The 144,179-nt window shown below is 44.9% G+C and overlaps 1 protein-coding gene across 1 annotated transcript; it reads right to left on the bottom strand.

The window, feature by feature from the left end:
- Positions 1–76,934: 76,934 nt before the first annotated feature.
- KLHL6 (kelch like family member 6) lies at positions 76,935–143,899 on the bottom strand. The gene is made up of 7 exons (XM_088458195.1): positions 143,640–143,899; positions 140,518–140,683; positions 129,290–129,739; positions 89,570–89,807; positions 87,708–87,910; positions 82,182–82,395; positions 76,935–79,110 (listed from the first exon to the last, which is right to left on the bottom strand). Exons 1-7 carry the CDS (start codon positions 143,897–143,899, stop codon positions 78,809–78,811), a joined length of 1,833 nt encoding a protein of 610 aa, XP_088314321.1. The 3' UTR covers positions 76,935–78,808.
- Between the last annotated feature and the right edge of the window lie 280 nt (positions 143,900–144,179).

Below are 144,179 nucleotides of genomic sequence, written 5' to 3'. Positions count from 1 at the left end.
GGGATCACGAGGTTTTGCCTCGGGAGAGGGATCCGGGGCAGGCAGGAAGATCCGAGCTTGGCTCGGATTGCCCCGGATCCCCAAAATTTGTGTGGGTTCGGTTCTCTGAGAACTGGACCCGCTCATCTCTAATTAGAACCCTTGACTCCAATCTGTCCGGATTCATGAAATTCTGGTGGATTTGGATTTCTGCAGAACTGAACCGCACATCTCTAGTTCATATAATCACCAAAAATAGACCAATGATATATAATAACTGTTACATCGCTGTAACCAATATCAAGTTCACGATTTATTCATCAGGGTGAATCTTAAACAACAAAATAACAGAAAAACAAAATAAACAATTCATAAAACACTTATGATTAGAGATGAACGGGTCCGGTTCCCTGAGAACCGGACCCACCCGAATTTCGGGGATCTGTGGTGATCCGAGTGCAGCTCGGATCTCCCTGCCTTCCCCGGATCCCTGACCCGAGGCAAAACCTTGCGACCCTTCTGTCGAGTCGCGAGGTTTTGTTTTCAGCGGGCTTAACGCTGATTGGCTGAGAGAGCCGTCTGTCACGCTCTGCAACCCCGCTCTGCCAACACCGCCAGTACTCTGCATTGAGAACACCCCTGCACTGCTGACACAGTCAGCAACCCTGCACTGAGGACATCGTTGGAACCCCGCTCTGCCGACAACGCTGGTACCCTTCACTGAGAACACTGCCAGCACTGCCATTCCATGTACTGAGGATATCACCAGCAACCCCCGCACTGCCGACACAGTCAGCAAACCTGCAATGAGGACACCTGCTGGCACCCCAGCACTGCCGATACAGCCAGCAAACCTGCACTAAAGACACCGCTGGCACCCCCGCTCAGCCGACACAGCCTGCAAACCTGCACTAACACACTGCTGCACCCCCGCACTGCCGACACAGCCAGCAAACCTGCACTAAAGACACCGCTGGCACCCCTGCACTGCTGACATCACCGGTACCCTTCATTGAGGACACTGCCAGTACCGCAGCACTGCCATTCCATGTACTGAGGACACCGTCAGCAACCTCGCTCTGCCGACACTGTTGTCACAGTAAGTGCACTATTGGTGTATCCAACCCACACTGTATAACACACTGTATACGTGTTGGAAATTAAAAACTGAACTGCTACATGTTAGTGCCGCCCACTGTGTCACTTAGCTTAGTCAGCCAGCTAGCTGAATGCAACTGTTTTGGCCTTAACTAGATTAAGCAAATAATATTGTGAGGTGTCGAAATTGATTGGAAATTACTGGAAATAAATGTTATTGAGGTTAATTATACTGTAGGAACAAAAACAGGCCCATTTTATGTGATTTTAGCTGTTTTTATGATTTTTTCAGAAAAAATCCAGATCCAAAACATGATAACAAAACACGGAGGTGAGGTTTTCTCAATACCAATCCAGATCAAAAACCAGGGTAGATCCGGATACAAAACCAAACCAAACCAAAATACGGGGGTCGGTGCACATCTCTACTTATGTTCCAGTACCCTTAGTGATAAAACACTGTTGTTTTATCACTAAAGGGCCTATTTAGAGTACCACAATCCACATTAAAATTGCGGTTGTGGTGGCTTGAGGACAGAGTTTACTGTAGCAGTGAAGGTTCAGCCAGTCAGCATGTCGACATTTATAATGTTGACACCAGAATGTCAACAGTTATGTCAACATGGTTACAATGTCAATATCTAACAATTTGACATCTAAACAAAATGTCTACACATGACATTTATCATAGTGAAAATGTTAGCAAACCATTAACGTTAGGCTTAGGCTCATGGGTTTGTGGTTTGGGCATAGGTTTAGTGGATGGGGCTAGGGTTAGCATTATATTAAGGTTAGGCTTAGGCTCATGGGTTTGTGGTTTGGGCATAGGTTTAGTGGATGGGGCTAGGTTTAGCATTATATTAAAGGTTAGGCTTAGGCTCATGGGTTTGTGGTTTGGGCATAGGTTTAGTGGATGGGGCTAGGTTTAGCATTATATTAAAGGTTAGGCTTAGGCTCATGGGTTTGTGGTTTGGGCATAGGTTTAGTGGATGGGGCTAGGGTTAGCATTATATTAAGGTTAGGCTTAGGCTCATGGGTTTGTGGTTTGGGCATAGGTTTAGTGGATGGGGCTAGGGTTAGCATTATATTAAAGGATAGGGTTAGGGATACCTTAGAAATGCATTGTTACATTTTGACCATGTTTACATGTCATCAATGTTATCATGCTGAATGTCGACACAATGAACATGCCGACATGTTTTCATGTCAACATTATGAATGTCGACATGGTCAGTCGACATTGTATACCAAAACCCTTTCAGTAGACCTTTGTTTTCTTTAAGCCATTTCTAAGATTTTCTAAACTGACCGAATCCATCTTGGTGATACTAAATGCCATTAAATTGTAAGCTCCCTCCCTACCCTTTATTTTCTTATTTGCAGTTATTTTGTTGTATGTTCCATTTTTATGCACAATGCTATGGCCTCTTTTCCTTACTGTCTGACACCGCGAAGGCCTGTGGCACCTTACCAATCAGCACAAATCATAATAATAATAATAATAATAATAATAATAATAATAATATTTTCATATTTAATATCTGTATTCCTATGAAATATTATCCAAAACGATATCCAGACCTGATGAAGCAAGGCAGAGCGCTGATAACCACAGCAGACATATGTTATAGGTATGTTACAGAGAATATCACGCTTTTAAAAGTTCAAAACTGGGCTCACCACACCTCACACAAATAAGAGCTCCAATTACCAGTTACTTTACTGATTCTAGTACAGCAGCGGCTGGTTATGCAGATGGTTATACAGTACTGTCCAGCATTCTGTGTTATGATAAGCAAAAAATGATCATCATGTCCACAGAAACATACCCCCTTGTTTTAGTCCTGCTCTATGCCTTGTGCCATTTCCTATACTGTACAGTATAATACATTTACTTGTATAGAAAATGCTCATTTTTTAGACCCTTAGAGGTTCCCAAACTCGGTCCTCAAGGCACCCTAATAGTCCAGATTTTAAGGATATCCATGCTTGACCACAGGCAACTTAATTAGTACCTCATTCTATTTGATTTAACCACCTGTGCTCAACCATGAACTGTTGGGGAGCCTTGAGGGCCGCGTTTGAGAACCTCTGCCCTAGTAACTAAAGCAACTTTGTAGCTGCACAATAAAAATTTGCAACAAACACAATATTATCCTGGAAAAGATATACCTGAAGGTTCTTTATTCTCACAAGTCAAGTTTATTGGAGATATTGATTTGCCCCAGGTGTGCTGTCAGAATGTAACGTAAATACACTGGGCAGTATGTTTCTATGACACCAAATCAAAAGACCAACTCTGCTTGCTCAAGTACAGTATGCTAAAAGCACCTTCGGACTGGATTAAGTTCAGATAAGATAAATATAAGCTCTATGCAAAATTAACTCTTCTTGACTGAGATATAAAAACTGTGAATTCTTAGAGATTGCGGACTCTACTTCCTGACTTAGTGTGGAACACACATACCAGTTTATCCATGAATCCTAAATATTCCCCTTTCAACATTACTATATTATATACTCAAAAGACCATAAAGCACATTAGGTGCACAGGCATTTTCATCTGGTACATGAGCTTAAAAGCAACCAAACTACATGATGTGTTGCTTATAATCATCTCTTTATTACAATTAGGCAAGTAGTTCAAAATAAATGCACAATTATGAGCTTAAATATTAAACTACAATCAAGCATCAAAACAAGATTTACACTTACCCCAGTTTTTATTGTTTTATATCCTTATGAAATTTTAAATACCAAATATAAAAAGAAACCTGCAAAGCTCTCCCAGAACCCCTTAGTATAGCATTCTTCCTTAGGAGTATTGCATTCATCTGCAGCCCTCTATGGGAAATCATTGCCTGCTGAATTTCAGTATGTAATGAACTGGTTATCAGCAGATAACGTATTGTTGACTCATTTAGCTGACTAATACAGTTATTGCTGGGATCCATGTAGCACCATAGGGACATTTTCCCTGGTTACTTATCATTCATTAAGTCTTTTGTATGGAACTGGTTTCTGCATAAATAAATATACAGAGTAATTGATTTCTACTTTAATGGTGTAAGTTGCAATATACTGTAGAAATGATGGCGACATGCTCTTTGCAAATCTAGATCTGTTACTTCCCTAAAGCAGTCATTTATAGCTGCTGTATATTATTTCCACACAGACACTGAGCAATGAAGCCACTTAAAATAAATAAAAATCTAATAAGGAATTGCTCATTCACAGTCTCCTATGTTTTAGCTGTTATTCCTTTTAATTGGAATAAGATAATTATTAGCAGTACAGTATTGCTCTTACATGTGCCTTGTTGTTAGACAGACATTATGATATATGTCCCTGTCAAATTAATACAATATAATTCATACTGGAATATTTATTGTATAGTAATACTGGAACAGTTTTGCCCAAGTGCGACATTTAATCAAAGCAGCTGACTATACGTGGCACAGAGAACTACATAGGTTAAATTGGCTCAGGGCAGGCTGGGAACTTAAATTGGACCTGGAAAGAATTATGAAAGTGGCCTCACATAGGTGGGACCAAGTTAGATGTAGGCAGGGTTAACACAAGAGAAGGGTTCTAATACATTTTCCTTAGATTTGTAAAAGACAAAAATAAGTCAAAATCAAATTGCCTCTTTCTAAATCTATAAAACTTCAGGTGCATACCCACTATGCGATATTAATGGATGACTGAATGATAATGATATCGTTATTGTTCAGTCGTCCATTAATCGTGCACTGATAGGGCTGCAAAATGTCGGCAACGACCAGCGATGCGTGTTCACGCTGGTCGTTGTCAGCCCGAACATGATATCGTCAGGTTGACCATGTTCGGGAATGAGGGAGGGTGCCCACACTGAACGATATATCGTTCAGTGTGGGCACTGTGCAGTTTAGTGAATGACTGAACGATAACGAAATCTTTATTGTTCAGTCTTTCACAGTCGGGGAGGGGATACTTGCCTTTAGAGCATCCTAGAAACATATAATACATAGAGCAGACTAGTGACCAATCTAAATAATAAGCGAGAAAGTGTGTCTGTCTGTCTTCCCTGGGCATAACTAGAACTGTATGTCCCCCTTGGTGTAACTAGAACTTTGTGGGCCACATAGCAAGATCTAAAAAGGGCCCCCAGGGAGGTAAAAAAAAACACATACAGTTGCCTCCACACAGAGCCCATTCATGTTATGCTACACAGACCCCATTCAGATTATGCCACACAGAGCCCATTCATGTTATGCTACACAGACCCCATTCAGATTATGCCACACAGAGCCCATTCATGTTATGCTACACAGACCCCATTCAGATTAGGCCACACAGAGCCCATTCATGTTATGCTACACAGACCCCATTCAGATTATGCCACACAGAGCCCATTCATTTTATGCTACACAGACCCCATTCAGATTATGCCACACAGAGCCCATTCAGGTTATGCCACACAGTAGTAAGTTTAGTAACGCTTATACACATTATTCCACCCAATAGTAGTGCCCCTTACACATTATGCCCACCTAGGTACTCACCTCCCCTTGATCCTCCAAAACCTCTCTCTCTCCACCCCCTATGTGCCATCAGCAGCCAGCAGGCTTGGATATGTGGCCGTGCTGCCAGCTAATTACAGCTGGTGCGGCAGACATGAACAGAAAGAACCGGCACAATTTGAATCTGGCGACGGTCGCAAGCCAATCGGAGCTCATAGTCTGACTGCCACTGCTGATTGGCTGCCAGTCCGTGACCGGAGGCGCTGTCTCTCCTTGACTTCCTGCCAGTGTGCCAGCTGTAATCAGCTGGAGGGCGGCACTAAATCAACATTGCTGACACCCGGGCCCCCTCGGCGCACCTGACTAGACCAGTATACCTTGTGTGCGTGACTGGGTGCAAGGGGAGCATTGGGTCACAGAGGCAACTTGGGCACCATAGCTGCTGCACCCCTTGCACCCACGGTCGTTACGCCACTGTTTACAAGCATCTTAGCAAGCAGCGGGGTCCTTTTCAGGATCAATGGAATGGGGTTATAGGTGAGGACAATGTAAACAAATAAAGGCTGCAGGTGTACTTTAGGGTACAGTCTTCAACCTGGGACATTGCCTGGTATCCCAGCTAGTATACAATACACAAAGCATCCTAGTGTAAAATACAAACTGCATCATTGGGACAACCATATAATACAGAGAGCATCCAAGTTGCTGCCATATAATACAGAAGTGCCCTAGCAACCATCATACTATACAGAGAGCATACTAGTGGCCGCCTTATAATATAGAGAGCATCCCTGTAACCACCATATTAAATACAGAGAGCATCACAGTGATGGATATAAAATACAAAGAGCATTCCAGGGACCACCACACAATACAAAGAGCATGGCAGTGACGCTATACAATACAGAGAGACTCCCAGTGACTCCTGCAAAATACTGATAGCATTACAGTGACCACCATACTATACAGTGAGCATTCCTGTGGCTGTTATACAATACATATAACATCCCAGTGACTGTCATACCATACAGAGAACATCCAAATAAGTGCAATAAAATACATAGAGGGGTCTTTTTACTAAGCAGTGTTAGGAGACAAAGTGAAATGAGATAAGGTACCGGCCAATCAGCTACTAACTGCCATGTCACAGACTGTGTTTGAAAAATGACAGTTAGGAGCTGATTGGCTGGTACCTTATCTCCTTTCATTTTGTCTCTTAACACTGCTTAGTAAATAAACCCCAGAGTACCCTAGTGACGAGTTTATTATATCAACTTCCTTCATCATTAACCTTTTTCAAAATCATTAACTCAGTCAGCCTCACCATAACAATAACTTCAACATCATTAACCTCTTTATAATCAAATTGAATTCAATGACTAGCCTGGCAATAATGTCTGACCAAACATTGTTGCCAGTAATAATTACAGAAAGTGAACTATAAGCAGAAATGTAAATAGGACTGAGTGACATGTGCCACTGGCCATGGCATAGGGTCTTGGGGAGGATGGGGGGGTGGTACTTGTATGAAAGTCAAGAATTTTGTTTTGTTAAAGAGCTGCAGGCCCTAGTTTATGAGGGTCAAAATTGGCTAATGGAGCTTGAACCAAAGGTGTTGACTGCTTTTTAGAGTACACACCTCATGTACCTTTAGCTCATTGACTAGCACAATTTCCTGTAATAAGCGAGGAATCCAGTAGTCAAGTCCTCACCCCTTCCACTGACCATGTACAGAGCCCAGGCTCATCACATGATCAATGCACTGAATGACAGTAATTATATTAAACATCAACTAACAGAGTAACAACCAAGAGAGATATACCAGGAAATACATGTGCATGTGGGAACACAATACAGGAGAGATATACCAGGAGATACATGTGCATGTGGGGACACAATACAGGAGCTGTATACCAGGAGATAGATGTGCATATGCGAACACAATACAGGAGAGATATACCAGGAGATACATGTGCATGTGGGAACACAATACTGGAGAGATATACCAGGAGATACATGTGCATGTGGGAACACAATACAGGAGAGATATACCAGGAGATACATGTGCATGTGGGGACACAATACAGGAGCTGTATACCAGGAGATAGATGTGCATATGTGAACACAATACAGGAGAGATATACCAGGAGATACATGTGCATGTGGGAACACAATACTGGAGAGATATACCAGGAGATACATGTGCATGTGGGAACACAATACAGGAGAGATATACCAGGAGATACATGTGCATGTGGGAACACAATACAGGAGAGATATACCAGGAGATACATGTGCATGTGGGGACACAATACTGGAGAGATATACCAGGAGATACATGTGCATGTGGGGACACAATACTGGAGAGATATACTAGGAGATACATGTGCATGTGGGAACACAATACAGGAGAGATATACCAGGAGATACATGTGCATGTGGGAACACAATACAGGAGAGATATACCAGGAGATACATGTGCATTTGGGAACACAATACAGGAGAGATATACCAGGAGATACATGTGCATGTGGGAACACAATACAGGAGTGATATACCAGGGTATACATGTGCATGTGGGGACACAATACAGGAGCTATATACCAGGAGATACATGTGCATGTGGGAACACAATACAGGAGAGATATACCAGGGGATACATGTGCATGTGGGAACACAAAACAGGAGAGATATACCAGGAGATACACGTGCATGTGGGGACACAATACAGGAGAGATATACCAGGAGATACACATGCATGTGGGAACACAATACAGGAGAGATATACCAGGAGATACACGTGCATGTGGGAACACAATACAGGAGAGATATACCAGGAGATACATGTGCATGTGGGGACTCAATACAGGAGCTATATACCAGGAGATACATGTGCATGTGGGGACACAATACAGGAGAGATATACCAGGAGATACATGTGCATGTGGGAACACAATACATGAGAGATATACCAGGAGATACATGTGCATGTGGGAACAAAATACAGGAGATATATACCAGAAGATACATCTGCATGTGGGAACACAATACAGGAGATATACCAGGAGATACATGTGCATGTGGGAACACAAGACAGGAGAGATATACCAGGAGATACATGTGCATGTGGGAACACAATACAGGAGAGTTATACCAGGAGATACATGTGCATGTGGGAACACAATACTGGAGAGATACAACAGGAGATACATGTGCATGTGGGAACACAATACAGGAGAGATATACCAGGAGAAACACGTGCATGTGGGAACACAATACAGGAGAGATATACCAGGAGAGACACGTGCATGTGGGGACACAATACAGGAGAGATATACCAGGAGAGACACGTGCATGTGGGGACACAATACAGGAGAGATATACCAGGAGATACACGTGCATGTGGGGACACAATACAGGAGAGTTATACCAGGAGATACACGTGCATGTGGGGACACAATACAGGAGAGATATACCAGGAGATACACGTGCATGTGGGGACACAATACAGGAGAGATATACCAGGAGATACATGTGCATGTGGGAACACAATACTGGAGATATACCAGGAGATACACGTGCATGTGGGAACACAATACAGGAGAGATATACCAGGAGATACATGTGCATGTGGTAACACAATACAGGAGAGATATACCAGGAGATACACGTGCATGTGGGAACACTATACAGGAGAGATATACCAGGAGATACACATGCGTGTGGGGCCACAATACAGGAGAGATATACCAGGAGATACACGTGCATGTGGGGACACAATACAGGAGAGATATACCAGGAGATACACGTGCATGTGGGGACACAATATGCACACAATACTGGAGAGATATACCAGGAGATACATGTGCATGTGGGGACACAATACTGGAGAGATATACCAGGAAATACATGTGCATGTGGGAACACAATACAGGAGAGATATACCAGGAGATACATATGCATGTGGGAACACAATACAGGAGAGATATACCAGGAGATACATGTGCATGTGGGAACACAATACAGGAGAGATATACCAGGGGATACATGTGCATGTGGGGACACAATACAGGAGCTATATACCAGGAGATACATGTGCATGTGGGAACACAATACAGGAGAGATATACCAGGGGATACATGTGCATGTGGGAACACAATACAGGAGAGATATACCAGGAGATACATGTGCATGTGGGGACACAATACAGGAGAGATATACCTGGAGATACACATGCATGTGGGAACACAGTACAGCAGAGATATACCAGGAGATACATGTGCATGTGGGGACACAATACAGGAGAGATATACCAGGAGATACACGTGCATGTGGGGACACAATATGCACACAATACTGGAGAGATATACCAGGAGATACATGTGCATGTGGGGACACAATACTGGAGAGATATACCAGGAAATACATGTGCATGTGGGAACACAATACAGGAGAGATATACCAGGAGATACATGTGCATGTGGGAACACAATACAGGAGAGATATACCAGGAGATACATGTGCATGTGGGAACACAATACAGGAGAGATATACCAGGGGATACATGTGCATGTGGGGACACAATACAGGAGCTATATACCAGGAGATACATGTGCATGTGGGAACACAATACAGGAGAGATATACCAGGGGATACATGTGCATGTGGGAACACAATACAGGAGAGATATACCAGGAGATACATGTGCATGTGGGGACACAATACAGGAGAGATATACCAGGAGATACACATGCATGTGGGAACACAATACAGCAGAGATATACCAGGAGATACAGGTGCATGTGGGAACACAATACAGGAGAGATATACCAGGAGATACATGTGCATGTGTGGACTCAATACAGGAGCTATATACCAGGAGATACATGTGCATGTGGGGACACAATACAGGAGAGATATACCAGGAAATACATGTGCATGTGGGAACACAATACAGGAGAGATATACCAGGAGATACATGTGCATGTGGGGACACAATACAGGAGAGATATAACAGGAGATACATGTGCATGTGGGAACACAATACAGGATATATATACCAGGAGATACATCTGCATGTGGGAACACAATACAGGAGATATACCAGGAGATACATGTGCATGTGGGAACACAAGATAGGAGAGATATACCAGGAGATACATGTGCATGTGGGAACACAATACAGGAGAGATATACCAGGAGATACATGTGCATGTGGGAACACAATACAGGAGAGATATACCAGGAGATACATGTGCATGTGGGAACACAATACAGGAGAGATATACCAGGAGATACATGTGCATGTGGGAACACAATACTGCAGAGATACAACAGGAGATACATGTGCATGTGGGAACACAATACAGCAGAGATATACCAGGAGATACACGTGCATGTGGGAACACAATACAGGAGAGATATACCAGGAGATACATGTGCATGTGGGGACACAATACAGGAGAGATATACCAGGAGATACATGTGCATGTGGGAACACAATACATGAGAGATATACCAGGAGATACATGTGCATGTGGGAACAAAATACAGGAGATATATACCAGAAGATACATCTGCATGTGGGAACACAATACAGGAGATATACCAGGAGATACATGTGCATGTGGGAACACAAGACAGGAGAGATATACCAGGAGATACATGTGCATGTGGGAACACAATACAGGAGAGTTATACCAGGAGATACATGTGCATGTGGGAACACAATACTGGAGAGATACAACAGGAGATACATGTGCATGTGGGAACACAATACAGGAGAGATATACCAGGAGAAACACGTGCATGTGGGAACACAATACAGGAGAGATATACCAGGAGAGACACGTGCATGTGGGGACACAATACAGGAGAGATATACCAGGAGAGACACGTGCATGTGGGGACACAATACAGGAGAGATATACCAGGAGATACACGTGCATGTGGGGACACAATACAGGAGAGTTATACCAGGAGATACACGTGCATGTGGGGACACAATACAGGAGAGATATACCAGGAGATACACGTGCATGTGGGGACACAATACAGGAGAGATATACCAGGAGATACATGTGCATGTGGGAACACAATACCGGAGATATACCAGGAGATACACGTGCATGTGGGAACACAATACAGGAGAGATATACCAGGAGATACATGTGCATGTGGTAACACAATACAGGAGAGATATACCAGGAGATACACGTGCATGTGGGAACACTATACAGGAGAGATATACCAGGAGATACACATGCGTGTGGGGCCACAATACAGGAGAGATATACCAGGAGATACACGTGCATGTGGGGACACAATACAGGAGAGATATACCAGGAGATACACGTGCATGTGGGGACACAATATGCACACAATACTGGAGAGATATACCAGGAGATACATGTGCATGTGGGGACACAATACTGGAGAGATATACCAGGAAATACATGTGCATGTGGGAACACAATACAGGAGAGATATACCAGGAGATACATATGCATGTGGGAACACAATACAGGAGAGATATACCAGGAGATACATGTGCATGTGGGAACACAATACAGGAGAGATATACCAGGGGATACATGTGCATGTGGGGACACAATACAGGAGAGATATACCAGGAGATACATGTGCATGTGGGAACACAATACAGGAGAGATATACCAGGAGATACATGTGCATGTGGGAACACAATACAGGAGAGATATACCAGGAGATACATGTGCATGTGGGAACACAATACTGCAGAGATACAACAGGAGATACACGTGCATGTGGGAACACAATACAGCAGAGATATACCAGGAGATACACGTGCATGTGGGAACACAATACAGGAGAGATACACCAGGAGATACATGTGCATGTGGGGACACAATACAGGAGAGATATACCAGGAGATACATGTGCATGTGGGAACACAATACATGAGAGATATACCAGGAGATACATGTGCATGTGGGAACAAAATACAGGAGATATATACCAGAAGATACATCTGCATGTGGGAACACAATACAGGAGATATACCAGGAGATACATGTGCATGTGGGAACACAAGACAGGAGAGATATACCAGGAGATACATGTGCATGTGGGAACACAATACAGGAGAGTTATACCAGGAGATACATGTGCATGTGGGAACACAATACTGGAGAGATACAACAGGAGATACATGTGCATGTGGGAACACAATACAGGAGAGATATACCAGGAGAAACACGTGCATGTGGGAACACAATACAGGAGAGATATACCAGGAGAGACACGTGCATGTGGGGACACAATACAGGAGAGATATACCAGGAGAGACACGTGCATGTGGGGACACAATACAGGAGAGATATACCAGGAGATACACGTGCATGTGGGGACACAATACAGGAGAGTTATACCAGGAGATACACGTGCATGTGGGGACACAATACAGGAGAGATATACCAGGAGATACACGTGCATGTGGGGACACAATACAGGAGAGATATACCAGGAGATACATGTGCATGTGGGAACACAATACCGGAGATATACCAGGAGATACACGTGCATGTGGGAACACAATACAGGAGAGATATACCAGGAGATACATGTGCATGTGGTAACACAATACAGGAGAGATATACCAGGAGATACACGTGCATGTGGGAACACTATACAGGAGAGATATACCAGGAGATACACATGCGTGTGGGGCCACAATACAGGAGAGATATACCAGGAGATACACGTGCATGTGGGGACACAATACAGGAGAGATATACCAGGAGATACACGTGCATGTGGGGACACAATATGCACACAATACTGGAGAGATATACCAGGAGATACATGTGCATGTGGGGACACAATACTGGAGAGATATACCAGGAAATACATGTGCATGTGGGAACACAATACAGGAGAGATATACCAGGAGATACATATGCATGTGGGAACACAATACAGGAGAGATATACCAGGAGATACATGTGCATGTGGGAACACAATACAGGAGAGATATACCAGGAGATACATGTGCATGTGGGGACACAATACAGGAGAGATATACCTGGAGATACACATGCATGTGGGAACACAGTACAGCAGAGATATACCAGGAGATACATGTGCATGTGGGGACACAATACAGGAGAGATATACCAGGAGATACACGTGCATGTGGGGACAAATTATGCACACAATACTGGAGAGATATACCAGGAGATACATGTGCATGTGGGGACACAATACTGGAGAGATATACCAGGAAATACATGTGCATGTGGGAACACAATACAGGAGAGATATACCAGGAGATACATGTGCATGTGGGAACACAATACAGGAGAGATATACCAGGAGATACATGTGCATGTGGGAACACAATACAGGAGAGATATACCAGGGGATACATGTGCATGTGGGGACACAATACAGGAGCTATATACCAGGAGATACATGTGCATGTGGGAACACAATACAGGAGAGATATACCAGGGGATACATGTGCATGTGGGAACACAATACAGGAGAGATATACCAGGAGATACATGTGCATGTGGGGACACAATACAGGAGAGATATACCAGGAGATACACATGCATGTGGGAACACAATACAGCAGAGATATACCAGGAGATACAGGTGCATGTGGGAACACAATACAGGAGAGATATACCAGGAGATACATGTGCATGTGTGGACTCAATACAGGAGCTATATACCAGGAGATACATGTGCATGTGGGGACACAATACAGGAGAGATATACCAGGAAATACATGTGCATGTGGGAACACAATACAGGAGAGATATACCAGGAGATACATGTGCATGTGGGGACACAATACAGGAGAGATATAACAGGAGATACATGTGCATGTGGGAACACAATACAGGATATATATACCAGGAGATACATCTGCATGTGGGAACACAATACAGGAGATATACCAGGAGATACATGTGCATGTGGGAACACAAGATAGGAGAGATATACCAGGAGATACATGTGCATGTGGGAACACAATACAGGAGAGATATACCAGGAGATACATGTGCATGTGGGAACACAATACAGGAGAGATATACCAGGAGATACATGTGCATGTGGGAACACAATACAGGAGAGATATACCAGGAGATACATGTGCATGTGGGAACACAATACTGCAGAGATACAACAGGAGATACATGTGCATGTGGGAACACAATACAGCAGAGATATACCAGGAGATACACGTGCATGTGGGAACACAATACAGGAGAGATATACCAGGAGATACACGTGCATGTGGGGACACAATACAGGAGAGATATACCAGGAGATACACGTGCATGTGGGGACACAATACAGGAGAGATATACCAGGAGATACACGTGCATGTGGGGACACAATACAGGAGAGTTATACCAGGAGATACACGTGCATGTGGGGACACAATACAAGAGAGATATACCAGGAGATACACGTGCATGTGGGGACACAATACAGGAGAGATATACCAGGAGATACACGTGCATGTGGGAACACAATACAGGAGATATACCAGGAGATACACGTGCAAGTGGGAACACAATACAGGAGAGATATACCAGGAGATACATGTGCATGTGGGAACACAATACAGGAGAGATATACCAGGAGATACATGTGCATGTGGGAACACAATACAGGAGAGATATACCAGGAGATACACGTGCATGTGGGAACACAATACAGGAGAGATATACCAGGAGATACACGTGCATGTGGGGACACAATACAGGAGAGATATACCAGGAGATACACGTGCATGTGGGGACACAATACAGGAGAGATATACCAGGAGATACACGTGCATGTGGGGACACAATATGCACACAATACTGGAGAGATATACCAGGAGATACATGTGCATGTGGGGACACAATACAGGAGCTATATACCAGAAGATACATGTGCATGTGGGAACACAATACAGGAGAGATATACCAGGGGATACATGTGCATGTGGGAACACAATACAGGAGAGATATACCAGGAGATACATGTGCATGTGGGGACACAATACAGGAGAGATATACCAGGAGATACACATGCATGTGGGAAAACAATACAGCAGAGATATACCAGGAGATACATGTGCATGTGGGAACACAATACAGGAGAGATATACCAGGGGATACATGTGCATGTGGGGACACAATACAGGAGCTATATACCAGGAGATACATGTGCATGTGGGAACACAATACAGGAGAGATATACCAGGGGATACATGTGCATGTGGGAACACAATACAGGAGAGATATACCAGGAGATACATGTGCATGTGGGGACACAATACAGGAGAGATATACCAGGAGATACACATGCATGTGTGAACACAATACAGCAGAGATATACCAGGAGATACACGTGCATGTGGGAACACAATACAGGAGAGATATACCAGGAGATACATGTGCATGTGGGGACTCAATACAGGAGCTATATACCAGGAGATACACGTGCATGTGGCGACACAATACAGGAGAGATATACCAGGAGATACACGTGCATGTGGGGACACAATACAGGAGAGTTATACCAGGAGATACACGTGCATGTGGGAACACAATACAGGAGAGATATACCAGGAGATACACGTGCATGTGGGGACACAATACAGGAGAGATATACCAGGAGATACACGTGCATGTGGGAACACAATACAGGAGATATACCAGGAGATACACGTGCATGTGGGAACACAATATAGGAGAGATATACCAGGAGATACACGTGCATGTGGGAACACAATACAGGAGAGATATACCAGGAGATACACGTGCATGTGGGGACACAATACAGGAGAGATATACCAGGAGATACACGTGCATGTGGGGACACAATACAGGAGAGATATACCAGGAGATACACGTGCATGTGGGGACACAATATGCACACAATACAGGAGAGATATACCAGGAGATACATGTGCATGTTGGAACACAATACAGGAGAGATATACCAGGGGATACACGTGCATGTGGGGACACAATACAGGAGAGTTATACCAGGAGATACACGTGCATGTGGGAACACAATACAGGAGAGATATACCAGGAGATACACGTGCATGTGGGGACACAATACAGGAGAGATATACCAGGAGATACATGTGCATGTGGGAACACAATACAGGAGAGATATACCAGGAGATACATGTGCATGTGGGAACACAATACAGGAGAGATATACCAGGAGATACACGTGCATGTGGGAACACAATACAGGAGAGATATACCAGGAGATACACGTGCATGTGGGGACACAATACAGGAGAGATATACCAGGAGATACACGAGCATGTGGGGACACAATACAGGAGAGATATACCAGGAGATACACGTGCATGTGGAGACACAATACAGGAGAGATATACCAGGAGATACACATGCATGTGGGGACACAATATGCACACAATACAGGAGAGATATACCAGGAGATACACGTGCATGTGGAGACACAATACAGGAGAGATATACCAGGAGATACACATGCATGTGGGGACACAATATGCACACAATACAGGAGAGATATACCAGGAGATACATGTGCATGTTGGAACACAAAGAACATGTAGGTCATCCCTGTATGACTGGAGTGTCATAAACCTCTGGTCAGTCACGTGACACACTCTGTTGCACAAAAGCGAGCAATGGGTGGGGGTGGTGCTTGGGTCTGTTCTTATTGGTTAGTAGAATATCAGTTGGGTTAGGGGTGGAGCCGGACACAGGGGGTATTGTGGGAAACTATAGTTGTTCCCTCTTTTTCTTCAGGAGATTGACAGTGAAGTACTGTCTGCTTATTGCTTTGTGTTTGCATAATACTGTGAATTGTTCTTTGTGTGATATTGCCTTATAATACTTTTCTTTCCGTTACTAGCCTTATACCTCTTCATTTCTTACTCTGTTCTTATCCTTATTTTTTCACTTTTTCATTCCCTTCCTTTCCTTTCTCCCTATTTTCTACATTCCTCCTTCATGGATCGCCCCCGACGTTCTGTCAGCATCCCTGCCCGTTACCTTGTTAACACAGTGGCTGCGGGAGCGGGGTCCCCTAAGGAGGTGCACGGCAGGTCCGCGGCCGCACCCTAGCGGCGGGACTCCTCGTGGCGGGCCCCGGAGTGGGGAGGGGGGCCAGACTTCGCGCAGGGGCTCGCAGCAGGGTGGCTATAAGAGGGCTTTCCAGCTCTCCCATCCCGGCTGCTATGCCTGCGCATCGCGCGCCGTCGCGGCTTGCTAGTAGGGCGGCCGGACCGGGTGCGGCCAGCTTGTCCGCGTCCAGGGACACGTGGTCCACCAGCAGGAGGGGAGCGCTAACCTCCCCTCCTTTACATACTCTGGCATACCCGGCGCTCGGAGGCTCTAGTAATAGGGCTAATAAATGGAGAACCGCTGCTCGGCGGAGAAAGGCCATGGTGCCTGCTTCCCCATCTGTGCGCATCAGCGGGCATGGGGGGGTTGTGCCCGATCCCTCACTGCCTCAAGATGGGGCTAATATTCCCCCAATGTCACGCGCGTCCACCCGTTCGGCGGGTGCAAGGGAGCATAGGGGCGCTCGGCCGCATAGGGCAGTGGGGATGACAGCCCCCTCCCTGCCTCGTGGGGAATGTGTGGACTGGGCTAATCAGCGCAGCGGTGGACATTTTGCTGACAGGAGGGGCGGTGGGAATGTAAATGTGCGCAATCCTCTAGATGGGGTGGACATTGTGTCCCCCTCCGACAGCAGTGATTCCGCTGCATTGGATTGGGAAGTATCTAATGGGGGGCTTTCGCTTGGGGTGGGGGAAAGTCTGCCATCTCAGAGGTTTACTCGCAGGTCTTAGGCAGAGGTGGTGCGCGGGGCACATGTGCCTCAGGCGGGATCTATAGCTGGGTCTCATGCGGGGGCGGGGCTGAGCACGGAGTCTGTGTCCTCTGTATGTGCTTCACTGCTCTCTTCACTGGTGCCCTTGTTGGCAGGTACTAGTGGGCACACTGCCTTGGGTGTGGATGACAGTCGCATAGCAGCGCTTGCGGACCGGCTCTCCGTGGCCATGGGTCCCCTGGGGCTCCCGGAGTCGCAGCACGGCTTAGGAGGTGCAGGGGAATCTCTAGGCCAAGGGCAGTCCAATTCTGTGCAGGATAACAATGTTTGTGTCCCAGCAGGTGAAGACTTATCGGAGTTGAACATGCATCTGGAGAGATATAACAGGAGATACATGTGCATGTGGGAACACAATACAGGAGAGATATACCAGGAGATACACGTGCATGTGGGAACACAATACAGGAGAGATATACCAGGAGATACACGTGCATGTGGGGACACAATACAGGAGAGATATACCAGGAGATACACGTGCATGTGGGGACACAATACAGGAGAGATATACCAGGAGATACACATGCATGTGGGGACACAATACAGGAGAGTTATACCAGGAGATACACGTGCATGTGGGGACACAATACAGGAGAGTTATACCAGGAGATACACGTGCATGTGGGAACACAATACAGGAGAGATATACCAGGAGATACACGTGCATGTGGGGACACAATACAGGAGAGATATACCAGGAGATACACGTGCATGTTGGAACATAATACAGGAGAGATATACCAGGAGATACACGTGCATGTGGGAACACAATACAGGAGAGATATACCAGGAGATACACGTGCATGTGGGGACACAATACAGGAGAGATATACCAGGAGATACACGTGCATGTGGGAACACAATACAGGAGAGATATACCAGGAGATACATGTGCATGTGGGGACACAATACAGGAGAGATATACCAGGAGATACACGTGCATGTGGGGACACAATATGCACACAATACAGGAGAGATATACCAGGAGATACACGTGCATGTGGGGACACAATACAGGAGAGATATACCAGGAGATACACGTGCATGTGGGAACACAATACAGGAGAGATATACCAGGAGATACACGTGCATGTGGGGACACAATACAGGAGAGATATACCTGGAGATACACGTGCATGTGGGGACACAACACAGGAGAGATATACCAGGAGATACACGTGCATGTGGGGACACAATATGCACACAATACAGGAGAGATATACCAGGAGATACATGTGCATGTGGGGACACAAAGAACATGTAGGTCATCCCTGTATGACTGGAGTGTCATAAACCTCTGGTCAGTCACGTGACACACTCTGTTGCACAAAAGCGAGCAGTGGGTGGGGGTGGTGCTTGGGTCTGTTCTTATTGGTTAGTAGAATATCAGTTGGGTTAGGGGTGGAGCCGGTCACAGGGGGTATTGTGGGAAACTATAGTTGTTCCCTCTTTTTTTTCTGGAGATTGATGGTGAAGTACTGTCTGCTTATTGCTTTGTGTTTGCATAATACTGTGAATTGTTCTTTGTGTGATATTGCCTTATAATACTTTTCTTTCCATTACTAGCCTTATACCTCTTCATTTCTTACTCTGTTCTTATCCTTACTTTATCACTTTTTCATTCCCTTCCTTTCCTTTCTCCCTATTTTCTACATTCCTCCTTCATGGATTGCCCCCGGCGTTCTGTCGGCATCCCTGCCCGTTACCTTGTTAACACGGTGGCTGCGGGAGCGGGGTCCCCTAAGGAGGTGCGCGGTAGGTCCGCGGGCCGCACCCTAGCGGCGGGACTCCTCGTGGCGGGCCCCGGAGTGGGGAGGGGGGCCAGACTTCGCTAGGGGCTCGCGGCAGGGTGGCTATAAGAGGGCTTTCCAGCTCTCCCATCCCGGCTGCTATGCCTGCGCATCGCGTGCCGTCGCGGCTTGCTAGTAGGGCGGCCGGACCGGGTGCGGCCAGCCCATCCGTGTCCAGGGACACGTGGTCCACCAGCAGGAGGGGAGCGCTAACCTCCCCTCCTTTACATACTCCGGCATACCCGGCGCTCGGCGGCTCTAGTAATAGGGCTAATAAATGGGGAACCGCTGCTCGGCGGAGAAAGGCCATGGTGCCTGCTTCCCCATCAGTGCGCGTCAGCGGGCATGGGGGGGTTGTGCCCGATCCCTCCCTGCCTCAAGATGGGGCTAATATTCCCCCAATGTCACGCGCGTCCTCCCATTCGGCGGGTGCAAGGGAGCATAGGGGCGCTCGGCCGCATAGGGCAGGGGGGATGACAGCCCCCTCCCTGCCTCGTGGGGAATGTGTGGACTGGGCTAATCAGCGCAGCGGTGGACATTTTGCTGACAGGAGGGGCGGTGGGAATGTAAATGTGCGCAATCCTCTAGATGGGGTGGACATTGTGTCCCCCTCCGACAGCAGTGATTCCGCTGCATTGGATTGGGAAGTATCTAATGGGGGGCTTTCGCTTGGGGTGGGGGAAAGTCTGCCATCTCAGAGGTTTACTCGCAGGTCTTAGGCAGAGGTGGTGCGCGGGGCACATGTGCCTCAGGCGGGATCTATAGCTGGGTCTCATGCGGGGGCAAGGCTGAGCACGGAGACTGTGTCCTCTGTATGTGCTTCACTGCTCTCTGCACTGGTGCCCTTGTTGGCAGGTACTAGTGGGCACACTGCCTTGGGTGTGGATGACGGTCGCATAGCAGCGCTTGCGGACCGGCTCTCCGTGGCCATGGGTCCCCTGGGGCTCCCGGAGTCGCAGCACGGCTTAGGAGGTGCAGGGGAATCTCTAGGCCAAGGGCAGTCCAATTCTGTGCAGGATAACAATGTTTGTGTCCCAGCAGGTGAAGACTTATCGGAGTTGAACATGCATCTGGAGAGATATAACAGGAGATACATGTGCATGTGGGAACACAATACAGGAGAGATATACCAGGAGATACACGTGCATGTGGGAACACAATACAGGAGAGATATACCAGGAGATACACGTGCATGTGGGGACACAATACAGGAGAGATATACCAGGAGATACACGTGCATGTGGGGACACAATACAGGAGAGATATACCAGGAGATACACGTGCATGTGGGGACACAATACAGGAGAGTTATACCAGGAGATACACGTGCATGTGGGAACACAGTACAGGAGAGATATACCAGGAGATACATGTGCATGTGGGGACACAATACAGGAGAGATATACCAGGAGATACACGTGCATGTGGGAACACAATACAGGAGAGTTATACCAGGAGATACACGTGCATGTGGGAACACAATACAGGAGAGTTATACCTGGAGATACACGTGCATGTGGGAACACAATACAGGAGAGATATACCAGGAGATACACGTGCATGTGGGGACACAATACAGGAGAGATATACCAGGAGATACACGTGCATGTGGGAACACAATACAGGAGAGATATACCAGGAGATACACGTGCATGTGGGAACACAATACAGGAGAGATATACCAGGAGATACACGTGCATGTGGGAACACAATACAGGAGAGATATACCAGGAGATACACGTGCATGTGGGAACACAATACAGGAGAGATATACCAGGAGATACACGTGCATGTGGGAACACAATACAGGAGAGATATACCAGGAGATACACGTGCATGTGGGGACACAATACAGGAGAGATATACCAGGAGATACATGTGCATGTGGGAACACAATACAGGAGAGATATACCAGGGGATACATGTGCATGTGGGGACACAATACAGGAGCTATATACCAGGAGATACACGTGCATGTGGGGACACAATATGCACACAATACAGGAGAGATATACCAGGAGATACATGTGCATGTGGGGACACAAAGAACATGTAGGTCATCCCTGTATGACTGGAGTGTCATAAACCTCTGGTCAGTCACGTGACACACTCTGTTGCACAAAAGCGAGCAGTGGGTGGGGGTGGTGCTTGGGTCTGTTCTTATTGGTTAGTAGAATATCAGTTGGGTTAGGGGTGGAGCCGGTCACAGGGGGTATTGTGGGAAACTATAGTTGTTCCCTCTTTTTCTTCTGGAGATTGATGGTGAAGTACTGTCTGCTTATTGCTTTGTGTTTGCATAATACTGTGAATTGTTCTTTGTGTGATATTGCCTTATAATACTTTTCTTTCCATTACTAGCCTTATACCTCTTCATTTCTTACTCTGTTCTTATCCTTACTTTTTCACTTTTTCATTCCCTTCCTTTCCTTTCTCCCTATTTTCTACACTCCTCCTTCATGGATCGCCCCCGGCGTTCTGTCGGCATCCCTGCCCGTTAACTTGTTAACACGGTGCCTGCGGGAGCGGGGTCCCCTAAAGAGGTGCGCGGTAGGTCCGCGGGCCGCACCCTAGCGGCGGGACTCCTCGTGGCGGGCCCCGGAGTGGGGAGGGGGGCCAGACTTTGCTAGGGGCTCGCGGCAGGGTGGCTATAAGAGGGCTTTCCAGCTCTTGCAAGGGAGCATAGGGGCGCTCGGCCGCATAGGGCAGGGGGGATGACATAGCAGCGCTTGCGGACCGGCTCTCTGTGGCCATGGGTCCCCTGGGGCTCCCGGAGTCGCAGCACGGCTTAGGAGGTGCAGGGGAATCTCTAGGCCAAGGGCATTCCAATTCTGTGCAGGATAACAATGTTTGTGTCCCAGCAGGTGAAGACTTATCGGAGTTGAACATGCATCGCCAAGCGGGAAGTGAGAGGGCCGCGGCTGCGGTCGCCGTTGGTGCGACTAGTCAGGCGGATGGTGAGTCTTCCATCGATCCTGATTGGATGGGTGGCTCCAGTAGCAGTAGTCAGGGAGCACCGGCGCAGCGAAGCAGGAAGCGCAGGCGGCATAGCTCAGAGCAGGGCATGACTACTCGTTCCTCCACCTCCTCAGACTCCTCAGATAAATCACGGCGTACAGGCAGGAAAAAGTCTAGGCGGTACAAGCGCAAGCATCGTTCGTCCAGCAGCAGCATGTCAGTAAACTCCGATTGGTCTTATGCTCTAATACAGCGGTGCTGCGTGGGGTACGGCCTAGGATCCGGGACCGGATCAGGCGCGGCCGTTACGTCAATGTATTCGCGCTTACTAGCCGGAGCAAGAAGGTTTGGGTAGCCGCAAAGAAAAAGGGGGGGCTGCACTCGACGGGGTCCTGACCTTTCATACATGGCTGAAGAACATGTATATCTTCACCTCCTGCTACTTGGAAACTCGGCCTGATGAACACATGCGCATGATTAGATACATGTACCTAATACATGACATGTTTACTAACTCCAGAAGTGGCGCCTGGCAGACTTACGACGAAGAATTTCGTCGTAAGTAGCATGGTTGGGAGATCATAGATTTCGGAACTAAGGACGTCAAGATCTTCGTGGACGTCACGCAACCACAACGCTTGCAATCGGAGCCCTCATTTTTTCAAAGGGGTTTCAGGGGGCAGTCAGCCGCGCCAGGGGGAGGCCCGGCGCGTGGGTCCAGTTCCACGTCAGGTCATGGAAAATGCTTTGCCTGTAACAATGGGCAATGTGCATTGGGAAGGCGCTGTCGTTTTCGACACACCTGCATTCGTTGCAGTGGCCCCCATCCCATCAAGGACTGTGCAAGAGGACCAGGGGCTGTGACCGGGGGAAAAGGTGCTAATCTTGCCCGTGGTCCCACGGATCCATCCCACAAGTAGAGCACAGTTACTGGATAGGGCCCCCACACCTGTCAGGGTTGAAGCCATGGCTTCATGGTTGGCGGAGTATCCATTCCAGGGAGTCGCAAGGTTTTTGCAGGAAGGTTTCCTGACGGGTTTTAAACTTCCCATAGTCGGCATAGTGCAAGGGGGTTCAGGACGGAACCTTCGTTTGGCCAGAGAGATGCCTACGGTCTTAAGAGCGAAGGTGGAGAAGAAAGTGGAGCTGGGTCTGATTGCAGGCCCCTTTGCCGAGCCTCCCATCCCTGGCCTAGTGCTCTCACCGGTTGGGCTGGTTCCCAAAAAGGCATCAGGGAAATTTTGTTTTATTCAGCACCTGTCGTACCCGAAGGGGCTCTCAGTGAACGATGCTATACCGGACGAGTTATGTCGAGTGGTATATCAGTCTTTTGACAGTGCACTTGACTTGATTCATTCCTTCGGTAATGGGGCCTTGATGTGCAAGGTGGTTATAGAATCAGCCTTTAGATTGCTTCCCCTCCACCCTCGGTTCTTTCAATTCATGGGGTTCCGGCTCGGCGACGATTTCTTCTTCGATAAATGTTTGCCAATGGGTTGCGCGATCTCGTGTGCCTATTTTGAACGGTTTAGCTCCTTCTTACATTGGTGTCTGTCCAAGGGGTCCCAGGAGGTGGGGATAGCACATTACCTGGACGACTTCTTATTGGTCGGCCCCCGCAAATCACTCAAGTGCGAGTTTTTGTTGCGTTATGCGAATAAGCTTTTTGCGACTTTTGGAGTTCCCATAGCAGAGGAAAAGACAGAGGGCCCAACCACTAGGCTTTCATTTTTGGGCATTGAAATTGATACGGTTGGGGGTTTTGTCGGCTGCCGGACGACAAAGTGCGTCGATTACAAGACTAAATTGTGCTGGCCCTTTCCGTAGGGAAATTAACATTGAAACAGGTGCAGTCTCTGCTGGGCTTGTTCAATTTTGCCTGCAGGGTGATCCCCGTCGGGAGAATTTTTTGCAGAAAGTTAGAAAGATTGACAGCTAAGGCACACAGACCCAAACATTTTCTGCGACTCTCGGGGGAAATTCGGCGGGACCTGGGTATCTGGGATTCCTATTTGATTAATTTCAACGGGGTTCACATTTGGCCAGCTCAACCGGTCTCGAATGTTATGTTACAGCTTTTTGCTAGGGAGGCGTTGGTGTGCTGCTCAATGGCCCCTTAGCTGGGTGAGTGAGGGCCTGACCAGGAACATACTTTTATTACAGCTTTTCCCAATCATGGTGGCGCTAGAGCTTTGGGGTGGGCAGTTGCAGGATAGAGCGATAATATTTTGGTGTGATAATATGGGTGTAGTGCAGGCGCTGAATCGTCAGAAAGCAGCAGGATTGCACGCCATTCGAGTGATTGCACAAATTATATCGCGCTGCTTGCAATTTAATATTGGGTTTAGCGCTAGGCATGTTCCAGGGCTCAGTAATGAGGTTGCTGATGCGCTCTCGCGTGGTGAGTGGGCAAGGTTTAAGAGACTTGCCCCTGGGGCGAATTTGGTCGGTGACTTATGTCCCGATTATGTGTGGCAGGTGGTTCGTCCAGCATGGAGGTTATAGCACACCGGTCCCTGGCCCCTGGGACCTACAGGGTGTACCTGGCGTCTTGGGAGCTCTGGAGTGGATTCCTTCTGAGGGAAAGGTCGCGAGGTAAGATCTTTCCGTGATTCTTACTCGGGAACAAGGTCGGGGCCGCTAGGCTTGGCCCGTGTTCTCTTCGTTACAGAGGGTGTGGTAGGGTGGGAGTCTGGTTTCCGTCGGAGGCCGGCCCTATCCCGCCTTGCCTCACCTTTTTTCGTTAGGATGCGGTGGGCAGGTGCAATGCTGCAATGCCCCCCCCACCCGTAATTCTGCCCGGGGCAGGGTCGCTTGGGTTTCTGCCCGGGGGAGGTCACAGACAAGTTTCGGCGACCTCTCGGGGGTGGTCCTTTGCATTCCCTCCTTTTTGCCCACGGGCGGGGGGGTGTTGAGGGGTTGCACCTGCTTGCCGGGTCATCGTCTGTTACGGTCGGCCCATCTGGACATGCACTGGATCAGTTGGACCAGTGTTATGACACATGGGACATGGTCGACGGCAGACGCTGCGGGGGTTCGGAGTTGGGTGTTGTTACCTTAGGTGACGACCGGCTTCGGGCCTTTGCTTATCCCAGCTTGGGGACTAACTACTCGCCCTAGGTGGGGGTCTTGAGGAATTTTTGTTTAACCACTGGTTTTTTAACTTTGACTTATGCCAGCTGGTGGAGTGTTTTGTGTTTTTGCCTCAAGCCAAGTTGGGATCCTCCCTTGCCCAAACATCCCTCATGTCAGGTGTTAAAGACAGGTGCAAATAGGCCAAGCTTTACATTAATACACATCCCTTTAGATACCAAAAAATTTGTATAAAAATGTAATTACAGTTCTTGCATATGACCATAAAAAATGTTAACAATGTAGTTTACAACACCATTCGTTTATAAGTTATATTAATCTATTTTTCAATAACTTTTCCCCGCCAGGATGTCGTCTGGATGATTCATTCTTATGGATTATAGGGCATTCCTTTGTATACTGGCTCTCTAGGTCAGAGGTAGTGATGTCGGCTAGAGAGATCCCTGAGTTGGCGCATGTCCGGTGGATCGGCCATCGGGGCATATGTTGGGCTCAATTAGATGAGGTCCTTCGCGATGCCGTGGCCAGGTTCGGGGGGTACCCCCCTTTCCTGGTCATTCACTTGGGAGGGAATGACCTGACAGAGAGGACATGCCTGGATTTGCGCATGTCTATTAGGAGGGAGTTGTTGGCACTTATCCGGGAGTGGCCTTTCTGTTGGGTCATGTGGTCGGAGATTGTGGCTAGGTTGAGTTGGAGAGGGGCTGAGCGCCCGGGAGCTATTGAGCTCTCCAGAAGGAGGATCAATTCGGTAGTGGGTAGGGCCTTGGTAAGTGAGGGCGGTGCAGTAGTGCGCCATGGCAACATCTCTGTGGTAGACAGGCAAAATTATAGGCCTGATGGAGTGCACTTATCTAGGGGCGGCATGGAAATTTTTTCGAGAAATTTGTTTGGGGCCCTCAGGAGTTTGGATTTAGTTAGTTAAGTGGAAGTAGGAGTTTGAGTTATGGTGGCGGTGGTGGATCTTGTCCTTGTTGGCAGGTCTTGAATGACCTCGGTTATTAAGTTAGCAGGGTGGATCTTTTACTTGATTTCTGTGGAGTTGCCCGTGCGGATGGGGCGGACTGGAGGGCGCAGTCAGCACCACCGGTCCAGGTGGCTGTGGTCCCCCTAGGATGCGCGAGGGCTCCACATGTTGTTATTGCCGCATGGTAGGGCAGGAGGCCTGGGCACCATGCGTGTTGTAAAGAAAAAAGGGGGGCAGTTGGTCCCGAAGTCCTCTTTTTGCTGCTGGGCTGTTCAGGCCCGCAGTTTTTTGTTATTTTTCTTACTATGTATTATTATGTATGTTGTTTCCGTTAGGCCATTCAAGGCCCCGCCACCATTTTGCCTTAGAATCTTAGTGAGGAGAATTCACGATAAATAGTTAAATGCTACATGATTTAGGTTACTAAATAGGTTTAGTGTTTTAAGCTTAATAAAAAGGCTGACCCATGTTTCACCCAATGCCATGTCTCTGCTTCGTTATTTTAGATAAGTTGGGGTTGCGAGTGGTATGGCATGTGTGTGTAGAGTGATCTGACCATAGAGCGTTTAAGAACATGTAGGTTATCCCTGTATGACTGGAGTGTCATAAACCTCTGGTCAGTCACGTGACACACTCTGTTGCACAAAAGCGAGCAGTGGGTGGGGGTGGTGCTTGGGTCTGTTCTTATTGGTTAGTAGAATATCAGTTGGGTTAGGGGTGGAGCCGGTCACAGGGGGTATTGTGGGAAACTATAGTTGTTCCCTCTCTTTCTTCTGGAGATTGCCCACCCTCCCTCCCTATGGTGTTAGGATTGTTTTTGGTATGTCAGCTTATGTTGGTGTGGCAGGTCTTGAATGACCTCGGTTATTAAGTTAGCAGGGTGGATCTTTTACTTGATTTCTGTGGAGTTGCCCGTGCGGATGGGGCAGACTGGAGGGCGCAGTCAGCACCACCAGTCCAGGTGGCTGCGGTCCCCCTAGGATGCGCGGGGGCTCCACATGTTGTTATTCCCGCATGGTAGGGCAGGAGGCCTGGGCACCATGCGTGTTGTACAAAAAGTAGGGGGGCAGTTGGTCCCGAAGTCCTCTTTTTGCTGCTGGGCTGTTCAGGCCCGCAGTTTTTTGTTATTTTTCTTACTATGTATTATTATGTATGTTGTTTCCGTTAGGCCATTCAAGCCCCTGCCACCATTTTGCCTTAGAATCGTAGTGAGGAGAATTCACGATAAATAGTTAAATGCTACATGATTTAGGTTACTAAATAGGTTTAGTGGTTTAAGTTTAATAAATAGGCTGACCCAAGTTTCACCTAATGCCATGTCTCTGCTTCGTTATTTTAGATAAGTTAGGGTGCGAGTGGTGTGGCATGTGTGTGTAGAGTGATCTGACCATAGAGCGTTTATACAGGAGCTATATACCAGGAGATACATGTGCATGTGGGAACACAATACAGGAGAGATATATCAGGAGATACATGTGCATGTGGGAACACAATACAGGAGAGATATACCAGGGGATACATGTGCATGTGGGAACACAATACAGGAGAGATATATCAGGATATACACGTGCATGTGGGAACACAATACAGGAGAGATATACCAGGAGATACACGTGCATGTGGGAACACAATACAGGAGAGATATACCAGGAGATACACGTGCATGTGGGAACACAATACAGGAGAGATATACCAGGAGATACACGTGCATGTGGGAACACAATACAGGAGAGATATACCAGGAGATACACGTGCATGTGGGAACACAATACAGGAGAGATATACCAGGAAATACATGTGCAGGTGGGGACACAATACAGGAGAGATATACCAGGAAATACATGTGCATGTGGGAACACAATGCAGGAGAGATATACCAGGAGATACATGTGCATGTGGGGACACAATACAGGAGAGATATACCAGGAAATACATGTGCATGTGGGAACACAATACAGGAGAGATATACCAGGAGATACATGTGCATGTGGGAACACAATACAGGAGAGATATACCAGGAGATACATGTGCATGTGGGAACACAATACAGGAGAGATATACCAGGAGATACATGTGCATGTGGGAACACAATACAGGAGAGATATACCAGGAGATACATGTGCATGTGGGAACACAATACAGGAGAGATATACCAGGAGATACATGTGCATGTGATCGCTGTTTTGCGAGCGCTCGATTTCCGACCACAATGACTGGTTTGCGCATGCGCATTACGACCCATACGCATGTGCAGTTGTGCGAACATCGCTGAGAGCGAACGAGCGGCCGTTTACGAGCGGCTCTGAATCAGGCCATATGAACTAATGTTTGAGCTCAAATCAAGGGTTTATTATTAACACAGATTATTATTGGTGGTGTAAGTACAGTATATTTTAACCTGCTGTATCCCATGTGCAATAAGCTCATTATATTTATATTGAAATTGGTTTCCAGTACTCCATATGATTAGTATTTACTTAGGGCCTGATTCAGAGCCGCTCATAAGTGGCCGCTCGTTCGAAAATAAGAAAAAAGCTGCTGCATGAGACTGATAGCCTGACCTAAACCTGTAAGTGAACAATGGGGTTTAGGCTTGTCAGGAGAGCATTTATGGCAGAAAGCTTCTACAATGGTTGCTTGTTATTAATGCCTAGTGTTTTTTAGCACTGCTAGAAACGCTATTAGGGCAAGTGTGATACTCCTTATCTAAGCCCTTCTCTCCTGCCTCTAAACCTATCTCAGGGCCTGATTCAGAGCTGCTCGTAATCGGTCAGTGCGGTCGGAAATCGTGTGCTCGCAAAATAGCCAATGCCTGCTAATATGAGTGACAGAATGAGGCGTTTGTGGGTGGTAACAGGGGAAAGTGCTTGAAAACGGGGAGTGGAGATCCGAACGCAGGCGTGCCAAACGGTCAAAACGGGCGTTTAATGGGAGTGCATAATTAACAAAGCAGTGTCATCGACCACGTCACTTGGTTGTCTTTTAGTCTGAACTGCTCGCATGATTGTGGTAGGAAAATGCTACCACAAGAATAGCGAGCAGTTCATACACCGTTCGATGTACTCGATTAATCTAATAAATAGCGGAGATGACGTATGATGCGAGCGGCCAGGGTTTTTTTTTTCAAAATAGCGAGCGCATGTTTCGTTCGCTCGTTCAGACATAGAGGCGTCAACAGACCGCAAAGAGAGAGCGCTTAATTTAAATATCCGGCCCCTTTTTCAGAACAACCGTCCGCAAATAGCGTCCGGCTCTGAATCAGGCCCTTAGTCAGGGACATATTATTCATAAGGTTGACTAGGCTGAAGCCCAGGGGCACTGCAGGCCTAGGGGCTCCGCAGGAGGAAGTTGGAGGGCATACATGTAGTCAGCTAAAGTTTGTTTTGAAATAATGGGGGGGGGGGTCGAGACAGCAGACCAATAGCGCACTAGCTTCAGGGTTCTTAAACCTCCATGAGAGGACATGTGACCGCCGCCATCACACCTGCTGTCACCGCCGCTACCTGGAGGAAGTTCTCTCTCCTCCAGACCTCAGCACACATAGGGACAGGAGATTCCGCAGGTCTTATGGGGATTCCAGCCGCCTAGTAGAGAATCACCACCGAGTGCTGTGCAAGGATACACCAAACAAATATATGAGAATTTTGTGTCACCTCCTATTTTCTTTTCTTGTATTTTTTTCGTATCAACACCGCCACATAAATGACAATTAATTGATTATCTTATATAACCTCTATTAATTAGAGATGAGCGGTTCGGATTCTGTGGAATCCGAACCGCTCCGAACATTGGGGATCCGAGTCCACCCGAACCCTTTTCGGGTGTTTCCCGCCTGACTCGGATCCCCGTTCGAGGCCTGAATGGCGGCCTCCTGATGTTGGATTCTTGCAAGAGAATCCGACATTAGGGCCCCACTAGTGTAGGGCAGACTGCCAGCGGCAGCTGTGTGTTTGTTATAGCAGCCAATGAGAGTCACGCAGACTGCTGCATGAAGGGAGCTGGGTGGAGCGCACTCATGAGCTCCGTCTTCCGGCTCCCTCCTCAGCGGGTGACAGAGCAGAGCAGACGGCAGCAGGAGCGGAGATTCAGGTAAATTTTTTTTTTTTTTATTTGTGTGTGTAAGGGGGCACTACCGGGGGCATACTACTGGGGTCACCACTCCTACTGGGAGCACTTCTAATGGGGGCACTACTACTGGGGGCCTGCTAATGGGGGCACTGCTAATGGGGGCACTGCTAATGGGGGCATACTACTGTTGGCACTACTAATGGGGGCACTGCTACTGGGGGGCATACTTCTAATGGGGGAATACTACTGGGGGCACTGCTAATGATAGAATGCAAATGGGGGCTCTGCTTGTGGGCATTGTGTAAGGGACACCACTGCTGGGGGCATTGTGTAAGGGACACTATTGCTGTGGGCATTGTATAAGTGGCACTACTACTGTGGGCATTGTATAAGGGGCATTACTACTGTGGGCTTTGTGTATAAGGGTCACTACTGTGGGCATTGTGTAAAAAGGTCACTACTGTGTGTTGTAACATAAATAAGAGATACTACTTTATGGTGTAATGTGAATCAGGGGCACTATGTGCGGTGTAATGTGAATAAGATTGTGCACTGTGTCTCCTAGGGCCGTTGCCCACTTTTTAAAAACAAGTACTGTGATTCTGCTGGCCGTACCCCACTAGGTGGGTGCACTACTTTTCATTTCTGCCACTGCTGTGTGCCAATTTTTCATAGATGTGCTTTAAACTGTGGTGTCTGTGCCGCTGCTTTGTTGCTTAGAAACCAGTCAGCTCACGGCAACCGTTGGCCAATAATGGTGAAAACAATACTAAAAGCTGTGAAGTGGTCTAAATTGACTGGAAATTAATGTTATCGAGGTTAATAATACACTATTTATGTGATTTTAGCTTTTTTTGAAAATTATTATAAAAAATCCAAATCCAAATCCAGTCACCGCATGTTTGGCAAATCCAAAGCCGGATGACGAATTAGAACCAAATCCAAATCCGGCAAAAATGGTCCAGCGCACATCCCTACTATTAATGAGATAATTATCAGCTTCCATACTGCTGTGAAACAAATTGTCTCTTATATTAACTGTGTAGAGTTTGTATATTCTCTATGTGCTTGCGTGGGTTTCCTCCGGGTGCTCCGGTTCCCTCCCACACTCCAAAAATATACTGGTAGGTTAATTGGCTCCCAACAAAATGTAGTCCTAGTGTGTGTGTGTAGGTGTGTGTGTAACTGTGTGTGTGTGTGTTGTGTGAGGATGCCACTGAGGATGCCACTGAGGATTCCAGTGAGGGTGGCAGTTAGTGTGGTTTCCCTATTTGAATCTTGGACTGCGCTGCAGCCCCACCTGAAGCCGCCACTGCTAGCCAGTAGGTATTCCTGCTTCTGACAGTGCTGTTATGTACTGTGGCGTCCATATTCATTGTGTCTGTGTGTGTTGAGAGAAAACATTCAGTGGGAAATTGAGACTGTGATTCCAAATATGTTGATTAAAACTAGGGATGGGCACCGAGCCCCAGTGTTTTGGTTTTGGATCTGTATCTCCTCATGTTTTGGATCTGGATTTGGTTTTGCCAAAACCGCCCCTTGTGTGTTTTGGTTTTAGTTTTGGATCTGTATTTTTTCAAAAAAAATCATAAAAACAGCTAAAATAACATAATTTGGGCCTGTTTTTGTTCCTACAGTATTATAGTCACTTCCAGTCAATTTTGACCATCTCACAGCTCACAATATTGATTTCATCTAGTTTAGGGCCAAAAGGTTGCATCCAGATAGCTGACTGACTAAGCTAAGCAACAGCAGTGGGCAGCACTAACATGTGGCAGTTCAGCTTCCAACATGGCACAGAGTGGCATTGCAGTGTTAGACAGGATGGCAGTTTAATAAACTGTACGACCCATACGAAGTTTAAAAACCAAGAATGTTTTCCTGAACTAGGTCAGAGGCCCGACGGAGTTGGAATATGTTTATGGACTGAAGACAGGGAAAGGAAGGAACGATTGATTAGTTTTTAATTTATTTATTTTAAAGTTTTGATTCTTAAAAAAATTTATGAGGGAAGATCAATCTAGGATCAAGTTCTTCAGTTCCTAAAAGACATTTTTGATCTGGAGGGTGTTTTTTAATTTTTATACATCGAACAGAAATGAGGTGGCCTTGCTGGTGGAGGTGCTGCTAGAACACCTTCAGAGTCACAAATACATGGACAATAAACTGCAGTATGGCCGGCAGTGTCATTAAACAATAATAGCGCAGCTAAGTTGCTAACGCACACACACAATAAAAAAATCTTTTTTTTTTTTTTTTGTGGATTGATAATATTAATTTTATTTCACTTTTATTTTATTAACACTGGGGAAGAGCACCCCTGAACGAGGCAGCAGCCCCTTGATGAACAACACAGACAGCATCCCTTCTGTATGGACAACAAAGCACCCCTGCCGAGTGCAGACAGACCACCTGCAGAGTCACAAATATGTGGACGATAAACTGCGGCAGTGTAACTGAACAATAATAGCACAGCTAAGTTGCTAATGCACACACACACACAAAAAAAGAAACAAAAAAAGTACTTTAATTTTTTTTTACACTGGGGAAGAGCACCCCTAATGGACAGAGCACCCCCCTAGACAACACAGCACCCCTTTATGGACTGCAGCCCTAGCTTGATGGACAGGACAAAACACAGCAGCAGTCACAGTTAATTGACAGGACAAGTGACACAGTAGTTGCAGCACCCACTGAAGGAAGCCCCCTTTATATACTGCTGCCTAAGCCCCTTTATGGACAACACAGCAGCAGCCTTCAGGCCAAGACCCCGACTGGACACACACACTGAGTGACTGACAGTGACTGACTACGCCTGCTAGCTTCTCTCTCTACAGCCGGAGTGAAAATGGCACCGATCATGGGAACCTTTATATAATCCAAAACCCGCGAGAATCCAACAGCGGGAGGATGATGTTTTGCCTCGTTTTGAGATCCGAGTCAGATGGGAAAACCCGAGGCGGTCTTGGATCCGACTTGGAATTGCAATGTTCGGGTGGGTCCGGTTCTCTGAGAACCAGACCCGCTCATCTCTAATTAAAACCTTCCATAACATGGAGCAACACGTTCAAGCTGGCCTGGATGCTAGTGGCGAACACTTTCAACACATACTATGTCTTCCTCATGTTTCTCATAGTGTCACATTTCACTAAATTACGTTAATTATTTTAAAAGTTAGAGGAAAAACTTTAGGGCCAATAGCGAGTGAAACACCCTGTATTTTACTTATATTATCACCTTAGGACAATTGTTATAGCTGTTATTTTGGCAGCATACTGACACTGTCATGTCATAATTTTATTGATATATCTATTTTTGCCGACCAATTTCCTTATTTCTCTTACATTGGATTATTCTTTGTTGTACACCTGTCCTTCATCATTCTCATACAGTGACCATGGGCTCTATTTATTAACATTATTTTTACTAAAATAAAGTGAAAAAGGGTGTTTTCACACCCTTTTCACATTATTTTAGTTTCACCTGTAGTTATTACAGGGCAATTGGAGTAGAATTAGTAAAATTCTACTCCAACCCCCAGTATCACTTATTTTTAGTAAAGCAGATCGCATTTCCCATAATTGTAATGGGAAATGTGATCTGTGTGCAAGTTACTAAAAATAAATTGTAAAAAAATACCGGGGGAAGCCCTGTGATAATAACGCCACCTGGAGGTGGCGTTATCCAGGGTCTCCCCCGGTTACCGGGCTCCCACTCTCCTCTAACGGGGAGAGCAGAGGCGGGAGCCGGTACCAGTAATCAGCTATGTGGTCTAAGTAGACCGCAAGCTGATTACTGTAAAAAAAAGAAAAAAAAATTAAACATTTTTTTTTTTCCTTACCTGAGTCCAGGGACCGGTGAGCGGGCCTCCGGTGATGGCTCCTCTCCAGTCAGCTGGTCTCCCACAGTGCACTGGGGCCCGGTCATCAGGTGATCGGGTCCCAGTGCAGTATGGGAGATCACCTGATCGGGAAGCCCGGAGAAGATCACCGGAGGCCAGGAGGATGCAGGTAAGTGTAATGAAGGGAGGGGGGGGTCGCGGGGGGAGGGGCTTAGTGCCAGGGGCGGGGCTTAGCGTCGGTGGGGGGGTAGTAGCGGTGGTCGGTCGGTGCATGCGCGGGCTCTTAGTCGCGGTATTTTTTCCGAAAATACCGCGACTAGAGTGCGGATGGGATCCGCAGGGACAGAGCTTTATTGCAAGCGCTGTCCCTGCAAGGGATTTATAGTAAATCCCTGTGATATTGCCTGAATTCGCAATGCGAATTCACTCGGTAATATCACACTACAATCCGCATTCAATATGCGGATTGTAGTAAATAGAGCCCCATATCATTTTACAGTCACTGTAATACAATGACTCTATCATTTTGCATTGTTAGGATTAAACCTGTACATGCATCATTGAGACCTCATTATTAAGCAAACCTGTATGAGCATTTTTTCAGAACTTGAGACCCAATAGGTGGTCCCAGGTTTTTGTACAGTACTTTTGAGTACTTATGTGTTTTTGTTTGTGTTTTTTGGTTGAGTTCTTTTGAGATTATATTCTTTGATATCTATATTAATTAAAAGTTACGTTTTATACAGTTCTTCTGTTTCATTTTAGCTAGGTGAGTGCCCCAACCAACCAAGAGAGTCTTTTTCTTTTTCTACCACTCTGATATAATATTACTTAGAAATAGATAGCAGTTGTGGCAGGGCTGAGATTGTGTAACCTGTCACCCTGGGGTCTATATTTCCTAGAAAGAGATTTCCTTAGCTGGTGGTAGTTAGGCTTGCTCAGCAGAGAAAGTTCTGCATTTCTGTCATCTCACAATAGTTATGTCTGCACCCGCACCGAGTAGATATAAACCCCAAAGGAAAGTATGTCTAGCACTGGGACCAATTATTACTTCCTGCAATAAGCTGTAATGCTTTATCTGTTTAGAACAGCAGGAAACATGCGTCATTGTCATGAATTTGGGTCAGTGTGTGCAGGTTGCTTTCCAGATTCTTAAACTGGAATGTGGCTGCTCTTTATAGTAGAGATGTACGCAGATTCCAGTGTTTTGGTTTTGGTTCTAAATCATCGTCATGTTTTGGTTTTGGCACAACTACCCTGAAGGGTTTTGATTTGGTTTCGGTTTTAGATTTCTTTAAAAAATTGATGAAAACAACTAAAATCATGTAACTTGGACTTGTTTCTGTTCCTATAGTATTATTAACACCAATAACATACATTTCCAGTCAGTTTTGACCAATGTTGGCACCTGAAATCATGAGGGAGGGACTTACATGCAATCAAAAACATGGAAGATCCATTATTATAATCCGACTTATAGCAAGACCCTAGTCAGGACTCGGTTCTACTGAAAACCCCAAATTCTGGGTGTGTTCTGTTTTCAGCAGAACCGAACAGCTCATCTTTACTTTTTAGTTCCTCGTCTGTGCCATCACCCTTCCAATATCATAACCCTGTTCTTCAAGAACTTCTAAACATAAGACAATAACAAAGGCTCTTCTGCTGTAGCAGCTGAATTCTTTTTGTCACAAGTCTCATTTATAAAAGGAGAGAAATGGGCCAATAGAATTCCCTGCAATGTAAGATTGAGGTACGGGCAGTGTGCACAGCTGCCGCACATATAGTAGCTTACCACTGTGCAATTAAATGTGCACATCTACAGGGGTGCGAGGTAAGATGCACGATGTAAGGGCCAAATAGGGTCTGATTCTGAGGCGGACTCAGCGTCTTTTGCAAATGTCACTTCATAGCCCTTCCCTGGTGTATATCACTGTGTCCGAATGTTCAAGGACTTGGTGGACTTTAGACTAGCCATCGGTTTCACCATTGAAAATTTGCACTATCCCTATGGCAGGTGCAGTTTATGCATCTGAATGGCCTCCATTGTGAACGATTCTGTGTCAGCGACATGCCCAAATCACTCTCATAAAACACAGCATCTCAATGTGTCTGATTAGCTATCCCCCTGGTATTGTCCAGGAATGCCCCATACATTTACAAATTCCAATACACTTCTGCTACCGTGCGTCCAAATTTGTGCTGAGACTCTGTACGTAAATAACCAGGATGCATGCGTAATGTAACTCAGACGCGTGTGCAGACAAAGAACATTGCCCCACTGCATCCTACACGCCACAGTGTCCAACTCAGAATCAGGCCCATAGTATACTGTACCATTGCCTGCAGCCTGCATAATGCCCTGTGTATTCTTCCACCACCTCGCTATAGTTTAGATACACTGGCCTGTAGAGGCTTTTTTTCCCAACCAAAGTTCACCTTGAACGACTATCATGCTCTTTCTTCTCTAAACAGACTAATTCATAAGACGTTCATAATGCCCGCACTGCTCCCCACCTCTGGAACCCTCTCCCACTCCCCATCAGACTCTCCACCTCTTTGCAATCCTTCAAACGGGCTCTCAAGACCCATTATTTCATCAAAGCCTTCCAGCTGTCATTCTGATGTCCTGATACATATACCTTCCTCCCCATCTGTGTCACCCCTGTTTGTCTTCCCCTCCCCTTTTAGAATGTAAGCTCTTATGAGCAGGGCCCTCTAACCTCTTGTACTTCTCCCTACTTTAGTTTCATCTACTTCTTACTCACCACTAGGGCACCTAACACTTGGCTGCTTACGCTCTGTTGCTTATCTGGGTGTTATGGTCACTAATGTAGCAATATATATTATCCATGTCCTGGTCCTGTATTGTATTGTTCTGTAAGTCGCTTGTCTAAAACTTGTTTATGTGCTTTGTAAGGTGCAGCGGAACATTTGTGGCGCCATATAAATAATTGATAATAATAATAATATGCAGCCAGGCTCTTATGGAGGGAAGCATTCCTCTTTTACAGTTCTTCTGTCTTTATCTCAACATTCTTCACTGGAACTTAAGAGTCCAAGCCAAAGAGTCCTACACAGGGCCGTATTAAGAGAGGAGGGGGCCTGTGTGCATTCTCTCTTTGGGCCCCCTCCTCTCATGCCATTTTCCCAGTGATTTGTGCATCACTGCTGACGCGGGACTGTGGAGAAGTAAGTATTGAATAACATGGGTGTTAGGTGTACAGCGTGAGCCCCCTGGACAGAGGGGACATGTGCACTGCACACTCTGCACTGATTATAGATACACCACTGGTCCTAGGCCATTATTCTTCCTCCACCTAACTTTACACTTGGCAGTACAGCAACAGACAGAATGCGTTCCCCTGGCATCTGTAAAACCCAGATTTGTCCATCGTACTGCCAGTTGGTGAAGTACGATATGTCACTCCAGAGATGTCCAGTAGAGTCCATTGGTGTGTGCTTTACCGCACTCTAGCCAACAACATGGCAAACTGAGGATTGTGTGCAGCTGCTAGGCCATGGGTACCTAATCCATGAAGCTACTATGACCAGTTTCCCCTGGAGACAGTTTGGGACTCACTAGTGAGTGTAATTGCAGCAGATGATTTGTACAGGCTGCGCACTTCAGTACTCGCGATCCTGTTCTTTGAAGGCACTAGCAGCGCGGTAATTTAACAAACAGATATGTCGGATAGGTGGCATCCGCTGACAATGCTACATTGAAAGTCTCTGAACATATTACAACCTATAAACTTTCTAACGGCCGAGAACACTCCACACCCACAAACTTAACTTCTAAATAAAATAATGACACTGATAACAGGAAATGCGGGTGAAAACTGGGACAGTTTTTTAGTAATAGAGTGGCAATTTCTTATTACTCTATTCCTATTTAAAACTAATTTTAAATCTAATGTATGGTGGTGGGTAAAGGACGGCCTAGCATTATAAACTAAATACTTGTAACAAATATAACTTATATATAATGAAACCTTAAACCGCTGACAAGTAGGAAGCTACTCACCCTGCCTCCCTGTCAGACAACAAGGGTAAAGGCAAAAGCCCCCACCCATGCGGAGAAAAACATCCAGGCAATGAGGCTGAGAGCTGCCATCGGCTCCAACTTAAGATGTGACCCCAAAACCCCGGCAAAGGCTAAGGACCCACCTGGCCCGGTGGTTCCCTACCCTCTGAGGTCCACGCCTATCCTATGCCAGGGTAAGAGTCACATCCCAGGGATAAAACACAAAAAAAAACCATCCAAACACCAGACGTTCTGAACCCGGCCACAACATAGAAAACCCAGGCTGCCAGACTGCCATAACCATACATAACAAAAAGCAAGCAAAATCAGGACGGGAGGATGGTGTCGAAGTCAGATAATTGGATATGATCGCTTGCAATTGTTATCTGACGATTTAGTCGTTCATGGTCTGATGACAAATTGATTGGACGCTACTCTGTGTCAGCGCAATTCCGATACGCACAAATATATGTTTATATTACTACAAGGTTTAGTGTAGAAAACAGGTTTAAGAGAGAGACTCCGTATACTGATGCCTGTAACAAATAATTAAAAAAATGTAACACAGTCTAAATGCAAAGTTGGGAATCATTGTCAGGAACCTGCAGATCATTAACAATTGAATACCTTTTTGTTCGGTGCTGTTTTGGTTCATAGCAACTGACACCTATACTCTAATTAAGTGCAGAGGGGCCTGTCGCAAGCTACCAGACAAGGTGGCAACAGCAAACAGCTGCTTAGAAATAAACCTTTATTTACAACTTAGAATTTGGTTCAGGCAATGTCTAAATATTAAAATATGTCAGAAATGGCTAATATATATATTAATCCATCACAAATACACTGAATTACATAACACACACATAGACTTACATACATACGCATGCACCTTTGAGTGCGCACGCACTCACACATACAAGCAATGCAAAGTAGCGAAACTACACAATATTCTCACACTTACACATACAATAACTTATAAAAAGGTTCCTTCACATTAAACGTGATATTAGAGGTTTTATTAGCGAATAATTATGTTGTGAAATGTATGTATATGATATTTAAGGTATAGAAGCTAGTAGACATGTCATGTTTGGTACCATTCTAAACCCCTGTTTATTTGCAGATCCTCGGTTCTATTGGCAAGGAGATCGCAGCAGGCGTTTGCAAGATATGAATTATAGGTTAGAATGTATCTCTGTATGTAGTGTTTTTTTATTAGTTCTTTGGAGGGAAACCTACACAAAGAAGCAGTTGGAAAGCTAATCCATAGCTCTGATGACACCATATGAACTAACCAATGAACAGAATGACAAGGAGCAAGAACCAATGGAATCATGCCAACTCGTCTCTATTGTTGTATATGTGATCTGTGTGGTATGTAGGCTAGGGCTCTGTGAACTGTAAGGGAGTCATTTTCCCTTACTAGATGGCTGCAGGCTTCAGGATTGATGGCTGAGTACTGGATTCCAGAGCGCTAGCATATGTATCGGTTTGTACCTTTGTATTTACTTGCTTTTTGCGCTAATTGTGTTAGATCTAAGCGTGTAACTTTTTTGAGTGCAATATAACGTTTTGTGTTTTGGAACCATAATTGGATTGGAAAGCAATTATTTCTTACTTGTAGCACTAAATAGCGACATTTTGGGTATAGCGATTAAGGGGTATTCATAATGAGCAAGTTCAAAAGAAGAAAGAGACCCCTTCTTCCACCAGCTCCAGCACATCAACTAAAGCCCTCCCCCAAACAACCAACTACCAATCCTGTTGCCTTAACTAGCAAATTAATATGTGCCATGTCAATGCAAAGTGTACCCGGCCTGGAGGTTTATGACACTCCAGTCATATGCCATGCGCCTCCGTGTTCTTTCTATGCACCTGTTAGCAACGGGTGGGACTGAAATGGCCAAACACTAATTAAAAGGAGTGTACACATACTTTTTGTCATGTAGTGTAAAGAACATAAACAGTTATAGTATTCATCAGTTATAGTATGCAAGGAAGATTAAGATCTCTTTAGGCCCTAGGCAGCATAGTAGTTTGGAACCCCCTTACACTCTCTATTTAAAAAATTTAATGAATAGCACATGCACAGCACACTGGGCTCCCTGTATACAAGACATACTTGCCAATATTTGATTTCTCTTCTCTGGGAGAAGCATGTCAAGGAAATGGAGATGACCACTCCGAGGGTAGGCTCAGGCTCTCATGTCATTAGGCCCTGCCCCAATTGTGGCAAAGTGCAGCGAATCTTGGGGAGGAGGTGGAGCTAAAATTATGCATTTCTTATAGAGTCACATCATATTGGCTACACCCCCTCCCTACGGACCCGCGATTCCCAGTATTATTCCCGCTATTCTGCATCTTCACTAGGAAATTAGTGGAATGCGGGAGATCCACCCACTATTCCAGGGGTTCTTGTGAACTACCCTAAAAATGGTGAGTCTACCGGACCTTCCAAGAGAGTAGGTAAGTGTGATATAAGAATATATAATATAAATTAACCCTTTCATCATGATTTCTTGATTTTTTGATCAGAAAAGCATAAAGCAAAATATGTGCCTTGTGCCACAAAAGTCAATTACAGCATTATATTATTAATTAGTATAAATAAATGAATTGCTCAGTGAGCCAATGAACCTTTTTGACACAGTATATGAAAAATGTAATTGATAACAATTATGGTGGTTGTAATGATGTACTGTATACACATTTGCACAGTTGCTGCCATGTTGCTGCTTAAGAGCAGGAAAAGACATGTCGTTGAGCCCTCAATGCTTCTAGGTACATACCTTTCTATTGTTTATGAGTACATGGTATTTTTACAAGAGCCTTGATAAAAATTGATTGCACCTAAAGTAATATTACCTCTTGCTCTACTGTCTGCGGAACAGAACTCCCATGGACTCTATGGGCAATGTAAGCTAATTCTGCTAATGCAGTTACCTGTTGTGTTTGCAGAACAGCATCAAGTGGCAAGTTGAGGTTGAAGAGAAAAACAGATTTTAGCTCCAGTGTATTAGCATGTAGACAGTGGCTGGAGAAGCTGTACCTAAACCAAAGCTAAAAGCAATCTCAAATCAATGGAAAATAGAATATGGAACTCTATCAGCCAATTAAAAAAAAGAAGACTGATAGTATTCAGAATCTGGTACTACAATGAACCCAAATGCTGGAGGAGAGGAAACTGAGCTATCAGACAATAAACACATTGGGGTTTATGTAATAGGGTACAAGTTTTCAGAAGCAGCCGATTCCGGCGATCTCGGCTGCAAATTCAAAGCGGCAATAATTTAAATGGCAAAATCAGGTTGTATTGCCATTTCGATTATTGCTGCTTTAAATCTGCAGCCGAGACTGCTGGAATTGGCTGTTTCTGAAAACTTGGATCCGATTACATAAACCAGTCCAGTGGTTCCCAAACTTTTTTGAATCACGGCGCCATAAAGTATCAGCATTTTTTTCACAGCACACATGGGCTAAAGGTTTCTTAAGGAGGAATTTAGCAAAAAATTAAATGAAGTAAATTGTGCTTATTTGTCACCCTTAGGGTCAGTTATGTGGTGGTGCGCAGGGCTGCGCTTCTTTTTGTCCACATATTTTTTGATTGGCAGCCATTAGCACTGGTTTTGCCTATCATACTGACTAAAAATCATTTTATTTGGTACTGGACCACCAACCCAAGGCACCTCTGCAAGTGCCCTGAGGCACCCCAGGGTGCCACGGCACCCAGCTTGGGAACCACTACCATAGTCTGTTAGTAGCTTGAGATTGCTAGATGTGCCCCTATTGGGAATGCAGACTTGCCACATGCAGCCAACTCCTGTCGAGCATTTAGTGACATGTATTTCCACAATAAAACAGCAAACATTTACATTTGTAATCTTTAGGATATCAACAGCACACTCCCCTTGACTCTGGGTAGAAACCACAATATAAATGATACACCTATTTTGATGAGCATCCCTTCCACATTCTTCAAAAGGAGATTAAACATTTACCCTCTACCTCCCCCTGCAGAGAGCAGACATTGAACAGTATATACATTATGCAAAGAGGAATCATTGTTTAAACAATGTTGTTAGGCAACATGGAATGATAACATTGAGATATGAGCTATATGATGTACTGTAGGAAAGTAGGCATGACTCTCAGATAACAAAGCTGCTCATTAAAATGTATATTTACTAACAATATATACTTTACCTTGTCATAACTTGTACATTCAGGTTACTGAGCTAAAAGATACCCAAGAGTTTGGATGTTTTTTTATGACACATTATTGCTTTATCAAATTCTGCCTCACATTTGTTGTATAATGACAATAGGGTGAAAAAAGTAGTTAAAATTGATGTTAAGTTACAGGTGTATATGTGTTGACAGCGTGAGCTGATTGAGCTGCAATTGAGTCAAGGAACAAAGGGGCCTATCCATCATACGATAAATGGCCCGGTAACCATGCGGAAACGCCTCGCAGTGAGTTCAATCCTTCATCATGATGAATAGGCCCCTAAGGGGGGTATTTATCAAAGCTTGGAGAGAGAGAAAATTGGGAGAGATAAAGTATCAACCAATCAGCTCCTGTTATTTTTTTAAATACAGCCTGTAAAATGTAAGTGTTAAGCTGATTGGTTGGCTTTATCTCTTACAATTTTTTCTCTTTGATAAATACTTCCCTGAGTCTGTTTGCAAAGAGAGAGAGGAAGCTATTTTGAGAGAAAGATTAATGTAAGAGCTCACTAAAAGTGCAATTGGGACTGTGGGACTGATTCTGATGTGGACAGTATTAAACAGCCGCAGGTAAACAGCTGTGCAATACTGTAGAATTGAAATGCAAATGCAACAAGAGGCATCTGTAGGAAATAGACACCTCCTGCTGGCATCTGCAATCCAAGTGTTGTGTCCGAAGACACAGCATCGGATCACCACTGATCACAGCCCTCAGCCAGTCTGCGTAAGCCGAAGCTTACTCAGACTGGCCATCGCAACTGTACAGCCAGGTACAGGAAGTGTTCGACAATGCAAGGCCTGGACTCAACATGGCCAGTGGCGTCACAAGGGGGGTGCTGTCCCCACCCAGGAGTCACCAACCGAGGGGTGATACCAAAGTGCAGACTCCCCCTCACTGACAGGAGCTTGGTGCTGCACTGTAGCATTAAGTGCAGCTCCCGGCTACTGTCACTGAGGGAGCCGGCCAGCACCCCACATAGGGACCTCCTGCACCCCCCCCCTTCTACCACAAGTAATAGGCATGGGGGTTCAGGTCCCATGACCATGCCCTCTTTCCATACATCCATGCCCACTTTTTTGCAGCTGCGCCGAGCACACATCGGGTGACACCGCGGGAAGGGATGCCACTGAACACATCTACAAAAAGGGGTGACATGCTCCCATTTTGTACAACGATCCTGGTGTCTATCCCACAAATGCCTCAGCATGTCAATGATCTAAGGGGAAACTGTGAGTGATCAGACCAGGTCCTGCACATGCATAGATCCCAAAACATCGGATTTGTATGTAAACCATTGGGTTTGTGTACAAATCTGAATCAGACCCTAAGTTGCAAATACTATTGTGAGTGCTGAAGATAATTGTACTGCTGAAGTTGGACTGTATTCATTGAACATTAACATTGGGAAGTTGACACGATTGTTTCTCTGGAATCAAGAAAGATCAGCAATAGATGCTAAGGGCAAAATTTACTAAGCGGCAGGTTCTAAATCCCAGTGGTTTTGCAATGGTTTTACAAATTGCCCATTACTAAGACCAAGACTACCACTATGATCTGTGCAGACTTCATTATGTATAAAAGGAAATAAATAGTTTACATTTTGTTTTAAAAATGTGTGGGGTTCCCCCTCCCAAATCCATAAAAAGCCCAGGGGAGAACCAGCCTTGAGCTGAAAGCCCAGGACTATTCCCCGCAACCCTGGCAGCGGTGGGTGCAAGGTTAATGGTAAATATATAGTTAAGTAATATTGTTTTTTACAGGCGGCCTACAGGTCCCAGCAAGCCTGTCCCAACATGATGACACTTGTAGAACCACAAATGCCAGCATGTCTGGACATTAGAGGTCTGTGGAGCTTGTAGTCCAAAAAATTTTTAAAATAAAGACAGGACACTGACACTGACTGCTGTATTAAAAAAAAAAATATATATATATACACTCCCCCACACATCCCTCATTTACCACTTTAATACTGACAAAATCCTTGGGACAGGTCCTCTTTGTTACATGTAGCAGCCATGAGTCTGAAAAGCAAAAAATCTATGAACTGTTCCCTTTCAGGGTCTTGTCACAAGTAACAGGTTACTCTCGGTCACTGCCATTGACTAAAATGAGGGAAGTGCTGATTAATTGAGAGCGGCAGCTCCCATGCTATTTGTGGTCCCCTCTCAGGAGGGACGACCGCATTTTTTTTTGGTGGGGGGATTCACGACTTTTCGAGGGAATCCAGTCCTCTTATGACAGGTGATTTGGGGACACTGTCATTGAAATACATGGGGAAGTGCAGATTGGTTGAGGGAGGCGCTCCCACAGAACTCTCAGCAAATCATCACTTCCCTATGCATTTCAGTGTTAATGACCACGAGTAACCAGTCATTTCACGTTAGATACAGTACATAGGTACAGTGCATGGCCGTGGGGATCGGGTTTTCCCTTTTTAATTTTACCAAGACCTATGGTTGCCAAAATGGACTGAAGAGGAGGCCACCCAAGGGTCTGGTAAGTATGACATTTTTATTTTTTTAATGATTATAGCATTCAGTGTGTGTCATGTGGTTCTATTAATATTTAATTTAAAGGCGGATTACAAGTGCCAATGGGCCCTCAATGTCCGGGCAAGCTGGCACTTGCAGTTCCACAAATGCTGTCATGCCAGGGCTGGCTTGCTGATACTTGTAGTCCACCTGTAACAAACAATATTATTAACTACTGTATTTTATTATTATTAACCCTGCATCCACCTCCCAGGGCTAGTAGTTCCTCAGGAGGGGATCCCCACTTTCTGAGGAATTTCAGCCCAGGGCTGACCAGCTTGGGGCTTTTGCCATTATGGCAGGGGGACCCCAAACTGTGTGGCTCCTTGCTATAGCGCAAGCCACGTGACCGGGTTCAGTCTTGTGCTGGTTATAGGAAAATCTAGGGAGCTCACACCATTTTTTTCCCCCATTTTCCAGTACCAGCCCAGGCTGGGAGGGGTGGGCTGTTTATGGATTGGGAGTGGGGAGCCCAAACCTTTTTTTTCCTTAAATTCAACTATTTAGCTGCTCTTAGTAGCGTTTACACTGGCAGCTCTCGCAGGCATCTGGGACGCCGGCAATTAACTGCATCCAATCATATAATGAAAGATAACTAGATGCCAAGCTTATCACAGTACACTTGACTTGATATCAGAGTACATATTGTACCACAAGCTGTTGGAAAACACTTTACAGATAACAAAAATCAGCAAATTGCATACAAATGGGAACCAATGCATACAAAGGAAAATCTCAGAGAGCTGGATGTTCCTATAGAAAGTAATTTTCTTTCTTTAGGTCTAGTGTGCTGAGTTTGAGAAAAAGAAATTGATTGTGTATCTATTTTCTGTATCTATTTTCTTTTCTAAGAGATACTATCTAGCGAAGAAGACTTTCCAATCTCAGATACGTGTTGAAGTCAGCACAGTTCCATCAGCAGTTGTGGAAGAACACTCACTTGTTTAAGTGAGCCCAACATGAGTGAGAAAGGAACTTAAGGCCTCATTCAGCAGTGTACGCAATAGGGTATGCAATCGGGAAGCCTACTGCCTAAATACCGGCAGCCGGCTTCCCGACTGTCATATCCCGGCAAGGGTGAAATGCCGGGCATCTAGATGTAGACGCCCGGCATTTCCCCGACGCCGGGAGACCGACGCCCGGCATCCCGATCGTAGTATTGCCGGGCGCCGCGAGCGGACAGCCGCAGGAGGGAGGGTTTGGTTTAGGGCTCCCGGGGGGGACTTAGGGTTAGGCACCCCCCCGGGAGGATTAGGGTTAGGCTAAGGGGAGGGAGGGTTAGGGTTAGGCACCCCGGGGGGGGACTTAGGGTTAGGCACCCCCCCGGGGGACTTAGATTTAGGCAGCGGGGAAGGGGGTGGTTAGGGTTAGGCATTTAGAGGGGGGATTAGGGTTAGGCACTTGGGGGGGAGGTTAGGGTTAGGCACCCCTAAGGAGGGTTAGGGTTAGGGGGGTTAGGTTAGACAATACTTACCTATCCACGATCGGGATTTCCAGCGCTTTCGGGCTTCCGCTGCTCGGAACTCTGCTGATGTCTGCCTGCCGCTGCCAGGAATCGAACCGGCAGCGGTTTCATACCGATTCCCGCAATAGCGATTACAGATGCAGACAAGCTATTCGCATGTGTAACAGCCGTACTGCGCGTGCACAGCGATTGCATTGCGATTACGGACATAGAAAGGAATCCATCGCAAAGGGAGTGACAAGCTGTAAGCATTTGGGGGTGGTGAGGTGGGAGTAGTCAGAGAAACGCAGGCGTGCCTGTCCATTTGGATGCCATTTCATGGGTATGCATAAATTAGCTACTGCGATTACTTAAGCATCTTGAGTACTAACTGCGTGCGATGAGTATTCGGCTGGTCAGACCTGCCATAAAGCTGTGTGACGGGCCGACGTGTGTTGATGGTACCAATGTATACACAGAAAAGCAAGGTTGGACGGATATGAGAAAGCAGCAGTGGGCATCCCTATGCGGCTGTGCTTTGGCAAGAATTAGCATATTTTCACAGCTGTGATTGCTATTATGTACGCTACTAAATCAGGCCCTTAGACTTTACCTCATTTATGGGCCCATTTGTCAAAGTGTATTTGAGGTAAAATCCCAGAAAACACCAGTTTTTGGGGGTTTACCTCAAATACTAAGCTTCCCCGTATGTATGAAGGAGGTACCACAGCAGGTATCTCCGATACCTGCTGTGATCCCTCCATTGTCACTGGCAGCCGCCTCCCCTATAGGATTCTATGGGGGAAGCGATGCTGCCAAATGTACCAATATCCGGAATGCGATGTATTCCAGATATTAGCTACTGCAGCTAACGCCATCTGAAGATGACGTTAGTCGCTGTAGCCTATGGGCTACACCGCGCACTATTAGCTGGTGGAGGGATCCGCTGGATCCCTCCCCGGCTATGGCGGATGTGCATGTGCAGTCCACGGCACTGTGCATGCGCAGCACCCCCTGCACTGGCCGGCAGCTCTCTGGAGACATCGGAGCATGTGTCCCTGCATGTCCCGAATGATACATCCGGCCGATAGGATCGCTTATTGCAATGCAATCAGGGGCGTTACTGGCATTGCAAAAGTGACCATTGATAAATGGGCCTCTAAGTAACCAACTCACAGTGATACTCGCTGTGGATACTTAACTATCAAAGTAATTCAGTATTGATTCGGGGTGTCGACAGCTTATCCAAACATCAGCTGTCCCTGCAATTCCTAATAATGCTATAGAAGTAGCAGTGATATTTACCATTGCTGATCCTTCTCAGTGTGCATGTGTGACCTGAGTTCAAGCATGCGCATGTCACAGCATGCCAGAGCCCGGTTCCTACTAACCTTGTTCCCCGGGGCAGCAGTTGTCCTGTTGTGGACAGGTCCTGACTGGCCCTCGCTTCTGGGGTTGATCTGCCAGGTTGCTGCAGGGATCGCCTGCATCTCCTCTGCTTCCTGGCTGGTCCTGTTTTTTCCAGCGGAACTTTGAAATTTAAAGGGCCAGGTGCGGCAAACTCAACTTCACGTTTGGCACCAAATTCAAACCTCCTCCCTATTTAAGGAAGTCTCTAGGCACTATTCAGTGTCAGAGTATTACGCTCATTACCTGAGCTCCAGCATCTGTTCCTGTTGAGCTCCCTGCAAACTTTCCTGTGTTCTGACTGATTCTCCTTGCCTGTCCCCTTGGTATTGCTCTAGTGACTTCAAGGTTCCGACTTTGAATAAACATGGATGCTGCTGGTTATCCCTCTTGAAAGAACTCCTTGAACACCTGCTTGATAGAGTGGATAGACAAGAACACGATGAGGCCCAGATCATGCAGTATTTGCAGACTCTTGCACAGCAGGTTCTTCAGGCATAATCTGTGCAAACTCCTGCAGCGTGATACCTAACCCCCCGAAGTTTGATGGGGACCCCAAAAGTAGTTCTGAAATACAGGCATCAACATCCTGACAGAAAAAAAAAGGTGGCTTATATCATCTCTATGTTGTCAGGGCAAGCCGTGGCCTGGGTCTCTCCCCTATGGGAAGAAATTACCCATTGATGCACAATAATGCTAACTTCTTGGATTCCTTTAAAAAACATTTTTGGGAAATCCTGGACAAGTGAGGTCTGCAGCCTCATCCAATTTTGCACCTGAAACTGGGTACCAAATCCATAGGCCAATATGCTGTATATTTCAGGACTCCAAGCTCCATTGGAATTACAACGTTTGTTTTTTCCAAGGATTTGACCTCTCAACAGTGGCGAATTGAAGGAGGTGCGTGTGGGACACCATGCCCTGGGCGCCATGACAGGTCCGCCAGAGGAGGGCGCAACCGGCCAAAGCAATGTACAGTGTGGAGATGTGCCCCACACTGTAGCAGCCAGCTCTGGGATGTTTGATCCCAGTGCCGGAAGTCCTGCAGTCCAGTGACATGTGTCCCCAGCAGGTCAGGGTCACATCAGTGGCCAGCACTAGGATAGTGTGTCTGTTCCCAGTGCCTGTCAAGGAGCAGCGGCGGGTGACATTTGGTGCTCACGGACCGGCAGCCATTGAAGAGTGGTGGCAATTTGAATTTGGCGCCAGCCACGAGATAATCACGGCTCGCCGATGGCAGCCAATAGAAAGCGGCTGTAGTGAGCCAATCAGCATTATTAAACCCTCCCTAAACCACCATGTTGTCGGGCACTAGACCCGTGGGGGTAATCAGGCTTTAGCCCTATGGCACTGATAGGCTTGCATTAGGCTCGTGTTCCTGAGGCTGTGAGTAACCCTGGGCAATAGGCCATGAGGAGGTGGCACCATTTTTCAACTTGCCTTGGGTGCCAAAACCCAAAGTTACTTCCCTGCTTCTCATCACAAGCATGTGAGGGAAGTCTTAAGGTAACTCTGGGCGAAACAACTATACTGCAAGTTGGTGAAATGCATCTTCAAGCAGGAGGAGATTACATTCAGGGGCACCTCACGGTATGGGCTGACATTGGCAGTCGCCCTGAGTGCTGTAACCTGGAAGGTTGCAGCTGGCCAACTCTGCCCACCCTGGCAGGCCTCCACCCGCCCATGGCACACCTCCTGCTCTTCCTAAGCCTGCTTCAAGTAAGTGTGGCTTACAGTGATGGACAGGGCAGATATTGTGCGCCCAATCTCGGTGGGCGGAGTATGTGTGCAGCAGCGTGCTCCATCATTCATCCAGTTGATCAGAGATCTGTCAGACTGTGCAACTAACGGAGAATACACCATGTGAGTGGCACTGTTGCTGACAGGCACATTCCAGGGATAGGCACACAGCCAAGGAGCCTATCAAGTGGGATGATTAGTGGGAGGCAGCGGCTTCCCTCCAGGCCTGGCTGCTCCTCCTTCTAGCCTGGCCCTATATGGATAGCAGGCTGGATTCTGATAAGCTGGCCTGTAATATGGGGAAATGCTACTTTGAGAATTTATATAAGCAGGATGTAGATGGGCTATCTATTTAATGAATTAGTAGTTGCACAGTCAAGTGTAATGATGCAGTGGGATGCCCAGTCTGGGGTAATAGTGAGGTGGGGTACCCAGTCTGCAGTAATGTACTGGTGGGGTGCCCAGTCTGGGGTAATGATGAGGTGGGGTGCCGAGACTGGTGTAATGATGAGGTGGGGTGCCCAGGCTTGTGTAATGATGAGGTGGGGTGCCCAGTCTGCAGTAATCATGAAGTGGGGTGCCCAAACAGGTGTACTGATGAGGTGGGGTGCCCAGTCTGCAGTAATGATGAGGTGGGGTGCCCAGTCTGCAGTAATGATGAGGTGGGGTGCCCAGTCTGCAGTAATCAGAGTTTGATTAAGGGGGGCACAGGGGGTGACCTTTTTTGTCCCTAGGCAGCTTCCATACCTTGTGCGTGGAATCGCATTTATTGACCTATGGAGTGGAGACAGAATTGCACACTACAACAACTTTTCACATCTGCAACAATTCTAAAGGTACATACACACGTAAAGATTTTCTGTCCAACCATCCAACTAGTAGATTGGTTGGAATGAAAATCTGGTAAGGTATGAAAGCAAATGACAATCAGCAATTTGCTCCCAAATGCCGGAAAATGGACAAAAACTGTTGTTTGAACAAATTGTTTAGATCAAACATTTAACAAACTTGTCTGACGACCATTTTCATCTGTTTTCTGGCATTTAGGAGCAAATTGCTGATCATCGGTTAATCACATACGTTATCAGATTTTCATTCCAACCAATCAACTAGTTGGATGCAGGGGCAAATGCAGGAATTCTAAAGGGGGGTTTCCAAATGCTTAATTTCTGTGCAGAACAAATAAAATAAATAATAGAAATAGAAATGTACAAGATATTTAAATTTAATAACATATGTTGAATTAAAAAGAGGCATAAAAAGTTGTAGATTAATGTAAAAAATAAATCCATGTTGTAAAACTCTACTAACCCACCCTTATATTCTATGAAAATAATGCTGGGAACGCATTTAGATGACGGTTTGGTCGACAGAGCGATCCACTGTCAGAGCGGCTGATTGGTAAGCTATACACACTTACCAATCAGCTGCTATACTGTATATGTCTGTGCTGACATCAGAACTGGGCGGGCATTTCAATTTGCCTGCCCATTTGTTATGTCAGTGTCGGCAGTCCCTGTACATTGTCTGTGCTGCAGATCTGACCTGATATGTTATGCTATTCCCAGGGGTGGGCCAGGGGGGATAATATTTATTAGATTATGCCAGGCTGTCAGCTATTCCCAGGGGTGGGGGGATGGGAGGATAATATTTATTAGTTTATGCCATTTGTTTGCTATTCCCATTCCCCCACCCCCCCTGGAATAACATACAGAAGACAGCTGGCATAATGTAATATATATTATCCTCCCCCCTTCATCCCCCCACCGCATACATGGAGTAGTTGAATGTAATGCAATACATTATATCATGAACCCCTCCTGGCTGCTCCGCCGCCTGTGCCTCTTCTCTCCTCTCTACGTTACACACCACACCGACGCCCGCCCCCCCCCTCCCGCGCAGTAGAAAATGGCACCATTCAAAATAAATATTATTGGGACTCCCAGCCCCCACCGCCCGCCCGCCCGCAAGATCCCCGGCACTCCCCCGACACAGCAGTAGCTCAGTAGCTTAAACAATTAAACATTATCCCCCCCGCACCCGGCAGCCACCTACCTCTTGCGGCCACACTCAACAGCTCCGGAGCCTGGCGCAGTCCACACAGCACGCCGCTGACAGTGTCCAGGGCGGCATGAGAGGCGCTACTGACGTCACGGTGCCTGGCCTGGGAACTGGCTGGGAGGGGCTTGCGCGCTGCAGCTCCCCTACAGCCAGCCCAGGCAGTGTCAGTATGTGTAATAAAAAAAAAAAATAACATTTGTTAAGCAGCGCTGCTCGCCGGGTCGGACAGGGGGGGTTTCCAGGGACTCGGAAACCCCCCCTGCGTGCGCGGGTGGGATGGTTGGACATAAAATCTTTACGTGTGTACCCAGCCTAAGGCAACCAAATCCTGATCAACCTTTTTTCTTAATAGTGTATGCCTCCACGCTTGGAGTTGGGGCTGTTCTCTCTCAAAAAGACCCAGTCGGAAAATGGTACTCCTGTGGAGTCTTCTCCCTCAAGAATTACGTGGTTGGGGACAACGAAATGTTAGCAATTAAACAGGTTTTCTAAAGACGCTTGTTTTGTACTCTTGATGCGCTGTAATTAAAACATCGGCCAACTGCATAAATATCGGCATAGTATAGAACTCTGGCCCTATAAAATGTGGAAGATTTACAAAAAAAAAGTCTGATAAATACCTTGCAAAAACAGCATTTCTTATTATTATTTTAGTGTGACTTGGCATATTAGAAATATATCAAAATTCTCTTTATAATAAGAAGTTGGGCTACACTTGGCTAGCAAGAGTTGAGCGATAGTACAGTACGTAGCAGAAGGGAAGACACTGCATAACCAACACATAAGCAGGGTTAGTTCACAATTTACATGTACAATTTATTTCTGATTAAAAGTATAAAATGTGTAATTTGATTTCATATTGACAAACAGAATGTTCCAGTTTAAATATCCAGTTACATTTTCCATTTTAAGAATAACCATTCCCAGTTGTGCAAGGGGAAATGTCCCACTTGTAAACTATACAACTATAAAAAGATCTGTTTTAGTTGTTGCCATAGAAAGTGGGATATTTTGGGTCATGCTTTCTGTTTTGAACTTTAATCTACAAATCACTTAATCTTTCTCAGGATTTAATTCAGCGTGCCGTTAAAATACATTCTTTGAACTGGCTCCGCTCTCTAAAGACCTCTGTTAGGCCTCTCGCAGCTGTCTCCTATGCCAAAGGATTTTGAAATGTTTACCCAAATTTAATTTGTCTCGTCTTTGATATCAAATAAATATGTTTAGTGACCACACTTAGCCCAAATGATCACAGAATGCGGATTTATATCACTGCCAGGGGTACTGTCACTCTATTAAGAAATTCTTGGCACAGGTCTGGATTTTCTTAATTGACCATTTCATGGATTACTTTCAACTAGCCCCAGAATGGGTGATTCTTGCTATACTACCCAGATATATCAAGATTTTCAAAGGTATGCGGGAATTTATTGCTTGCTGTCTCGGTCCAGACGGTACCCACACTCCCCCTTTTTAGTGTTTCAAGAGAAATGGGGGTCTATTCATGTAGATTTATGTTAATTAATGAATTGCTACTTTTCACTGTCTATCGCATCAGTTCGATGTGATATATAGCTTGGCTGAGTAGCAATTTATGTATACTTACCCTTCTGGCGTAGCGATCCGATATTCAGGTCACCGGCGATGCTGTCTTCAGCTGCTTTCCTCCCTGGGAAGAGAGGAGTCAGCAGCCAGTTCCCTTCTGAGCATGCGCTGGGTCTCAGTTCAGGAGGGGCTGCAGTGGCTTCTGGGATGTCAAGGGGCGGAACCAGCGTCAGGTGCCAGGTAGAAGACAGTGCACTAGCGCACGCAGGGGGGGTTTCCGAGTACCCAGAAACTCCCCCTGACAGACTGGAGAGCAGGCACCATCTTCTTAAGCCCCGTCCCCTCATGACAAAATGCTGCGATTCGAGGGGTTAATCTGGAGGAGGTGGAGCCAATATGACGTGATTCCATTAGAATCACATAATTGGCTTCGCCCCCTCCCGATTGGCGCACAAATCAGGGCATTCTGTCGCTAGGAGGAGGGGCCTAATGACATGGTGCTCGCCTGCCAGGTCCCATCCTTATCGGGTCTACAACCCCCAGCTGCTGCAAGGTAAGTGTGTGTGTAATGTACAGTATGTGTAACATACAGTAGGTGTACATATATATTAGGGGTGAGCGGGTTTGGATTTCTGAAATCCGAACCCCCCCGAGCCCCCCCGATCCGAGTCAGGCTCGACTTTTCCCGCCTGACTCGGATCTGAAATCGAGGCAAAACGTCATCATCCCGCCTTCCGGGTCTCGCAGGTTTTGGTTCCTATATAAGGTACCCGCGTCGGCGTCATTTTTTCACTCGGCTGTGGACAGTGAAGAGGGAGGGTGGGAGTTAGGGCTGGCTGGGCTGTGTAGTGTAGTGCAGTGTAGTGTTGTGCTGTGCTGCTGTTGTCCATAGGGGCTGTGTCCACTCCTCCAAAGTCCATAGGGGCTGGCTGTGTTGTGCAGTGCTGCTGTTGTCCATAGGGGCTGTGTCCACTCCTCCAAAGTCCATAGAGGCTGGCTGTGTTGTGCTGTGCTGCTGTTGTCCATAGGGGCTGTGTCCTCTCCTCCAAAGTCCATAGGGGCTGGCTGTGTTGTGCTGTGCTGCTGTTGTCCATAGGGGCTGTGTCCACTCCTCCAAAGTCCATAGGGGCTGGCTGTGTTGTGCTGTGCTGCTGTTGTCCATAGGGGCTGTGTCCACTCCTCCAAAGTCCATAGGGGCTGGCTGGACTGTGTTGTGCAGTCAGTTGTCCATAGGGGCTGTGTCCACTCCAAAGTCCTGTGCAGTGTCCCAGTCCTAAAGAGGTGCTGTAGTGTTGTCCAGGGGGTGCTCTGTCCGTCAGGGGTGCTCCCCCCATGTGCAAAAAAAAAAAAAATTCTGTGTTTGTGAATTGTGTGCGCAGTAGCCGCACGTGCATCAACAAAGTAGTGCCAAGCGTGCGCCTGTGTCATAAGTAAAGGGCCGGCTGGCTTGACCGTTAAAGGGTGCTGTAACCCCCAAAGTACACTCCAAACAAAAAATATATATATTTTCTGTGTTTGTGAATTGTGTGCACTGTGGCTGCACGTGCATCAACAAAGGAGCAGCGCCAAGCGTGCGCCTGTGTCCCATAAGTAAAGGGCCGCCTGGCTTGTCCGTTAAAGGGTGCTGTAATCCCCAAAGTACACTCCAAACAAAATAAAAAAATATTTTCTGTTTGTGAATTATGTGCACTGTAGCCGCACATGCATCAACAAAGTAGTGCCAAGCGTGCGCCTGTGTCATAAGTAAAGGGCCGTCTGGCTTGACCGTTAAAGGGTGCTGTAACCCCCAAAGTGCACTCCAAACAAAATAAAAAATATTTTCTGTGTTTGTGAATTGTGCGCACTGTGGCTGCACGTGCATCAACAAAGGAGCAGCACCAAGCCTGCGCCTGTGTCCCTTAAGTAAGGAGCCGGCTGGCTCATTTCTTAAAGGGTGGTGTAACCCACAAAGTGCACTACTCTCCAGCAAAAATTAAAAAAATATTTTCTGTGTTTGTGTGCGCCTTAGCCGCACGTATATATCAATATAACATAAATGGAGGACCAAACTTTCTCCGATAAAAATAAAATAGGGAAAGATCAAGAACCACTTCCTCCTAGTGCTGTTGCTGCTGCTGGGAGTTGTTCATCATCCCAGAGAGAAATTAGGAACACCACTACTTTTACTAAACAATTGACCCTCCAACAGTCCCTAGCGAGGAGGATGAAGTACGACAGCAGTCATCCTGAAGCAAAACGTATAACTGAGGCCTTGACTGCTATGTTGGTGTTAGACGTGCGTCCGGTATCCGCCATTAGTGCAGTGGAATTTAGACAATTGATGGAGGTAGTGTGTCCCCAATTCCAAATCCCGTCTAGATTCCACCTGCATCCTCAAAGCAGCAGCGACAAGCGTGCGTCTGTCTGTTAAAGGGTGGTGTAACCCTCAAAGTGCGCTCCACAAACAATAAAAAAATTCTTTTTTTTCTGTCTTTGTGAATTGTGTGGGCTGTAGCCGCACCTGCATCCTCAAAGCAGCAGCGACAAGCGTGCGTCTGTCTGTTAAAGGGTGGTGTAACCCTCAAAGTGCGCTTCACAAACAATAAAAAAATACCTTTTTTTTGCTGTCTTTGTGAAATGTGTGGGCTGTAGCCGCACCTGCATCCTTAAAGCAGCAACGACAAGCGTGCGTCTGTCTGTTAAAGGGTGGTGTAACCCTCAAAGTGCGCTCCACAAACAATAAAAAAAATCTTCTTTTTTTTGCTGTATTTGTGAAATGTGTGGGCTGTAGCCGCACCTGCATCCTTAAAGCAGCAGTGACAAGCGTGCGTCTGTCTGTTAAAGGGTAGTGTAACCCTCAAAGTGCGCTCCACAAACAATAAAAAAAATCTTCTTTTTTTGCTGTCTTTGTGAAATGTGTTGGCTGTAGCCGCACCTGCATCCTTAAAGCAGCAGTGACAAGCGTGCATCTGTCTGTTAAAGGGTTGTGTAACCCTCAAAGTGCGCTCCACAAACAATAAAAAAATTCTTCTATTTTTTTGCTGTCTTTGTGAAATGTGTGGGCTGTAGCCGCACCTCCATCCTTAAAGCAGCAGCGACAAGCGTGCGTCTGTCTGTTAAAGGGTGGTGTAACCCTCAAAGTGCGCTCCACAAACAATAAAAAAATTCTTCTTTTTTTTTCTGTCTTTGTGAATTGTGTGGGCTGTAGCCGCACCTGCATTCTCAAAGCAGCAGCGACAAGCGTGCGTCTGTCTGTTAAAGGATTACATCGGTGACAGCATCCAAGTAGGCATGTCAGACAGTCCGTACATGTACTGGCAGGAAAAAGAGGCAATTTTGAGGCCCCTGTACAAACTGGCTCTATTTTACCTGAATTGCCCCCCCTCCAGTGTGCACTCCGAAAGAATGTTTAGTGCAGCCGGGAACCTTGTCAGCAAAAGGCGTAGGAGGTTGCTTCCACAAAATGTGGAAAAGATGATGTTCATAAAAATGAATTATCAACTCTTCCAGGGAAACCAGCCTCCAGAACGTACAGAGGGACCTGTGGTGGTGGATTCCAGCGGGGACGAATTAATACTCTGTGAGGATGAGGATGTACACAACACTGAAGAGGGTGAGGAATCCGTGGATGAGGAGGATGAGGACGACATCTTGCCTCCGTAGAGCCAGTTTGTGCAAGGACAGATTAATTGACAGCTTGTTTTGTGGGGGCCCAAACGAACCAATCATTTCAGCCACAGTCGTGTGGAGACCCTGGCGCTGAAATGATTGGTTTGGTAAAGTGTGCATGTCCTGTTTATACAACATAAGGGTTGGTGGGAGGGCCCAAGGACAATTCCATCTTGCACCTTTTTTCTTTGCATTATGTACTGTTTGGGGCCTAGTTTTTCAAACTGCCATGCTGTCTGCCACTGCAGTGTCACTCCTAGATGGGCCACGTCAGTGGCAAACGCAGGATTTCTAAAGGGGGGTTTCCAAATGCTTAATTTTACGAGTGTGGCCAGTCCATGAAGAGGGTATAATTAGCACTTATCCAGCTTTAATATGCATCATACAAAGTGTTTTGAACTTTTGAGTGTCATAACTCCAGCATATACAGGATCAGTGATCACACTAAGCCAATAAATGCAGCAGTAGGACCATCCTGCCTGAGCTGAATGTTTTTGATTCAGATGTAGGCTCCATTCCAGAGTATGGGAGCAAATCCTGAAGTCTGGGGGAGAAGCAGCAGAAGAACCTAGCACTGCCCTGGACATATACTGTATGTACATATTGGTCTCGTTATGCACTGGATAGTGTATTATTATATGGTATTAATAATTAAGCCTATTGATGGTCTATAGCAGTGCACCCCTAACAGTACATGTTTTCTAGATCTCCTAGTTGATGCACAGGTGTATTTATTACTGGCTAACACATGTTAAAAGATCCACAGGTTGTGTTAATTATTTCATTTGTGATACTTAGAAGATCATGCAGCATTAGTAATATTCTACTATATTACTATTTCTATTGTGGTCATGGTGTGGGCTGGGATGGGGGGTTTCCAGGCAACCGGAAACCCCCCCTGCATTTGCCTATGCACGTGTTTGTACCGCCCACTCGTGTTGCTTAGCATAGTGATCCAGCTACCTCGGTGCAACCTTTTGGACATAAAAACACTATTGTGAGGTGTGAGGTGTTCAGAATAGACTGGAAATGAGTGGAAATTAAGGTTATTGAGGTTAATAATAGCATAGGAGCAGAAAAACCCACAAATTCTGTGATTTTAGCTGTTTTTATGCTTTTTTTAAATAAATACTGATCCAAAACACAAAACCCAGAACCCAAAACACGGAAGGGTGGTTTTGGCAAAACCAATCCAGATCCAAAACACGAAGAAAGATCCAGATCCAAAACACGAAGAAAGATCCAGATCCAAAACCAAAATACGAAAAGTGGCCGGTGCACACCCCTAATATATATATATGTATTTTATATATATATATATATATATATATATATATATATATATATATATACAGTAAATGTGTGTGTGTGTGTGTGTAAACCTCCCTGTAAAAATCCTGTGTTTGCCCCTGCAGGGAGGTAAGCAACTTCCCTGCCCGATTTGCGACGGTGTTCTGACTACGCTCTGCTGAGATGGCGAATCTGAACACACACTAATGAATTACACTCCCCATACTATAGTATGGTGATGTGCTGCAGCCAAGGAGCGTGGATGCTGCTGTAAAAGTAATGAACTTCTTCACGATAACCCTCTCTGTGAATAGCAACATGCAGAGAAAATCCCAAAAACAGGGCTTTTCTCTGCTTTATGAATAGACACCATGGTTTCATGTGTAGTATTCAGGATGGACTGTATAGTCACCTGTGCAAAAGGAAACAGGTGACCAGTTACTCTTCCCATGTGAGAGCTATATTCAGGTGTTCATGGAGCTGATAAAAACAGAGATCTGTGATATACATGATTGTCACTATGTAATTCTGACTTATATACCTGTCTTTTGTTCCAAAAAGAAATATATATATATATATATATATATATATATAAAAATTAGGGGTGTGCACCGGCCACTTTTCGTGTTTTGTGTTTTGGTTTTGGATCTGGATCTTTCTTCGTGTTTTGGATCTGGATTGGTTTTGCCAAAACCACCCTTCCGTGTTTTGGGTTCTGGGTTTTGTGTTTTGGATCTGTATTTTTTTGAAAAAAAGCATAAAAACAGCTAAAATCACAGAATTTGTAGGTTTTTCTGCTCCTATGCTATTATTAACCTCAATAACCTTAATTTCCACTCATTTCCAGTCTATTCTGAACACCTCACACCTCACAATAGTGTTTTTATGTCCAAAAGGTTGCACCGAGGTAGCTGGATGACTATGCTAAGCGACACGAGTGGGCGGCACAAACACGTGACCCATCTAGGAGTGACACTGCAGTGGCAGGCAGGATGGCAGTTAGAAAAACTAGGCCCCAAACTGTACATAATGCAAAGAAAAAAAGAGGTGCAAGATGGAATTGTCCTTGGGCCCTCCCACCCACCCTTATGTTGTATAAACAGGACATGCACACTTTAACAAATCAATCATTTCAGCGCCAGGGTCTGCCACACAACTGTGGCTGAAATGATTGGTTCGTTTGGGCCCCCACAAAACAAGCTGGCAATTAATGTGTCCCTGCACAAACTGGCTCTACGGAGGCAAGATGTCATCCTCATCCTCCTCATCCACCGATTCCTCACCCTCTTCAGTGTGTACATCCTCATCCTCACAAAGTATTAACTCGTCCCCACTTGAATCCACCACCACAGGTCCCTCTGTACCTTCTGGAGGCTGGTCTCCCTGGAAGAGCTGATAATTCATTTTGATGAACATCATCTTCTCCACATTCTGTGGAAGCAACCTCCTACGCCTTTCGCTGACAAGGTTCCCGGCTGCACTAAACACTCTTTCGGAGTACACACTGGAGGGGGGGCAACTCAGGTAAAATAGAGCCAGTTTGTACAGGGGCCTCCAAATTGCCTCTTTTTCCTGCCAGTACAGGTATGGACTGTCTGACATGCCTACTTGGATGCTGTCACCGATGTAATCCTCCACCATTCTGTCAATGGTGACAGTATCATATGCAGTGACAGTAGACATGTCAGAAATTGTTGCCAGGTCCTTCAGTCCGGACCAGATGTCCAAACTTGGTCCTGCCTGCCCTGCATCACCGCCAGCGGGTTGCTTAGGATACCTAAGTTTTTTCCTGGCAGCCCCAGTTGCGGGAGAAAATGAAGAAGGAGCCGTTGACGTGTCACGTTCCGCTTCAGCTGACAGTGTGTTCACCAGCAGGTCTTTGCACCTCTGCAGGCTTGTGTCGGCCGGAAAGAGAGACACCACATAGGCTTTAAACCTAGGATCGAGCACGGTGGCCAAAATGTAGTGGTCTGATTTCAACAGATTGACCACCCTGGAATCCTGGCAAAGCGAATGAAGGGCTTCATCCACAAGTCCCACATGCCGAGCGGAATCGCTCCGTCTTAGCTCCTCCTTCACTTTCTCCAGCTGCTTCTGCAAAAGCCTGATGAGGGGAATGACCTGACTCAAGCTGGCAGTGTCTGAACTGACTTCACGTGTGGCAAGTTCGAAGGGCTGAAGAACCTTGCACAACACGGAAATCATTCTCCACTGCGCTTGAGTCAGGTGCATACCCCCTCCTTTGCCTATGTCATAGGTGGATGTATAGGCTTGTATGGCCTTTTGCTGCTCCTCCATCCTCTGAAGCATATAGAGGGTTGAGTTCCACCGCGTCACAACCTCTTGCTTCAGGTGATGGCGGGGCAGGTTCAAGAGTGTTTGCTGGCGCTCCAGTCTTCGGCACGCAGTCGCTGAATGGCGAAAGTGGCCAGAAATTTTTCGGGCCACCCAAAGCGTCTCCTGCACGCCCCTGTCGCTTTTCAGAAAATTCTGCACCACCAAGTTTATTGTGTGAGCAAAACATGGGACGTGCTGGAGTTTGCCCAGATGTAATGCCCGCACAATATTGGTGGCGTTGTCAGATATCACAAATCCCCAGGAGAGTCTAAGTGGGGTAAGCCACTGGGCGATGATTTCCCTCAGTTTCTCTAAGAGGTTGTCGGCGGTGTGCCTCTTACTGAAACCGGTGATACACAGCGTAGCCTGCCTTGTAACGAGCTGGCGTTTCTGAGATGCTGCTACTGGTGACGCTGCTGCTGTTGCTGCGTAAGGTGATACATCTACCCAGTGGGCTGTCACAGTCATATAGTCCTTAGTCTGCCCTGTTCCACTTGTCCACATGTCCGTGGTTAAGTGGACATTGTGTACAACGGCATTTTTCAGGACACTGAGGACACTTTTTCTGACGTTTCTGTACAGTCTCGGTATCGCCTGCCTAGTGAAGTGGAATCTAGACGGGATTTGGAACCGGGGACACACTACCTCCATCAATTGTCTAAATCCCACTGCACTAATGGCGGATACCGGACGCACGTCTAACACCAACATAGCAGTCAAGGCCTCAGTTATACGTTTTGCTTCAGGATGACTGCTGTCGTACTTCATCCTCCTCGCTAAGGACTGTTGGAGGGTCAATTGTTTAGTAAAAGTAGTGGTGTTCCTACTTCCTCTCTGGGATGATGAACGACTCCCAGCAGCAGCAGCAACAGCAGCAGCGGCAGCAGTAGGCGTAGCAATGCAGGATCCTCCGGAGGAATCCCGGATAGGAGAGTCAGTCATGCCAGTGATATGGCCTGCAGGACTACTTCAGATCCTGACTAAGGAGGAAATTGACGAGGAGGGAGTTGACGGTGTGGTTTGCAGGCGCTTGGATACAACAGGACAACGGGATTTAGGTGTCCCTGGACTGCTTACGGTCTGAGCCAAAGTTTCTGAACTTGACAGTAACTTTTTATGAACGCGCTGCAGGTGCCGTATAAGGGAGGATGTTCCTAGGTGGTTGACGTCCCTACCCCTACTTATTTCACCTTTACATATGGTACATATGGCAAGACAGTTGTTGTCCGGATTTGGATAGAAATATTGCCAGACCAAAGAGGTGGAATGTTTGGTCTTCTGCCCAGGCATGACCGTGATGGGCTTTTTCATCCCACGGACAACAACTGTCTCCCCCGGAGCCTGATTTAAACAAACCACATCACCATCAGAATCCTCCTCGCCAACTTCCTCCTCAGCGCCAGCTACACCAGTATCCTCATCCTGTTGTACTTCAACAGTGACATCTTCAATTTGCATATCAGCAAGTGGACTGTGGGTGCTCCTTTCAGCACTTGCAGGGGGCGTGCAAATGGTGGAAAGAGCCACCTCTTCCCGTCCAGTGCTGGGAAGGTCAGGCATCGCAACCACCACCACACTTGGACTCTCTTTGGGGATTTGTGATATCTTCTTAGAAAGCACAGTTCTTCGCTGTGCTTTTGCCAGCTTAACTCTTTTGATTTTTTTAGTGGGAGGAGTGCTTCCATCGTCATGTGAAGCTGAACCACTAGTCATGAACATACTAGGGATCGACCTTAGCCGTTCCTTGCCACTCCGTGTCGTAAATGGCATATTGGCAAGTTTACGTTTCTCTTCAGCTGATTTAAATGTCTTTTTCAAGGTCATTTTCCTGAACTTTGCCATTTGGGATTGTATGTGCCCTCTACTATGACATTGGGCATCGGCCTTGGCAGACGACGTTGATGGCATGTTATCGTCTATGTCATGACTAGTGGCAGCAGCTTCAGCACTAGGAGGAAGTGGTTCTTGATCTTTCTCTATTTTATTTTTATCGGAGAAAGTTTGGTCCTCCATTTATGTTATATCGATTTGATATATACGTGCGGCTAAACACAGAAAATAAATTTTTTTTTGGTTCGGACTGGAGTGTACTTTGTGGGTTACAGCACCCTTTAACGGTCAAGCCAGCCGGCCCTTTACTTATGACACAGGCGCACTCTTGGCACTACTTTGTTGATGCACGTGCGGCTACTGCGCACACAATTCACAAACACAGAAAATAATTTTTTTTTGGTTTGGACTGGAGTGTACTTTCAGGGGTTACAGCACCCTTTAACGGTCAAGCCAGCCGGCCCTTTACTTATGACACAGGCGCACGCTTGGCACTACTTTGTTGATGCACGTGCGGCTACTGCGCACACAATTCACAAACACAGAAAATAATTTTTTTTTTGGTTTGGACTGGAGTGTACTTTCGGGGGTTACAGCACCCTTTAACGGTCAAGCCAGCCGGCCCTTTACTTATGACACAGGCGCACTCTTGGCACTACTTTGTTGATGCACGTGCGGCTACTGCGCACACAATTCACAAACACAGAAAATAATTTTTTTTTAGGTTTGGACTGGAGTGTACTTTCGGGGGTTACAGCACCCTTAACGGTCAAGCCAGCCGGCCCTTTACTTATGACACAGGCGCACGCTTGGCACTACTTTGTTGATGCACGTGCGGCTACTGCGCACACAATTCACAAACACAGAAAATAATTTTTTTTTTGGTTTGGACTGGAGTGTACTTTCGGGGGTTACAGCACCCTTAACGGTCAAGCCAGCCGGCCCTTTACTTATGACACAGGCGCACGCTTGGCACTACTTTGTTGATGCACGTGCGGCTACTGCGCACACAATTCACAAACACAGAAAATATATTATTTTTTTAGCACTTGGGGGGAGCACCCCTGATGGACAGAGCACCCCCTGGACAACACTACAGCACCCCTTTAGGACTGGGACACTGCACAGGACTTTGGAACTGACTGCACAACACAGTCCAGCCAGCCCCTATGGACTTTGAAGTAGTGGACACAGCCCCTATTAACAACAGCAGCACAGCACAACACAGCCAGCCCCTATGGACTTTGAAGTAGTGGACAACAGCAGCACTACACTACACTACACTACACAGCACTAACTCCCACCCTCCCTCTTCACTGTCCACAGCCAAGTGAGAAAATGGCGCCGACGCGGGTACCTTATATAGGATCCAAAACCCGCGAGACTCGGAAGGCGGGATGATGACGTTTTGCCTCGATGTCAGATCCGAGTCAGGCGGGAAAAGTCGAGCCTGACTCGGATCGGACTCGGATCGGGGGGGCTCGGGGGGGTTCGGATTTCAGAAATCCGAACCCGCTCACCCCTAATAAAAATACATCACAGTGGGTTGGCTGGTGCGTGAGTGGAGAGATGGAAGCTAGAGGGCTTTATAAAGCTCCTCCCCATGAGAGGGAGAAAAGAGCTGATACAGATAGTGGGAGTGGGACCACTAGAGGGAGTGGGCCCATGGTAGGCAGCAACGAGCTGAATACTGATCACGCAGTTCTAAGTGAGCTTATACAGCGAGGATGTCCTCAGACAATGCTGGATGTTGAAAACAGCGCTGATTACTGTACAGTGGAGAACTATAATGTCAGCGCTGACAAATAGGAATAGCGCTGTACTGTACAGCAGAGAGTTCTGATGTCTGTACTGGTAATTAGAGTATGTGCTGTAGTAGTCAGACCGGAGATTACTGGACGGCAGATGGACACAGCGCTATAGTTGTCACAGCAGAGTACTGGTGTCTGCACTGGTGACTGCTGCTGCAGTGATATACAGAACAGAGCTGATGCCGCCTAGGTGAGCGGAACAGGAACAGAACTGCAGGGCAGGTGATAACCGCACAGGTGAACTGAACAGGAACAGAACTACAGGGCAGGTGATAACCGCACAGGTGAACTGAACAGGAACAGAACTGCAAGGCAGGTGATAACCGCACATGTGAACTGAACAGGAACAAAATTACAGGGCATTTGATAACTGCACAGGTAAACTGAACAGGAACAGCACTGCAGGGCAGGTGATAACCACACAGGTGAACTGAACAGGAACAGAACTGCAGGGCAGGTGATAACCGCACAGGTGAACTGAACAGGAACAGAACTACAGGGCAGGTGATGACCGCACAGGTGAACTGAACAGGAACAGAACTACAGGGCAGGAGATAACCGCACAGGTGAACTGAACAGGAACAGAACTGCAAGGCAGGTGATAACCGCACATGTGAACTGAACAGGAACAAAATTACAGGGCATGTGATAACTGCACAGGTAAACTGAACAGGAACAGAACTGCAGGGCAGGTGATAACCGCACAGGTGAACTGAACAGGAACAGAACTACAGGGCAGGTGATAACCACACAGGTGAACTGAACAGGAACAGAACTGCAAGGCAGGTGATAACCGCACAGGTGAACTGTACAGGAACAGAACTGCAGGAGAGGTGATAACCTCAAAAAAGAGAGGGATTCTATCGCACTGGTATAGTCATAAATATTGTGTATACAGTAATTACAATCCTAAACTTATATAAATCAACCCCTGTAATTCTAAATAAAGCACTATTGTATGAATCTCTGAAGGGAGTACTACCATGGATACCTTAGGACAGGGGTGGCCAAACAGTCAGAGGCAAAGAACCCCAAAACATCTGTATGTATATCAAAATGCCAAGATCATGCACTTGCCAAAGGCGCACATGCAAAAAGGGGCATGGCCAGCTATGACACGCCCCTGGTATGATGTTTGTAGGAGCATGTAAAAGCGCATGCACACAATCGTCATGGAGGTAACTATTAAAGGGGAAGAAATAGTAAGAACTATATAAAAAAAAGTGAAAATAAAAAAAAAGATCCACATAAAATACACTGAAACAAGCCAGATCCATATAAAATACACTAAAAAAGCCACATACACAAATAATACACTGAAAAAGCCACATCCACTTAAAATACACTGATAAAGCCGAATCCACAAAAAATACATAAAAAAACCCAAAACATTCACATAATACAATCCGACCTTCCCTGGTGTCACTTCAGTCCCCCTCATGTGTAACTTCAGCAGCCTCCCACTGGTCACTTCAGCAGCCCCTACATGTGCCACTCCAGCCCCCTGCTCTCTCCATGGACCACTCCAATCCAGCCAGCTTCCCCCACACTCCCTCCCACTCCACGGGCCACTCTAGCCCCCCCACATGTCACAAATAAAATAAAAAAATAGGTAGGCTCTGGAGTCTGTAACCGCGTCCTCCTCGTGGCTGCAGGTTCAGTCACAAGTACAGCTCCACTTTCTGTTTACGGCGTGGCATCATCACCTCACCCATACATGCCTCTAGAGCAAAGAAGACAGCTGCAACAAAGGACGAGACTCCTCTGAACAGTTGTCAGTGTCAGGAGAGCTGCATCAGAACAATGGAAGTGCAGCATGTGGCTCAGGAGCCACAGGTTGGCCACCACTGCCTTTGGACATAGTAATTCAAATAGAAAGGGAAGAAGAGGTTATCTCTGGTCGGTGCACAAATATTACAATATAACTTTTATTTCATATAGTTAAAATTGTAACATGTAAGATAGGGACAAATCAGTGAAATATTAAAATTAGAGATGTGCGCCGACTCCCGTGTTTTGGTTTTGGATCTGGATCTCCCCTGGTTTTGGATCTGGATTGGTTTTGCCAAAACCTCACCTCCGTGTTTTGTTTTCGGATCTGGATTTTTTCTTAAAAAATAAAAAAACAGCTAAAATCACATAAAATGGGCCTTTTTTTGTTCCTACAGTATTAATAACCTCAATAACATTTATTTCCACTCGTTTCCAGTCAATTTTGACCATCTTACAGCTCACAAGGGGACCAGGAAGTGTGCTTTCCAAAAATAAATAAACAAATGACTTAAATAATGCTTTGCAAATCTTCTATAAACTGGCATTTCCCAACCTATAGAGGGACATATAAAAAAACATAATTAGTTCAAACTGCCGTTGTTCCTACTGTCCACTTAACCATATATGAGATATATTGTGAACAAGCGGAACTGAGCAGCAAATGCAACATTTCTGACCTAAGTATTACGTTGTGCGGCTCGCCAGGCCTGCTTGCTGGCATTTCTTTTTTCATCCCAGAAGGGGACCAGGAAGCGTGCTTCCAAAAATAAATCTTCTGTTCTGTAATGGAATTTTTCCAACCTGTAAAGGGACATTAAAAAGAGTTAGTTAGTGTCCTTCAAATTGCCATTGTTCCCACTGTCCACTTATTCTTGGACTGGAGTAACCATGGCGACTGAATTAGTGTCATAACTTGAGGAGGCTGCAAACTGGGTGTCATGTTATATGAGTTGGCCATATGGGGTATGTTGCTGTTAAGGGATCAGGCTGGTTATATCAGTGGACACATTAATTATAGTTTTTGTTATTCTGGGTTTCCATCTCCTGAAGGGTGTTTACCAACAGACAGAGACTACCTACCTATCAGCTCAGGCATAGACAGTTCCTGAGGAACAGAGCTCTGTTCTCTGGATGGAAGCCAAATAGGTGGGAGCCCCTGTTCCAAGTCCAACATTTGAAGCTCTTATTCTCTCCACATCATCTATGATAGAAGAAAAAAAATGTCATTGGGTACATCTAGCTCCTCTTTCTGTACCCTGCTTACCCTTTTTGGACAGTAAGTCCAGCATGGATGGTTTGAAAGAAGAAGGCCTAGCAACAGATGGGGATGGTCATTATCAAGACCTGGTCCCCCAAGTGGGTGTAGTCTGGGAGGTATTGGTTGGCATGCAGGCAGCAGAATAACAAAGGCCTCCATGTTGTCTGTGCTTACTATTCCGTATTTCAGTTTGCCATTCAGTTAGGAATAAACTAGTGGGCTACAGAACACAGTGACAGAATCACTGGATGTCTTAGTGCATTCAGGCCAAATAAGATCCATGAATTCCCAGACAGATTCCGGACAGATGAATCCTTTGCTTGTAATAATCTTTGGCTATCTATAACACCCACCTTTGCCAGGAATTACCAGACACTTTGAAGGCTGTAACTTTGAACTGCTTTATAGAAAACATGTGAATGAAACCTTTCCATACTGCAGAGCATGATGGAGAAATCCCTTGAAGTTCAGCACCTGGAGCATCTTTTTCATGTTCTCTGAGGCCTCTCCTGACTGTGAAGAAAGATTTTCCACACTTTAGTCTTCAATTGTGACTTTTTAATGGTGATTTCAATGTTGTCCACTGGCTGAGATCCATCTCATCTGAGGGTTGAGGTTGTGTTATCCCCGTGCAAATGAGATAATTCACATCCAGAAGGTGACTCTTATGTTTAGCCGTGGTGTCAGTCTCTCTTTTGGCTGAATTAGGCTTTAGTTTTTAACAAATATTATAAATATAAGCTTTAGTTTTTTAGAGCATATAACTTTATAAACTGTTAGGATAACATTTCTGCTATGTTTAAGATTAAAACAAAATAAACTTTTTGTAACCCAATAACTTAAAAAAGTTTTCATTGCAATATTCATGCAGCCCTTTGCCAGACAGCAGCACGGCACCCCTGCGCAGCTATGCCGATGACAGGTGTGGCTGACATGCACATAAAAAAAATTGTTTATTTATTATTTTGGGCAGCAGCTCCTCGACAGACAGGAGCACAGCACCCCTGCGCAGCTACACCGATGACAGTGACAGCCAGCTGTAAAATTGATAAATTAATTAAAAAACAATTCATTGGTTGCAGCCCCTGGCTGTTAAATTGATCATAAATTAATTAAAAAACAATTCATTGGTTGCAGCCCCTGGCTGTTAAATTGATCATAAATCAATTTAAAAAAATCATTGGTTCCTAAACCAACCAAAACATTAATTTAAAATGTCAGGCAGCAATGCCCCAATCAGCACGTAATAGAATGGAAAAAGGTGAAAGATGGAATAGTCCTTGGGCCCTCCCACACACCCTTATGTTGTATATGCAACAGGAGAGTTTAACAAACCAATCATTTCAGTGACAAGGACTGCCAATTGTGGCTGAAATGATTGGTTTGTTTGGACCCCCATAAAACAAGTTGCCAATGTGCTTTGGACATGGAAAAGAAAATAATCCCATACACAAACTGGCTTTACATTACAAGTTGTCATCATCCTCATCCTCCCCATCAGTGTGTACATCCTCTTCTTCGCACAATATCAATTCATCCCCGCTGGATTCCACCATAGGCGCCTCTGTCATTTTTTATGTAATCGTTGGTCGAGGTCTTCCTCGTGGAATTTGTAATTAATTTTAATGAACATCATCTTTTCCACATTTTGAGGAAGTAACCTCCTACGCTGATCACTGACAAGGTTGCCAGCTGCACTGAAAATTCTTTCGGAGTACACACTGGAAGGTGGGCAACTTAAGTAATGCAAAGCCAGTTTGTGTATGGGACTCCAAATTGCCTCTTTTTCCTACCAATACTGAAAGGGACTGTCTGACATGTCTATTAGGATGTTATCTCTGAAATAGTCCTCCACTATTATGTGAATGGAGACCGTATCACACATAGTCACGGTAGAAGACATGTCACTAGTAGGCAGTTCTCTCAGGCCCGACCAGATGTCATTATTTGGTGACTGATCTGCATGACCAGCAGGCATTCTGTAAGGAAAATGTAGTTTTTTCCTGGCAGCTGTTGAAACTGAAGGAGATGAAGGCCTTTCACATGCGTCTGCAGCTGACAAATTTTGACCAACAGCTCTTTGCATAGTTTTAGATTTTGGTCTTTTGGAAAAAAACTGAAAAGGTAGGACTTAAACCTAGGATCCAGAATGGTGGGCAAAATATATTTTTCAGATTTCAATAGATTGACGACTCCTGGATCCTGGTGAAGTGAATCAAGGACTTGATCCACCAGTCTGACATACTTTGCGCAATCGCTCCATTTCAGCTCCTCCTTCAGTTTCTCCAGCTGTTTTTGCAAAAGTCTGATGAGGGGAATGACCTGAATCAAGCTGGCAGTGTCTGAACTTACTTCACGTGTGGCAAGTTCAAAGGGTTTGAGAACCTTGCACAACACGGAAATTATTCTCCACTGCGCTTGAGTAAGGTGCATTCCTCCTCCACGGCCTATGTCATAGTCCGCTGTATAGGCCTGGATGGCTTTTTGCTGTTCCTCCATCCTCAGCTGATGGAAGGGCAAATTTAACTGTACCTGCTGGTCATGCAATCTTCGACAAGCGGTCGCCGAATGTCTAAAATGTCCGGATATTTTGCGTGCCACCGAGAGCATCTCCTGCACGCCCCTGTCACTTTTTAAAAAATGTTGCACCACCAAATTAATTGTGTGAGAAAAACATGGGACGTGTTGGAATTTTCCCAGATGTAATGCTCTCACAATATTGGTGGCATTGTCCGAAATCACAAATCCCGAGGAGAGTTCAAGTAGGGTAAGCCATTTAGCAATGATTTCCCTGAGTATTTCTAAGAGGTTCTCAGCGGTATGCCTCTTAGTGAAACCAGTTATACAAAGAGTAGCCTGCCTCTGTATCAGCTGTCTTTTGGGAGATGTTGCTGCTGCTGTTGTAGGCAATACACCTACCCAGTGGGCTGTCACAGTCATGTAATCCTTAGTTTTCCGTGTCCCACTTGTCCACATATCAGTGGTCAAGTGGACAGTGGGTACAACAGCATTTCTGAGAACATTAATAAGGTTTTTTTTAATGTCCTTGTACAGATTTGGAATTGCTCTTCTAGCAAAGTGGAATCTAGAAGGGATCTGGTAGCAAGGACACAGGACCTGAATTAACTGTCGAAAACCCACTGCAGTTATGGCGGATACTGGACGCACATCTAATACCAGCATAGCTGTTATGGCGTCAGTAATCCGCTGTGCAACTGTGTGATTGCTGTCATACTTGTTTGCCCTTGCAAACGATTGTTTAACAGTTAATTGCTTTTTGGAGGCTACGCTACAAGTAGTCTTCCTCCTGGTCCCCTTCTGGGATGAAGATCCACTGACAGCAACAGCAGCAAAAGGCGTAGTCATCAAGGATCCTTCTGAGGAATCACGGATAGGAGAGGAGTCAATCATGCTTGGAATACCAACATTGGATACTGCAGGTCTACTCCTGATGACGAATGAGGATGTTGATGATGCAGTTGTTGGTGTTGGAGATCGAAGGCGATTGGATATCACAGAGAGGGAGCAGGTAAGTGACACTGGACTTGTTATGTTTTGAGTTTTGGAACTTGGCAACGTACACTTTGATATTTGAAGGAGGAGGTTCCTAGGTGGTTTAGGTCCCTCCCTCTACTCACTCTTGAATGACAATGGGCACATATGGCTTGACAACTGTTGTCCGGATCGGGTTGGAAATAATTCCAAACATGAGAAGTAGATTTTTTTGTCTTTTGTCCCGGCATGACAACAATGGGCTTTGGCTTTTCAGACCATGGCCAACAGCTGTTGCCTTACTTACACAAAGGACATCCTCATCACCAACACCAACATCTTCATCATCAACATCCTCATCATCCTTAGTGCCTTCATCCACCAAAATATCCTCCTCCTCCATGTGCAATTCCACAGAAGCATCCTCAATGACTACATGTGCAAGATGTTGACTGCCCTTGCCCACATTTACAGAGGGCACACAATTGTTGGAACTTGGAGGATCCAAGAGGACTAGTATTTAGGTCGGGCTCACACATGGCAACCGCGGACACACTTGCACTCTCCTCAAGGATTTGTGATTTAGATTTCTCAGGGCACACAGTTGGTTTTTCCGGAGCTGTCTTAACAACTTTCACATTTTTAATTGGACCACCACCACTACTACTACAAGTAGAAGCGCTATCAGAATCAGCAGTCTTTTTCATAAAGTAAGAAGGCCAAGGCCTTATCCTTTCCTTGCCACTTCGTGTAGTGAATGACATATTGCCAATTTTTTGTTTATCTAAAGTCAAATATCCTTTCAATTTTTTTTTCTTAATTTCAGTAAAACCTGCTTTACCATATCGATGGCGTGACTTAAGCCCTGGGGCATGGGCCTTCCTAGAGGTCGACGAAGTTGACGGCCTTGCACTGCTGCCGGCAGCTACAACATGTGGTTCTTGGCCTTGCTCTCCTGTCATGTGACAGCCCTCCATATTTTTTCTGCAGTCTAGAAGCAGTGTCACAATCACCAATAGTGTAGCCAAGGTGCGGTTACAAAATTAACACACGTGCAGTCGTGCGCACACACAAAAATATTAGATAAGACGACAAATGATGATTTATATTTTTTGTCAGCTCCAGAAGAACTTGGCCCCAGAGTAACGATTGATCACGACTGGAGTCTGTCAGCACAAGGCTGCAACTTGCGTTGCTGGCTGGATCTTGTCCACTAATGGGGTTAAGCCCACACAAACAAGAAAAAAAATGACACTTTAATTGTATTTTTTTTTTAAGAACGATTGGAGTCTGTCAGCACAAGGTTGCAACTTGCATTACTTTCTGGATCTTGTCCACTACTACGGTTAAGCCGAAAACCCACCCACACAAACAAGAAAAAAATATGACACTTTAATTGTATTTTTTTTTTATTGAACACGACAGCAGTCACTGTATCTTGTGCGCTAATGTGGTTAAGCCTAACACCCACGCACACACAGAAGAAAAAAATATATGACAGTGACACTTGTATTGTTTTTTTTTTTAATTGAACACGACTGTAGTCGCTGTATCTTGTGCGCTAATGTGGTTAAGCCTAACACCCACGCACACACAGAAGAAAAAAATATATAAGACAGTGACACTTGTAATGTTTTTTTTTCATTGAACACGACAGCAGTCGCTGTATCTTGTGCGCTAATGTGGTTAAGCCTAACACCCACGCACACACAGAAGAAAAAAATATATAAGACAGTGACACTTGTAATGTTTTTTTTTCATTGAACACGACAGCAGTCGCTGTATCTTGTGCGCTAATGTGGTTAAGCCTAACACCCACGCACACACAGAAGAAAAAAATATATAAGACAGTGACACTTACAATGTTTTTTTTTTGATTGAACACGACTGTACTGTAGTCGCTGGATCTTGTGCGCTAATGTGGTTAAGCCTAACACCCACGCACATGCAGAAGAAAAATATATATAAGACAGTGACACTTGTATTGTTTTTTTTTTTAATTGAACACGACTCGCTGTATCTTGTGCGCTAATATGGTTAAGCCTAACACCCACACACACACAGAAGAAAAATATATAAGACAGTGACACTTGTATTGTTTTTTTTTTTAATTGAACACGACTGTAGTCGCTGTATCTTGTGCGCTAATGTGGTTAAGCCTAACACCCACGCACACACAGAAGAAAAAAATATATAAGACAGTGACACTTATAATGTTTTTTTTTTCATTGAACACGACTGTACTGTAGTCGCTGGATCTTGTGCGCTAATGTGGTTAAGCCTAACACCCACGCACACGCAGAAGAAAAAAATATATAAGACAGTGACACTTGAATTGTTTTTTTTTTTAATTGAACACGACTCGCTGTATCTTGTGCGCTAATATGGTTAAGCCTAACACCCACACACACACAGAAGAAAAATATATGACAGTGACACTTGTTTTTTTTTTTAATTGAACACAACTGTAGTCGCTGTATCTTGTGCGCTAATGTGGTTAAGCCTAACACCCACGCACACACAGAAGAAAAAAATATATAAGACAGTGACACTTGTAATGTTTTTTTTTCATTGAACACGACAGCAGTCGCTGTATCTTGTGCGCTAATGTGGTTAAGCCTAACACCCACGCACACACAGAAGAAAAAAATATATAAGACCGTGACACTTGTAATGTTTTTTTTTCATTGAACACGACAGCAGTCGCTGTATCTTGTGCGCTAATGTGGTTAAGCCTAACACCCACGCACACACAGAAGAAAAAAATATATAAGACAGTGACACTTATAATGTTTTTTCTTTGATTGAACACGACTGTACTGTAGTCGCTGGATCTTGTGCGCTAATGTGGTTAAGCCTAACACCCACGCACATGCAGAAGAAAAAAATATATAAGACAGTGACACTTGTATTGTTTTTTTTTTTAATTGAACACGACTCGCTGTATCTTGTGCGCTAATATGGTTAAGCCTAACACCCACACACACAGAAGAAAAATATATAAGACAGTGACACTTGTATTGTTTTTTTTTTTAATTGAACACGACTGTAGTCGCTGTATCTTGTGCGCTAATGTGGTTAAGCCTAACACCCACGCACACACAGAAGAAAAAAAAATATATAAGACAGTGACACTTGTAATGTTTGTTTTTTTTTTTTAAGATCGACTGGAGTCGGGCAGCACAAGGTTGCAAGTGCAACGTGCCTGGCTGGCTGGCTCTTGTGCGCTACTGTGGTTAAGCCTGCCTAACACACATGCACACACAGAAAAATATAAAAACTTAAAAAGACACTTTTTGTTTTTAGTCCAGAACTTGGGCCCAGAGATGGACACAGCACAAGCCCAGGACACAGCATACAGACCAGATGGATCACCAGACAGCACCGTGACCAGAGACCAGAATGGATCAGCACAGACAGCACAGTGATAGTGACAGCACCGTGACCAAAGACCAGAATAGATCAGCACAGACAGCACAGTGATAGTGACAGCACCGTTACCAGAGACCAGAATGGATCAGCACAGACAGCACAGTGATAGTGACAGCACCGTTACCAGAGACCAGAATGGATCAGCACAGACAGCACAGTGATAGTGACAGCACCGTTACCAGAGACCAGAATGGAACAGCAGACAGCACAATGACAGTGACAGCACCGTGACCAGAGACCAGAATGGATCAGCAGTCACCAGCCCAGGACACAGCAGATAGCACCAGTACTCTCCAAGCCCTACACTACCCACCCTCCCTGTTCACTTTACACAGCCGGAGTGGAAATGGCGTCTGTTGCGTGGTCCCTTATATACTACATTGATCATAGAGACGAAAGCTCGCGAACAGCGAGATTTCCGTCTCTATGGTTTTGCCTCGGTTTCAAGAACCGAGTAAGGCGGGAACCTCCAAGTCTGTTTGGATTCGACTCGGATATGCTAAATTCAGGTGGCCTCGGTTCTCTGAGAACCGAACCCGCTCATCTCTAATTAAAATACAGAAGAAGTGAAAGAAATAAAATAATGTAAATATTAAAATGTTGAAACAACAAAAACTATGTGTGTCCTTATTTGTCTTCCTTATAATCTTGATACGTCATACCAATAGTAATGAGTATGTTTATTAGTGACTATTTCCACAATCTGCACTGTAAATAATTCTTGCTGTTGAATCTGTAACATTGTTGTTTGGCATATGTAAATGATAAGTAAAATCAAAATAATCTCATAATTCTATGAAGATATGTATCTTCCATTTAGTGGTATGATCTTCCACAATATCCTCAAAGATATTAATAAATACCAGCTCTGTTACCAAGCAATTTCAGAAGACAAAAAATGGAGTAATATTCTGCTGGGAAACACAAAATGAGGAAGTATAATATTGTAAGGATGATGAGATAATTACCCCTAATTATGGGCCTGATTCAGTAATGAACGTAAAATGCGATTACGGACGCACATCGATCGCTTGCTATTGTACATGTGTATAAGACGCACTGCGCGTGTGCAACGACCACATTGTGATCACGGACGCACAGAGGGGAGTGATGGGGGTCGGAAAAAACGTAGGCGTGTCTGTCCGTTTGAACGCTGTTTCATGGGCTTTGCATAAATTAGCCCCCGCGATTGCTTACGCAGCATGAGAGCCCTCTGCGTGCGTGGAGACTTGCAGTGTCTGTGGCCGTTCAGACCTGCTGTAAATGCTGCATGACTGCCCAGTGTGCATCAATGGTACCGATGTGTATGCAGAAGAGTGTAAACGTCGGGTATGAGAAAGCAGTAGTGGTCGTCTTCTTTATAGCGGCTGAGCTTTGTCAAGCATGAGCATAGTTTCGCAGCTGTGTTTCGTGTGAAATCGCATTAGCGATCGCTGCTGAATTAGGCTCTACTGTATGTTCAGAATCCCTGTATATATATACTTGGATGTAATGGCATATAAGGTAAGCAGGTATGGAGTTTATAAGGGTGATGAGATAATTACACCGACATCAGTACGAAATCCCTGCACATTAATTCTGAATGTTTTTTTTTTTCTTTTTGTAACAAAGCAGCATAGGAACAGTGCAACTTACCTCTGTGGTTAAAACCATAAGCTTTTCAGTTAGCTTGGAATTTATTTGTATTGCTTTATTTTGTGTGTGTGTCTGTCTAGCACTTTCATACTAGGGCCAAGAGGTGCAAGTGAGCTTATCATTGGGGAAGTATTTCCTGGACTTTAAGCCTAGACTACTGATTTCATGCTGACGCCACAGTCAATAATATATTTAGTTACGTTAAAATAATTTGCTGACCTTATGTTAAGGACTTAATAAAAGTTATATTTTAAATTTACTGTGGGTCCCTATACGTCATATCTTTACTTGTTATCAGTCCATGAGTGCCCCATAATAGGAATACTTTGTCTTTTTGCTTCGTTAGTGGTTACCTTATTCCTGGGTGCACCTCCCCCTGAATTAGTCATTACCATGATTTGAATACTGGTGAAGGATGATCTATAATTAAGGGTCTGTGCAGCTTTTCTTCTTGTTTTTTGATCTAATGGGACATGCCAGAAAAAAATTGAGATTTGGGTGATGGTGGATAAGAAGAGGTAGCTGGGCGATTTCGGTACATAAATAAAGAGTGACGGACGCAAGGTGAAGGCAGCGTATGTGTGGAAAGAGTGGGAGAGAGAGAGAGAGAGAGAGAGAGAGAGAGAGAGAGAGAGATGGTTGGACACAGTGAGAAAATTGGAAAAGAGAAAAATGAGGGGAGAGATGGAGACAGGGTAAAGACAGAGTGAAAGAGATAAGGGAAAGAAAGGAGGAGAGAGAGAGAGAGAGAGAGAGAGAGAGAGAGAGAGAGAGAGAGAGAAAGAGAACAACGCAAGGAGGGGGTGAGATAGACATGGAATAAGATAGGATAACAGAAAGACACAGGGGTGAAGAGGGGGAGACATAAGGAAGGGGGGATGACATAAGAAAAGCCCAGTAACGTCTGCCTACAGCCAGGGTTGGTCTGGCCCACAGGGGTACAGGGGAATTCCCCGGTGGGCCCCACTGTCTGTGGGCCCACCTCCCCTCCTCTAGGTATCAGATTTTAGACCTAAAATTATAGGTTGTTACTTTATAAGACAGTAAGTTACCTGGTAGAGAAGAACCACTGATCAACATGGGGGCTTGGTTCCCACCTATAGAAACTGCACCAAGATTTGCCTAATGGTTAGCCAAGCCTCTGTGGTGGCTGGCCACACCCCCTCTGGTGGAGGGGTCAGCCCCTGTGGTGGCTGACCACACTCCTTTAGCATGGGCCCTTACCACTGATTCCCCCGGTGGGCTCCTCTTTGCCCAGTCCGACACTGCCTACAGCTACCTATGCAGATCCCATTTTTTAAGCACTTTCCGTTCCCACGAGCTCGCAAACGCTAGTTCTAATTTCTTATAATTATGTACCTTTGTTTTCTAGTAAGCTTTACCTCATTGCGTTGAAGGGGTGTGGTATGAAATGTTGACATTCATTATGTCGACCACATAACATCGACATGGTCCGATGTCAACATGTTCACAATGTCGGCATTTGACATGTTGACAATGTCAACAAAGACATCTTGTCGACCTGTTGAATAAGTAGACATTATGAATGTCGGCAGTCAGAATGTCAACACTTCTATATTAGCCTAACACTAACTGCAGCCTATCCCTAATGTCGTGTGTCGATATTCTGACTGTCGACTTTTCTAATGTAGACATTCTGAACAAGTTGGCATTATGGTGTCGACGTGCTGACTACATCCCGTGTTGAAGCATTGACCATTTGCAAAAGAAATGCCTGAAAGTGAAACAGGGGTATAAAAGAGGAACAGAAAATAATACAGCTTTAAAAAACAAAAACAGTGAAACATCAACAGAAAATGTGTAAGTAAAAAAACATCGGTAGTACAAACAAAAGTTGTATGCTTTAATTGTAGCCCAAAGGGGCTAAATAGATAACAAGGCCAAGTATCACCTTGATGTACTGTATAACCCATAGCCGGCAATAAAATATTTGCCATATTTAGTCCATTGTAAAAGCCACATTTGTTGCTATGGGTTACAGCTATCTGCGACAGGTTAATAAATAAGACTTCACAATCTGAAATCTACAAATACAATGTTACTCAAGCTGTCTCCCCAAACATTATTTTGCTGATGAATGCATTAAATTAAGGAATGATTGAGATACTCAATAGCAATGGTAGTTAGACAGAGACAGCCCCTGCGACTATCCTGCGGATGTGGGTGTATGATTTTCTTATTGTCACGCTGCTGTGATGGGAAACGTTTCGAGGGAGGACACATTCTTCAGTCAGTTTTTCTGTCTCAATGTTCCAGCACATAACAGTAGCAATGACCTCATTCCTCTCGTCTCGCCCACCCGTGATGAATATTTTATTACAACAGGCCGCGATTCCACAACTCGCTCTCTCGTGGCTGAACTTTGTCACTAGGCACCAAGAGTCGTACAAAGGACTGTATGAGTACATTGCTTTCATTGCCCCACCTACAGATAAGCACATAATATATTAACATAATAATCTGGTAGCTCATATCCTGTGTATTCATTTTTCACATATTAAAGTTAATTTGTAATTCGATTATATATACATATATATATATATCTATATATATATATATATACACAGTCAGGTCCATAAATATTGGGACATTGACAGAATTTTCATATTTTGGCCTCTATACACCACCACAATGGCTTTGAAATGAAACAAACAAGATGTGATTTAACTGCAGACTTTCAGATTTAATTTGAGGGTAATTACATCCAAATCAGGTGAACGGTGTAGGAATTACAACGGTTTCTATATGTGCCTCCCACTTTTTAAGGGGCCAAAAGAAATGGGACTATCAACTCAGAAGCTATTCCCTCATTATTTCATTATCAATTAAGCAGGTAAAAGGTCTGGAGTTGATTCTAGGTGTGACATTTGCATTTGGAATCAGTTGATGTCGACTCTCAATTGCCTCCATTCCTGAACGGGTTAAGCTTAGAAATCCCTGGCCAAAAAATATATTAATGCCACCCTCTGTGAGTAAAGCTGGCCACACATCTAAAGATTATCTGTCCAACCAGCCAACTAGTTGATTGGTTGGAATGAAAATCTGGTAAGGAATGGAAGTAACTGATGATCAGCAATTTGCTCCTAAATGCCAGAAAACTGATGAAAATGGTCGTCAGACAAGTTTGTTAAATGTTTGATCTAAACAATTTGTTCAAACAACAGTTTTTGCCCATTTTCCGGCGTTTGGGAGCAAATTGCTGATTGTCATTTGCTTTCATTCCTTACCAGATTTTCATTCCAACCAATCAACTAGTTGGCTGGTTGGATGTAAGTTGGTCTAGTGTGTGGCCAGCTTTAGGAGTGAAGCTGCCAGCTAATAAGGACCTTCTGCTGTTTGCTAATGGTTGGTACTGTAGGTCTCTATTCATTAAACCACTTGATGTCTCATATCTCTCAGGTAAGTGTTTTTTATGAAACTGTGGGATAGCAGTGAAAGGCATTAAGCAAGTGTCCTTCTGTTCAAGTGTCTAAGTATTTTCCATTGAATTAAGACTAAAAAGGACTCTGTCCCGACTTTAACTATCTTGAAACTGTGGATGGACTGTTTAAACTATTGGAATATGGGGAGGTACTTTTGACTATTGATGCGATCACTTTACTTTTTTGTTCGGGTACCGGTCATACTACTACACAGTACACACGTCCAGTCAGCAGATCGCGTATGTGCAAGTGGCCATTACCAGGGAGGGATCTTATGGATCCATCTCCCAGTAACTTTTACGGTTAGCAGCAGTGGCAGATTTTGCCTAGGGGCTGCGAGGTTGCAGCCCCCCCAGTAAAATCCACCACCTCAGTGTAGTTAGTGCAGTCCGTGACTGTACTGGCTACACTGTGTGACTGGAGGTGGCTTCCTGATTACATACACAACGAACAGTCTTAGGGGGAGGCGTCTCCTCCCCCTGTGACTGCCAGTACGAGCTGCTATTGGCTACACTGTGTGACTGGAGGTGGCTTCCTGATTACATATACAATGAGCAGTCTTAGGGGGAGGCGTCTCCTCCCCCTGGGACTGCCAGTACGAGCTGCTATTAGCAGAGAGCGGCTTCCAGTAGGAAGCCAATACTCTGCCTTTCCGCCAGCTGTAACCGGTCCTAGGGGCTGCAGACGATGCAACCCTTTGGATGCCAGTGGCATGTGCATGCGTGACTCTCCGCCGCTAGTTCACATGCGCTGGTCCCGGAACCTGACAGATCGATTGCGCAGGCGCTGGGATCAGACCAGGAGGAGCAGGTGACCGGGGTGAGGAATTGCACCGTCCCTCCCGTTTTCAGCGGCGGCAGCCCTCCTCATCTAAGAGGGTAGCAGCCGCCGCTGGTTAGCAGCCTATAGGCTACAATGTCCAACGCCTTAGCTCCGCAATGTGAAGCTTGGTGAATCTCAGAAATAGTAGCCCCCATATAAACTTTTGGGGGATGCTATAGCGATCAAAAATGGGGAAACCGCAACAGAAATCTCTGATAACGGCTGCGGTCCATCCCTAGATACATTCTGGGATACTTTAAATTTGCAGATATCCCTCAAAAATGGGTGTTTTCACTGAATGTCCCTCAAATTTCCTTTGACAAATAGGTCCCATTGTCTTTTTGATCGAGCTGTGAAATATTTTTTAGTAGAATATTTTTAGATATACAGTACTGGTATAGTAGTTATTTAGGCACAGAAACAGACAAATCTCAGGTGCACAACTCCAAATTATTAATAATATCTATAAATGCAATAAAATTTTGCAATCAATAAAGGTTTTTAGCATAATCATGGCCAAGGTTATGGGCCTACCCACCATATCCAGGTAACCTCTTTTGGGTAGGTCCCTAACATACTAGGGTTCAAATCCAGAGCGCAGGACCCCCCAAAACTGTCCCAGCCAAGCTGCCCCAGGGCACCGCCATAGTAAGAAAAGTGCAGTGTAAAGAGATAGTTAGGAGCAGCTGCAGCTGCATATAAAGAATGAAAATTTTCCTTTATAACACATTTTATCCCTTCACTGTGTGTTTAATATATATGTACTTCACTTTTTTATTTTCATTCTTTATATGCTTGGCTGGGCCAGTTTTGGGGGGTCCTGCGCTCTGGATTTGTATATGCGCGAGGAGCATTCTGGAGAGTTCTGACAAATGCTGTGGCCACCACGTTCGCCCGACGTGAACCCAATCGAGAATTTATGGAACGTGGTGATGAGGTACATTCACAACCAAGGATGCACTTACAAATATCAGGGAGCTGTGGGAAACTATCCAGATGGCACGAGTCAACATCTCTCCAGAGGAATCAATGCCTCGTCGAGTTGCTGCACTTCGCAGGGCTAGAGGGGCTCATACACGATACTAGGCACCTATCCCATGACTTTAGACACTTCAGTGTAAATTACTTAGTATTCCTGATATACAGTATTTATTTGTTAGATATATTATAAAATTAACTTTTCCTGACAGTCCCAGAGGTACTTTGCGACCAATGTTTTATGTGTGCTTAATGATTGTCTCAAGGTACTTACCAACAACATAGATCTTATCATGGAAGGTTACAGCATTAATACATTTTGCTTCAACTGGCATTGGTGATTTAAAACTCCACTTGTTAGTTGATGGGTCATAACACTGAGTTCTATCTGTGGCCAGTTTTCCATTGGGTCCACCTGCAATAACATATACTTTGTTCTTGTGACTTGCTGCAGCAAATGAACTTACGCTGATTGCTAATGGCGCTACCTGTACCAACACAACAAAAGACACGACAATTATAATAAGTTACTGCAGTACTACACCAAGAAAATCAATGGTGCACTCAGATTTTCTATTATCATCATTATTAGAGGGCCAATTCACACTTAGGCCCATATTCAATTAGTTTTGCACCCGCGATACTTTTTTGCATGCCGTACTTTTCGCCGCCATCACGTATTTAGCCACAGAAACTTATCGTGCGCGCCCCCTCTTTTTGCCGTATTCAATTCCAAAAGACGCGAAAACGCAAATGGGTGAATGCAAACCAGGCGAACAGTGCTGACAGAATTGGGGAAATCAGCCTGACAACCCCTAAAAGATGCATTAACATTGTACATGCCCCCGAATAGCCCTAATAAAGCTATTTAGGGTACTTAGGGTGTGTAAATTTCTTCTAATTAGCGTCTTTGCACAAGTGGTGAAGAATAGCATTAAGCTTTTTTTTTTTGTGAAAATAAGTAGTCCTGACAAATTTGGGGTACTTGAAAATGGGTGCAAGCATGGTTTAAAGTCACTAAAGTAAAGTTTAAAAAAACTTAAACAACGCACCTGAAGCAAGCACCAGCAATTCAAAAAAACAACTCACCCATACTTGCAGACCCCCTAAAGTCTATTTCACTAGTTTTTAAGTTTGTACCCACTTTTTCTAAGTGCGTTTTTGCGGTGTAACTCAAATTTTTTTAGTTTATTTTATGCAGTTATCCTTTGGGGGGCTGTCCCAAGGGTGCTGAGTGGTTTCCCCGCCTTTACACCCCAAAATAGCGATTTTGCACTTTTTTTCTCCACCTATTCAGAGGCGAATCTTTCTTGCCTATTACACTGCATTGCGTTTTCGCATATGCGAAAAGCGGATGCAGTTGAATACGGCGATACTTTTCCGACAGGTGAAAAGTCGCAATCGGTGAAACATTTTCACGGATTCTGACTTTTCGCGGCTAATTGAATACGTTCAACGAGATATCGCATTGGCTGTGCTGCACAGCCGATGGACAGATATTTCTGCAGCATATCTGTCCATCGGCAGGTGCGTACGGGTGGTCACACAGAGCGGCAGCCACGGGGAGGGGGACGGGACACGTCCCCTGCCCGCTGGGACACGCCCCCTGGCCACTGGGAGCTGCAGCCAGACACAGATGATGGCCGTTCAGTGTGAATGAGCGACCATCATCTGCAGATATATCTGTACAGTGTGTACCCACCTTTAGTAAATTGTAATCGCTGGACATGGCCGGAATGTTTTACGATCAAAAAACCAAATTTACTAATCAGTATATTTGACTAACTATTAACATTCAATGGTGACAATTTCTGTTGTGTCACAGATCAGTCGATTTGCCCCGTTTACAATAGACTTTGCGGTCAAATTAAAACATGAATCAGTATGATCTGTGCAGACGTTAGTGTTAAAGTGACTGCAGCATCAGTAGACTCTGGGCACTTGAGTGTGCCCAGAGTCTACTGCGCATGCACAGGTCGCCGGGGTATTGGGGCGGCCACCATTTTCCTGGAGCTTTCCTCACCTATAGACCACAGGTTCTCAAACTCGGTCCTCAGGACCCCAAACAGTGCATGTTTTCCAGGTCACCTCATAGATTTACCAGTGAAATAATTAGCCCCACCTGTGGATCTTTTAAAATGTGTCAGCGAGTAATGAATACACCTGTGCACCTGTTGGGTGACCTGGAAAACGTGACCTGTGTGGGGTCCTGAGGACCGAGTTTGAGAACCACTGGTATAGACAATTCAGACTTAAAGGAAGAATCCATCAAGATGTGAATACACAGGTAATGTTTGTGTCAGTGACCCTACCAGTGAGACTAGCCTGGAAATCCCTTCCTTGGAACCAGGACACCCTGGTAAAAACCAGGATTTTTCACTAGACCTTGCACCCAGGTTGACCAGCACAAATAGCTAGCAGCATAGTGTGAATGCTTTAATGATACGTCTGATATAATATCTTGTCTCTCATTATAGAAAAAAATGCTAACTCCCATTTTCTGCAGGGCATTAATGCATTAATTGTGCTACGAATGGGTTATTTATTAATGGGAATTACATTGGAAGCTTGAACTATTACAGCCATGGGGGAACCCATCGTAACAGAGGATTAAGGGAGTTGGGGTAGCTATTTTATTTACCTGACATACTGTAAATCCATCCAATCAACAATTGTTGTTTAGTTTTCAGCAGCGTTATTCTAAAACCCATGAAATTAGTATTGCAAATTCAGACGGCTGAACATTTTGCATATAATAGTGCTACAAAATAAATCAGCACATTTGCTGGCACTGCCTGATGTAAATGTTAATGACTCGCTGACATCAGAGTGACACAGTTGATTATCAGAGTTTGTTTGCTGTAACCCAGCAATGATAGCTATGCGCAGGCCTTCAGGTGGCTGTAATTCTGTATGCTCAGACCACTCATGCATAAACAGCAAACAGAACCAATGATAATCTTAGGTCCTATAAAACCAATAAATCATATGATTGTACACTATTGCACACCTTATGCACTTACCCTGTTGCTTTCATATCTGCCAACAGGTCATATTTGCAGAGGATGCCTGATATCAAGCAGGGGGTGTTTTCCACCTGGCCTTATGTGGCGTGTTTTGGGGACGTGGCCTAGTTTTCCCCAATTTCCCTATCAGGAATGTTGCCGTGTTTGTCATTACTATGGGCCTGATTTAGAGTGCGGCACGAGTACATTTGCAGAATGTTAATTTTGCTACTCACCCACATTAGTTGAGGCCCCTTACATTTTGTACATGTCGGCTATGAATGATACATTTTGTGCCTACACAAGATGGTGGCAATGTATGCACCTTGCAGCTGGTATCTGCGCATTACACATCTATGGGCTATATTTAGGGTTGAATGTATCATAAGATGTGTCTTACTTAAAAACCAGACGTGAAAATGATGATATGAATCTACATCTAGATGCATGTTTGTCCTTTGTTCGTTAAGGCGTATGAGGCTGACAAAGCAAAAGTAACTATCTGACTCATTTCTAGAACGCCTAAGAAAAATCTAACATAGCAAAAACCCAGCACCCATAGGGATACAGCTGATAGATTTACTAGGGACTAATATTGGGCCTAATTCCAAGGTGGCCACTAATCCCGTTGGGGCAGCGTCTTTGTACGCAGCGGTACTTAGGATTCATGCTGATGCTGATTTAATTTTTACATAGATGCCCTCCGGCTGCGTCTCTAATTAGCCGCTTGGGTACAAAGATGCGCCATCGGTCGTACATCGGCTGTTGTGCTGACAGGTACTTTTTTCCATCTTCCCTCACTAGACTCTCATCAGTTGCCGCCTATGTACTTTAACCCTGCAATGCTACGGTAACAGGGTGCGTACACTGTCCGCACTGACAGCAGAGAAAGTATTCTATTGTTCCCTAACTGTGCCTTGTGACAGGGACTCTCATTTCCAGTCCAATACAATAAGTAAGGCTGGCAAAAGCAGATCTCTGTTCTTTTATGTACACAGATACTATTGTCTGTTCTTCAGCATTCTCTATCCGGGGATATCACAATCATAAGTTATATACACTGAGGGACGCCTCATGCTACTACAGTTTGTAAATTCAGAACTGTGATGTCCATGGTGTTACAGGATTTTTTTTGCTGATATATTACGCAGAAATTCATTTATTTATTTATTGATGACATTTGTGTTTATTTTCATCGTATTTTAGCCTTCCTAAAGCTACATTCAACCAAAACCATAAGATACCACATCATAATATCTAATGTATTATTATTAAAGAAACCTATTTATCTACTTATTAGGTGACAGTTGATTGGTATAAAGAAGGTATATACATATATTTTTTATTTTCTTATTTGTCTTATGAATTATTTTCACTTAGCACTTTGGATTTAATAACAATTGTGTTTATTTCCTCTACGTGGCTGCACGTTGTTTTCTACACACATTAGACGGACTGCAATGCATTAGCACTTTAATACTAACTGCTGCTGTGTTTTTTTGATTAACACAATATTTGTTTTTTCTACACATTAATTATATTTTTTTCATGTCTATATTGATTTGCCGTTTGTATGTACATAGCGAATATATTGTATTGCACCAGCACTTTCCATTGCCTTCTACTATATATTTTTCTCAGAGGATGTGCGAGTATACTCCACATTATAGTAGTGTATTCTTCCTCTTTTTCAAGGATTTTATAATTCTTTCTTCTATTTTCATTCCATATTTGTCATAGTTCCATTAAATATTTTATATTTTATATTTAAAATAATAAAAGTTCCATTTTAATAATATATGTGACCCAGTGTGCCTCAAACAATGGAGTTATTCTTTCTCTAAGTACAAGCTAGTTACTCCTAGGGAGCACCTTAGTCACCCACATCATATAATTTTGAACCTTTTCAAACAAATTACTTAATTTTTCATATATATTTCATTCCATTTCTCAATTTGAGAACACATTCCTTGCTTACCTGTACTGCGTTCCCCCTTTCCCGATATTCCTCTTTTCTTTATACATTTTTTAAACACAGCCTGCAAAGTGACAGTTAGGAGCTGATTGGTTGCTACTTTATCGCCATCCACTTTTTGTCTCTCTCCAAGGCTTAGGGCGTGATTCAGAGCCGGACGCTCTGAAAGACCGTTCGCTCTGAATCAGGGCATTTTTTTTTTTTGTGCGGCCTCCTGGCCACTCACATAGCTGTGGGTGACCACCCACAGCTATTGCGAGCGGCCAGGATGATGGTCGCGATGGTCAAGACCATTGCGACCATCGGGGCTTTCGACGAGACCCCTGTGTTAGGGTCTCGTGGCCGCAAGCCTCAGAGAGCTTCCGGCTCTAATAGAGCCGGAAGCTCTCCCACTGACATTACTGGTGATGTCAGTGGGGCCGCCCACAAACGGCAGGCGTTCGCTTGGGAACGCCTCTGTTTGTGAAGCCACCCCCCCGCCACGCCTACAAAACGGGGCGAGCTGTCGATCAACATTGACAGCCGCCCCTTTTGTAGTGAGTCCCGGAGTGAGAGAATTTCTCTCTCGCTCCGGGGCTTGCGCACACGCAGTGCGGCAGCTGCGCGTGCACAGAGCCCACCATCGACCCGCTTGCGAGCGGGTCTGAATCAGGCCCTTAGTACATAGACCCCTCTGTCACATGACTGTGATTATGTACAGGGGAAGAAGAACACAAATTCTTGTTATCTGTGCATGGGTGTATGGTTGTCTCTTTTTTACAATGTTAAATTCAAATATGAAAGGCATAAGAGGTATCAGATAACTGCAAATAATACATACATCTGTCCAGCAATTGTGGAAAGGGTCATAGGCTTCAACACTTTGAATCCTTTGGGTGCCATCGAAGCCGCCAATTGCATACACTCTTCCACACAGCGCTGCCATCTTGTGCCTCCATCTCCCCACATTTAAATATTCTATTTGTATCCATTTATTGATGGAGGAGTTGTATTTCCATACTTCATTTGGGGTTTCTTTACCACCTGAATAAAATAAAAAAAATATATATTTTGTGATTAAAGTCCTTGTTCCAGTCTAATGCTGGGTACACACTAAGCGATACAGCATCTGATCCGGCGGATCGGAGCGATATATGGGGCACATCGGCCAGGGTGTACCCTGAATGTCACTGACAATGCGCACTCCCGCGCATCGTCAGTGACAACGCCCATTGGACCTGGGCGACATCGCTAGCGAGGGCCATGCTGCCGAATGTAGCATGGCCCCCACCGTTGTCTCATTGCTGCCGGCATCAGCAAGTGTGTATGCACTTGCTGATGCCGGCACCCCGCCGGGTCCCGTCGCTAATGAGGCCGGTACACACTAGACATCATGCCTTTAGCATGACAGTTGTATTAAACCTCAAATGGGTATTATACTTAATGGGAGCAATCATTTCACCACACTCATCTCTGAAGACAACACTGTCAGCGATTAGGATCCAGACTTATTCTACACAGTAACAGTGACAGTACCGGAGGAGCACCATGTTCTGTAAGACTGCAGAATTATTCCATTGCATTCCTCTCTCCATTCAGTGATATTCCAAATTATATTGTACTGCCAATTATTCTAGAATAAGGGGTAAATTTACTAAAGGTCAATATTTATCGATTAAAAATCGATCTAAATCATTCGACATTAATGTTGTATTCAAGAGGCTAAATAACACATGTACTAACACAATTTTTTTATATACTGATTTTTAAGTATTAGTAAAAATGCGATTTAACTACTGACACAAAACATCTATGTTCATCGATTTTTAATTGATTAAAATTGACCTTTAGTAAATGCACCCCCTATTATGTGAGCAGCCTGCATATGAACTACTTTGGCTGTCATATTTTTCATTTTGATTAGGGACATTATTGTCATTATATGGGAAACATTTTGATGTTAAATATTTGATGAAATAAATGTTATTGGATGTCTAATTATGAAACACTGGTGGTTATTAAATGGCTCTGATTCTTGCTTAGGATGTGGGAGATCCCAGCCTCAAACCCTGGATTAGAGTTAGTGCCCAAGGCAGTATTTCATTTAAGATAATCAGAAACTAACCTGCTGGCCGCAGTGCATGTGAACTCTGACCATTAATTTTTCTTAACTAACAGAAATACATAAATACATAGATATAGATATATGTACAGTATGAGACAGTTTTGGGTGAAGGTTGCTGGTGGGTGATTGGTTTACCAGGGGTAAGTTGTGTACAATAGAATGTAAGTTCTCATGAGCAGGGCCCTCCTCCCTCAAGTGGTTTTCCTTCCTCTACTTATACCATCATCTACTCCCCACTGCCTACACCGGCACCCAAACCCTTGGGTCTCTTGTGCCCTGTTGCCTATTTGAGTATTATGGCCGCCGATGAGGCAAAGTTTATACTGTGTCCTGTAATGTTCTATTACTGTACTGCAAGTGACTTTGATCTTGCTTTGTTCTTCCTGTGTCTGACTATGTACATTGTAGGGTGCTGCGGACCCATTGCGGTGCCATATAAATAAAGGATAATAATAATAATATATCACTGAAATTTGAATGAAGGAAGCAGGGATCTAGAAGATGTATAATCTACAGTAAATAAACTCCATATTCAGATGGAACTCAGCAATTCAGCACTCATTTATCATTATACATGCCTGATATGTAGACCTCATTTCTAAAGGTTATGCATGCAAACTCAACCCATTTTTTATGTTCACTTTCACTTTCTTGTTCGCACACTGGCAACTTTGCTACTTCTAGGCGGCTTCTTCTTAAAGGATCGAGACAGGTGACCTCGGTAACAAACTTTTCCTCTTTGGTGCATCCTCCAATTATCATGAACACCTCAGAGTGAAATTCATGAGTGCGTGGCTTTGTCCTCTCCGAGATGATCTACAAGAAAAATAAATAACATGTACAAAGAACATTGTATAAATAACATTGTACGAATAACACTGTACAAATAACATTGAACAAATGATGAATGCAAACAGGGAAACTATTATATTTATTTACTTCCTCATAACAACCAGCCAGTGGTACAAATAATGCATATGTGTCCTCATACACTGTGACTTCAGTCACATCAAATTGCCTTTCTCAGCACGTCTGGTCTCGGGTGACTCAACCCCACTGAGCAGGGACGTGCGGTGAGGTTAATGGTTGAGAGGGCACTGGCTAGTATCAGAGCCAGATTTACACACACATATATGAACCTGCCCCACTTGCACAGATCTCCCCCCACACACAGACTCCCCATAGCACAGATCCCCCTCACACATATCTCCCACTAGCACAGAAGATCCCCCTCACACAAATCTCCCACTAGCACAGAAGATCCCCCTCACACATATCTCCCACTAGCACAGAAGATCCCCCCTAGCACAAAAGATTTCCCCACACACACAGATCTCCCGCTAGCAGCGGACCCTCCTCACCTTTTTATCCTTTGTGTGTTTCTTCTGTCTGCATATGCCAATTTCCTTCCCTCCTCAGTGCTGCTGCAGAGCTCTGATGTCTGAGTACTTCCTAGACTGGTCACTTGATCATCAGAGGTGTCCATCAGAGCTCAAGGCACACCCCCTCACAGTAAGGCATGTCTCGATTAGCTCTTTATGTTTTATTGGTTGCTTCGTGGCCCAGCCCCCAGCATCAGGCAGTGTCTGAACTACCAGAGGGGAGGCTAAGCTCTTACTGCCTCATCTCTCATCTCTCCCTGTATTTCCAGGGAGTGCTGCAATTTTAGTGAGTTTTGCCTATAAAACAATCAAAATAATACGAAGAAGATATTTATAAATTATAAATAAGTTATAAATATCTTCTTTGTATTATTCTAATTAGTTTTATAGTCAAAACTCTGAGGTCTGACAGGGAGTATGAAAGGGGTGGCTCTACCTCCCCTGCCTGCATGTCTCTGCCACTGACCATCTTTCTCATTCAAAATGTGTGTCTTATTCTTATAAATAAAATAACTGGGAGCAACAAAACTACATTGCTGCAGTGATCACACTGACCAAAAAACTTGTGGGTCCCATGGACCCTTCAATTTTAAAAATCACATATTATTGGAGATGAGGGCAGGCAGCAGTTGGGACAGTGCTGGGAGTAGGTAGCAGTTACATTAGAGGGGGTAAGGGCCAGCAGCAGTTGGGGTAGAGCTCTGAGTGTAGTCATGGAGAAATTGGGGTAGAGCTGTGGGTAGAAGGGAGTAAGGGCAGGTAGTGCCACGGGTAGGGAGTGGTAAATGAAGACCACAGTTGTGACAGTGCTGGAGGGCAAGGAGGGAGCTAGGGGCAGGCAGTGCTGGGAGCAGGGAGGGGGCAAGGGTAGATAATAGCTGGCACAGTACTGGGGGGGCAAGGAGGAGATTAGGGGCATGCATTACTGGGGATAGGGAGGGGGCAAAGGTAGATAGCAGCTGGGGCAGTACTGGGGGGGCAAGGGGTTTTAGCGGCATGCAGTACTGGGAGCAGGGAGAGGGTAAGGGTAGATAGCAGCTAGGGCAGTATTGGGGGCAACAAGGGGGTTAGGGGCAGGCAATATTGGGGGAATGGGGATAGTGCTAGGGGTAGGGAAGGGACTAATCGTAGATAGCAGTTGGGGCAGTGGTTAACTCCTTTCCCCTGGTGGGAGCCCCCACTGGGTAGTTGTTGTCCGCCTCCAGCTCCTTCCTGGACCGTGCAGTGTCCCCCTCCCTGGCCCCTTGTAAGCAGAGAACTGGCATGTAGGCATCAGGGATGGAGCGCATGCAGCTAGAGGAGTGCGGCACCACCACAGCAAGGGAGATCCACCAGTGCCGATGAAATCTGCAGAGTCAGGATGGAGAGCAGTATGCTGGCAGTCAGGGAGGGAAGGAGGTGGTCTCCGGTGGCAATTGGATAAGACGTTGCCAGCAGTGATTGGTTGCTGCAGACATAGCACACACACACAGTGCGTCCTGCAGGCCAGCTCTCTCAACCAGTCACTGCCAGCGCCTCTCCCGAACCAATTGCTGCCGGCAGTGAATGGTTGGGGAGACCAAGCCCAGTTCTAGCCCAATTTTTTTGGTAAGGGAATATATGATTTGGCGCCCTAAGCCTAATGTGCGCACCTGAAAATTTAAGGGGCTTGGTCTCATGGGAAAAACTGTACCCACAACCCATAGCCCATTTTTTTTACGCTGGATGCATGCCCAGCGCTCCGGGAGCTGCTGGCCATGCCCCCAGTTCCTCTCTCCAGTGAATAGATGCGGCACGCATGCGCACGCCATTTATTCACCACTTGCTCAAAGTAGCTACCATTCTCTTGTTTGTTTGTTTTTTATATACTGAGGATAGATGTGGCTACTATGCAGGTGTATGTCACACACACACACACAAACACAGCAGTCATCCATTGTCTCACATACACACACACAGTAGTCACCCATTCTCTCTTACACATTCAGCAGTCAGACTTTGTCACACAGACATATCTCTCTGAAAGGTTTGATACGAGATGTAGTTATTATGCCAGAGGACAGGATGCTGGCCATAGAAATCCTGAAGTCGGAATTCCGGCCCAGGACTAAAGATAGGCGTCGAAATCCCAACGCCAGTTTATATCCTGATGCCGGAATCTCAACATGTACCATCCCGAAAGAAGGTACACCGTGGCAACTTAGCTGTTAGGGGGGGGGTAAGGTTTAGGCACCACGAAGGGGGGTTAGGATTGGTCCTTGGGGGGGAAGTTAGGGTTAGGCATTACTGGGGGGGGGATTAGATTAGGCACCACTGGGAGGGTTAGGTTTAGGCACTAATGAGGAGGGTTAGGGTGCAGCGTGGGGAGGGTTAGGGTGCAAGAAGGGAGGGTTAGGTGGGGGAGGGCTAGGCGGGGAAGGGGGAGGGTTAGTATACTTACCCGACCCCTGTTGGGATACCGAGCATCAGGATGCCACTGTCGGCATTTTGACAGCAGGCATCCCGACTGCCGGTATTTCATACCCAGCCCATTTGATACATCTCCCCCTTAGTCTCTCTCACAATTCTGTCCAATATTAGTACAATGCACCCTTTTTGTTACCCAATATGCAACCAAAACACATATGCATTCTGTTACCATCCCCTGCTTCAACTACTTCGAACTCCTCCTAAATCTCATTCTACTTACTCATCTTTTCCTGCTTCAATCCATGCTAAATCAATTTATACTGCAACTAGACCTTTTGGGTGCAAACATATTGCATAGGATCTGCAACGTCATAAGGAAAGTTGATAGTGCACAGAGTGGTAGAGACAAGTGCACTCATAAAAGAACATTTCCAACTTGACACCACATTGGAGGCATGAGGAGACACATGTGGGGGTCTGAAGAATATTTGCTGGACACCATTGTTTGAAATTAAATTGTATATGACTTCTAACTCATCAAGCTAATGTGTCATCAGTTTCAAACTTCAGCAATAACTTTTTATATGTAAGGTTACAAAAATAAAAAGAGCTGTGACCTCGCCTATGGGCATCCTGGAGAGCTCAGTATAGGCCTTAGTATAGGTTTTGGATCTGTATCTCCTTCGTGTTTTGGATCTGGATCTGGTTTTGCAAAACCACCCTTGCGTATTTTGGTTTTGGATCTGGATCTTTTTTCAAAAAATTATAAAAACAGGTAAAACCACATAATTTGGGCCTGTTTTTGTTCTTACAGTATTATTAACCTTAATAACATTTATTCCCAGTCATTTGCAGTTAATTTTGACCACCTCACAGCTGACAATATTGATTTTTTTCATCTAGGTTATGCCTAGGGCCAAAATGTTGCATCCAGCTAGCTGGCTGACTAAACTAAGTGACAGCAGTGGGTGCACTAACATGTGGCCATTTTTTAAAAATGAAAGGGGCATACAGGAGATGTTGACTATGGTCATTACAATACAACCAAGGCAGCAGTGTTTGACGACACAGGCAGCACTAAGTTGCTGTCTGTTGATAAGTGCGGCTAACGCACACGCACACACAGAAAAGAAAATACACTTTTTATTATATATTTTTTTTGGTTCAGAACTTGGGGCCCGGAGCACCCCTGACCGAGACAGCAGCGATTGATGACACAGGCAGCATGCTACCAGCCCAGATGGACACAGCACAGCAGCCCAGATGGACACAGCAGACAGCACCAGCCCAAATGGACACAGCAGACAGCACCAGCCCAGATGGACACAGCAGACAGCACCAGCCCTACACTACCCACCCTCCCTGTTCACTCTCCACAGCCGGAGTGAAATGGCGCCGCTGAGGGGACTCCTTATATAGCAGAGACGAAAGCTTGCGAGCCACGAGATTTCATCTGAGGTTTTGCCTCAGTTTGAGATCCAGGGTTGGCGGGGGAACCGAACACATGTTCGGTTCTCGCCCCGGATCTCTAAATTTGGGTGAGTTCGAATCTCTGAGATCCGAACCCGCTCATCTCTACTATAAAGCACAGCCCCTGACCATCCACAGCCGCCGCTTAGGTAAGATGGAGGGAAGGTGAAGAAAGGGGAGAGGGGAGAGGGACGGGGACGCCGGAACTAATTTATTTTGTCAACCCCAACATAAAATCGTTCCGACACCCCTGATGGTACGTGCTGCTAAATATGAAGTTAACTAGGGTAACCAGTGTCGTAACTAGGGCAGGGTGAGCGGGGTACGTGCCCTGGGCCACGGTACCGGCCCGCCCTAGATAGCCAGTGTAGCGCCGACCGCAGTATGCGCTACACATTTACACAGGACCGGCACTAGGCTTCCAGCGCCAGTCCTGTGCTGCACAGCTGAGGCCCTTCCCTCTCCCTGAGCACTTGCCCAATAGCGCCAGGAGGAGGGTGGCAGGTGGGCGGGCTCATGCTGTGCATAACACACACATCGCCGCCAGCACGGCAGCGATGTGTGTGTTATTCAGCAGCCAATGAGAGTCAGACAGACTCTCATTGGCTGCTGCGGCACACACATCCTCCACCAGCGCTGGCGGAGATGTGTGTGAATCAGCAGCCAATGATAGTCAGATAGACTCTCACTGACTGCTGCGCGCCCACTGCAAGAGCCGGCTCCCTTTCAGCTCCTGCAAGGAGTACTGGGAGAGACGTCATGACGTCTCTCCCATAATGCATAGCGCGCCAGCCCGGGAGGACTGACGTGCGGTGGCGGGAGCGGTGTCCTGAGCAGGAGCGTGGATTCAGGTAAGTGTATTTTTTTATTTATTTTTTTGCACCTTGTGTGTCTGGACTACGGTGGGGGGGGCTACTACTACTGGGGACACTATCACTTGGGGGGGCTACTACTGCTGGGGGCACTATCACTTGGGGGAGGGCTACTACTACTGGGGACACTATCACTTGGGGGAGGGCTACTACTACTGGGGACACTATCACTTGGGGGGGCTACTTCCACTGGGGACACGATCACTTGGGGGGGCTACTACTGCTGGGGACACTATCACTTGGGGGAGGGCTACTACTATTGGGGACACTATCACTTGGGGTGGCTACTACCACTGGGGACACGATCACTTGGGGGGGGATACTACTACTGGGGACACTATCACTTGGGGGAGCTGCTACTACTGGGGACACTATTACTGGGGGGGCTGCTACTACTGGGGACACTATCACTTGGGGGGCTGCTACTACTGGGGACACCATTACTGGGGGGGCTACTACTACTGGGGACACTATCACTTGGGGGGGCTGCTACTACTGGGGACACTATCACTTGGGGGGGCAATTACTACTGGGGACACTATCACTTGGGGGGGCTACTACTACTGGGGACACTATCACTTGGGGGGGCTACTACCACTGGGGACACTATCACTTTTGGGGGGCCACTGGGGACACGATCACTTGGGGGGGCTACTACTGGGGACACTATCACTTGGGGGGGCTGCTACTATTGGGGACACTATTACTGGGGGGCTGCTACTACTGGGGACACTATCACTTGGGGGGCTGCTACTACTGGGGACACCATTACTGGGGGGGCTACTACTACTGGGGACATTATCACCTGAGGGGGCTGCTACTACTGGGGACACTATCACTTGGGGGGGGCTGCTACTACTGGGGACACTATTACTGAGGGGGTTACTACTACTGGGGACACTATCACTTGGGGGGGCTGCTACTACTGGGGACACTATTACTGGGAGGGGCTGCTACTACTGGGGACACTATTACTAGGAGGGGCTGCTACTACTGGGGACACTATTACTGGGAGGGGCTGCTACTACTGGGGACACTATTCCTGGGGGGCAGTACTACTACTGGGGACACTATTACTGGGGGGCTGCTACTACTAGAGACACACTATTACTGGGGGGAGCTACTACTACTGGGGACACTATTACTGGGGGGCTACTACTACTAGGGACACACTATTACTGGGGGGAGCTACTACTACTGGGGACACTATTACTGGGGGGCTACTACTACTAGGGACACTATTACTTGGGGGAGCTACTACTACTGGGGACACTATCACTTGGGGGGCTACTACTACTGGGGAGACTATTACTGGGGGGGCTACTACTACTGGGGACACTATCACTTGGGGGGGCTGCTACTACTGGGGACACTATCACTTGGGGGGGCAATTACTATTGGGGACACTATCACTTGGGGGGCTACTACTACTGGGGACACTATCACTTGGGGGGGCTACTACCACTGGGGACACTATCACTTTTGGGGGGCCACTGGGGACACGATCACTTGGGGGGGCTACTACTGGGGACACTATCACTTGGGGGGCTGCTACTACTGGGGACACCATTACTGGGGGGGCTACTACTACTGGGGACACTATCACCTGAGGGGGCTGCTACTACTGGGGACACTATCACTTGGGGGGGGTCTGCTACTACTGGGGACACTATCACTTGGGAGGGCTGCTACTACTGGGGACACTATTACTGGGAGGGGCTGCTACTACTGGGGACACTATTCCTGGGGGGCAGTACTACTACTGGGGACACTATTACTGGGGGGCTGCTACTACTAGGGACACACTATTACTGGGGGGAGCTACTACTACTGGGGACACTATTACTGGGGGGCTACTACTACTAGGGACACACTATTACTGGGGGGCTACTACTACTAGGGACACTATTACTTGGGGGAGCTCCTACTACTGGGGACACTATTACTGGGTGGGAGCTACTACTACTGGGGACACTATTACTGGGTGGGAGCTACTACTGGGGGCACCATTACTGGGGGGAGCTACTACTGGAGGCACTGCATCAGGAGGGGCAACGTCTACTGGGGGGGACTACTACTGGTGGCACTATTTAAGGGGCTTACTACTAGGTGACCACTACTGGGGGCACTAAATAGGGAGGACCACTACAGGGGGCCCTGTATAGGGGCACTGGATAGGGGGGATCACTGCTGGGGGCCTGCATAAGGGGGACCACTACTGGGGGCACTGCATGGGGGGGCTAGTGCTGAGGTCACTATATAAGGGGCTTACTACTAGGGGACCACTACAGGGGGCCCTGTATAGGGGGCACTGGATAGGGGGGGAATCACTGCCGGGGGTCAGCATAAGGGGGACCACTACTGGAGGCACTGAATAAGGGGAACTAATGAGGGGCTGCATAAGGGGACCACTACTGGGGGTACTGTAAAAGGGGCACTACTATGGGCCTGCATAAGAGGGACCACAACTGGGGACATTGCATACTGGGGTTACTGTATAAGGGGCACTACTGGGGTTAAGATGCATATGGAAAGTAATGTGATGATAAAGGGGTGTGTCATGTTGACACACCCCATTTTTAGGTGACCACGACCATTTTTCACCACGCACGCCTCCGCCGTGCACATAAGGGGGGGTGTCCATTTTTACATTTGCCCTGGGCTCCAAATACCCTAGTTATGCGACTGGGTAAAACAATATATATACAGTATATTTCCACTAGCCAGTCATCCCAACATGAAATCTGAGTTTTCCTTAGCAACATCTCATCTGTCTATACCTGTCTACTGTTGACACAAAATATAAGGAGGAAGAGACAGATGCATTCCAGCAGTGTTAGAAGAAAGAGACCACTACAATTTTATGTCATTTCCAAACAACATTTTCACCTGCTCAGATAATGTGTTGATGACATGTTAATATTTCCTATTTCTTAGTTGGTCAGAACTTGTTTTCTCTACCTTCTCATTATCAATCACCCGCCTCTTATTTCTTTGCATCGCTGAGAATAGGAACTTTGGGCCTGATTCAGACCCACTCGCAAGCGGCTGTCCGCTCGCAAGTGGGTCGATGTTCTGCACTGAGCATGCTCACGACGGAGGGAGCTCCGTCGTGCGCATGCGCCAGACGCGACGAGCGAAGGAAAGTCCTTCGCTCGTTGTGTCTGATCAAAGGGGGCGTGCTGTCGATGTTGATTGACAGCACGCCCCCTTCGGTGGGCGTGCCTCCCTGACGGGGGCGTTCCTAAGGGAACGCCTACCGTCAGAAGCCGGCCCACTGACATCACTAGTGATGTCAGTGGGAGTGATTTTGGCTCTGATAGCGCCAAAATCACTCCGGGCCTTGCGGTTGAAAACCTCAACCGCAAGCTCCGGCTCGCAGTTTCGATGGTCGCGATGGTCAAGACCATCGCGGCCATCAAACTGCACGCTCGTATAGGCTGTGGGTGGTGACCCACAGCTATACGAGCGTCCAGGAGGACGCTCCATAGTTATGGAGGACAGCCCTCATTCAGAGCGTGCGCTCTGCTCAGAGCGTACGGCTCTGAATGAGGGCCTTTGTTTTTTTGTATATCTTTGCTATAATTAACTGCTCTCAATTACTTAATTCTCTAAAAATACATGCATGTACAGAAGAACAGTGGCGTATCTATAATGGGTGCAGGGGGGGCCGAACCGCACACCCTGCACCCAAATTAGTTCAAACTTACCTGTGTTACCTGCGTCGGGTGTCAACGCTGCTCAGAACACCAGAAAATGCCAGCTGTGGCCATTTTCTGGTGTTCTGCGCAAGTGCAGTAGACTCTGGGCACATTCTAGGGCCCGGAGTCTACTAATGCTCAGGCGGCTGCCGGCCCCCGGGGAGAGAGGAGGGGGCCCCGCATGGGGAGTGATCATGGGCCCCCTCCTCTCTTAAGACGCCCCTGCAGAAGAATATAGAGTAATGCAGGTTATTTCAATTCCTATTACTGTAGTTGCAAAATTAAAATAATGTTGTTATAAGGTCATTGATGACTGGTGCAAAAGGTGGAGAGAATTACTAAACTTTACTGAATGTCATCTGTCTACTGGTAGGTTAAATTCTATTCCCATTGGATAATATTTTATCTATTCAAACTACCAAGAGATAAAATATTTTGTATTGCAGGACTTTCAGGGACTATTATATTATTGTTATTATTATTAATATTATTATTAATAATTATAATAATTATAATATTATTAGCTTGTGATATGCTCTTCGTGGCATATCATACTTGTTGGAGAATAATAACAACTACAGACTGGGCATTGCTTGGGAAACTATACAAGAGGGTAGAGATGGAAGCCGCTGGTTAGCAATCATCAATGTTTCCTCTCTTTTTCCATCGAATTACGGGTTTTCAATGGCTGCCAGCCATAGGATGCTGCTTTCTGATTCCCATCCAGTGGTTGACTGCTTGTACTCCAGGTAGTCCATACTACCACCTTCACTTGGAGCCCCTGCTGAAGACTGCTAAACAGTAAAGAACACATTGGGGCAGAAGTACTGTGGGGGTCATTCATACCCGCTCGCGAGCTGCAGTACGCTCGCAAGTGGGTCGATGTTCCCCACTGCGCATTCGCGCAACGGAGGGAGCTCCGTCGTGCGCATGCGCGAGACCCGGCGAGCGACGGGCTCACCATCGCTCCGGGTCTCGCACCAAAGGGGCGTGCTGTCGATGTTGATTGACAGCACGCCCCCTTTGGTGGGCGTGCCGGGGGCGTGCCTGCCAGACGGAGGTGTTCCCATGGGAACGCCTACCGTCTGAGGCCGGCCCCACTGACATCACTAGTGATGTCAATGGGAGTGATTTTGGCTCTGATAGAGCCAAAATCACTCCAGGGCTTGCGGCAGGGAGACCCTACAGCAGGGTCTCCGTCGCAAGTCCGATGGTCGCGATGGTCAAGACCATCGCGACCATCTTTTTGGCCGCTCGCATATGCTGTGGGTGGACACCCACAGCTATGCGAGCGGCCGGGAGCAGTGGCAAACGCAGGATTTCTAAAGGGGGGTTTCCAAATGCTTAATTTTACGAGTGTGGCCAGTCCATGAAGAGGGTATAATTAGCACTTATCCAGCTTTAATATGCATCATACAAAGTGTTTTGAACTTTTGAGTGTCATAACTCCAGCATATACAGAATCAGTGATCACACTAAGCCAATAAATGCAGCAGTAGGACCATCCTGCCTGAGCTGAATGTTTTTGATTCAGATGTAGGCTCCATTCCAGAGTATGGGAGCAAATCCTGGAGTCTGGGGGAGAAGCAGCAGAAGAACCTAGCACTGCCCTGGACATATACTGTATGTACATATTGGTCTCATTATGCACTGGATAGTGTATTATTATATGGTATTAATAATTAAGCCTATTGATGGTCTATAGCAGTGCACCCCTAACAGTACATGTTTTCTAGATCTCCTAGTTGATGCACAGGTGTATTTATTACTGGCTAACACATGTTAAAAGATCCACAGGTTGTGTTAATTATTTCATTTGTGATACTTAGAAGATCATGCAGCATTAGTAATATTCTACTATATTACTATTTCTATTGTGGTCATGGTGTGGGCTGGGATGGGGGGTTTCCAGGCAACCGGAAACCCCCCCTGCGTTTGCCTATGCCCGGGAGGCCGCTCCATTTTCAGGGAGGAGGGCCTTGAGTCAGAGCGAGCGCTCTGGTCTGAACGTTCAGCTCTGAATCAGGCCCTAAGCTCTGGAAAGTGATAAATTGGAGAGTGATAACTACCAACCAATCAGCTCCTAACTGTCATTTTTCAAATACAGCCTGTAACATGACAGTTAGGAGCTAATTGTTTGGTAGTTTATCACTTTCCAATTTATCACTTTCCAGAGCTTAGTAAATCTACCCCTAGGCTTCGACTTAAATTGTTGTTTTAAAAAGTGAATTCAAACTAGCATTTATAACTACATTGTAATGGAATAAAAGTAAGAAGGCTGTAAAGGTTTTATGCTCCATTAGGAACTTTTTTTGGAGGAGTGGAATATACATATACCCTGATTTAAATCATAAATTGAAGTTGATAGATGTTAGACACCAATGGGTAAATTTAATAAGAATCGAATTTGGTCGACTTTTTATTTTTTTAAACTCTATTTGCTTCCCCAAAACTCGGGTGAGTTTACCCTTTAACAACTCGCAAAATTTACTAAGAAGTGAGTTTAGCTGAAAGTGAGTTTTCCGATGGTGAAGCAGATCGAGATTTCTGCCCCTATTTGCGAGTTTACATGAGATTACTCACCCGAGATTGCAGTGTTTTCTCTCTGCCAAACTCACCCGATCAAGCTGCCTGCACATATCAGTGAGATATGTGTAAGCTGCTTGTGTGTTGTACCTGTAAAAAACGGGTTCAACTTCAAATATATTAAAAAAGTGAGGTAGCCCCCCAAAAAAGCCTAACCAGCCCCGGACTTGTCAGCCAGTCCTGGTTCCTAAAATGACAGGGGAATAAAATGAGTAGGGTTCCACCGTAATTTAGGTACCAGCACCAGGCTGCAGGGCTAGTCCTGATTTTAATTATAGGGGGGAAAAAATGCGTAGGGGTCCCCCTATAATTAAAACCAGCACTGGACCCAAAACGACCGGGGTGTAATGCCACAGCCCGGAGACCCTATTACCGGGTCTCCAGGGCCAAAACATTCTCACCCCATTTTGCTCAGGCCAAGCCGGGGAACTCAGGGGAGGTGGGGACCCCCCAAAAAAGCGATCCTCCCTCTCCCGAAACCCCAGGCTTGGTCTGAAGCCCAGGTTAACAATAGACAGACCCTCAATCACATCACTTGCGAAATTGACAGCACATGCGACCAATCAGGCAATCTGACATGCTGAGGGGGATCATCAGCCGCAGGGTGGACATGCTGCAGGTATGTGCAGTATTGTACATGTATACTTTATATTTTTATGCTTGCTATTTCTTTTGGCACTAACTATTTATGATGTGTTGGTAACACCTATAGCCATTTTTGTTTATTCTTCCAAATAGCTTACCTGGGTCATTACTTATCTACTTAGTAGACTAGTTCCATATGTTTATCACAATTTTGCCTGATTATTGCTAATAGAGGCCCTCATTCAGAGCCGTACGCTCTGAGCAGAGCGCACTCTCTGAATGAGGGCCGGGCTCCATGAAAATGGAGCGTCCTCCTGGACGCTCGTATAGCTGTGGGTCACCACCCACAGGCTATACGAGCGTACATTGTGATGGCCGCGATGGTCGTGACCATCGCGACCATCGAAATTGCGTGCCGGAGCCTGCGGTTGAGGTTTTCAACCGCAAGCTCCGGAGTGATTTTGGCTCTATCAGAGCCAAAATCACTCCCACTGACATCACTAGTGATGTCAGTGGGCCGGCTTTTGACGACACGCCCCCTTTTGACACGCCCCCTTTTGACAGCACGCCCCCTTTGATCGGACACAACGAGCGAAGGACTTTCCTTCGCTCGTCGCGTCTGGCGCATGCGCACGACGGAGCTCCCTCCGTCGTGCGCATGCTCAGTCCATAACATCGACCCACTTGCGAGCAGACAGCCGCTCGCGAGTGGGTCTGAATCAGGCCCAGAGTCCATTAAGTTTTAATCAGAAACACAGGTTTTAGTATGGATATGATTTTTTTACCTTGTTTTTGTTGGAGTGGTTATGCCTGCCGGTTACACATATTCAATCTTTTTTTATATACTGCTATATTTATATTTATAATTCATATGTTTATTGTTATTTAAATAAATATATCTGTCAATTAGCGCTGTCTACATATATTTGCTCTTATTTGTTTTTTATAGGTAGAGGCATTTACCTATCTCTTGATAGCAGCTATAGACTAGGATTATACTAAATTTTTAATTTTTTGTAAGTTATTGCCATACATGTATTTGGTATAGAGCGCCTGGTTTTATTCTTCTTTTTTATTCTCAAATACTTCAACACTATGATTCAACCATGAGAACACTTAACTCATCCTATCTTCAGGAAGTACATCTTCGATTCAGAGGGCATATATCTCTCCGGCACAACATACACGTTTTAATCCTATTCACACTGGAGAATGCTACAAGTGTCACCGCAGTCCTGCCTCCTTCTTTCATTGTATGTGGGAATGCAGGAAAATCAGGTACTTCTGGAATAAAGTTATAGCATTTATTAATGAGATTTTTTCTGTTAGAGTGTTTCCAGACCCGTTAGTATGTTTGTGTGCTAACTTCTCTGGTTGGGACTTGGGGCCTCTTCGAAGATCTCTGATACCTATTTTCACTATGTTAATAACTGTCTAATAAAAAAATTCTGGTGCATTGGATTTTCTGTTCTTCCCCTTCTCTTGCTGAAGTAAAAAGGAAAATGCTCCAGACTTTATACTTTGATAGAAAAATAGCCCAGCTGGACCCTGAAAAGGGTGTCGTAGGCTTTCATAGAAAATGGGGCCTTTATATAGAGAAATTGGATCGCAACACTCAAAACCAAATATTCAAAGTATTTGAAAAAACAGAATGGTATTTACATAGACAGATATTACAGGAACATACAGTCAGGTGCATAAATATTGGGACGTTGTCAGTTTTGGAAATAGCTTCCATTTCAGCAAACCTATCCCATTATATAGATCAGTTCCTGTAGACATTAACTGCAAAACAAAAAAGCTATTTTAAGGACATAATACAAGTCCTCCAGGTATTACAAGATCTTGAATGGAAGAACACATACAAACTATGTACCAGTGATGTTAGGTCACTTTATACGTGCATTAGGCAAGAAATACGATGTGAACATTCTAGATTCTATCTTTCCACTGTGACCAACAGAGCCTTTATTATGGCTAGTATAGAATATATCTAAGGCACAATTACTTCTGGTACAAAGGCGATTGTTATATACAGATAAATGGAACAGAAAAGGGAACTCGCTTTGCACCTAGTTACGTGAACGTCTTCATCATGAAGTGGGAGGACGACACAATATGGAGTAACACCCTATATAAAGAACACCTTACGTGTTGGCATTGTGACATTGGTGACCTCCTATTTAATTGGAATGGGCTAGAAGAGAAGTGAAACAAATTCATAGCATACATAAACAGTAATAAAATCAATTTGGACTTCACTACTACCTTAAGTACAGAAATTACAGTATTTCTGGATCTTGAGATGTATATAGAAAATACCACTGTTAAAACAAGAACACACAGAAAAAATGTTGACTGCAATACCATACTATCAGGTACAGCAACCACCATCAGAAGTGGATCACGAATATTCCTGGAGGCCAATATAGAAGGTTAAGATTAAACTGTACAGACACTACAGTCTTCCAAGCACAAAGTGAAGACCTAATGAAAATATGGAAAAATGCTATAAAGTAGAAATGTTAAAAGAAGATCTTCAGAAAATTAAAGAAATGGAAAGATGAGAACTAGGGGGTAAATTTACTAAGAATCGAGAATGGTCGATTTTAGTTTTTTTTTATCTCAATTTGCATCGCCGAATCTCGGGTGATTTTCCCATTTTTCTACTCGCAAATTTACTAAGAAGTGAGTTTAGCTGAAAGTGAGATTGCCGATGGTGATGCAGACCAAGATATCTCCCCTGATATGCAAGTGAAGATGATATTACTGACCCGAGATTGCAGTGTTTTCTCTCTGCAAATCTCTCCCGAGCTAGCAGCCTGCACATATCAGTGAGATATGTGTAAGCTGCTTGTGTTGTACCTGTAAAAAATGGGTACATTTTTAAAAAAAAATGACTTGAGGTTTCCCCCCAAAAGACTAACCAGCCCGGTAATTGCCAGCCAGTCCTGGTTCTTAAAATTGCAGGGAACAAAATGTGTAGGGTACCACTGCAATTGAAGAACCAGCACCAGACAGCAGGGACAGAGCTGGCTTTAAATATACTGAGAAAAAAATTGGCGTGAGGTTCCCCGTATATTTAAAACCAGCCCTGGACCCTTTCTAGCGGGGGACTGATGCCACAGCCAGGGGTGCCCTTTCACCGAACCCCCCAGCTGCAGCATCAGCCCTGACCACTAGTCAGCCCAGGCCAGGGATCCCTGGGGAATTGGGGACCCCTCCATTAAAGGGGTCCCCCTCTCCACGACACCCCTGGCCTAAGTTGATAGCCTGGGGCTATCCCTGCCACCCCTGGGCGGTGGGTGGCGAGTTGATAGTGTAGGTGTAGTGTTAAAAATAGAATTATCAACATTGTCTTTACAGTAGAAGGGCTTGAGCTGTCATTAGTTACCGGGCCACGAGCCAATCAGCGGCGCCTTAACATTAGCGGCCGCTCATTGACTGGGACCCACATGGACTTAGCCAATAAGTGGCTTCTCCAAGTGGGTCCCAGAAAATGAGTGGTCGCTAATGTTAAGCCGCCGCTGATTGGCTCGCGGCCCAGCACTAATGATAGCTCATTCTTCATGAACTGTGATTAGCGTACTGCATCTACATGCTGTAGTGTGTTGATACAGTGTGTCCGGGGTCCTATTTGGATTACTGCGGAGAACATGATGGGACAATAGGTGAGTATTGGACCTTTTTTTTACAGGTACTTTGTTTGGATACTTTACTTTGAGAAGGGGACGTGAACATCTGGGAGCAGGTGCGTATGTCTGTGTATGTATGGATGTAATAAATCTTTATTTTCACGGTGTGTGTGTCTTGTTTTTTTACACATTTCTTTACAGGTGAACTACACGTACCAGCGGACCCTTAATGCCCCGAATGCTGGTACTTGTGGTTCTCCAAGTACCAGCATGCAGGGGAGGCTTGCTAAGACCTGCAGTTCTACTGTAAAGGCAATGTTGATAATTCTATTTTTAACACTACATCAACACTATTAACCCTCCACCCACCGCCCTGGGGTGGCGGGGATAGCCACGGGCTATAAGCCGAGGCCAGAGGTGCCTTGGAGAGGGGGACCCCTTTATTGGAGGGGTCCCCAGCTCCCCAGGCCTGGGCTGACTAGCGGTCAGGGCTGATGCTGCAGCTGGGGGACCGGTGAAAGAGCACCCCTGGCTGTGGCATCAGTCCCCTGCTAGAAAGGGTCCAGAGCTGATTTTAAATATACAGAGAACCTCACGTTTTTTTCTCCATATATTTAAAACTAGCTCTGTCCCTGCTGCCTGGTGCTGGTTCTTAAATTACAGTGAAACCCTACACATTTTTTTCCCTGCAATTTTAAGAACCAGGACTGGCTGGCAAGTCCGGGGATGGTTAGTCTTTTGGGGTGGACCTCACGTCATTTTTTAATAATAATTAACACTATTTAAACATGTTACAAAAAGAAACATACACAAAACACAATGATTTGTGTATGTTTCAGCCAAACTCGCAGCTCTGGAGGTGAGTGTTTAAAATGTCAATTTGGCAGAGAGTTTGCTGTCATCTCACCTGAGATTGTCATCTCGATTCTTGGTAAATTTGCGAGCTGTGGGCCTGATTCAGAGCCGGACACTCTGACCAGAGCGCTCGCTCTGAATCAGGGCCCTCCTACCTAATATTGGAGCGGCCTCCTGGCCGCTCGCATAGCTGTGGGTGACCACCCACAGCTTATGCGTGCGGCCAAAAAGATGGTCGCGATGGTCTAGACCATCGCGACCATCGGGCTTGCGACGAGACCCTTGTGGTAGGGTCTCGCTGCCGCAAGCCCGGAGTGCTTTTGGCTCTATCAGCCGCAGGGTGGACATGCTGCAGGTATGTGCAGTATTGTACATGTATACTTTATATTTTTATGCTTGCTATTTCTTTTGGCACTAACTATTTATGATGTGTTGGTAACACCTATAGCAATTTTTGTTTATTCTTCCAAATAGCTTACCTGGGTCATTACTTATCTACTTAGTAGACTAGTTCCATATGTTTATCACAATTTTGCCTGATTATTGCTAATAGAGGCCCTCATTCAGAGCCGTACGCTCTGAGCAGAGCGCACGCTCTGAATGAGGGCCGGGCTCCATGAAAATGGAGCGTCCTCCTGGACGCTCGTATAGCTGTGGGTCACCACCCACAGGCTATACGAGCGTACATTGTGATGGCCGCGATGGTCGTGACCATCGCGACCATCGAAATTGCGTGCCGGAGCCTGCGGTTGAGGTTTTCAACCGCAAGCTCCGGAGTGATTTTGGCTCTATCAGAGCCAAAATCACTCCCACTGACATCACTAGTGATATCAGTGGGCCGGCTTTTGACGGGAGGCGTTCCCGTGGGAACGCCCCCGTCAGGGAGGCACGCCCCCAGCACGCCCACCAAAGGGGGCGTGCTGTCAATCAACATTGACAGCACGCCCCCTTTGATCGGACACAACGAGCGAAGGACTTTCCTTCGCTCGTCGCGTCTGGCGCATGCGCACGACGGAGCTCCCTCCATCGTGCGCATGCTCAGTCCATAACATCGACCCACTTGCGAGCGGACAGTCGCTCGCGAGTGGGTCTGAATCAGGCCCAGAGTCCATTAAGTTTTAATCAGAAACACAGGTTTTAGTATGGATATGATTTTTTTACCTTGTTTTTGTTGGAGTGGTTATGCCTGCCGGTTACACATATTCAATCTTTTTTTATATACTGCTATATTTATATTTATAATTCATATGTTTATTGTTATTTAAATAAATATATCTGTCAATTAGCGCTGTCTACATATATTTGCTCTTATTTGTTTTTTATAGGTAGAGGCATTTACCTATCTCTTGATAGCAGCTATAGACTAGGATTATACTAAATTTTTAATTTTTTGTAAGTTATTGCCATACATGTATTTGGTATAGAGCGCCTGGTTTTATTCTTCTTTTTTATTCTCAAATACTTCAACACTATGATTCAACCATGAGAACACTTAACTCATCCTATCTTCAGGAAGTACATCTTCGATTCAGAGGGCATATATCTCTCCGGCACAACATACACGTTTTAATCCTATTCACACTGGAGAATGCTACAAGTGTCACCGCAGTCCTGCCTCCTTCTTTCATTGTATGTGGGAATGCAGGAAAATCAGGTACTTCTGGAATAAAGTTATAGCATTTATTAATGAGATTTTTTCTGTTAGAGTGTTTCCAGACCCGTTAGTATGTTTGTGTGCTAACTTCTCTGGTTGGGACTTGGGGCCTCTTCGAAGATCTCTGATACCTATTTTCACTATGTTAATAACTGTCTAATAAAAAAATTCTGGTGCATTGGATTTTCTGTTCTTCCCCTTCTCTAGCTGAAGTAAAAAGGAAAATGCTCCAGACTTTATACTTTGATAGAAAAACAGCCCAGCTGGACCCTGAAAAGGGTGTCGTAGGCTTTCATAGAAAATGGGGCCTTTATATAGAGAAATTGGATCGCAACACTCAAAACCAAATATTCAAAGTATTTGAAAAAACAGAATGGTATTTACATAGACAGATATTACAGGAACATACAGTCAGGTGCATAAATATTGGGACGTTGTCAGAATTTTCATATTTTGGCCTCTATTCACCACCACAATGGCTTTGAAATGAAACAAACAAGATGTGCTTTAACTGCAAACTTTCAGATTTAATTTGAGGGTAATTACATCCAAATCAGGTGAACGGTGTAGGAATACAACGGTTTCTATATGTGCCTCCCACTTTTTAAGGGGCCAAAAGTAATGGACAAACTAAACAATCCTAAATCTAACTTTCACTTTTTAATACTTTGTTGCAAATCCTTTGCAGGCTTTATTTGAAAGTAAACGCTACATGCTTAGGGGTATGCAGTTGGGATGCTGACAGTCTAAATACCAACCGTCGGCATCCCGACTGTCTAATCCCGGCAAGGGTCTAATGACAGACATCGAAATCCCGACGCCTGTCATTTTACCTACGTCGGGAGCCCGACTCCCGGCATCCCGATCGAAGGTGAGCCGGGCACGGACAGCCACGTTGGGGGTTAGGTTAGGGGCTCCCGGGGGACTTACGGTCAGGCACACCCCCGGGAGGGTTAGGGTTAGGCTAGGGGAAGGTGGGTTAGGGTTAGGCACCCCCGGGGGGAGGTTAGGGTTAGTCAACCCCCCGGGAGACTTAGGTTTAGGCTGCGGGGAAGGGGGGTTAGATTTAGGGACTTAGAGGGGGGTTAGGGTTAGGCACTTGGTGGGAGGTTAGGGTTAGACATCCCTAAGGGAGGGTTAGGGTTAGGGGGGGTTAGGTTAGCGATACTTACCTAAATTAGAAGTCGGGATCTTCAACCCTACTGAGCTTCCGCTGTCGGGATTTGAACCGCCGGCCATGCGGTAAATCATACTGATTCCTGCTTAGGTCTAGACAATATGTGAATTAAGGTTTCTCTCTGCCTCCCTCCTTACCCTTCTCTCCTCTAGTTTGTCCCTCATCCTACTTTTTCCGTTACATCCGTCTCCCCCCCTCATTTATTTTTCTTTATATAGCTTAATTATTTTTCTGAGGATTTTCAACAGTTTTATATTGACAAAAGTAGATTGTATTGAATTGATTGCTTTTCTACAATGAGTATGGTCTCAAATATTATGCCCAGGCTATGGAAGCCAAATATCTGATATCTAAATGTTATTTTCATCTGATTGGATCATATGCAATCTTTATTTCCCTCTGTTGTATTTTGATGTTATTCTTCTGATAATCTCAAAAACAGATTAAAAAAAAAAAGATAGCTAAAGTACCAATTGCCACACAATAAACGTACTGCGGAAAAACCCTCTGCACTAGCTGAGTACCTCTTTGGTCTTTAGAACTTCCCCAAACACAGAGTCATATATGGCAGAAATCTTGATGATGCATGTTTAGGTTGGAAATAGGCAAATCAGCAAATGTACAATAAGTTGGTTGAATGAAAGAGGAAGATCTGGGAGCCTAGACATTTAAAGATTATGGTTATGTTCTTAGCAAGTTAGAAATGAGGAAGTAGAAATATTTTTTGAAAAAAACTACAATTTGGTATAACGGTGGTAAAACAATGCAACAAACTTAATTTCATCTGACACAGTTGTCTGGCCATGTGGCTTAGTACAACTTTCTGTGACATAATACAGTAAATATAAACTAAAATTGATGAGCGCTGTTACAATACTGTATGTTGTGTATATTAAACCATATGGATAAAAAGTAATAACAAACAAATACCAATTAATGCTGCTTGGACTATATAGCATAGAGGGAAAATATATTCCTCCTTAATCAGGTAATGTTTTAGCTCTTTTGTGACGTGGTGGGTGAGCCTGTCCGGTGCATGGATTGGGCAATTGTGGGACTGAGTGGCTGAAACTTTCCCTACTCTTACCCTTCAAAAGTCCCTCTGCATTCAGCGACTTTAAAGAAAAGTTTGTCTATATGGTTTCATCGACACTACATATTATTATTACAGCGCTCATCAATTTTATTTTATATTTGTTGTATTTATGATTGATTGGAGCAGCATACATTTTGGAGTGCACAGCAGTGCTATCATTCTTTGATCTGGTTTGCAGTATTTGTGCAGACCTGGAGCAGTATTTACATGGCAGCCACACTATTAGCACATTGCTCCAGAGAGAGCAACCTTAATGATATATTTCATATCCACTCAAAACCATCATAAGAAGTATCAGATGAAAAAGGTTATTTCTTACATTAGAAACATTTGTCACCCAAGTGACGAGACTGTGATGGGAAATTACCATCCTGGGGAAATATTTAGAATTTGGTTTTATACCTAAGGGATTTAAGAATTAAAAAAAAAAAAACACATTCACACCAGTAAAAATGGACACTTATACAAATTGAAATACTTGACATTTATTCAAGAGATCACATAAAGAGTGGGTTTATAAAATTGGAGATGTTGCCAATAGCAATAAATCAGATTCTATGATAAGTAGAATCTGATTGGTTGCTATGGGCAACATCTCAGGTTTTGTAAACCCACACTTTAGTAAATATACCCCGAAGACTGCACAGATCCGGAAATTCCAGAAAGTGACTGAAAAAGAAATTGAATCACTACTAGAAATACCAAGGCCAATATGCAACCTGACGATAAAAAAAAAAAAAAAGACCTCAAAAAATATGGAGAACCGATAATTAAGGCGGCAGACAAAGGGGGAGGCGTGCTAGTAAAGAACAAAGAGAAGTATGAAAAAAAAGACAGAAAAATTCCTGAGATACAGAAACTTAAATTAAACAGAAATTACAGAAAGACCACACAGAAGACTTCCAAGGAATACTACAAGACCATTTAGATAAGGGTCTAGAACTGGACATTAATTCAAAGAAAGAGTATGAATATTTGTACATTAAAAATCCAAGGATCCCATTTTTGTACCAGCTAATAAAATCCATAAGGATGCCTCCAATCCCCCTAGAAGGCCAATAGTTTTGGAAATAGCTTCCATTTCAGCAAACCTATCCCATTATATAGATCAGTTCCTGTAGACATTAACTGCAAAACAAAAAAGCTATTTTAAGGACATAATACAAGTCCTCCAGGTATTACAAGATCTTGAATGGAAGAACACATACAAACTATGTACCAGTGATGTTAGGTCACTTTATACGTGCATTAGGCAAGAAATACGATGTGAACATTCTAGATTCTATCTTTCCACTGTGACCAACAGAGCCTTTATTATGGCTAGTATAGAATATATCTAAGGCACAATTACTTCTGGTACAAAGGCGATTGTTATATACAGATAAATGGAACAGAAAAGGGAACTCGCTTTGCACCTAGTTACATGAACGTCTTCATCATGAAGTGGGAGGACGACACAATATGGAGTAACACCCTATATAAAGAACACCTTACGTGTTGGCATTGTGACATTGGTGACCTCCTATTTAATTGGAATGGGCTAGAAGAGAAGTGAAACAAATTCATAGCATACATAAACAGTAATAGAATCAATTTGGACTTCACTACTACCTTAAGTACAGAAATTACAGTATTTCTGGATCTTGAGATGTATATAGAAAATACCACTGTTAAAACAAGAACACACAGAAAAAATGTTGACTGCAATACCATACTATCAGGTACAGCAACCACCATCAGAAGTGGATCACGAATATTCCTGGAGGCCAATATAGAAGGTTAAGATTAAACTGTACAGACACTACAGTCTTCCAAGCACAAAGTGAAGACCTAATGAAAATATGGAAAAATGCTATAAAGTAGAAATGTTAAAAGAAGATCTTCAGAAAATTAAAGAAATGGAAAGATGAGAACTAGGGGGTAAATTTACTAAGAATCGAGAATGGTCGATTTTAGTTTTTTTTTATCTCGATTTGCATCGCCGAATCTCAGGTGATTTTCCCATTTTTCTACTCGCAAATTTACTAAGAAGTGAGTTTAGCTGAAAGTGAGATTGCCGATGGTGATGCAGACCAAGATATCTCCCCTGATATGCAAGTGAAGATGATATTACTGACCCGAGATTGCAGTGTTTTCTCTCTGCAAATCTCTCCCGAGCTAGCAGCCTGCACATATCAGTGAGATATGTGTAAGCTGCTTGTGTTGTACCTGTAAAAAATGGGTACATTTAAAAAAAAAAATGACTTGAGGTTTCCCCCCAAAAGACTAACCAGCCCCGTAATTGCCAGCCAGTCCAGGTTCTTAAAATTGCAGGGAACAAAATGTGTAGGGTACCACTGCAATTGAAGAACCAGCACCAGGCAGCAGGGACAGAGCTGGCTTTAAATATACTGAGAAAAAAATTGGCGTGAGGTTCCCCGTATATTTAAAACCAGCCCTGGACCCTTTCTAGCGGGGGACTGATGCCACAGCCAGGGGTGCCCTTTCACCGAACCCCCCAGCTGCAGCATCAGCCCTGACCACTAGTCAGCCCAGGCCAGGGATCCCTGGGGAATTGGGGACCCCTCCATTAAAGGGGTCCCCCTCTCCACGACACCCCTGGCCTAAGTTGATAGCCTGGGGCTATCCCTGCCACCCCTGGGCGGTGGGTGGCGAGTTGAAAGTGTAGGTGTAGTGTTAAAAATAGAATTATCAACATTGTCTTTACAGTAGAAGGGCTTGAGCTGTCATTAGTTACCGGGCCACGAGCCAATCAGCGGCGCCTTAACAGTAGCGGCCGCTCATTGACTGGGACCCACATGAACTTAGCCAATAAGTGGCTTCTCCAAGTGGGTCCCAGAAAATGAGTGGTCGCTAATGTTAAGCCGCCGCTGATTGGCTCGCGGCCCAGCACTAATGATAGCTCATTCTTCATGAACTGTGATTAGCGTACTGCATCTACATGCTGTAGTGTGTTGATACAGTGTGTCCGGGGTCCTATTTGGATTACTGCAGAGAACATGATGGGACAATAGGTGAGTATTGGACCTTTTTTTTACAGGTACTTTGTTTGGATACTTTACTTTGAGAAGGGGACGTGAACATCTGGGAGCAGGTGCGTATGTCTGTGTATGTATGGATGTAATAAATCTTTATTTTCACGGTGTGTGTGTCTTGTTTTTTTACACATTTCTTTACAGGTGAACTACACGTACCAGCGGACCCTTAATGCCCCGAATGCTGGTACTTGTGGTTCTCCAAGTACCAGCATGCAGGGGAGGCTTGCTAAGACCTGCAGTTCTACTGTAAAGGCAATGTTGATAATTCTATTTTTAACACTACATCAACACTATTAACCCTCCACCCACCGCCCTGGGGTGGCGGGGATAGCCACGGGCTATAAGCCGAGGCCAGAGGTGCCTTGGAGAGGGGGACCCCTTTATTGGAGGGGTCCCCAGCTCCCCAGGCCTGGGCTGACTAGCGGTCAGGGCTGATGCTGCAGCTGGGGGACCGGTGAAAGAGCACCCCTGGCTGTGGCATCAGTCCCCTGCTAGAAAGGGTCCAGAGCTGATTTTAAATATACAGAGAACCTCACGTTTTTTTCTCCATATATTTAAAACTAGCTCTGTCCCTGCTGCCTGGTGCTGGTTCTTAAATTACAGTGAAACCCTACACATTTTTTTCCCTGCAATTTTAAGAACCAGGACTGGCTGGCAAGTCCGGGGATGGTTAGTCTTTTGGGGTGGACCTCACGTCATTTTTTAATAATAATTAACACTATTTAAACATGTTACAAAAAGAAACATACACAAAACACAATGATTTGTGTATGTTTCAGCCAAACTCGCAGCTCTGGAGGTGAGTGTTTAAAATGTAAATTTGGCAGAGAGTTTGCTGTCATCTCACCTGAGATTGTCATCTCGATTCTTGGTAAATTTGCGAGCTGTGGGCCTGATTCAGAGCCGGACACTCTGACCAGAGCGCTCGCTCTGAATCAGGGCCCTCCTACCTAATATTGGAGCGGCCTCCTGGCCGCTCGCATAGCTGTGGGTGACCACCCACAGCTTATGCGTGCGGCCAAAAAGATGGTCGCGATGGTCTAGACCATCGCGACCATCGGGCTTGCGACGAGACCCTTGTGGTAGGGTCTCGCTGCCGCAAGCCCGGAGTGCTTTTGGCTCTATCAGCCGCAGGGTGGACATGCTGCAGGTATGTGCAGTATTGTACATGTATACTTTATATTTTTATGCTTGCTATTTCTTTTGGCACTAACTATTTATGATGTGTTGGTAACACCTATAGCCATTTTTGTTTATTCTTCCAAATAGCTTACCTGGGTCATTACTTATCTACTTAGTAGACTAGTTCCATATGTTTATCACAATTTTGCCTGATTATTGCTAATAGAGGCCCTCATTCAGAGCCGTACGCTCTGAGCAGAGCGCACGCTCTGAATGAGGGCCGGGCTCCATGAAAATGGAGCGTCCTCCTGGACGCTCGTATAGCTGTGGGTCACCACCCACAGGCTATACGAGCGTACATTGTGATGGCCGCGATGGTCGTGACCATCGCGACCATCGAAATTGCGTGCCGGAGCCTGCGGTTGAGGTTTTCAACCGCAAGCTCCGGAGTGATTTTGGCTCTATCAGAGCCAAAATCACTCCCACTGACATCACTAGTGATGTCAGTGGGCCGGCTTTTGACGGGAGGCGTTCCCGTGGGAACGCCCCCGTCAGGGAGGCACGCCCCCAGCACGCCCACCAAAGGGGGCGTGCTGTCAATCAACATTGACAGCACGCCCCCTTTGATCGGACACAACGAGCGAAGGACTTTCCTTCGCTCGTCGCGTCTGGCGCATGCGCACGACGGAGCTCCCTCCATCGTGCGCATGCTCAGTCCATAACATCGACCCACTTGCGAGCGGACAGTCGCTCGCGAGTGGGTCTGAATCAGGCCCAGAGTCCATTAAGTTTTAATCAGAAACACAGGTTTTAGTATGGATATGATTTTTTTACCTTGTTTTTGTTGGAGTGGTTATGCCTGCCGGTTACACATATTCAATCTTTTTTTATATACTGCTATATTTATATTTATAATTCATATGTTTATTGTTATTTAAATAAATATATCTGTCAATTAGCGCTGTCTACATATATTTGCTCTTATTTGTTTTTTATAGGTAGAGGCATTTACCTATCTCTTGATAGCAGCTATAGACTAGGATTATACTAAATTTTTAATTTTTTGTAAGTTATTGCCATACATGTATTTGGTATAGAGCGCCTGGTTTTATTCTTCTTTTTTATTCTCAAATACTTCAACACTATGATTCAACCATGAGAACACTTAACTCATCCTATCTTCAGGAAGTACATCTTCGATTCAGAGGGCATATATCTCTCCGGCACAACATACACGTTTTAATCCTATTCACACTGGAGAATGCTACAAGTGTCACCGCAGTCCTGCCTCCTTCTTTCATTGTATGTGGGAATGCAGGAAAATCAGGTACTTCTGGAATAAAGTTATAGCATTTATTAGGGGTGAGCGGGTTCGGATTTCTGAAATCCGAACCCCCCCGAGCCCCCCCGATCCGAGTCCGATCCGAGTCAGGCTCGACTTTTCCCGCCTGACTCGGATCTGACATCGAGGCAAAACGTCATCATCCCGCCTTCCGAGTCTCGCGGGTTTTGGATCCTATATAAGGTACCCGCGTCGGCGCCATTTTCTCACTCGGCTGTGGACAGTGAAGAGGGAGGGTGGGAGTTAGTGCTGTGTAGTGTAGTGTAGTGTAGTGCTGCTGTTGTCCACTACTTCAAAGTCCATAGGGGCTGGCTGTGTTGTGCTGTGCTGCTGTTGTTAATAGGGGCTGTGTCCACTACTTCAAAGTCCATAGGGGCTGGCTGGACTGTGTTGTGCAGTCAGTTCTCCATAGGGGCTGTGTCCACTCCAAAGTCCTGTGCAGTGTCCCAGTCCTAAAGGGGTGCTGTAGTGTTGTCCAGGGGGTGCTCTGTCCATCAGGGGTGCTCCCCCAAGTGCTAAAAAAATAATATATTTTCTGTGTTTGTGAATTGTGTGCGCAGTAGCCGCACGTGCATCAACAAAGTAGTGCCAAGCGTGCGCCTGTGTCATAAGTAAAGGGCCGGCTGGCTTGACCGTTAAAGGGTGCTGTAACCCCCGAAAGTACACTCCAGTCCAAACCAAAAAAAAATTATTTTCTGTGTTTGTGAATTGTGTGCGCAGTAGCCGCACGTGCATCAACAAAGTAGTGCCAAGCGTGCGCCTGTGTCATAAGTAAAGGGCCGGCTGGCTTGATCGTTAAGGGTGCTGTAACCCCCGAAAGTACACTCCAGTCCAAACCAAAAAAAAAATTATTTTCTGTGTTTGTGAATTGTGTGCGCAGTAGCCGCACGTGCATCAACAAAGTAGTGCCAAACGTGCGCCTGTGTCATAAGTAAAGGGGCCGGCTGGCTTGACCGTTAAGGGTGCTGTAACCCCCGAAAGTACACTCCAGTCCAAACCAAAAAAAAAATTATTTTCTGTGTTTGTGAATTGTGTGCGCAGTAGCCGCACGTGCATCAACAAAGTAGTGCCAAACGTGCGCCTGTGTCATAAGTAAAGGGCCGGCTGGCTTGACCGTTAAGGGTGCTGTAACCCCCGAAAGTACACTCCAGTCCAAACCCAAAAAAAAATTATTTTCTGTGTTTGTGAATTGTGTGCGCAGTAGCCGCACGTGCATCAACAAAGTAGTGCCAAGCGTGCGCCTGTGTCATAAGTAAAGGGCCGGCTGGCTTGACCGTTAAGGGTGCTGTAACCCCCGAAAGTACACTCCAGTCCAAACCAAAAAAAAAATTATTTTCTGTGTTTGTGAATTGTGTGCGCAGTAGCCGCACGTGCATCAACAAAGTAGTGCCAAGCGTGCGCCTGTGTCATAAGTAAAGGGCCGGCTGGCTTGACCGTTAAGGGTGCTGTAACCCCCGAAAGTACACTCCAGTCCAAACCTAAAAAAAAAATATTTTCTGTGTTTGTGAATTGTGTGCGCAGTAGCCGCATGTGCATCAACAAAGTAGTGCCAAGCGTGCGCCTGTGTCATAAGTAAAGGGCCAGCTGGCTTGACCGTTAAAGGGTGCTGTAACCCCCGAAAGTACACTCCAGTCCAAACCAAAAAAAAAATTATTTTCTGTGTTTGTGAATTGTGTGCGCAGTAGCCGCACGTGCATCAACAAAGTAGTGCCAAGCGTGCGCCTGTGTCATAAGTAAAGGGCCGACTGGCTTGACCATTAAGGGTGCTGTAACCCCCGAAAGTACACTCCAGTCCAAACCAAAAAAAAAATTATTTTCTGTGTTTAGCCGCACGTATATATCAAATCGATATAACATAAATGGAGGACCAAACTTTCTCCGATAAAAATAAAATAGAGAAAGATCAAGAACCACTTCCTCCTAGTGCTGAAGCTGCTGCCACTAGTCATGACATAGACGATAACATGCCATCAACGTCGTCTGCCAAGGCCGATGCCCAATGTCATAGTAGAGGGCACATACAATCCCAAATGGCAAAGTTCAGGAAAATGACCTTGAAAAAGACATTTAAATCAGCTGAAGAGAAACGTAAACTTGCCAATATGCCATTTACGACACGGAGTGGCAAGGAACGGCTAAGGTCGATCCCTAGTATGTTCATGACTAGTGGTTCAGCTTCACATGACGATGGAAGCCCTCCTCCCACTAAAAAAATCAAAAGAGTTAAGCTGGCAAAAGCACAGCGAAGAACTGTGCTTTCTAAGAAGATATCACAAATCCCCAAGGAGAGTCCAAGTGTGGTGGTGGTTGCGATGCCTGACCTTCCCAGCACTGGACGGGAAGAGGTGGCTCTTTCCACCATTTGCACGCCCCCTGCAAGTGCTGAAAGGAGCACCCACAGTCCACTTGCTGATATGCAAATTGAAGATGTCACTGTTGAAGTACAACAGGATGAGGATACTGGTGTATCTGGCGCTGAGGAGGAAGTTGGCGAGGAGGATTCTGATGGTGATGTGGTTTGTTTAAATCAGGCTCCGGGGGAGACAGTTGTTGTCCGTGGGATGAAAAAGCCCATCACGGTCATGCCTGGGCAGAAGACCAAACATTCCACCTCTTTGGTCTGGCAATATTTCTATCCAAATCCGGACAACAACTGTCTTGCCATATGTACCATATGTAAAGGTGAAATAAGTAGGGGTAGGGACGTCAACCACCTAGGAACATCCTCCCTTATACGGCACCTGCACCGCGTTCATAAAAAGTTACTGTCAAGTTCAGAAACTTTGGCTAAGACCGTAAGCAGTCCAGGGACACCTAAATCCCGTTGTCCTGTTGTATCCAAGCGCCTGCAAACCACACCGTCAACTCCCTCCTCGTCAATTTCCTCCTTAGTCAGGATCGGAAGTAGTCCTGCAGGCCATGTCACTGGCATGACTGACTCTCCTATCCGGGATTCCTCTGGAGGATCCTGCATTGCTACGCCTACTGCTGCTGCTGCTGCTGTTGCTGCTGCTGGGAGTCGTTCATCATCCCAGAGAGGAAGTAGGAACACCACTACTTTTACTAAACAATTGACCCTCCAACAGTCCTTAGCGAGGAGGATGAAGTACGACAGCAGTCATCCTGAAGCAAAACGTATAACTGAGGCCTTGACTGCTATGTTGGTGTTAGACGTGCGTCCGGTATCCGCCATTAGTGCAGTGGGATTTAGACAATTGATGGAGGTAGTGTGTCCCCGGTTCCAAATCCCGTCTAGATTCCACTTCACTAGGCAGGCGATACCGAGACTGTACAGAAATGTCAGAAAAAGTGTCCTCAGTGTCCTGAAAAATGCCGTTGTACACAATGTCCACTTAACCACGGACATGTGGACAAGTGGAACAGGGCAGACTAAGGACTATATGACTGTGACAGCCCACTGGGTAGATGTATCACCTTACGCAGCAACAGCAGCAGCGTCACCAGTAGCAGCATCTCAGAAACGCCAGCTCGTTACAAGGCAGGCTACGCTGTGTATCACTGGTTTCAGTAAGAGGCACACCGCCGACAACCTCTTAGAGAAACTGAGGGAAATCATCGCCCAGTGGCTTACCCCACTTAGACTCTCCTGGGGATTTGTGATATCTGACAACGCCACCAATATTGTGCGGGCATTACATCTGGGCAAATTCCAGCACGTCCCATGTTTTGCTCACACAATAAACTTGGTGGTGCAGAATTTTCTGAAAAGCGACAGGGGCGTGCAGGAGACGCTTTGGGTGGCCCGAAAAATTTCTGGCCACTTTCGCCATTCAGCGACTGCGTGCCGAAGACTGGAGCGCCAGCAAACACTCTTGAACCTGCCCCGCCATCACCTGAAGCAAGAGGTTGTGACGCGGTGGAACTCAACCCTCTATATGCTTCAGAGGATGGAGGAGCAGCAAAAGGCCATACAAGCCTATACATCCACCTATGACATAGGCAAAGGAGGGGGTATGCACCTGACTCAAGCGCAGTGGAGAATGATTTCCGTGTTGTGCAAGGTTCTCCAGCCCTTCGAACTTGCCACACGTGAAGTCAGTTCAGACACTGCCAGCTTGAGTCAGGTCATTCCCCTCATCAGGCTTTTGCAGAAGCAGCTGGAGAAAGTGAAGGAGGAGCTAAGACGGAGCGATTCCGCTCGGCATGTGGGACTTGTGGATGAAGCCCTTCATTCGCTTTGCCAGGATTCCAGGGTGGTCAATCTGTTGAAATCAGACCACTACGTTTTGACCACCGTGCTCGATCCTAGGTTTAAAGCCTATGTGGTGTCTCTCTTTCCGGCCGACACAAGCCTGCAGAGGTGCAAAGACCTGCTGGTGAACACACTGTCAGCTGAAGCGGAACGTGACACGTCAACGGCTCCTTCTTCATTTTCTCCTGCAACTGGGGCTGCCAGGAAAAAACTTAGGTATCCTAAGCAACCCGCTGGCGGTGATGCAGGGCAGGCCGGACCAAGTTTGGACATCTGGTCCGGACTGAAGGACCTGGCAACAATTTCTGACATGTCTACTGTCACTGCATATGATACTGTCACCATTGACAGAATGGTGGAGGATTACATCGGTGACAGCATCCAAGTAGGCATGGCAGACAGTCCATACCTGTACTGGCAGGAAAAAGAGGCAATTTGGAGGCCCCTGTACAAACTGGCTCTATTTTACCTGAGTTGCCCCCCCTCCAGTGTGTACTCCGAAAGAGTGTTTAGTGCAGCCGGGAACCTTGTCAGCGAAAGGCGTAGGAGGTTGCTTCCACAGAATGTGGAGAAGATGATGTTCATCAAAATGAATTATCAGCTCTTCCAGGGAGACCAGCCTCCAGAAGGTACAGAGGGACCTGTGGTGGTGGATTCAAGTGGGGACGAGTTAATACTTTGTGAGGATGAGGATGTACACACTGAAGAGGGTGAGGAATCGGTGGATGAGGAGGATGAGGATGACATCTTGCCTCCATAGAGCCAGTTTGTGCAGGGACACATTAATTGCCAGCTTGTTTTGTGGGGGCCCAAACGAACCAATCATTTCAGCCACAGTTGTGTGGCAGACCCTGGCGCTGAAATGATTGGTTTGTTAAAGTGTGCATGTCCTGTTTATACAACATTAGGGTGGGTGGGAGGGCCCAAGGACAATTCCATCTTGCACCTCTTTTTTTTCTTTGCATTATGTACAGTTTGAGGCCTAGTTTTTCAAACTGCCATCCTGTCTGCCACTGCAGTTTCACGCCTAGATGGGTCACGTGTTTGTGCCGCCCACTCGTGTCGCTTAGCATAGTCATCCAGCTACCTCGGTGCAACGTTTTGGACATAAAAACACTATTGTGAGGTGTGAGGTGTTCAGAATAGACTGGAAATGAGTGGAAATTAAGGTTATTGAGGTTAATAATAGCATAGGAGCAGAAAAACCTACAAATTCTGTGATTTTAGCTGTTTTTATGCTTTTTTAAAAAAAAATACAGATCCAAAACACAAAACCCAGAACCCAAAACACGGAAGGGTGGTTTTGGCAAAACCAATCCAGATCCAAAACACGAAGAAAGATCCAGATCCAAAACCAAAACACAAAACACGAAAAGTGGCCGGTGCACACCCCTAGCATTTATTAATGAGATTTTTTCTGTTAGAGTGTTTCCAGACCCGTTAGTATGTTTGTGTGCTAACTTCTCTGGTTGGGACTTGGGGCCTCTTCGAAGATCTCTGATACCTATTTTCACTATGTTAATAACTGTCTAATAAAAAAATTCTGGTGCATTGGATTTTCTGTTCTTCCCCTTCTCTAGCTGAAGTAAAAAGGAAAATGCTCCAGACTTTATACTTTGATAGAAAAACAGCCCAGCTGGACCCTGAAAAGGGTGTCGTAGGCTTTCATAGAAAATGGGGCCTTTATATAGAGAAATTGGATCGCAACACTCAAAACCAAATATTCAAAGTATTTGAAAAAACAGAATGGTATTTACATAGACAGATATTACAGGAACATACAGTCAGGTGCATAAATATTGGGACGTTGTCAGAATTTTCATATTTTGGCCTCTATTCACCACCACAATGGCTTTGAAATGAAACAAACAAGATGTGCTTTAACTGCAAACTTTCAGATTTAATTTGAGGGTAATTACATCCAAATCAGGTGAACGGTGTAGGAATTACAACGGTTTCTATATGTGCCTCCCACTTTTTAAGGGGCCAAAAGTAATGGGACAAACTAAACAATCCTAAATCTAACTTTCACTTTTTAATACTTTGTTGCAAATCCTTTGCAGGCTTATTTGAAAGTAAACGCTACATGCTTAGGGGTATGCAGTTGGGATGCTGACAGTCTAAATACCAACCGTCGACATCCCGACTGTCTAATCCCGGCAAGGGTCTAATGACAGACATCGAAATCCCGACGCCTGTCATTTTACCTACGTCGGGAGCCCGACTCCCGGCATCCCGATCGAAGGTGAGCCGGGCACGGACAGCCACATAGGGGGTTAGGTTAGGGGCTCCCGGGGGGACTTACGGTCAGGCACACCCCCGGGAGGGTTAGGGTTAGGCTAGGGGAAGGGTGGGTTAGGGTTAGGCACCCCCGGGGGAAGTTAGGGTTAGTCAACCCCCCGGGAGACTTAGGTTTAGGCTGCGGGGAAGGGGGGGTTAGATTTAGGGACTAAGAGGGGGGTTAGGGTTAGGCACTTGGTGGGAGGTTAGGGTTAGACATCCCTAAGGGAGGGTTAGGGTTAGGGGGGGTTAGGTTAGCGATACTTACCTAAATTAGAAGTCGGGATCTTCAACCCTACTGAGCTTCCGCTGTCGGGATTTGAACCGCCGGCCATGCGGTAAATCATACTGATTCCTGCTTAGGTCTAGACAATATGTGAATTAAGGTTTCTCTCTGCCTCCCTCCTTACCCTTCTCTCCTCTAGTTTGTCCCTCATCCTACTTTTTCCGTTACATCCGTCTCCCCCCCTCATTTATTTTTCTTTATATAGCTTAATTATTTTTCTGAGGATTTTCCAACAGTTTTATATTGACAAAAGTAGATTGTATTGAATTGATTGCTTTTCTACAATGAGTATGGTCTCAAATATTATGCCCAGGCTATGGAAGCCAAATATCTGATATCTAAATGTTATTTTCATCTGATTGGATCATATGCAATCTTTATTTCCCTCTGTTGTATTTTGATGTTATTCTTCTGATAATCTCAAAAACAGATTAAAAAAAAAAAGATAGCTAAAGTACCAATTGCCACACAATAAACGTACTGCGGAAAAACCCTCTGCACTAGCTGAGTACCTCTTTGGTCTTTAGAACTTCCCCAAACACAGAGTCATATATGGCAGAAATCTTGATGATGCATGTTTAGGTTGGAAATAGGCAAATCAGCAAATGTACAATAAGTTGGTTGAATGAAAGAGGAAGATCTGGGAGCCTAGACATTTAAAGATTATGGTTATGTTCTTAGCAAGTTAGAAATGAGGAAGTAGAAATATTTTTTGAAAAAAACTACAATTTGGTATAACGGTGGTAAAACAATGCAACAAACTTAATTTCATCTGACACAGTTGTCTGGCCATGTGGCTTAGTACAACTTTCTGTGACATAATACAGTAAATATAAACTAAAATTGATGAGCGCTGTTACAATACTGTATGTTGTGTATATTAAACCATATGGATAAAAAGTAATAACAAACAAATACCAATTAATGCTGCTTGGACTATATAGCATAGAGGGAAAATATATTCCTCCTTAATCAGGTAATGTTTTAGCTCTTTTGTGACGTGGTGGGTGAGCCTGTCCGGTGCATGGATTGGGCAATTGTGGGACTGAGTGGCTGAAACTTTCCCTACTCTTACCCTTCAAAAGTCCCTCTGCATTCAGCGACTTTAAAGAAAAGTTTGTCTATATGGTTTCATCGACACTACATATTATTATTACAGCGCTCATCAATTTTATTTTATATTTGTTGTATTTATGATTGATTGGAGCAGCATACATTTTGGAGTGCACAGCAGTGCTATCATTCTTTGATCTGGTTTGCAGTATTTGTGCAGACCTGGAGCAGTATTTACATGGCAGCCACACTATTAGCACATTGCTCCAGAGAGAGCAACCTTAATGATATATTTCATATCCACTCAAAACCATCATAAGAAGTATCAGATGAAAAAGGTTATTTCTTACATTAGAAACATTTGTCACCCAAGTGACGAGACTGTGATGGGAAATTACCATCCTGGGGAAATATTTAGAATTTGGTTTTATACCTAAGGGATTTAAGAATTAAAAAAAAAAAAACACATTCACACCAGTAAAAATGGACACTTATACAAATTGAAATACTTGACATTTATTCAAGAGATCACATAAAGAGTGGGTTTATAAAATTGGAGATGTTGCCAATAGCAATAAATCAGATTCTATGATAAGTAGAATCTGATTGGTTGCTATGGGCAACATCTCAGGTTTTGTAAACCCACACTTTAGTAAATATACCCCGAAGACTGCACAGATCCGGAAATTCCAGAAAGTGACTGAAAAAGAAATTGAATCACTACTAGAAATACCAAGGCCAATATGCAACCTGACGATAAAAAAAAAAAAAAAGACCTCAAAAAATATGGAGAACCGATAATTAAGGCGGCAGACAAAGGGGGAGGCGTGCTAGTAAAGAACAAAGAGAAGTATGAAAAAAAAGACAGAAAAATTCCTGAGATACAGAAACTTAAATTAAACAGAAATTACAGAAAGACCACACAGAAGACTTCCAAGGAATACTACAAGACTATTTAGATAAGGGTCTAGAACTGGACATTAATTCAAAGAAAGAGTATGAATATTTGTACATTAAAAATCCAAGGATCCCATTTTTGTACCAGCTAATAAAATCCATAAGGATGCCTCCAATCCCCCTAGAAGGCCAATAGTTTTGGAAATAGCTTCCATTTCAGCAAACCTATCCCATTATATAGATCAGTTCCTGTAGACATTAACTGCAAAACAAAAAAGCTATTTTAAGGACATAATACAAGTCCTCCAGGTATTACAAGATCTTGAATGGAAGAACACATACAAACTATGTACCAGTGATGTTAGGTCACTTTATACGTGCATTAGGCAAGAAATACGATGTGAACATTCTAGATTCTATCTTTCCACTGTGACCAACAGAGCCTTTATTATGGCTAGTATAGAATATATCTAAGGCACAATTACTTCTGGTACAAAGGCGATTGTTATATACAGATAAATGGAACAGAAAAGGGAACTCGCTTTGCACCTAGTTACGTGAACGTCTTCATCATGAAGTGGGAGGACGACACAATATGGAGTAACACCCTATATAAAGAACACCTTACGTGTTGGCATTGTGACATTGGTGACCTCCTATTTAATTGGAATGGGCTAGAAGAGAAGTGAAACAAATTCATAGCATACATAAACAGTAATAGAATCAATTTGGACTTCACTACTACCTTAAGTACAGAAATTACAGTATTTCTGGATCTTGAGATGTATATAGAAAATACCACTGTTAAAACAAGAACACACAGAAAAAATGTTGACTGCAATACCATACTATCAGGTACAGCAACCACCATCAGAAGTGGATCACGAATATTCCTGGAGGCCAATATAGAAGGTTAAGATTAAACTGTACAGACACTACAGTCTTCCAAGCACAAAGTGAAGACCTAATGAAAATATGGAAAAATGCTATAAAGTAGAAATGTTAAAAGAAGATCTTCAGAAAATTAAAGAAATGGAAAGATGAGAACTAGGGGGTAAATTTACTAAGAATCGAGAATGGTCGATTTTAGTTTTTTTTTATCTCGATTTGCATCGCCGAATCTCGGGTGATTTTCCCATTTTTCTACTCGCAAATTTACTAAGAAGTGAGTTTAGCTGAAAGTGAGATTGCCGATGGTGATGCAGACCAAGATATCTCCCCTGATATGCAAGTGAAGATGATATTACTGACCCGAGATTGCAGTGTTTTCTCTCTGCAAATCTCTCCCGAGCTAGCAGCCTGCACATATCAGTGAGATATGTGTAAGCTGCTTGTGTTGTACCTGTAAAAAATGGGTACATTTAAAAAAAAAAATGACTTGAGGTTTCCCCCCAAAAGACTAACCAGCCCCGTAATTGCCAGCCAGTCCTGGTTCTTAAAATTGCAGGGAACAAAATGTGTAGGGTACCACTGCAATTGAAGAACCAGCACCAGGCAGCAGGGACAGAGCTGGCTTTAAATATACTGAGAAAAAAATTGGCGTGAGGTTCCCCGTATATTTAAAACCAGCCCTGGACCCTTTCTAGCGGGGGACTGATGCCACAGCCAGGGGTGCCCTTTCACCGAACCCCCCAGCTGCAGCATCAGCCCTGACCACTAGTCAGCCCAGGCCAGGGATCCCTGGGGAATTGGGGACCCCTCCATTAAAGGGGTCCCCCTCTCCACGACACCCCTGGCCTAAGTTGATAGCCTGGGGCTATCCCTGCCACCCCTGGGCGGTGGGTGGCGAGTTGAAAGTGTAGGTGTAGTGTTAAAAATAGAATTATCAACATTGTCTTTACAGTAGAAGGGCTTGAGCTGTCATTAGTTACCGGGCCACGAGCCAATCAGCGGCGCCTTAACATTAGCGGCCGCTCATTGACTGGGACCCACATGGACTTAGCCAATAAGTGGCTTCTCCAAGTGGGTCCCAGAAAATGAGTGGTCGCTAATGTTAAGCCGCCGCTGATTGGCTCGCGGCCCAGCACTAATGATAGCTCATTCTTCATGAACTGTGATTAGCGTACTGCATCTACATGCTGTAGTGTGTTGATACAGTGTGTCCGGGGTCCTATTTGGATTACTGCGGAGAACATGATGGGACAATAGGTGAGTATTGGACCTTTTTTTTACAGGTACTTTGTTTGGATACTTTACTTTGAGAAGGGGACGTGAACATCTGGGAGCAGGTGCGTATGTCTGTGTATGTATGGATGTAATAAATCTTTATTTTCACGGTGTGTGTGTCTTGTTTTTTTACACATTTCTTTACAGGTGAACTACACGTACCAGCGGACCCTTAATGCCCCGAATGCTGGTACTTGTGGTTCTCCAAGTACCAGCATGCAGAGGAGGCTTGCTAAGACCTGCAGTTCTACTGTAAAGGCAATGTTGATAATTCTATTTTTAACACTACATCAACACTATTAACCCTCCACCCACCGCCCTGGGGTGGCGGGGATAGCCACGGGCTATAAGCCGAGGCCAGAGGTGCCTTGGAGAGGGGGACCCCTTTATTGGAGGGGTCCCCAGCTCCCCAGGCCTGGGCTGACTAGCGGTCAGGGCTGATGCTGCAGCTGGGGGACCGGTGAAAGAGCACCCCTGGCTGTGGCATCAGTCCCCTGCTAGAAAGGGTCCAGAGCTGATTTTAAATATACAGAGAACCTCACGTTTTTTTCTCCATATATTTAAAACTAGCTCTGTCCCTGCTGCCTGGTGCTGGTTCTTAAATTACAGTGAAACCCTACACATTTTTTTCCCTGCAATTTTAAGAACCAGGACTGGCTGGCAAGTCCGGGGATGGTTAGTCTTTTGGGGTGGACCTCACGTCATTTTTTAATAATAATTAACACTATTTAAACATGTTACAAAAAGAAACATACACAAAACACAATGATTTGTGTATGTTTCAGCCAAACTCGCAGCTCTGGAGGTGAGTGTTTAAAATGTCAATTTGGCAGAGAGTTTGCTGTCATCTCACCTGAGATTGTCATCTCGATTCTTGGTAAATTTGCGAGCTGTGGGCCTGATTCAGAGCCGGACGCTCTGACCAGAGCGCTCGCTCTGAATCAGGGCCCTCCTACCTAATATTGGAGCGGCCTCCTGGGATGCCGGGATGCCGACTGATCTCTCTGAAAACATGTATCACTAGAATAGCTCTGTTTTATTGGTACGATTATAATAAGCAATCAAGTCAGAGTAATTAGTAGTGGTATCATAAATGGGATCACTTATTGACTTTAGCTACTACTTCTCAACTCAGCATATAAACAAAGTGAAAAAAGATTATTATTAGAGTTCTATAATAAGACTGAGCTATTTATCGTTACTCCGGAGTCTATTTAATTATAATTTACTATAGATGAATCATGTAACCTAAAGCTGGAAGTTTTACATTACAGAAACATGACAACAGACAAATAACTAGACTCACAAACGTAAATCTAAATACTGTTCATCGGACTAACAGCAGCAACATACAAATTACAACAGAGAAGTTGCTGGTTGCGTGAAAAAGTGTTAATTGTGTCCTGAGAAAACAAAACATAGTTCTTCTTTAATAGGTCCAGTTTCTACCTGCTCCTTGCTGCCAGTTCCGTATGCAAAACGCTACACAGCTAAGCAGCAGACAAGGCAGGAGAATGATAGCGCAGTGACGTGGTAATTGTGTGCGTGTGTGGTATAGCTGTGTGTATGTGGTGGTGCAGTAGTGTGCAGTGGTGTTGCAGTATTGTGGGAAGTTAGAGTGGTATTACTATAATATCAGGAAAGGTATTGTTGTAATGTGGGATTATTATAGCCAGTTGATGTCAGGTGGTTTTCCTGTAGCATGGAAGGGCTGAGTGGTAATCCATTTATGTGGAGAGGTGAGGAAGGGAGGCTTTTGTAATGTCAAAATTAATTGAAGTGGTGTATGTGGGGTATTTGTTGATGTTATGTGGGTGCTAATAATGTAATGTTGGGGGTCATTGGGGAAATAGGCCTCTTTGTTAAATGTGAGTGCTACTGTGATAATGTTGGGGCTGGTTGGGGGTCCTAGGATGGGTTCTGGTATAAAAGATAGACAGTTAAAAGGCCGGCAATGTCTAGATAGACACCGGATGTTAGACAGGCAACAGGTTGACAGGGACAAAAGGTGGACATGGAAGAAGGTCGACATGTATAAATGGGCGACAGGGTCAAAGGGCCGACACAGAAATGGTCAATACACAAATGGTCGACACATTTATTTTTGTTTTCTAACCCTAATCTTCACCCTAGCCCTCCCCTTGGTGCCTAACCCTCCCTCCTTGTGGCTAACCCTAACCGTTCCTTTTAGTGCCTATACCTAACCACCGGTAAGTGCCTAACCCTCCCTCCTGGTGCCTAACCGTCGGGGTACTGGTTACTTCACAGTTGTACTTACATATGCCCCATCATGTGATTAATGAACATTAGTAAAACCATTACAGTGTTTCATTTTAACTTCAGATGAAAACCTGACATGACACAGCATTAACACAGCATTAACCCATGTCTGACAACATATTATTTAAATGGTATGTAAACCTAATAAATAGGACAGTCATTTTTTTATATAAACCTCTAATTCTGTAATATACAGAGAATTAGATATAGAGTCACTTACCTCATTGCCAGTCACATAATACATGCGTGCTTCTTGCATTAAATGGAATACATCAGGGCATTGTCTAATCAATTCATTGGCTTCTACTGTACTAACAAAATACCAGGGATCCAATAAGGGAAGACGGACACATTCTAACATTTTTGATAGAAGAGAAATTCTTTCTGATTTCTTATAATGCACCCAGTTTATTACAGTCTCAAAGACTTGAGCTTCTTCTGTTACATATAGCTCATCGTTCTTAAGGATAAGATATAGAATGTCAGACGATAGCTCTAGGAATTCCTCATGGTTCAAAACCTGGGAAAAGTTTTGGATAATATAGTTCTGAACTTGCTGCTTTAAAGAGTCCAGGCAGTGCGTGTCTGCAAGTCTTAAAATCCCAACACAGTTTTCAGGATGAAGAGCATCTGTAAGGAAACTGGAACACGCCTCCACCATTCGCAAGAACTGGAAGAAAACAGGAAGTTTAAAATGTGAATTGCTTGGACATCTGCACCAAGTATTTAATTCTGCTCTAAAGCTTTATACATGCAGCCTGGCGTGTTATAGAATAAGCTTAGGTATGTACTCTTTGGGTGTTGCTGTAAAACAGACATTGGGGCAAGCTGGCCGCACTATGGGCCTCATTCAGAGCCGAACGCTCTGACCAGACCGCTCGCTCTGAATCAGGGCCCTCCTCCATGAAAATGGAGCGGCCTCCTGGCCGCTCGCAGAGCTGTGGGTGACCACCCACAGCATATGCGAGCGTCCATGATGATGGTCGCGAGACTCTTGACCATCGCGACCATCGGGCTTGCGACGGAGACCATGCGGTAGGGTCTCCCTTCCGCAAGCCCTGGAGTGATTTTGGCTCTATCAGAGCCAAAATCACTCCCACTGACATCACTAGTGATGTCAGTGGGGCCGGGTTCAGACAGTAGGCGTTCCCATGGGAACGCCTCCGTCTGGCAGGCACGCCCCCAGCATGCCCACCAAAGGGGGCGTGATGTCAATCAACATCGACAGCATGCCCCCTTTGGTGCGAGACCCGGAGCGATGGTGAGCCCGTCGCTCGCCGGGTCTCGCGCATGCACATGACGGAGCTCCCTTCGTCGTGCGCATGTGCAGTGGGGGAACATCGACCCGCTTGCAGGCGTCCTGCGCTCGTGAGCGGGTCTGAATGACCCCCTATGTGCCTGGAAATATGGGCTTGATTCATTACGGATCACTATTGCGATCGCAGCTGTTAATACACATGCAGACCCGCTGTGAAAATATGCTAATGTTTGCAATCACAATGACGTCGCAGCCTAACATAAGGACGCCCACATCCCCTTACTCACATCCGTAATACTTAGCAAGTCTGCAAAAACACCAGTATTAACTAGTAACATCGGAGCCTCACACACAGCTGCTACAGGTCTGACCTTACTCAGAATTTGCTTCCCTCATCACACGCAGTGAAAGGTTACGCTGCGTATGCCATCGCAGCAGCTAATTTATGCACGTCCCTGAAATGCACGTCCCTGTAATGACACGCCTGCGTTTCTCCTACCACCCCCCCCAGAACCCGCCCAAATGCTCACTTTCTGTCAATCACACTGCGATGGGTCTGCGGTTGCAGTGTGATCGCAGTGAGACCTTCGCGCACTGCGATGCATGCGCAGAAAGCAACAAACGGCCGTATGCGTGCGTAATCGCAGTTGCGATCGGTAATGAATCAGGCCCTATATGCTGATCTTCACCCGTATTCTGAGTTGGCCGCCTCCCTGCGCCCGCTGTGCCCCAGCCATCCACTTGTGAGGGCAGCCGTCATCATTATAAACGCTCACATCCACCAGCCCTATTCCAGGTGCAAGAGATATATCGGCAATCAGAGGCATTCTCTGCACACACTAAGGCACATTGCTAGCTCACAGAGGTATATACTGAGAATCTAAGGTACACTAATGTGTGTCCCGATAAGTTTCTATTTTTTTTTGATACAGCACGTCTGCGAATTTCCCTAAAAACCCCTACAGCCCATGCATTACACGTGCTATAGGGCTGGTGCAAGTTCCAATGCTGCGACTATGTGGCGTCTAAAGAAGCACTAAGCAATATTACATCATCTACAGATGCTCAAAGTGGGCGCCTCAGTCCTCGCACATTTATAAGCACAGGTGTACACCAGGAAAGGGCTTTATAGCGGTATTTGCATAAAGTCACAGATGGACATGGCCACATCTACGCCCACCTCTGATCACGCCATCCGTGTGCACGGTACCCAGATCACATCCTGCATGTCTAAGGACGGTGTGACCAGCACGTTCTCACTCCTCTTTCCAGACTGATTTTTCAGCAAAAACTGTTTTGTATATATTTATAAGCTGCCATATGTGTGAAACATTAAAGGGGATTTTGGGCCTGATTCAGAGCCGCTCGTAAGCGGCCGCTCGTTCGCTCCGAGCGATGTTTGCCCAACTGCGCATGTGTACGGATCGTTATACGCATGCGCGGACCAGTCAGTGCGGCCGAAATTCATGTGCTCGCAAAATAGCGAATGCCTGATAATTTGAGTGACAGAAGTAGGCGTATGTGGGTGGTAACGGGGGAAGGTGCTTGAAAACGGGGAGTGGAGATCCGAACGCAGGCGTGCTTAAAGGTCAAAACTGCCGTTTTATGGGTGTGCATAATTAAAACAGCAGCGTCATTGACCACATCACTGGGTTATTTTATAGCCAGAACTGCTTGCAAAATTGTGGTAGTAAAAACCAACCCCAAGAATAGCGAGCAGTTCATACCCTGGTCGATGTACTCGATTAATCGAATAAATAGCGGACATGACGTAGGATGCGAGCAGCCAGGGGGCGTATTTTTTCAAAAAACGACCGCAAGTTTTGTTCGCTCGTTCAGACCTAGAGGCGTGAACAGACCACAAAGAGCGAACGGTTGATTTGAATAGCCACCCCTATTTTCTGGACGAGCGAGCGCCAATTGCGTCCGGCTCTGAATCAGGCCCTTTATTTTTGGGATTTAAAATTGTTCTATTATATTATGAGATTTATCTTTCACATTATCGGAATGGAAATATCGGAGCGAGAGGTTTCTAATCCCACTCAGTCCTTATCACATAGCCAGTAGAGATAAGGAAGTGGGGTCCTCAGTTGTGCAAACAAGAACTAAATACACAGGGATAGCAAACACACGTGAATAGTCACCGGAAGTGATGCAGCCCGCTAAGGATTACATTTACAGCTAAAACACTATTTGCTTGAATGGTTTCCATAAAATGAGATTGTGCATAATGAATAGAGACTTTATAATAATATTTGATAACCTAGGAGAATGTTAAATATTTGACAATAATGCACAGAGTCCTGCTCTGCAGAATCAGGCAGCTGCAAGCATAAAGAAATAGGTACATCCAATGGTTTATTGACTTATGAAATGTACACCCCCCCTCCTAATAAATCATGCCACCGTTGCAACAAAATGTAATTTCTCACATACATATTTTGACACATGGGCCAAATGTAATAGGGTGAGAGTTTAGAAAATGTGAGAGATTAGCAGTAAACTCTCACATTGGTTGAGTTTTATCTTCAAAATGGGAAAACATCTGAATGAGATTTTAAATCGTGAGAGTTTTTTAAGTCTAAAAAAACATGCGAGTTCACTCTGTTACTGTGTTTTTGGACTTTATTACTTTGGCAAAGTTTAAAAAGTGTCAGAAACTCTCACTTTTCTAAACTCTCACCCTATTACATTTGGCCCATGGAGTCTATTTACTTGGGCTATAGAGACTACAGTCATAGTTTTGCTGTACACTATATACTAATGGGGTTGCCATTGGCGATAACACAAGTATCAAAAAGTATTGATCCCTCTCGCAAAGGCATGGGGGATCCATTTATCATGTAAGCACAAGCATCACGTTTCTGATGAAGCATTTTTTTAATGCATAAAGGTGCATACACACACAACGATTTTTTGAACGATTATCGTTAAACGATATCGTTTAACGATAATCGTTTGAAAAAATCGTTCACTTTCTGAGTCAAACGATGAACGATTATTGTTCATGCGCGTTCATGTTTGTAGTTTGTAGTTCAGTCAGACTTGTCAACTCAACGATTTTCATTAAGTTAATATGCTAAAATCGTTTGTAGTTCATAAAAATCGTTCATTACATTTAAATGAACATAGTAAATGACCAACTTTAGTAAGCGATTTTAGTTCATTTTTTCAAGCTAGAAAATCGTTTACTAAAATTCGTCATTAACTCAATCGTTGTGTGTGTATGCAGCTTTAGTGTTGAATATAGACTAATACCCACCATATATATATATATATATATATATATATATAATATATATATATATGTATAATATATATATATATATACATCATGCAGGTCCGGCAATCAATCGGTTTTCTGATTAGCTGTGCTTGCCGTGTGCCCTCCGTAAGATACAGGTATGACACCTGACCCATACAAAATGCAAAAAGAAGGTGACACTCCAGACTATGAAAAAAATTTCCACACATGTTGTGTCGGCAACGTTTTTTGCATATATTTTTTATATGTATATTTATTTATTAATTTTTCGGATGGGGTCAGTACCTATTATTGTTTTTTTATTAATATGAATTTTATAATTTATATATAGACTGACAAAATATTGCATAGAGCTATACATTGAGGATACAAACAAATTACATACAATTCAATGAATTGTTAAATATTGTAGAGAATAGCAATTGTAACTGCTGGTGGTGATAGTGCGAGTGGCTACTGTAGGCAGGAGCATAATCAGCAACCAATAGTAAAGCTGCCATTATCAACTCTCATATATTGCTTCCTCTGGTGTGATTTGGTGGGGGTTTATCAAAGCTGTGATCGAGATAAAATTGTGAGAGATAAAGTACTAACCAATCAGCTTCCAATTTACATTTTGCAGGCTGTGTTTATAAAATGATAGGAGCTGATTGGATGGTAATTTATTTTTTTACAAATATATCTCTCTCCCAGCTTTGATAAATACCCCCCTTGGTGAGAATGAGAAGCTACAATGGAAGGTGGAGGTTAGAAACATGAACTAATCATTGTAGAAATGTTAAGACTATTATCTTAACTAACCCAAAGTATATAAGGGTAAAAAAGCGGGGGGTGCAAAAAAAAGAGAAGGGAAGGGACATAGTAAGAGGTAGAGAGGGGATCATAAACAGACAGTAGATACAAGAGAGAATATTAGTTCATAGACCGCGCATATAAAATACAGATATGACATTATAAAACAACATGCAGCTTTGAGACTGGGGAACCCTAAGCCAGTAAGGACCTCCTAGGGAGTAAACTAAGCAGAGGTCATAAACGTTAGATAACACTTAGCACAATCAGCTCCTGTGATATACCGATATAGTAGGGGTGGACTTTGCTACCATAACTCGGCTACAGGTGCCTGGTTAATGGCCCGTATCATTCTTGAATTTGGTGTCAGTTGGTAAGGGACCGTGCTGCATGGCCATCAGTGTGTTCCTGACTATTGTTAGAATAAAGCATTTCAGTGCATTAACATTAAAATAATAAAGTTTTATTTTGAAAATAAATATAATCTCTTTTTACCTTCTATACATTTCTATTTTGTGCACTAACTTTTACTCCGGAGCAGCTTAGTAATAGGGGGCTTGACAATATTTTTAATTGATAATTTGATATAGTTAATAAGTGCTTTTTGTTTTTATCGCTGCAATTACATTTATTACCGTGATAATAGATATTTTCAAAAAATAGGTCCCTTTATGTTCTTTTCCCCTCCTACCACCTAATAATGCTTAAATGTATTTGATATATTTACAATTAAATAAATTCAAATCCACAATAACTTCAAGAGCAAAGTTTTACTCTGTAACTGAAACACCAACAACAGAGTTTAATCTTGTGATAAGATTTTCAAGTAAATTCTAGCAGAGAGTTTGGTCTTCCCAATTTTTACTAAAGGGCTGGGTTTCCTAATAGTTTCATTAACAGTGACAAATAAATGGTATAATATTTAATTAGCAATTCCCCCGCTATCCACAGTAGCCACAGCGATCTCCATGCTCTGAGCTCTCTCCCACATGCCTCCAAACACAAAATGGCAGCTGCCACGAGGCAGGATTAGTATATAGACACATTGCAGAGTCGATGTCACAGGAAAATGTAATTATGCCGTGCTTCCAAATCCGAGGTGGGTGAGTTCAGACTTGGGTTACAACACTGGTTTGGTAAAAGTCAGAATTGTTGGATTCCGCGTCTATCGTTTTTATATGACCTTACTATAAATATGGGAGTACAGTACAAACTTATACAGTGTTATTATTATTGTTACAGTGTATACAAGAGGATATACCAATAGCGATAGAAGGGAGGAGGAGTTGTTACTGTAAAACGGTGTCAGGCTGCAATGAAGCAGCACCTGGAACATTGTGAAACAAACATCTGCTGTGGTTACGTTCTGCTGACAAACATCCTGACCAAAAGAAAAATGTTGTTTTTAGTTTCACAATTTCCCTGTAATTTGCTTAAAGCTTAACACATACATTGGTTCTGGATAAACTACAGCTTTTCTGCACAATCACATCGATACACAAGTCAATTTCTATTACTATCTGATTTTATTTTATGTAATTATCCATCAAACAGCTCTCCTAACCCACTGCACTGTCCTCCTCGTTCACTGCATGTTTTCTGGTTTTCTTTGCACTCCTTCTACTTATGTATTTTGTAAGGCACTGCATATGTCATTTAAATAAACGAGTGACTGCATCGAGCACATTACAGTTTTGATCTTACAGTAACAAAATATTTGCAATGCAGTACAGGCTTTTGAAATGACACATCGGAATGACAGATCGGGTAAAAAATGCCCAAATCGTAAGTCCCCACTCACAATCACGATGCGCGCCCCCGCAGGTCGCACATCGCATCGTCAGATCTGCCGTGCTGTACGGCAGATCTGACAATCTAGGACACAATGAACTATAAAAAAGTCTGGCTACAGGAGAACGGATGAAGATTGGACAGCATATCGTGTGCAAATCGTGTGCTGAGCTGCCAGGGAGAGTTTCAAGGGAAATCGGACACATCGGCTGATTGTAAGTATATCGGTATGTGTGTGGGCACCTTCAGTGCATGGCAAAACACAGAGCATGGGGGCATCAATGCTGAAGTACCTCATTCATCTGTGACCATAGCAGCCTTTAGACAACGTTTCACCCTCAACCCTCTAGTTCCATACCCTGGAGCAAAAAGACCCTTTAGGACCTTAGGGGGTGAAGATCTTTATACTGCGACGTTAGTTTGGGCTTCTTCCTCCCTGGAATCAGCTGAAGCTTTCCCATGGACTGAAATCTTCAGCTCCTCATTAGAGAGGGAGCCTCTAATGACTTAAGGAGAGAGAGGCCCACAAGGGTAAGCCTTGCACCTCTAAAACAAATTTTCACGCCTGAGAGTTGGTGTTGGCTGGAACAGGTGTGGGAGGCTGAAGTGGAGCCTGAAGAGGCGAGTATACAGCTGGATCTTCCTCATGTGTTGAGAGAGAAGTGGTACTGGAACTGTTAGTAGTGGTTACCCGAAAGTGGGTACAGGAATGACATAACTTTATTATACTGGAACAGTAGAAGATATTGGATTGGTATCGATGTAGAAGACATCGAATTGGGCCCGATTATGCAGAATTGGATAGGAATCGATGATGTAGAATGGAATTGGAACTGATGATGCAGAATCGGATTGGAACCAATGATGTAGAACTAAATTGTAACTGATGATGCAGAATCAGTTTGGGATCGATGATGTAGAACTGAATTGGAACTGATGATGAAGAATCGGTTTGAGACCGATGATGTAGAATTGAATTGGAACTGATAATGCAGATACGGTTTGGGACTGATGATGTAGAATTGAATGGGAACTGAAGATGGAGATATCGGATTAGGACCAATGTTGGAAATATCGAATTGGGACCGATGTTAGATATATCGGATTGGGACTGATGTTTGAGATATCGGATTGGGGCCGATGTTGCAGATATCGGATTGGGGCTGAAGTTTGGAGAAAGGAGCAAGTCTCTTGGAAATCCAGACTGAAATCCAGATGGTAATAGGGACTGGAAAATACCAGACTTGGAACTGGATAGGACGACTGGAACCGTGCAGATACAAAGTACCTGGGAGCTCAGAGGTAAATGAGTGGTTTTAAAAGTCCAGTGCGTGACACAAATGTGACAAGAAACAATACATGAAAGTGCATAAATAAGTGATATACATGAATATAAATTCAAATTCAAATTGTGCTGTCTATATAAAGCTGCTCTGGGTACAGATCTCCGGCACTCCTGGAATCCAGTATCCTGGTCTTCATCCTATACATCAGACCTGTTCTGTTCCTGATGTTCTATCTGTTTGCCTTTATTAATTCTGATTCTGCCCCATTTGGTTCTGATCCCATTTATTTTAAAGTTCCTCCTGTTGAGCCACTTGGCTAATCTGCAGTTCGCTAGTGTACAAGCCCTAATAGTCAGTCAATCGTTCCGTATTCTGTCACTGACACGTGACATCTGGAGGTGTGGCAGAGGTCTGTGGCCTCCAGGCCTACTAGTATTGAAGCTCAAAGCTCCTTGTTGGGAGTCCCTAGTGATGACCAAGGGCTTTGTAGACTGCTGCTGATACTGCCAGCACAAATCCAGTTTGGTATAAATTAATCCACTAAAACCAGTATTTAGAATAGCTGGAAAGGACAATTGAGTTTATTGTCTTTCTATCACACAAAACGAAAACTTATTTATTTTCCTCAGACAGAATTTTAGAATGTGGTGACTTGTGAATAGTGAACCAGTTGCCTAGAGATTGGGATGCTCTTCATTATGTACTGCAGCTAAGCGGCCATGCACTGATTCTAATCCCACACTCCTGTGCAGGAAGTCTCTTATTGGGTCATGGTAGTTTAATAGGCAATGAGCACTGATCCTCATTATCGGTGATGGCTTCAACCGAAGATGTGCTTTCATTCTCCATGATACAGGTGTATTTATCTGCTCTTGTGTCTTTGACCTCTGATTATTTTATGACTAAGTAGCTTACTGCCTGCCTTGACCTTCGATTTGTTTTTTAACTACGTATTTTGCCTATTTCGTTTGTACCTTGCTAATCAGCTGTCTGTAATCGATGTCACCTTGAATTATCAGATCTCTCTGGTAATTGTCAGATATGGGGCCAAATGTAATAGGGTGATAGTTTAGAACATGTGAGAGTTTAGCAGTAAACTTTCATATTTTTCGAGTTTTATCTTCAAAATGGGAAAACATCTGGATAAGATTTTAAATCGTGAGAGTTTTTTTAGTCTGAAAAACATGCAAGTTTGCTCTGTTGCTTTGTTCTCAGACTCTATTACATTGGCCGAGATTGAAAAATGTGAGAAAACTCTCCCATTTTCTAAACTTTAACCCTATTACATTTTTCACATAGTCTTTGTGCATACTAGAGATGTGCAGCTCAATTTTCCTGAAAAATGAACTTAGGGGTTCCGAGTCTAATTGAGTCACAGATTGGAATCACTTTGGAGTTCCAATTTGAACCAAGTCCTGGCTTGGATCTGCTGTCAGTTCGGAACTCAGATTTAAATACCGAACTCGGATTTTGGATTGCATGTAAACAGGTCCAAATTACATGATTTTATCTATTTTTAAGAAATCCAAAACCGAATCTGAACCAAAACACTTGAGGGTGGTTTTGCCAAAACACATACAGATATAAGAAAAAAGCAAACCAAGCGCTCCTCAATTAGGAGTATCGAGATATGTCCAGAGTTAGACGATGATAGTCATAAGTAATTTCAACCAGTTTTTTCAGTACTCTTCTGCAACCACTCTTCCAAACATGTAGGATGCAAATATACTTTTTCAATCTCTCCTGGTTGTATCACATGCAGTAGGTGACCTCAAAAAAATGGAAAAAAGTGCCTCATAGTGTAAAAACGTATTAGATTTAATGACATCAAGAAAAATGCACCACCACGAATAAAGGTTACTTTGTACCACAGCTGGCCTCCAAGGAAGGCACTTTGTCGAGCGTGAGGGTAAGATGGTATGAGCCAGGGTATATCACCTCTCCTTGACAATGTGGACTCCTTCACCAAATCGCTTGCACACTTCCCTCTCTGAAATTTGAACACTCCTCTCGCAGCTCATTCTGAATGAGCTGCGAGAGGAGAGTTCAAATTTCAGAGAGGGAAGTGTGCAAGCCCTGTGCGTCTCCCAATATTACTGCAGCCACATCTCTCTTCAGGACTGTACTGGTAGCTGAAACATGCACTTTAGGAGGGGAATAAATAGAGAACAAGTCCACCTTGCCATTACAACTTGAAAAAGACCATAGGTCAAAAAGCGTTGGTGGGATTAAAAGAAGGACTACTGTCTGTTCCCGCGGTTTGGTGAAGGAGTCCACATTGTCAAGGAGAGGTGATATAACCGGGCTCATACAATCTAACCCTCACGCTCAACAAAGTGCCTTCCTTGGAGGCCAACTGTGGTACGAAGTAACCTTTATTCATGGTGGCACATTGTTGTTTTTATTATATTTCTTGATGTCATTAAATCTAATACGTTTTTACACTATGAGGAGCTACTTTGGTGTTTTTTTGAGGTCACCTACTGCATGTGATACAACCAGAAGAGATTGTAAAAGTGTATTTGCATCCTACATGTTTGGAAGAGTAGTTGCAGAAGAGTACTGAAAAAACTGGTTGAAATTACTTATGACTATTATCGTCTGACTCTGGGCATATCTCGATACTCCTAACTGAGGAGCACTTGGTTTGCTTTTTTCTTATATCTGTATGTTTGTTGGATACAAAGTATTTAAATTTGATATTATAAGAATTGAACATTGGATGTACAGTATATCTCCTGTGTATAACAACCTATGCGGGCAATCCCTTCTATTGTTAAGATTGCAAGATACTCCTTTGTTTCATATGGATTATTGCATTTGGAAAGAACACCCTTGTTCATAAGAACTTTTGCTGACAATTCCCTTGATTTGTAAGATTCCAGATCACTATTTTGTTACATGAAAGAAAAAAGATACATTGTACAATAAGGCTGCATCTAACAGATATTGGTTCTACTTACTCATTGGCTGTCTCTGTTACATATGTGTGATAGGTGACATTTCATATATCAGAGAATGCTGCACATATTAATAAGTCACCGTATCTTGCTTACCTGAAAGAGTCCTGCAGCCTCTAATATTTTTTGCACATTTTGCTTTGTGATCACCATTTTGCTAGTATACGTATAATCCAAGATTATTTTCATGGTTTCTGCATCTACTCCTTTGATGACAATTTTTTCTTCATATTTCTCTTTTAGATCAGTGCAGAACATGGCTCTAAAGAACACAAAAGGTAAATAGGAGTCACACAGTACCAAACCAGATATCCTCATTAACACAAGAATAATAATAATGGTGCCCACTAACGTGTGTCAACAATATTTGCCATGCTTGCCTCATGGGGCCTAATCATACAGCCACTGTCAGTAAGGAGTGTAACACTGCACTAGATTGTAAGCTCTGCAGTTTTTATGACACATTGCACATATATTATACAAAGTAAAGCACAATTTAGAATTTTCATCTGTTTATAATTGTACTTGCCTTTTATGAATACAGTAGATAACCAGTGACTAGTAGCTCAGCAGTTCAGTTTTATCAGTGGCCAACAATGTGTTATCACAACACAAGAAGACCTGGAAGCAGGGTCACTTGTGCTGGCAGATATATTGGGCGATCAATTGATCGGGCGATATATCAAGTGCCCGTCAGTCAATGTGCACAGCGATATGTCTGTGAACGACTGTGCTGCACAGCCGATGCCCAATATACTGTATCTGCAGATATATTGGGGCATTGTGCTGTGTGTAACTTGCTGCAGAGGCCGAGGGGAGGGGGACACAACACGCCCCCAACCAGTAGTACCCGGGGCCAGAAGACAGATGACTCGATGTGCAGATATATCTGTTATGTATGTAGGCAACTTTACACTCAATGTAACCACTCTGCTCCTCTCTGTATGGGATCCCTGTAACGTTATACAGAGTAAAGGCTGCAGATATACTGGGCTATCACGTTTTTTCCTTTTTTTCACATAAAACTATTGGCAGCAGCCGGCAGAATCATTTTCTAATTGGGTTCCTACCAAAACAAAGGTAGAGTAATACCCACCTTCCTTACTAATACTTATGGCCTGATTCAGAGGTGGACACAGCGTGGATGTCAGACGCAAGCAGACAATGATTCCCGTCTGCGCGTGCACCCGAGTAGCGCTACGCATGTGTTCTGATGGTTAACACTGGGGGACACGGAGTAAATTTGGACGCAGAGAGGCGGAATTTCAGTGGACGTTTCTGGATGGTAATAGGGGGGTGGCTGACCGGACACAGGCACATTGCGGGGCATGTTACGGTCAGCAACTGTGACTTTTCCCACAGTTGCGCTGATTACAGCAGCCATGTTCACACAGATATTGGACCTGAATCAGAGCTGCACACTATGCACACAGCAGCTGGGGATATGGACGGAGCTGGTGTGTGCAGATATGCTAAGGCATCTGAGAACAAAAGACGGCTCCTGTTGGCATCACAGATCCCACTGCCTTGTCCATAGATGCAGCATTGCATCACCATTGCAACCATCGTTTTCGGAAACGTTTTGCAACCCCTTCCAAGCCCCCAAATGGCTGCAGCCTGTCAATCAGGCTGTGTCTTAAGAGACACTGGGGTCTATTTACTAAGCAGTGTTATGAGAGAGAGTGAAAAGTGATAAGGAACCAGCCAATCAGCTCCTAACTGTCATTTTTCAAACACAGCCTGTGAGATGGCAGTTAGGAGCTGATTGGCTGGCACCTTATCACTTTTCACTCCCAGTCTCCTAACACTGCTTAGTAAATAGACTCCACGGTGTGCGATGATGCTGGACCCATTTTGCGCATGCGCAGTCCACCCACCATTGGACTTGTACACAAACCATTGGGTTTGCATACAAGTCTAAATCAGGCCCATTCTGCGCCTCCATTGGTGCAATGTTAGATGGTGCAACTTTTTACGCACAGCATCAGATGAGCGTTGCAGCCGGCGGGTGCCTCTGTACAAATTCCATCGGCTTCAGCATTAGGATAAAGATGCAGCCAAGCAGTTGCGGCGGCCTTAGCCTCCATCTCTATATCAGGCCCTTAGCCTCTTGTAGTAAAGAGGAGGGATAACTACATATTTTTATAAATCTTCAATGTTTATATTATAAGAACTGAAATAGAAACCTCTGATAATAAACATGAATAAAAATAATAAAGATCTCAGCTGACGAGTGAGGGAAACTGCTATATTTTATTATTATTGGATCATTTTATCAAAACAAGAAAAAGCTTTTACAGTACCGTATGTCTATTTATGCCACACATGACGCAGCATATCTATCATTTCCAAACTGGAGCTGTGCCAAGTTCAGGCGGAGAATTGCATCTGCCGTAGGGCTGGTGCCAGCTTTGATGGTGCTACCGTTGGTGGAGTGTTGGAGTCTAAAGGCCGAGACTGATTAGAACAGCTGCAAGTGGGCTTCTCAGTATGAACGGAATTGGTTGCAGCATTTGCATAAGGATTCGGACATGGCACAAGAAGCAGCCGCGTCTGCGTCTACCCCTGAAACCGGCCCCCAGTGTTACATTTCTCAGTGCCTTGGCTGGCACAGTTACTCATCTATGGGGCAACTTATCACCAATCACTAAAATCCCAGAATAACTATCATTTCTTACCACCGCATATCAAGACAATAACAAATTATATTTTGGCCCCATTTATTAACATTCTCCACATGGGAAAGTGGCTCCAATAAGAGTCTGTCCGTAAATTAAGTGACTATAAATTTTACAGATTTCCATTAGGCTTTTTCTTTTTTTTTTACCTTTAAAATATTACTTTAAATAACTCTGTGGTTTAAACAAAAATAAAAGATCCATAAGTTAAGTGGATGAAAACAGACAGCAATATGTCATGTATATCAACATCGGCATATACATGTTTACATGGATGACACATTATTAGGGGTAAATTTACTAAGGTGAGAGTTTTTAGAAGTGGAGGTGTTGACCAATCAGATTCTACATAACATTTAACTAGCACCTTTTAGAAGATAATAGCTAGAATCTGATTGGTTGCTATGGGCAACATTTCCACTTCTAAAAACTCTCACTTTAGTAAATTTACCCCTTATAGAGGGAACAAAACTGTACATATCCTTGCAGCCTCTGCACATGAAGAACAGCATGGATGTCTTGGCTCCATCTGTGCCTTACCTAAAGTAATTGCTGGCAGCAGCTAGTACAACTCGGTGGCACGAGAACACACTGCTGCCAACACAAAGAGAAACATCTGTCAGTGACTTCTCCAGTCTGAGGTTTTCCAGTCCACTCTGAAGAGCCAAAGTAAATCCAGTGTCATCAAATTTTCGTATTTCTCCGCTGGATTTATCAATGAGCTCCCCCAGTTCTTTAGGGCATTCGCTGTTGAGGAGAATGATGAAGTCATCTGAAATGCTTTCCACAGATTCTCCCATAGTTGTGACCTGTAGGTAGTGCGGTGTGTCTCGTACTGTTCTACAGATGTAGTTCACACTTAGCAAGTAAAGCGGATTTCCTGCCCATGCCTCTAAAGTTATCTACCACTGTTACATGCAAAACAGGAAACCTTACACTTTCTCCGTTGACAGTCAAAAAGGATAAATTTCACTGGGTAGCTGCAGTCTTACAAAATATGCCACAGCTTGTAGAATACATTAGAAGGGTCCCGTCCTCCTTCATGGACGCCTCTACTATAAAGTATGAAGATGGTCTGTT

This window comes from Taudactylus pleione, unplaced genomic scaffold, assembly GCF_031769625.1.
Source record: "Taudactylus pleione unplaced genomic scaffold, aTauple2 ptg000815l, whole genome shotgun sequence".
Lineage (NCBI taxonomy): Eukaryota > Metazoa > Chordata > Amphibia > Anura > Myobatrachidae > Taudactylus > Taudactylus pleione.
The sequence above is the reverse complement of the archived record's forward strand: the minus strand, read 5'-3'. Positions and strand labels throughout refer to the sequence as shown.

What these genes read in the sequence shown, in the direction of transcription:
- KLHL6 (XM_088458195.1), bottom strand. Translation starts at nt 143,899, where the DNA reads ATGGGAGAATCTGTGGAAAGCATTTCAGATGACTTCATCATTCTCCTC. An exon ending in AGGCTGCAGGACTCTTTCAG is followed by an intron (nt 129,740 to 140,517) that starts GTAAGCAAGATA and finishes GTTTTCTTCCAG; the next exon opens with TTCTTGCGAATGGTGGAGGC. An exon ending in ATTATGTGACTGGCAATGAG is followed by an intron (nt 89,808 to 129,289) that starts GTAAGTGACTCT and finishes TTTTTCTTGTAG; the next exon opens with ATCATCTCGGAGAGGACAAA.